Genomic DNA, 142825 nt, shown 5'->3' with positions numbered 1-142825 from the left:
TCTGGAATACACGGCCTGAGAGTGTGGTGGAGACAGGGTCAATTGAGTGGTTAGGATCTGGAATGCCCTGTAAGAGAGTGTGGTGGAGATAGGAAGAATCAAGTGGTTAGGATCTGGAATGCACTGTCTGAGAGTGTGGTGGAGACAGGGTCAATCGAGTGGTTAGGATCTGGAATGCACTGCCTGAGAGTGTGGAGGAAACAGGGTCAATCGAGTGGTTAGGGTCTGGAATGCACTGACTGAGAGTGTGGTGGAGACCGGGTCAATCTAGCAGTTAGGGTCTGGAATGCACTGTCTGAGAATGTGGTGGAGACCGGGTAATCGGGTGGTTAGGGTCCGGAATGCACTGCCTGAGAGTGTGGTGGAGACGGGGTCCATCGAGTGTTTGGAAACTGGAATGCACGGTCTCAGAATGTGGTGGAGACAGGGTCAATCGAGTGGTTAGGATCTGGAATGCACTGTCGGAGAATGTGGTGGAGACAGGGTCAATCGACTGATTAGGGTCTGGAATGCTCTTTCTGAGAGTGTGGTGGAGACAGGGTCCATCGAGTGCTTAGGATCTGGAATGCACTGTCTAAGAGTGTGGTGGAGACAGGGTCAATCGAGTGGTTAGGATCTGGAATGCCCTGTAAGAGATTATGATGGAGACAGGAAGAATCGAGGGGTGAGGATCTGGAATGCATTGCCTGAGAGTGTGGTGGAGGAAGAGTCAATCGAGTGGTTAGGGTCTGGAATGCACTGTATTGAGAATGTAGTGGAGACAGGGTCAATCGAGTGGTTAGGATCTGGAATGCACTGTCTGAGAATGTGGTGGAGACAGGGTCAATCGAGAGGTGAGGATCTGTGATGCACTGTCTAAGAGTGTGCTGAAGACAGGGTCAATCGAGTGGTTAGGATCTGGAATGCAATGTCTGAGAGAGTGCTGGAGATAGGGTCAATTGAGTGAATATTAACTGGACTGCACTGACTAAGAGTGTGGTGGAGGAATGTTAAATCGAGTGGTTAGGGTCTGGAACGCACTGTCGGAGAATGTGGTGGAGACAGGGGCAATTGAGTGGTTGGGGTCTGGAATGCACTGTCTGAGAGTGTGGTGGAGACAGGGTCAATCGAGTGGTTAGGATCTGGAATGCACTGTCTGAGAGTGTGGTGGAGACAGGGTCAGTCGAGTGGTCAGGATATGGAATGCTTTGCCTGAGAGTGTGGTGGAGGAAGGGTCAATCGAGTGGTTAGGATCTGGAATGCACTGTCTGAGAGTGTGCTGTAGACAGGATCAATCGAGTGTTTAGGGTCTGGAATGCAGTGACTGAGTGTGGTGGAGACAGGGTCAATTGAGTGGTTAGTATCTGGATTTCACTGAGAGTGTGGTGGAGACTGGGGCAATTGGGTGGTTAGTGTCTGGAATGCACTGCTTAAGAGTGTGTTGGAGACAGGGTCAATCGAGTGGAAAGGGTCTGGAAAGCTCTTTCTGAGAGTGTGGAGGAGAGAGGATCAATTGAGTGGTTAGGATTTGGAATTCACTATCTGAGAGTGTGGTGGAGACAGGGGCAATTGGGTGGTTAATGTATGGAATGCAATGCCTGAGAATGTGGTGGAGACAGGGTCAATCGACTGATAAGGGTCTGGAATGCACTGTCTGAGAGTGTGGTGGAGACAGGGTCAATCGAGTGGTTAGGATCTGGAATGCACTGTCGGAGAATGTAGTGGAGACAGGGTCAATCGACTGATTAGGGTCTGGAATGCTCTTTCTGAGAGTGTGGTGGAGACAGGGTCAATCGAGTGTTTAGGATCTGGAATGCACTGTCTGAGAGTGTGGTGAAGAAAGGATCAATCGAGTGGTTAGGATCTGGAATGCACTGTCTGAGAGAGTGCTGGAGAGAGGGTCAATTGAGTGATTAGTAACTGGTCTGCACTGTCTGAGAGTGTGGTGGAGGAATGTTAAATCGAGTGGTTAGGGTCTGGAATGCACTGTCGGAGAACGTGGTGGAGACAGGGTCAATCGAGTGGTTAGGGTCTGGAATGCACTGTTTGAGAGTTTGGTGGAGACCGGGTCAATCGGGTGGTTAAGGTCTGGAATGCACTGCCTGTGAGTGTGGTGGAGACAGGGTCAATCGAGTTGTTAGGATCTGGAATGCACAGTAGAAGTGAGTGGTGCAGACAGGGTCAATCGCGTGGTTAGGATCTGGAATGCACTGTCGGAGAATGTGGTGGAGACAGGGTCAACCGACTGATTAGGGTCCGGAATGCACTTTCGGAGAATGTGTTGGAGACAGGGTCAATCGAGTGGTTAGGATCTGGAATGCACGGTCGGTGTATGTGGTGGAGACAGGGTCAATCGACTGATTAGGGTCTGGAATGCTCTTTCTGAGAGTGTGGTGGAGACAGGGTCAATCGAGTGTTTAGGATCTGGAATGCACTGTCTGAGAGTGTGGTGGAGACAGGGTCAATCAAGTGGTTAGGATCTGGAATGCCCTGTAAGAGAGTATGATGGAGACAGGAAGAATCGAGTGGTTAGGATCTGGAATGCATTGCCTGAGAGCGTGGTCGAGGAAGAGTCAATTGAGGGGTTAGGGTCTGGAATGCAGTGTCTTGATAATGTAGTGGAGACAGGGTCAATCCTGTGGTTAGGATCTGGAATGCACTGTCTGAGAGTGTGGTGGAGACAGCGTCAATCGAGAGGTGAGGATCTGAGATGCACTGTCTGAGAGTGTGGTGAAGACAGGATCAATTGAGTGGTTAGGATCTGGAATGCACTGTCTGAGAGAGTGCTGGAGACAGGGTCAATCGAGTGATTAGTAACTGGACTGCTCTGCCTGAGAGTGTGGTGGAGACAGGGTCAATCGCGTGGTTAGGATCTGGAATGCACAGTCTGAGAGTGTGATGGAGACAGAGTCAATCTAGTAGTTAGGATCTGGAATGCACAGTCTGAGAGTGTGGTGGCGATAGGATCAATCGAGTGGTTAGGATCTGGAATGCACTGTCTGAGAGTGTGGTGGAGACAGGGTCAATCGAGTGGTTAGGTTCTGGAATGCACTGCCTGAGAGTGTGGAGGAAACAGGGTCAATCGAGTGGTTAGGGTCTGGAATGCACTGACTGAGAGTGTGGTGGAGACCGGGTCAATGTAGCGGTTAGGGTCTGGAATGCACTGTCTGAGAATGTGGTGGAGACCAGGTAATCGGGTGGTTAGGGTCCGGAATGCACTGCCTGAGAGTGTGGTGGAGACGGGGTCCATCGAGTGTTTGGAAACTGGAATGCACGGTCTCAGAATGTGGTGGAGACAGGGTCAATCGAGTGGTTAGGATCTGGAATGCACTGTCGGAGAATGTGGGGGAGTCAGGGTCAATCGACTGATTAGGGTCTGGAATGCTCTTTCTGAGAGTGTGGTGGAGACAGGGTCCATCGAGTGCTTAGGATCTGGAATGCACTCTCTGAGAGTGTGGTGGAGACAGGATCAATCGAGTGGTTAGGATCTGGAATGCCCTGTAAGAGATTATGATGGAGACAGGAAGAATCGAGGGGTGAGGATCTGGAATGCATTGCCTGAGAGTGTGGTGGAGGAAGAATCAATCGAGTGGTTAGGGTCTGGAATGCACTGTATTGAGAATGTAGTGGAGACAGGGTCAATCGAGTGGTTAGGATCTGGAATGCACTGTCTGAGAATGTGGTGGAGACAGGGTCAATCGAGAGGTGAGGATCTGTGATGCACTGTCTAAGAGTGTGGTGAAGACAGGATCAATCGACTGGTTAGGATCTCGAATGCACTCTCTGAGAGAGTGCTAGAGACAGGGTCAATTGAGTGATTAGTAACTGAACTGCACTGACTAAGAGTGTGGTGGAGGATTGTTAATTCAAGTGGTTAGGGTCTGGAATGCACTGTCGGAGAATGTGGTGCACACAGGGTCAATCGAGTGGTTAGGGTCTGGAATGCACTGTCTGAGAATGTGGTGGAGACAGGGGCAATTGAGTGGTTGGGGTCTGGAATGCACTGTCTGAGAGTGTGGTGGAGACAGGGTCAATCGCGTGGTTAGGATCTGGAATGCACTGTCTGAGAGTGTGGTGGAGACAGGGTCAATCGAGTGGTCAGGATATGGAATGCACTGCCGGAGAGTGTGGTGGAGGAAGGTTCAATCGAGTGGTTAGGATCTGGAATGCACTGTCTGAGAGTGTGCTGTAGACAGGATCAATCGAGTGTTTAGGGTCTGGAATGCAGTGACTGAGTGTGGTGGAGACAGGGTCAATTGAGTGGTTAGTATCTGGATTTCACTGAGAGTGTGGTGGAGACAGGGGCAATTGGGTGGTTAGTGTCTGGAATGCACTGCTTAAGAGTGTGTTGGAGACAGGGTCAATCGAGTGGAAAGGGTCTGGAAAGCTCTTTCTGAGAGTGTGGAGGAGAGAGGATCAATTGAGTGGTTAGGATTTGGAATTCACTATCTGAGAGTGTGGTGGAGACAGGGGCAATTGGGTGGTTAATGTATGGAATGCAATGCCTGAGAATGTGGTGGAGACAGGGTCAATCGACTGATAAGGGTCTGGAATGCACTGTCTGAGAGTGTGGTGGAGACAGGGTCAATCGAGTGGTTAGGATCTGGAATGCACTGTCGGAGAATGTGGTGGAGACAGGGTCAATCGACTGATTAGGGTCTGGAATGCTCTTTCTGAGAGTGTGGTGGAGGCAGGGTAAATCGAGTGTTTAGGATCTGGAATGCACTGTCTGAGAGTGTGGTGAAGAAAGGATCAATCGAGTGGTTAGGATCTGGAATGCACTGTCTGAGAGAGTGCTGGAGAGAGGGTCAATTGAGTGATTAGTAACTGGTCTGCACTGTCTGAGAGTGTGGTGGAGGAATGTTAAATCGAGTGGATAGGATCTGGAATGCACTGCCTGAGATTGTGGTGGAGACGGGGTAAATTGAGTGGTTAGGATCTGGAATGCACTGTCGGAGAATGTGGTGGAGACAGGGTCAATCGGGTGGTTAGGGTCCGGAATGCCCTGTAAGAGAGTGTGGTGGAGGCAGGAAGAATCGAGTGGTTAGGAACTGGAATGCACTGTCTGTGAGTGTGCTGGAGGAAGTGTCAATCGAGTGGTTAGGGTCTGGAATGTACTATCGGAGAATGTGGTGGAGACAGGGTCAATCGAGTTGTTAGGGACTGGAATGCACTGTCTGTGAGTGTGGTGGAGACAGGGTCAATCGAGTGGATATGGTCTGGAATGTACTATCGGAGAATGTGGTGGAGACAGGGTCAATCGAGTTGTTAGGGATTGGAATGCACTGTCTGAGAGTGTGGAGGAGATAGGATCAATTGATTGGTTAGGATGTGGAATGCACTGTCGGAGAATGTGGTGGAGACAGGGTCAATTGGGTGGTTAGTGTCTGGAAAGCTCTTTCTGAGATAGTGGAGGAGAGAGGATCAATTGAGTGGTTAGGATGTGGAATTCACTGCCTGAGAGTGTGGTGGAGACAGGGTCAATCGAGTGGTTAGCACCTGGAATGCTCTGTCTGAGAGTGTGGTGGAGACAGGGTCAATTGGGTGGTTAGTGTCTGGAATGCAATTCCTGAGAGTGTGGTGGAGGAAGAGTCAATCGAGTGGTTAGGATCTGGAATGCACTGTCTTGAGAATGTAGTGGAGACAGGGCCAATCGAGTGGTTAGGATCTGGAATGCACTGCTTGAGAGTGTGGTGGAGACAGGGTCAATCGAGTTTTTAGGATCTGGAATGCACTGCCTGAGATTGTGGTGGAGACAGGGTCAATCGAGTGGTTAGGATCTGGAATGCACAGTAGAAGAGAGTGGTGGAGACAGGGTCAATTGCGTGGTTAGTATCTGGAAGGCTCTGTCTGAGAGTGTGGTGGAGAGTGGATCAATCGAGTGGTTAGGATCTAGAATGCACTGTCTGAGAGTGTGGAGGAGACAGAGTCAATCAAGTAGTTAGGATCTGGAATTCACTGTCTGAGATTTTGTTGGAAACAGGAATAATCGAGTGGTTAGGATCTGGAATGCACTGTCTGAGAGTGTGGTGGAGACAGAGTATATCAAGTCGTTAGGATCTGGAATGTACTGACTGAGATTTTGTTGGAAACAGGAATAATCGAGTGGTTGGGATTTGGAATGCCCTGTATGAGAGTCTGGTAGAGACAGGAATAATCGAGTGGTTAGGATCTGGAATTCACTGTCTGAGATTTTGGTGGAAACAGGATTAATCGAGTGGTTAGGATCTGGAATGCACTGTCTGAGAGTGTGGTGGAGACAGAGTCAATCAAGTAGTTAGGATTTGGAATGCCCCGTAAGAGAGTCTGATGGAGACAGGAAGAATCGAGTGGTTAGAATCTGGAATGCATTGCCTGAAAGTGTGCTGGAGGAAGAGTCAATCAAGTGGTTAGGGTCTGGAATGCACTGTCTGAGAATGTGGTGGAGACAGGGTCAATCAAGTGTTTGGGATCTGGAATGCACTGCCCGAGAGTGTCGTGGAGGAAGGGTCAATCGAGTGGTTAGGGACTGGAATGCACAGTCTAAGAGTGTAGTGGAGACAGGGTCAATTGAGTGGTTAGGGTCTGGAATGCAGTGTATGAGAGTCTGGTAGAGACAGGAATAATCGAGTGGTTAGGATCTGGATTTCACTGTCTGAGATTTTGGTGGAAACAGGATTAATCGAATGGATAGGATCTGGAATGCACTGCCTGAGATTGTGGTGGAGACGGGGTAAATCGAGTGGTTAGGATCTGGAATGCACTGTCGGAGAATGTGGTGGAGACAGGGTCAATCGGGTGGTTAGGGTCCGGAATGCCCTGTAAGAGAGTGTGGTGGAGGCAGGAAGAATCGAGTGGTTAGGAACTGGAATGCTTTGTCTGTGAGTGTGCTGGAGGAACTGTCAATCGAGTGGTTAGGGTCTGGAATGTACTATCGGAGAATGTGGTGGAGACAGGCTCAATCAAGTTGTTAGGGACTGGAATGCACTGTCTGTGAGTGTGGTGGAGACAGGGTCAATCGAGTGGTTAGGGTCTGGAATGTACTATCGGAGAATGTGGTGGAGACAGGGTCAATCGAGTTGTTAGGGATTGGAATGCACTGTCTGAGAGTGTGGAGGAGATAGGATCAATTGAGTGGTTAGGATCTGGAATGCACTGTCTGAGAGTGTGGTGGAGACAGGGTCAATCGAATGATTAGGATCTGGAATGCACTGTCTGAGAGTGCGGTGGAGACAGGGTCAATCGAGTGGTTAGGATGTGGAATGCACTGTCGGAGAATGTGGTGGAGACAGGGTCAATCGACTGGTGAGATTCTGGAAAGCTCTTTCTGAGAGAGTGGAGGAGAGAGGATCAATTGAGTGGTTAGGAGTGGAATTCACTGCCTGAGAGTGTGGTGGAGACAGGGTCAATCGAGTGGTTAGGACCTGGAACGCACTGTCTGAGAGTGTGGTGGAGACAGGGTCAATCGAATGATTAGGATCTGGAATGCACTGTCTGAGAGTGTGGTGGAGACAAGGTCAATTGGGTGGTTAGTGTCTGGAATGCAATGCCTGAGAGTGTGGTGGAGGAAGAGTCAATCGAGTGGTTAGGATCTGGAATGCACTGTCTTGAGAATGTAGTGGAGACAGGGCCAATCGAGTGGTTAGGATCTGGAATGCACTGCTTGAGAGTGTGGTGGAGACAGGGTCAATCGAGTTTTTAGGATCTGGAATGCACTGCCTGAGATTGTGGTGGAGACAGGGTCAATCGAGTGGTTAGGATCTGGAATGCACAGTAGAAGAGAATGGTGGAGACAGGGTCAATCGCGTGGTTAGTATCTGGAAGGCTCTGTCTGAGAGTGTGGTGGAGAGTGGATCAATCGAGTGGCTAGGATCTAGAATGCACTGTCTGAGAGTGTGGAGGAGACAGAGTCAATCAAGTAGTTAGGATCTGGAATTCACTGTCTGAGATTTTGTTGGAAACAGGAATAATCGAGTGGTTAGGATCTGGAATGCACTGTCTGAGAGTGTGGTGGAGACAGAGTATATCAAGTCGTTAGGATCTGGAATGTACTGACTGAGATTTTGTTGGAAACAGGAATAATCGAGTGGTTGGGATTTGGAATGCCCTGTATGAGAGTCTGGTAGAGACAGGAATAATCGAGTGGTTAGGATCTGGAATTCACTGTCTGAGATTTTGGTGGAAACAGGATTAATCGAGTGGTTAGGATCTGGAATGCACTGTCTGAGAGTGTGGTGGAGACAGAGTCAATCAAGTAGTTAGGATCTGGAATGCCCCGTAAGAGAGTATGATGGAGACAGGAAGAATCGAGTGGTTAGAATCTGGAATGCATTGCCTGAAAGTGTGCTGGAGGAAGAGTCAATCAAGTGGTTAGGGTCTGGAATGCACTGTCTGAGAATGTGGTGGAGACAGGGTCAATCAAGTGTTTGGGATCTGGAATGCACTGCCCGAGAGTGTCGTGGAGGAAGGGTCAATCGAGTGGTTAGGGACTGGAATGCACAGTCTAAGAGTGTAGTGGAGACAGGGTCAATTGAGTGGTTAGGGTCTGGAATGCAGTGTCTGAGAGTGTGGTGGAGACAGGGTCAATCGAATGGTTAAGATCTGGAATGCACTGTCTGAGAGTGTGGTGGAAACAGGGTCAATCATGTGGTTACGGTCTGGAATGCCCTGTCCGAGAGTGTGGAGGAGACAGGGTCAATCGAGTGGTTAGGATCTGGAATGCACAGTATAAGAGAGTGGTGGAGACAGGGTCAATCGTGTGGTTAGGATCTGGAATGCACTGTCTGGGAGTGTGGTGGAAATAGGATCAATCGAGTGGCTAGGATCTGGAATGCACTGTCTGAGAGTGTGGTGGAGACAGTCAATAAAGTAGTTAGGATCTGGAATTCACCATCTGAGATTTAGTTGGAAACAGGATTAATCGAGTGGTTAGGATCTGGAATGCACAGCCTGAGAGTGTGGTGGAGACAGGGTCAATCGCGTGGATAGGATCTGGAATGCACTGTCTGAGAATGTGGTGGAGACAGGGTCAATCGAGTGGTTAGGATCTGGAATGCACTGTCGGAGAATGTGGTGGAGACAGGGTCAATTGAGTGGTTAGGATCTGGAATGCTGTGTCAGAGAATGTGGTTCAGACAAGGTCAATCGACTGATTAGGGTCTGGAATGCTCTTTCTGAGAGTGTGGTGGAGACAGGGTCAATCGAGTGTTTAGGATCTGTAATGCATTGTCTGAGAGTGTGGTTGAGACAGGGTCAATCGAGTGGTTAGGATCTGGAATGCCCTGTAAGAGAGTATGATGGAGTCAGGAAAAATCGAGTGATTAGGATCTGGAATACATTGCCTGAGAGTGTGGTGGAGGAAGAGTCAATCGAGTGGTTAGGGTATGGAATGCACTGTCTTGAGAATGTCGTGCAGACAGGGTCAATCGAGAGGTGAGGATCTGTGATGCACTGTCTAAGAGTGTGGTGAAGACAGGATCAATCGAGTGGTTAGTAACTGGACTGCACTGCCTGAGAGTGTGGTGGAGACAGGGTCAATCGAGTTGTTAGGATCTGGAATGCACTGCTTGAGAGTATGGTGGAGACAGGGTCAATCGAGTGGTTAGGATCTGGAATGCACAGTAGAAGAGAGTGGTGGAGACAGGGTCAATCGCATGGTAAGGATCTGGAATGCACTGTCTGAGAGTGTGGTGGAGACAGAGTCAATCAAGTAGTTAGGATCTGGAATGCCCCGTAAGAGAGTATGATGGAGACAGGTAGAATCGAGTGGTTAGAATCTGGAATGCATTGCCTGAAAGTGTGGTGGAGGAAGAGTCAATCAAGTGGTTAGTGTCTGGAATGCACTGTCTGAGAATGTCGGGGAGACAGGGTCAATCGAGAGTTTGGGATCTGGAATGCACTGCCCGAGAGTGTGGTGGAGGAAGGGTCAATCGAGTGGTTAGGGACTGGAATGCACAGTCTAAGAGTGTAGTGGAGACAGGGTCAATTGAGTGGTTAGGGTCTGGAATGCAGTGTCTGAGAGTGTGGTGGAGACAGGGTCAATCGAATGGTTAGGATCTGGAATGCACTGTCTGAGAGTGTGGTGTAAACAGGGTCAATCATGTGGTTACGGTCTGGAATGCCCTGTCCGAGAGTGTGGAGGAGACAGGGTCAATCGAGTGGTTAGGATCTGGAATGCACAGTATAAGAGAGTGGTGGAGACAGGGTCAATCGTGTGGTTAGGATCTGGAATGCACTGTCTGAGAGTGTGGCGGAGAGAGAGTCAATCAAGTAGTTAGGATCTGGAATGCACTGTCTGAGAGTGTGGTGGAGACAGAGTCAATAAAGTAGTTAGGATCTGGAATTCACCGTCTGAGATTTAGTTGGAAACAGGATTAATCGAGTGGTTAGGATCTGGAATGCACTGTCTGAGAGTGTGGTGGAGACCGGGTCAATCGGGCGTTTAGGGTCTGGAATGCACAGTAGAAGAGAGTGGTGGAGACAGGGTCAATCACGTGGTAAGAATCTGGAATGCACTGTCTGAGAGGGTGGTGGAGACAGAGTCAATCAAGTAGTTAGGGTCTGGAATGCACTGTCTGAGCGTGTGGTGGAGATAGGATCAATCGAGTGGTTAGGATCTGGAATGCACTGTCTGAGAGTGTGGTGGAAATAGGGTCAATCATGTGGTTACGGTCTGGAATGCCCTGTCCGAGAGTGTGGAGGAGACAGGGTCAATCGAGTGGTTAGGATCTGGAATGCACAGTATAAGAGAGTGGTGGAGACAGGGTCAATCGTGTGGTTAGGATCTGGAATGCACTGTCTGAGAGTGTGGCGGAGAGAGAGTCAATCAAGTAGTTAGGATCTGAAATGCACTGTCTGAGAGTGTGGTGGAGACAGAGTCAATAAAATAGTTAGGATCTGGAATTCACCGTCTGAGATTTAGTTGGAAACAGGATTAATCGAGTGGTTAGGATCTGGAATGCACTGTCTGAGAGTGTGGTGGAGACCGGGTCAATCGGGCGGTTAGGGTCTGGAATGCACAGTGGAAGAGAGTGGTGGAGACAGGGTCAATCACGTGGTAAGAATCTGGAATGCACTGTCTGAGAGGGTGGTGGAGACAGAGTCAATCAAGTAGTTAGGATCTGGAATGCACTGTCTGAGAGTGTGGTGCAAACAGTGTCAATCGATTGGCTAGGACCTGGAATACACTGCCTGAGAGTGTGGTGGAGACAGGGTCAATCGAGTGGTTAGGATTTGGAATTCCCTGTCTGAGAGTGTGGTGAAGACAGAGCGAATCAAGTAGTTAGGATCTGGAATGCACTGTCTGAGATTGTGGTGGAGACAGTGTCAATCGAGTGGTTAGGTTCTGGAATTCACTGCCTGAGAGTGTGGTGGAGACAAGGTCAGTCGAGCGGTTAGGATCTGGAATGCCCTGTAAGAGAGTGTGGTGGAGACAGGAATAATCTTGTGGTTAGGATCTGGAATGCACTGCCTGAGAGTGTGGGGGAGACAGGGCCAATTGAGTGATTAGGATCTGGAATGCACAGTAAAAGAGAGTGGTAGAGACAGGGTCAATCGAGTGTTTGGGATCTGGAATGCACTTCCCGAGAGTGTGGTGGAGGAAGGGTCAATCGAGTGGTTAGGGTACAGAATGCGTTGTCTTCAGAATGTGGTGTAGACAGGGTCAATCGAGTGGTTAGGGACTGGAATGCACTGCCTGAGATTTTGTTGGAAACAGAATTAATCGAGTGGTTACGATCTGGAACGCACTGTCTGAGAATGTGGTGGAGACAGGGTCAATCGAGAGGTTAGGATCTGGAATGCACTGTCTGAGAGTGTGGTGTAAACAGGGTCAATCATGTGGTTACGGTCTGGAATGCCCTGTCCGAGAGTGTGGAGGAGACAGGGTCAATCGAGTGGTTAGGATCTGGAATGCACAGTATAAGAGAGTGGTGGAGACAGGGTCAATCGTGTGGTTAGGATCTGGAATGCACTGTCTGAGAGTGTGGCGGAGAGAGAGTCAATCTAGTAGTTAGGATCTGGAATGCACTGTCTGAGAGTGTGGTGGAGACAGAGTCAATAAAGTAGTTAGGATCTGGAATTCACCGTCTGAGATTTAGTTGGAAACAGGATTAATCGAGTGGTTAGGATCTGGAATGCACTGTCTGAGAGTGTGGTGGAGACCGGGTCAATCGGGCGTTTAGGGTCTGGAATGCACAGTAGAAGAGAGTGGTGGAGACAGGGTCAATCACGTGGTAAGAATCTGGAATGCACTGTCTGAGAGGGTGGTGGAGACAGAGTCAATCAAGTAGTTAGGGTCTGGAATGCACTGTCTGAGCGTGTGGTGGAGATAGGATCAATCGAGTGGTTAGGATCTGGAATGCACTGTCTGAGAGTGTGGTGGAAATAGGGTCAATCATGTGGTTACGGTCTGGAATGCCCTGTCCGAGAGTGTGGAGGAGACAGGGTCAATCGAGTGGTTAGGATCTGGAATGCACAGTATAAGAGAGTGGTGGAGACAGGGTCAATCGTGTGGTTAGGATCTGGAATGCACTGTCTGAGAGTGTGGCGGAGAGAGAGTCAATCAAGTAGTTAGGATCTGAAATGCACTGTCTGAGAGTGTGGTGGAGACAGAGTCAATAAAATAGTTAGGATCTGGAATTCACCGTCTGAGATTTAGTTGGAAACAGGATTAATCGAGTGGTTAGGATCTGGAATGCACTGTCTGAGAGTGTGGTGGAGACCGGGTCAATCGGGCGGTTAGGGTCTGGAATGCACAGTGGAAGAGAGTGGTGGAGACAGGGTCAATCACGTGGTAAGAATCTGGAATGCACTGTCTGAGAGGGTGGTGGAGACAGAGTCAATCAAGTAGTTAGGATCTGGAATGCACTGTCTGAGAGTGTGGTGCAAACAGTGTCAATCGATTGGCTAGGACCTGGAATACACTGCCTGAGAGTGTGGTGGAGACAGGGTCAATCGAGTGGTTAGGATTTGGAATTCCCTGTCTGAGAGTGTGGTGAAGACAGAGCGAATCAAGTAGTTAGGATCTGGAATGCACTGTCTGAGATTGTGGTGGAGACAGTGTCAATCGAGTGGTTAGGTTCTGGAATTCACTGCCTGAGAGTGTGGTGGAGACAAGGTCAGTCGAGCGGTTAGGATCTGGAATGCCCTGTAAGAGAGTGTGGTGGAGACAGGAATAATCTTGTGGTTAGGATCTGGAATGCACTGCCTGAGAGTGTGGGGGAGACAGGGCCAATTGAGTGATTAGGATCTGGAATGCACAGTAAAAGAGAGTGGTAGAGACAGGGTCAATCGAGTGTTTGGGATCTGGAATGCACTTCCCGAGAGTGTGGTGGAGGAAGGGTCAATCGAGTGGTTAGGGTACAGAATGCGTTGTCTTCAGAATGTGGTGTAGACAGGGTCAATCGAGTGGTTAGGGACTGGAATGCACTGCCTGAGATTTTGTTGGAAACAGAATTAATCGAGTGGTTACGATCTGGAACGCACTGTCTGAGAATGTGGTGGAGACAGGGTCAATCGAGAGGTTAGGATCTGGAATGCACTTTCGGAGAATGTGGTGGAGACAGGGTCAATCGACTGATTAGGGTCTGGAATGCTCTTTCTGAGAGTGTGGTGGAGACGGGGTCAATCGAGTGTTTAGGATCTGGAATGCATTGTCTTAGAGTGTGGTTGAGACAGGGTCAATCGAGTGGTTAGGATCTGGAATGCCCTGTAAGAGAGTATGATGGAGACAGGAAAAATCGAGTGCTTAGGATCTGGAATACATTGCCTGAGAGTGTGGTGGAGACAGAGTCAATCAAGTAGTTAGGGTCTGGAATGCACTGTCTGAGAATGTAGTGGAGACAGGGTCAATCGAGAGGTGAGGATCTGTGATGCACTGTCCAAGATTGTGGTGAAGACAGGATCAATCGAGTGATTAGTAACTGGACTGCACTGCCTGAGAGTGTGGTGGAGACAGGGTCGATCGAGTTGTTAGGATCTGGAATGCACTGCTTGAGAGTACGGTGGAGACAGGGTCAATCGAGTGGTTAGGACCTGGAATGCACAGTAGAAGAGAGTGGTGGAGACAGGGTCAATCGCATGGTAAGGATCTGGAATGCGCTGTCTGAGAGTGTGGTGGAGACAGAGTCAATCAAGTAGTTAGGATCTGGAATGCACTGTCTGAGCACGTGGTGGAGATAGGATCAATCGAGTGGTTAGGATCTGGAATGCACTGTCTGAGAGTGTGGTGCAAACAGTGTCAATCGATTGGTTAGGACCTGGAATACACTGCCTGAGAGTGTGGTGGAGACAGGGTCAATCGAGTGGTTGGGATTTGGAATTCCCTGTCTGAGAGTGTGGTGAAGACAGAGCGAATCAAGTAGTTAGGATCTGAAATTCACTGTCTGAGAGTGTGGTGGAGACAGTGTCAATCGAGTGGTTAGGTTCTGGAATACACAGCCTGAGAGTGTGGTGGAGACAGGGTCAATCGAGCGGTTAGGATCTGGAATGTCCTGTAAGAGAGTGTGGTGCAGACAGGAAGAATCGAGTGGTAAGGATCAGGATAGCACTGTCGGAGAATGTGGTGGATACAGGGTCAATCGAGTGGTTAGGGTCTGGAATACACTGACTGAGTGTGTGGTGGAGACATGGTGAATCGAGTGGTTAGGATCCGGAATGCACTGTCTGTGAGTGTGTTGGAGACAGGGTCGATCGAGTGGTTCGAATCTGGAATGCACGGTCTGAGAGTGTGGTGGAGACAGGGTCAATCGACTGATTAGGGTCTGGAATGCTCTTTCTGAGAGTGTGGTGGAGACAGGTTCAATCGAGTGTTTAGGACCTGGAATGCACTGTCTGAGAGTGTGGTGGAGACAGGGTCAATCGAGTGGTTAGCATCTGGAATGCCCTGTAAGAGAGTATGATGGAGACAGGAAGAATCGTGTGGTTAGGATCTGGAATGCATTGTCTGAGAGTGTGATGGAGGAAGAGTCAATCCAGTGGTTAGGGTCTGGAATGCACTGTCATGAGAATGTAGTGGAGACAGGGGCAATCGAGTGGTTAGGATCTGGAATGGACTGTCTGAGAATGTGGTGGAGACAGGATCAATCGAGTGGTTATGATCTGGAATGCACTGTCTGAGAGAGTGCTGGAGACAAAGTCAATCGAGTGATTAGTATTTGGACTGCACTGGCTAAGAGTGTGGTGGAGTAAGGTTAAATCGAGTGGTTAGGGTCTGGAACGCACTGTCGGAGAATGTGGTGGAGACAGGTTGTATCCAGTGGTTAGGGTCTGGAATGCGCTGTCTGAGAGTGTGGTGGAGGAAGGGTCAATTGAGTGGTTAGGATCTGGAATGCACGCCCAAGAGTGTGGTGGAGGAAGGGTCAATTGAGCGGTTAGGGTACAGAATGTATTGTCTTCAGAATGTGGTGGAGACAGGGTCAATCGAGTGGTTAGGGACTGGAATGCACTGCCTAAGAGTGTGGCGGAGACAGGGACAATCGAATGGTTAGGATCTGGAATGCCCTGTATGAGAGTGTGGTGGAGACAGGAATAATCTTGTGGTTAGGATCTGGAATGCACTGCCTGAGAGTGTGGGGGAGACAGGGTCAATCGAGTGGTTAGGGTCTGGAATGCACTGTCTGAGATTGTGGTGGAGACAGGGTCAATCGATGGTTAGGATCAGGAATTCACTGTCTGAGATTTTGTTGGAAACAGGATTAATCGAGTGGTTAGGATCTGGAATGCACTGTCTGAGAGTGTGGTTGAGACAGTCAATCAAGTAGTAAGATCTGGAATTCACAGTTTGAGATTTTGGTGGAAACAGGATTAATCGAGTGGTTGGGATCTGGAATGCACTGTCCGAGAGTGTGGTGTAGGAAGGGTCAATCGAGTGGTTAGGGTCTGGAATGCGCTGTCTGAGCGTGTGGTGAAGGAAGGGTCAATCGAGTGGTTAAATTTCGGGAATGCACTGTCTTGAGAATGTGGTGGAGAGAGGGTCAATCGAGTGATTAGGGTCTGGAATGCACTGTCTGAGAGTGTGGTGGAGACAGGTTCAATCGAGAGGTCAGGATCTGTGATGCACTGTCTGAGAGTGCGCTGGAGACAGATTCAATCAAGTGGTTAGGAACTGGAATGCACTGTCTGAGAGTGTGGTGTAGACAGGGTCAATCGAGTGGTTAGGAACTGGAATGCACTGTCTGAGAGTGTGGTGGAGGAAGAGTCAATCGAGCAGTGAGGATCTGGAATGCACTGTCTGAGAATGTGGTGGAGACAGGGTCAATCGAGTGGTTAGGATCTGGAATGCACTGTCTGAGAGTGTGGAGGAGGAGGGATCAATTGAATGGTTAGGATCTGGAAAGCACTGGCCGAGAGTGTGGTGGAAAGAGGATCAATCGAGTGGTTAGGGTCTGGAATGCACTGTCCGAGAGTGTGGTGGAGACAGGGTCAATCAAGTGGTTAGGATCAGGAATTTACTGTCTGAGAGTGTGGGGGAAACAGGGTCAATCGAGTGGTTAGGATCAGGAATTTACTGTCTGAGAGTGTGGTGGAGACAGGGTCAATCAAGTGGTTAGGGTCTGGAATGCACTGTCTGAGACTGCGGAGGAGACAGGGTCAATCTAGTGGTTAGGATCTGGAATGCCCTGTCTGAGAGTGTGGTGGAGACAGGGTCAATCGAGTGGTTAGGATCAGGAATTTACTGTCTGAGAGTGTGGTGGAGACAGGGTCAATCAAGTGGTTAGGATCTGGAATACACTGCCTGAGTGTGGTGGAGACAGGGTCAATCGAGTGTTTGGGATCTGGAATGCACTGTCTGAGAGTGTGGTGGAGGAAGGGTCAATCGAGTGTTTAGGGGAACAGAATGCATTGTCTTCAGAATGTGGTGGAGACAGGTTCAATCGAGTGGTCAGGATCTGGAATATCCTGTATGAGAGTGTGGTGGAGAAAAGGTCAATCGAGTGGTTAGGATCTGGAATGCACAGTCTAACAGTGTGGTGGGGACAGTGTCAATCAAGGGTTTGGGACCTGGAATGCACTGCCTGAGAGTGTGGTGGAGGAAGGGTCAATCGAGTGGTTAGGGTACAAAATGCATTGTCTTCAGAATGTGGTGGAGACAGGGTCAATTGAGAGGTTAGGGGCTGGAATGCACTGTCTGAGATTGTGGTGGAGACAGGGTCAGTGGAGAGATGAGGATCTGGCATGCACTGTCGGAGAATGTGGTGGATATAGGGTCAATCGAGTGGTTTGGATCTGGAATGCACTGTCTGAGAGTGTGGTGGAGACAGAGTCAATCAAGAAGTTAGGATCTGTAATTCACTGTCTGAGATTTTGGTGGAAACAGGATTAATCGAGTGGTTAGGAACTGGAATGCACTGTCGGAGAGTGTGCTGGAGACAGGATCAATCGAGTGGTTAGGATCTGGAATGCACTGTCGGAGAGCGTGCTGGAGACAGGATCAATCGAGTGGTTAGGATCTGCAATGCACTAACTAAGAATGTTGTTGAGACAGGGTCAATTGAGAGGTTAGAGTCCGGAATGCTCTTTCTGAGAATGTGGTGGAGACAGGGTAAATCGAGTGGTTAGGATCTGGAATACATGTCGGAGAATGTGGTGGAGACAGGGTCAATCCAGTGGTTAGGGTCTGGAATACATTGTCTGAGATTGTGGAGGAGAAGGGATCAATCGAGTGGTTAGGGTCCGGATTGCACTGCCTGAGAGTCTGGTGGAGACAGTGTCAATCGAGTGGTTAGGATCTGGAATGCACTGTCTGAGAGTGTGGTGGAGACAGGGTCAATCGAGTGGTTAGGGTACAGAATGCATTGTCTTCAGAATGTGGAGGAGAGAGGATCATTCGAGTCGTTAGGATCTGGAATGCACTGTCTGAGAGTGTTGTGGAGACAGGGTCAATCGAGTGTTTGGGACCTGGAATGCACTGCCTGAGAGTGTGGTGGAGGAAGGGTCAATCGAATGGTTAGGGTACAGAATGCATTGTCTTCAGAATGTGATGGAGACAGGGTCAATTGAGAGTTTCGGGGCTGGAATGCACTGTCTGAGAGGGTGGTGGAGACAGGGTCAATCGAGAGATGAGGATCTGGCATGCACTGTCGGAGAATGTGGTGGATGCAGGGTCAATCGAGTGGTTAGGATCTGGAATGCACTGTCGGAGATTTTGGTAGAAACAGGATTAATCGAGTGGTTAGGATCTGGAATGCACTGTCTGAGAGGGTGGTGGAGATAGGGTCAATCGAGAGGTGAGTATCTGTGATACAGTGTCTGAGAGTGTGGTGGAGACAGGGTCTATCGAGTGGTTAGGATATGGAATGCACTGTCTGAGAGCGTGGTGGAGACAGGGTCAATTGAATGGTTAGGACCTGGAATACACTGTCGGAGAGTGTGGTGGAGACAGGGTCAATCGAGTGGTTAGGATCTGGAATGCCCTATATGAGAGTGTGGTGGAGACAGGAATAATCGTGTGGTTAGGATCTGCAATGCACTGTCGGAAAATATGGTGGGGACAGGGTCAATCCAGTGGTTAGGGTCTGGAATGCACTGTCTGAGAGTGTGGTGTAGACAGGGTCAATCGAGTGGTTAGGATCTGGAATGCACTGTCGGAGAATGTGGTGGAGACAGGGACAATCGAGAGGTGAGTATCTGTGATGCACTGTCTGAGGGTGTGGTGTAGATAGGGTCAATCGAGTGGTTAGGATCTGGAATACACTGTCTGAGAGTGAGGTGGAGACAGGAATAATCTTGTGGTTAGGATCTGGAATGCACTGTCTGAGAGTGTGGCGGTGACAGGATCAATCGAGTGGTTAGGGTCTGGAGTGCACTGTCGGAGAATGTGCTGGAGACAGGATCAATCCAGTGGTTAGGATCTGGAATGCAGTCTGAGAGTGTGGTGGAGACAGGGTCAATCGGGTGGTTAGGACCTGGAATACACTTTCGGAGAATGTGGTGGAGACAGGGTCAATCGAGAGGTTAGGATCTGGAATGCACTGTCGGAGAATGTGGTGGAGACAGGGTCAATCGAGAGGTGAGTATCTGTGATGCACTGTCTGAGAGTGTGGTGTGGATAGGGTCAATCGAGTGATTAGGATCTGGAATGCACTGTCTGAGAGTGAGGTGGAGACCGGGTCAATCGAGTGGTTAGGATCTGGAATGTACTGTATGAGAGTGTGCTGGAGACAGGAATAATCTTGTGGTTAGGATCTGGAATGCACTGTCTGAGAGTGTGGTGGAGACAGGGTCAATCGAGTGATTAGGATCTGGAATACACTGTCTGAGAATGTGGTGGAGACAGGGTCAATCGAGTGGTTAGGATTTGGAATGCACTGTCAGAGAATGTGGTTGACACAGGGTCAATCGACTGGTTAGGGTCTGGAAAGCTCTTTCTGAGAGGGTGGAGGAGAGAGGATCAATTGAGTGGTTAGGATCTGGAATTCACTGTCTGAGAGTATGGTGGAGACAGGGTCAATTTGGTGATTATGGTGAGGAATGCCCAGTCTCAGTGTGTGGTGGAGACAGGGTCAATTGACTGATTAGGAACTGGGATGCATTGCCTGAGAGTGTGGTGGAGACAGCGTCAATCGAGTGGTTAGGAACTGGAATGCACTGCCTAAGAGTGTGGTGGAGGAAGGGTAAATCGAGTGGTTAGGGTCTGGAATGCACTGTCTGAGATTGTGGTGGAGACAGGGTCAATCGACTCGTTAGGGTCTGGAAAGCTCTTTCTGAGAGTGTGGAGGCGAGAGGATTGATTGAGTGGTTAGGATCTGGAATTCACAGTCTGAGAGTGCGGTGGAGACAGGGTCAATCAAGTGGTTAGGGGCGGGAATGCACTGTCTAAGAGTGTGGTGGAGACAGTGTCAATCGAGTGGTTAGAGTCTGGAATGCACTGTCGGAGAATGTGGTGGACACAGGGTCAATCGACTGGTTACGGTCTGGAAAGCTGTTTCTTAGAGTGTGGAGGAGAGAGGATCAATTGAGTGGTTAGGATCTGGAATGCACTGCCTAAGAGTGTGGTGGAGGAAGGGTAAATCGAGTGGTTACGGTCTGGAATGCACTGTCTGAGAGTGTGGTGGAGACAGGGTCAATGGAATGGTGATGATCTGGAACGCAGTAACCGAGAGTGTGGCGGAGACAGGTTCACTTGAGTGGTTAGGGTCTGGAATGCACAGTATGAGAGTGTGGTGGAGACAGGGTCAATCGAATGGTGATGATTTGGAATGCTGTGTCTGAGAGTGTGGTGGGAACAGGATCAATCGAGTGTTTAGGATCTGAAATGCACTGTCGCAGAATGTGGTGGAGACAGGGTCAATTGAGTGGTTAGGATATGGAATTCACTGTCTGAGGGTGTGGTGGAGACAGTGTCAATTGGGTGGTTAGTGTCTGGAATACACTGTCTGAGAGTGTGGTGGAGACAGGGTCAATCCAGTGGTTAGGGTCTGGAATGCACTGTCTGAGAGTGTGGTGTAGACAGGGTCAATCGAGTGGTTAGGATCTGGAATGCACTGTCGGAGAATGTGGTGGAGACAGGGTCAATCGAGAGGTGAATATCTGTGATGCACTGTCTGAGAGTGTGGTGTAGATAGGGTCAATCGAGTGGTTAGGATCTGGAATGCACTGTCTGAGAGTGAGGTGGAGACCGGGTCAATCGAGTGGTTAGGATCTGGAATGTCCTGTATGAGAGTGTGCTGGAGACAGGAATAATCTTGTGGTTAGGATCTGGAAGGCACTGTCTGAGAGTGTGGCGGAGACAGGGTCAATCGAGTGGTTAGGTTCTGGAGTGCACTGTCGGAGAATGTGCTGGAGACAGGATCAATCCAGTGGTTAGGATCTGGAATGCAGTCTGAGAGTGTGGTGGAGACAGGGTCAATCAAGTGTTTGGGATCTGGAATGCACTGTCTGAGAGTGTGGTGGAGACAGGGTCAATCGAGGGGTTAGGATTTGGAATGCACTGTCAGAGAATGTGGTGGACACAGGGTCAATCGACTAGTTAGGATCTGGAAAGCTCTTTCTGAGAGGGTGGAGGAGAGAGGATCAGTTGAGTGGTTAGGATCTGGAATTCACTGTCTGAGAGTGTGGTGGAGGCAGGGTCAATTCGGTGATTATGGTAAGGAATGCACAGTCTCAGAGTGTGGTGGAGACAGGGTCAATTGACTGATTAGGAACTGCAATGCATTGCCTGAGAGTGTGGTGGAGACAGCGTCAATCGAGTGGTTAGTAACTGGAATGCACTGTCTGAGAGTGTGGTGGAGGAAGGGTAAATCGAGTGGTTAGGGTCTGGAATGCACTGTCTGAGATTGTGGTGGAGACAGGGTCAATCGACTCGTTAGGGTCTAGAAAGCTCTTTCTGAGAGTGTGGAGGAGAGAGGATTGATTGAGTGGTTAGTATCTGGAATTCACAGTCTGAGAGTGTGGTGGAGACAGGGTCAATTGAGTGGTGAGGACCTGGGATGCACTGTCTGAGAGTGTGGTGGAGACAGGGTCACTCGAGTGATTAGGATCTGGAATACACTGTCTGAGAGTATGTTGGAGACAGTGTCAATCGAGTGGTTAGAGTCTGGAATGCACTGTCGGAGAATGTGGTGGAGACAGGGTCAATTGAATGGTGATGATCTGGAACACAGTATCCGAGAGTGTGGTGGAGACAGGTTCACTTGAGTGGTTAGGGTCTGGAATGCACTGTCTGAGAGGGTGGTGGAGACAGGGTCAATCGAGAGATGAGGATCTGGCATGCACTGTCGGAGAATGTGGTGGATGCAGGGTCAATCGAGTGGTTAGGATCTGGAATGCACTGTCGGAGATTTTGGTAGAAACAGGATTAATCGAGTGGTTAGGATCTGGAATGCACTGTCTGAGAGGGTGGTGGAGATAGGGTCAATCGAGAGGTGAGTATCTGTGATACAGTGTCTGAGAGTGTGGTGGAGACAGGGTCTATCGAGTGGTTAGGATATGGAATGCACTGTCTGAGAGCGTGGTGGAGACAGGGTCAATTGAATGGTTAGGACCTGGAATACACTGTCGGAGAGTGTGGTGGAGACAGGGTCAATCGAGTGGTTAGGATCTGGAATGCCCTATATGAGAGTGTGGTGGAGACAGGAATAATCGTGTGGTTAGGATCTGCAATGCACTGTCGGAAAATATGGTGGGGACAGGGTCAATCCAGTGGTTAGGGTCTGGAATGCACTGTCTGAGAGTGTGGTGTAGACAGGGTCAATCGAGTGGTTAGGATCTGGAATGCACTGTCGGAGAATGTGGTGGAGACAGGGACAATCGAGAGGTGAGTATCTGTGATGCACTGTCTGAGGGTGTGGTGTAGATAGGGTCAATCGAGTGGTTAGGATCTGGAATACACTGTCTGAGAGTGAGGTGGAGACAGGAATAATCTTGTGGTTAGGATCTGGAATGCACTGTCTGAGAGTGTGGCGGTGACAGGATCAATCGAGTGGTTAGGGTCTGCAGTGCACTGTCGGAGAATGTGCTGGAGACAGGATCAATCCAGTGGTTAGGATCTGGAATGCAGTCTGAGAGTGTGGTGGAGACAGGGTCAATCGGGTGGTTAGGACCTGGAATACACTTTCGGAGAATGTGGTGGAGACAGGGTCAATCGAGAGGTTAGGATCTGGAATGCACTGTCGGAGAATGTGGTGGAGACAGGGTCAATCGAGAGGTGAGTATCTGTGATGCACTGTCTGAGAGTGTGGTGGAAACAGGATCAATCGAGTGTTTAGGATCTGGAATGCACTGTCGCAGAATGTGGTGGAGACTGGGTCAATTGAGTGGTTAGGATCTGGAATGCTCTTTCTGAGAGTGTGGAGGAGAGAGGATCAATTGAGTGGTTAGGATCTGGAATTCACTGTCTGAGGGTGTGGTGGAGACAGTGTCAATTGGGTGGTTAGTGTCTGGAATACACTGTCTGAGAGTGTGGTGGAGACAGGGTCAATCCAGTGGTTAGGGTCTGGAATGCACTGTCTGAGAGTGTGGTGTAGACAGGGTCAATCGAGTGGTTAGGATCTGGAATGCACTGTCGGAGAATGTGGTGGAGACAGGGTCAATCGAGAGGTGAGTATCTGTGATGCACTGTCTGAGAGTGTGGTGTAGGTAGGGTCAATTGAGTGGTTAGGATCTGGAATGCACTGTCTGAGAGTGAGGTGGAGACCGGGTTAATCGAGTGGTTAGGATCTGGAATGTCCTGTATGAGAGTGTGCTGGAGACAGGAATAATCTTGTGGTTAGGATCTGGAAGGCACTGTCTGAGAGTGTGGCGGAGACAGGGTCAATCGAGTGGTTAGGTTCTGGAGTGCACTGTCGGAGAATGTGCTGGAGACAGGATCAATCCAGTGGTTAGGATCTGGAATGCAGTCTGAGAGTGTGGTGGGGACAGGGTCAATCAAGTGTTTGGGATCTGGAATGCACTGTCTGAGAGTGTGGTGGAGACAGGGTCAATCGAGTGGTTAGGATTTGGAATGCACTGTCAGAGAATGTGGTGGACACAGGGTCAATCGACTAGTTAGGATCTGGAAAGCTCTTTCTGAGAGGGTGGAGGAGAGAGGATCAATTGAGTGGTTAGGATCTGGAATTCACTGTCTGAGAGTGTGGTGGAGGCAGGGTCAATTCGGTGATTATGGTAAGGAATGCACAGTCTCAGAGTGTGGTGGAGACAGGGTCAATTGACTGATTAGGAACTGGAATGCATTGCCTGAGAGTGTGGTGGAGACAGCGTCAATCGAGTGGTTAGTAACTGGAATGCACTGTCTGAGAGTGTGGTGGAGGAAGGGTAAATCGAGTGGTTAGGGTCTGGAATGCACTGTCTGAGATTGTGGTGGAGACAGGGTCAATCGACTCGTTAGGGTCTAGAAAGCTCTTTCTGAGAGTGTGGAGGAGAGAGGATTGATTGAGTGGTTAGGATCTGGAATTCACAGTCTGAGAGTGTGGTGGAGACAGGGTCAATTGAGTGGTGAGGACCTGGGATGCACTGTCTGAGAGTGTGGTGGAGACAGGGTCAATCGAGTGATTAGGATCTGGAATACACTGTCTGAGAGTATGTTGGAGACAGTGTCAATCGAGTGGTTAGAGTCTGGAATGCACTGTCGGAGAATGTGGTGGAGACAGGGTCAATTGAATGGTGATGATCTGGAACACAGTATCCGAGAGTGTGGTGGAGACAGGTTCACTTGAGTGGTTAGGGTCTGGAATGCACTGTATGAGAGTGTGGTGGAGACAGGGTCAATCGAATGGTGATGATTTGGAATGCAGTGTCTGAGAGTGTGGTGGAAACAGGATCAATCGAGTGTTTAGGATCTGGAATGCACTGTCGCAGAATGTGGTGGAGACTGGGTCAATTGAGTGGTTAGGATCTGGAATGCTCTTTCTGAGAGTGTGGAGGAGAGAGGATCAATTGAGTGGTTAGGATCTGGAATTCACTGTCTGAGGGTGTGGTGGAGACAGTGTCAATTGGGTGGTTAGTGTCTGGAATACACTGTCTGAGAGTGTGGTGGAGACAGGGTCAATCGAGTGGTTAGGATCTGGAATGCAGTGTCTGAGATTGTGGTGGAGACAGGGTTAATTGGGTGGTTAGGGTCTGGAATGCACTGCCTGAGAGTGTGGGGGAGACAGGGTCAATCAAGTGGATAGGGTCTGGAATGCACTGTCTGATAGTGTGGTGCAGACACAGTCAATTGGGTGGTGATGGTCTGGAAATAACTCTGAGATCTGGTGGAGACAGGATCAATCCAGTGGTTAGGGTCTGCAATGCACTTTCTGAGAGTGTGGTGGAGACAGGGTCAATCAAGTGTTTGGGATCTGGAATGCACTGTCTGAGAGTGTGGTGGAGACAGGGTCAATCGAGGGGTTAGGATTTGGAATGCACTGTCAGAGAATGTGGTGGACACAGGGTCAATCGACTAGTTAGGATCTGGAAAGCTCTTTCTGAGAGGGTGGAGGAGAGAGGATCAATTGAGTGGTTAGGATCTGGAATTCACTGTCTGAGAGTGTGGTGGAGGCAGGGTCAATTCGGTGATTATGGTAAGGAATGCACAGTCTCAGAGTGTGGTGGAGACAGGGTCAATTGACTGATTAGGAACTGGAATGCATTGCCTGAGAGTGTGGTGGAGACAGCGTCAATCGAGTGGTTAGTAACTGGAATGCACTGTCTGAGAGTGTGGTGGAGGAAGGGTAAATCGAGTGGTTAGGATCTGGAATTCACAGTCTGAGAGTGTGGTGGAGACAGGGTCAATTGAGTGGTGAGGACCTGGGATGCACTGTCTGAGAGTGTGGTGGAGACAGGGTCACTCGAGTGATTAGGATCTGGAATACACTGTCTGAGAGTATGTTGGAGACAGTGTCAATCGAGTGGTTAGAGTCTGGAATGCACTGTCGGAGAATGTGGTGGAGACAGGGTCAATTGAATGGTGATGATCTGGAACACAGTATCCGAGAGTGTGGTGGAGACAGGTTCACTTGAGTGGTTAGGGTCTGGAATGCACTGTATGAGAGTGTGGTGGAGACAGGGTCAATCGAATGGTGATGATTTGGAATGCAGTGTCTGAGAGTGTGGTGGAAACAGGATCAATCGAGTGTTTAGGATCTGGAATGCACTGTCGCAGAATGTGGTGGAGACTGGGTCAATTGAGTGGTTAGGATCTGGAATGCTCTTTCTGAGAGTGTGGAGGAGAGAGGATCAATTGAGTGGTTAGGATCTGGAATTCACTGTCTGAAGGTGTGGTGGAGACAGTGTCAATTGGGTGGTTAGTGTCTGGAATACACTGTCTGAGAGTGTGGTGGAGACAGGGTCAATCCAGTGGTTAGGGTCTGGAATGCACTGTCTGAGAGTGTGGTGTAGACAGGGTCAATCGAGTGGTTAGGATCTGGAATGCACTGTCGGAGAATGTGGTGGAGACAGGGTCAATCGAGAGGTGAGTATCTGTGATGCACTGTCTGAGAGTGTGGTGTAGATAGGGTCAATCGAGTGGTTAGGATCTGGAATGCACTGTCTGAGAGTGAGGTGGAGACCGGGTCAATCGAGTGGTTAGGATCTGGAATGTCCTGTATGAGAGTGTGCTGGAGACAGGAATAATCTTGTGGTTAAGATCTGGAAGGCACTGTCTGAGAGTGTGGCGGAGACAGGGTCAATCGAGTGGTTAGGTTCTGGAGTGCACTGTCGGAGAATGTGCTGGAGACAGGATCAATCCAGTGGTTAGGATCTGGAATGCAGTCTGAGAGTGTGGTGGAGACAGGGTCAATCAAGTGTTTGGGATCTGGAATGCACTGTCTGAGAGTGTGGTGGAGACAGGGTCAATCGAGTGGTTAGGATTTGGAATGCACTGTCAGAGAATGTGGTGGACACAGGGTCAATCGACTAGTTAGGATCTGGAAAGCTCTTTCTGAGAGGGTGGAGGAGAGAGGATCAATTGAGTGGTTAGGATCTGGAATTCACTGTCTGAGAGTGTGGTGGAGGCAGGGTCAATTGACTGATTAGGAACTGGAATGCATTGCCTGAGAGTGTGGTGGAGACAGCGTCAATCGAGTGGTTAGTAACTGGAATGCACTGTCTGAGAGTGTGGTGGAGGAAGGGTAAATCGAGTGGTTAGGGTCTGGAATGCACTGTCTGAGATTGTGGTGGAGACAGGGTCAATCGACTCGTTAGGGTCTAGAAAGCTCTTTCTGAGAGTGTGGAGGAGAGAGGATTGATTGAGTGGTTAGGATCTGGAATTCACTGTCTGAGAGTGTGGTGGAGACAGGGTCAATCGAGTGATTAGGATCTGGAATACACTGTCTGAGAGTATGTTGGAGACAGTGTCAATCGAGTGGTTAGAGTCTGGAATGCACTGTCGGAGAATGTGGTGGAGACAGGGTCAATTGAATGGGGATGATCTGGAACACAGTATCCGAGAGTGGTGGAGACAGGTTCACTTGAGTGGTTAGTGTCTGGAATGCACTGTATGAGAGTGTGGTGGAGACAGGGTCAATCGAATGGTGATGATTTGGAATGCAGTGTCTGAGAGTGTGGTGGAAACAGGATCAATCGAGTGTTTAGGATCTGGAATGCACTGTCGCAGAATGTGGTGGAGACTGGGTCAATTGAGTGGTTAGGATCTGGAATTCACTGTCTGAGGGTGTGGTGGAGACAGTGTCAATTGGGTGGTTAGTGTCTGGAATACACTGTCTGAGAGTGTGGTGGAGACAGGGTCAATCGAGTGGTTAGGATCTGGAATGCAGTGTCTGAGATTGTGGTGGAGACAGGGTTAATTGGGTGGTTAGGGTCTGGAATGCACTGCCTGAGAGTGTGGGGGAGACAGGGTCAATCAAGTGGATAGGGTCTGGAATGCACTGTCTGATAGTGTGGTGCAGACACGGTCAATCGGGTGGTGATGGTCTGGAAATAACTCTGAGATCTGGTGGAGACAGGATCAATCGAGTGGTTAGGGTCTGCAATGCACTTTCTGAGAGTGTGGTGGAGACAGGGTCAATCGAGTGGTTAGGGTCTGGAATGCACTGTCTTGAGAATGTGGTGGAGACAGGGTCAATCGTGAGTTTAGGGGCTGGAATGCACTGTCTGAGAGTGTGATGGAGATAGGTTCACTTGAGTCGTTCGGGTCTGGAATGCACTGTCTGAGAGTGTGGTGGAAACAGGTTTATCGAGTGGTTATGGTCTGGAATGCACTGTCCTGAGAATGTGGTGGACACAGGGTCAATCGAGAGGTTAGGGGCTGGAATGCACTGCCTGAGAGTGTGGTGGAGACAAGGTCAATCGAGAGGTGAGGATCTGGGATGCCCTGTCTGAGAGTGTGGTGGAAACAGGGTCAATCGATTGTTTAGGGTCTGGAATGCATTGTCTGAGAGTGTGGTGGAGACTGGGTCAATCGAGTAGTTAGGATCTGGAATGCACTGTCTGAGAGTGTGGTGGAGACAGGGTCAATGGAGTGGTTTGGGTCTGGAATGCACTACCTGAGAATGTGATGGAGACAGGGTCAATCGAATGTTTATGATCTGGAATGCACTAAGAGTGTGGTGTAAACAAGGTCAATGAAGTGGTTAGGGTCAGGAATACACTGTCTGAGAGTGTGGTGGAGACAGGGTCAATTGAGTGGTTAGGATCTGGAATGCACTGTCTGAGATTGTGGTGGAGACAGGGTCAATCGAGTGATTAGGGTCTGGAATGCACTGTCTGAGAATGTGATGGAGACAGGGTCAATCGAATGTTTATGATCTGGAATGCACTGTCTGAGAGTGTGGTGGAGACAGGTTCGCTCGAGTGGTGATGGTCTGGAACGTACTGTATGAGTGTGTTGGAGACAGGGATGAAGTTAATGGTTAGGGTCTGGAATGCACTGCCTGAGAGTGTGGGGGAGACAGGGTCAATCAAGTGGATAGGGTCTGGAATGCACTGTCTGATAGTGTGGTGCAGACACAGTCAATCGGGTGGTGATGGTCTGGAAATAACTCTGAGATCTGGTGGAGACAGGATCAATCGAGTCGTTAGGGTCTGGAATGCACTTTCTGAGAGTGTGGTGGAGACAGGGTCAATCGAGTGGTTAGGGTCTGGAATGCACTGTCTTGAGAATGTGGTAGAGACAGGGTCAATCGTGAGTTTAGGGGCTGGAAAGCACTGTCTGAGAGTGTGATGGAGATAGGTTCACTTGAGTCGTTAGGGTCTGGAATGCACTGTCTGAGAGTGTGGTGGAAACAGGTTTATTGAGTGGTTATGGTCTGGAATGCACTGTCCTGAGAATGTGGTGGACACAGGGTCAATCGAGAGGTTAGGGGCTGGAATGCACTGCCTGAGAGTGTGGTGGAGACAAGGTCAATCGAGAGGTGAGGATCTGGGATGCTCTGTCTGAGAGTGTGGTGGAAACAGGTTTATCGAGTGGTTATGGTCTGGAATGCACTGTCCTGAGAATGTGGTGGACACAGGGTCAATCGAGAGGTTAGGGGCTGGAATGCACTGCCTGAGAGTGTGGTGGAGACAAGGTCAATCGAGAGGTGAGGATCTGGGATGCTCTGTCTGAGAGTGTGGTGGAGACAGGATCAATCGAGTGGTTAGGATCTGGAATGCACTTTCTGAGAATGTGGTGGAGACAGGGTCAATCGAGTGGTTAGGATCTGGAATGCACTGTCTGAGAATGTGGTGGAGACAGGGTCAATCGAGTGGTTAGGATCTATGACGCACTGTCTGAGAGTGTGGGGGAGACAGGGTCAATCGAGTGGTTAGGATCTGGAATGCACTGTCTGAGAATGTGGTGGAGACAGGGTCCACTGGGTGTTTAGGATCTGGAATGCACTGTCTGAGAGTGTGGTGGAGGCCGGGTCAATCAAGTAGCTCAAAATCATTATCTTAAGAGAAAATACTTGCAGGACTACGGGAATAAAGCTGTGTTGCAGGCGGGGGGTGTGGTGGGGGCAGAGGAGCGCTTGCAGAGAGCCAGCACCAGCATGATGGACTGAATGACCTTCAGGGCTGTAAACACACTACTATTCTATGACAATAATCCCGTGCTCAGTGTGGTACTGTTACAGGAATGTGTCACATTATCCAACAACTTACTATCACCTTCCGACATCTGCACACCTTTAATTTACAATGAATTATTCCTGATGTGCAGTCAGTCACTGATATGAAGGCAAGTACAGCTGCCAATGTACACTGGAAGGCCCCACAGACAGCAAAATAAATGAAAGATAAAAACAAAGAACTGCGGATGCTGGAAATCCAAAACAAAAACAGAATTACCTGGAAAAACTCAGCAGAACTGGCAGCATCGGCGGAGAAGAGCAAAGTTGATGTTTCGAGTCCTCATGACCCTTCAACAGAACTAAGTAGAAATAAAGAGAGGAAAGACTAGTTAATCCTCCTGTGGTCGTGTTGGTTGATAGAGGAGCATTGGTTCCAGTACCCTGGGAGTTTTGCCTGCTCAGTTTCAGACAGCATTTTTGGCATCTAGAATAACGCAGGGGTTTGTTAATCAGTATCACATCAGGACATTGCAAAGTAAGACTGATGAATGAATTGAGCGGGTAAAAAGCGTGGTGGAAGGATTGTGTGGGGAAGAGCGAGGTCACCCACTTTGGACCTGAGAAAGGAGTTACGTCTCCTAAATGGCAAGAAGCTAGAAGCAGTGCAGGAGAAGAGAGGTTTAGGAGTCCTACTTCGGACATCACGAGAAACTAGTGGGCAGGTACAAAGATATAATCAAAAACGTTCATGGAATGTTGCCCTTTATCTCAAAGGAGTTGGAATACATAGAGGTGGAAGTGATGTGACAGTTAATAGTTAATTCTAGTCAGATCCGATCAGGAGTAACTGGTTCAGTTCCAGGCCCTGCACCACTGGAAAGACGTTTAAAGCACAGAAGGAGGCCATTCGGCCCATTGAGTCAACAAAGATCTGACTACATTAATATAAATAAATAAAAACGAAGAACTGCGAATGCTGGAAATCCAAAACAAAAACAAAAATAAAAACAAAAATACATGAAAAAACTCAGCAGGTCTGGCAGCATCTGCGGAGAGGAACCCAGTAAATGTTTCGAGTCCGTATGACTCTTCAACAGAACTAATTAAAAATAGAGAAGGGGTGAAATATAAGCTGGTTTAAGGGGTGGGGGAGGGTGGGACAGGTAGAGCTGGATAGAGGGCCAGTGATAGGTGGAGATAACCAAAAGATGTCACAGACAAAAGGACAAAGAGGTGTTGAAGGTGGTGATATTATCTAAGGAATGTGCTAATTAAGGGCAGAAAGCAGGACGAGCAAGGTACAGATAGCAGAATCACCTGGAAAAACTCAGCAGGTCTGGCAGCATCGGCGGAGAAGAAAAGAGTTGACGTTTCGAGTCCTCATGACCCTTCGACAGAACTAGGTGAATCCCAGGGAGGGTTGAAATATAAAAACAAAAAAACTGCGGATGCTGGAAATCCAAAACAAAAACAGAATTACCTGGAAAAACTCAGCAGGTCTGGCAGCATCGGCGGAGAAGAAAAGAGTTGACGTTTCGAGTCCTCATGACCCTTCGACAGAACTTGCGTTCGAGTCCAAGAAAGAGTTGAAATATAAGCTGGTTTAAGGTGTGTGTGTGGGGGGCGGAGAGATAGAGAGACAAAGAGGTGGAGGTGGGGTGGTGTGGTGTAGGGACAAACAAGCAGTGATAGAAGCAGATCATCAAAAGATGTCAACGACAATAGTACAATAGAACACATAGGTGTTAAAATTAAAGTTGATGATATTATCTAAACGAATGTGCTAATTAAGAATGGATGGTAGGGCACTCAAGGTATAGCTCTAGTGGTTTTTTTTTATGTAATGGAAATAGGTGGGTGTGGTCTCCTCTACATTGGAGAGACCAAACGTAAACTGGGCGACCGCTTTGCAGAACACCTGCAGTCTGTCTGCAAGAATGACCCAAACCTCCCTGTCGCTTGCCATTTCAACACTCCACCCTGCTCTCTTGCCCACATGTCTGTCCTTGGCTTGCTGCATTGTTCCAGTGAAGCCCAACCCAAACTGGAGGAACAACACCTCATCTTCCGACTAGGGACTTTACAGCCTTCCGGACTGAATATTGAATTCAACAACTTTAGGTTGTAAGCTCCCTCCCCCATCCCCACCCCCTTTCTGTTTCCCCCTTCCCTTTTTTTTTCCAATAAATTATAAAGATTTTCCTTTTCCTACCTATTTCCATTATATAAAAAAAACCCCACTAGAGCTATACCTTGAGTGCCCTACCATCCATTCTTAATTAGCACATTCGTTTAGATAATATCACCAACTTTAATTTTAACACCTCTGTGTTTTATTGTACTATTGTCGTTGACATCTTTTGATGATCTGCTTCTATCACTGCTTGTTTGTCCCTACAACCACACCCCCCACCCTCCACCTCTTTGTCTCTCTATCTCTCCGCCCCCCTGTTCTGTCGAAGGGTCATGAGGACTCGAAACGTCAACTCTTTTCTTCTCCGCCGATGCTGCCAGACCTGCTGAGTTTTTCCAGGGTTGAAATATAAGCTGGTTTAAGGTGTTTGGTGGCGGGGGGGGGGTGTTGTGGTTGTAGGCAAAAGCAGTGATAGAAGCAGATCATCAAAAGATGTCACAGACGGCAGAACAAAAGAACACATAGGTGTCGAAGTTGGTGACATTATCTAAACGAATGTGCTAATTAAGAATGGATGGTAGGGCACTCAAGGTATAGCTCTAGTGGGGGTGGGGGGAGCATAAAAGATTTAAAAATAATGGAAAAAGGAGGGAAAAAGAAAAATCTATATAATTTATTGGAAAAAACAAAAGGAAGGGGGAAGCAGAAAGGGGGTGGGGATGGAGGAGGGAGGTCAAGACCTAAAGTTGTTGAATTCAATATTCAGTCCGGAAGGCTGTAAAGTGCCTAGTCGGAAGGTGAGGTGTTGTTCCTCCAGTTTGCGCTGGGCTTCACTGGAACAATGCAGCAAGCCAAGGACAGACATGTGGGCAAGAGAGCAGGGTGGAGTGTTGAAATGGCAAGCGATAGGGAGGTTTGGGTCATTCTTGCAGACAGACCACAGGTGTTCTGCAAAGCGGTCGCCCAGTTTACGTTTGGTCTCTCCAATGTAGAGGAGACCACATTGGGAGCAACGAATGCAGTAGACTAAGTTGGGGGAAATGCAAGTGAAATGTTGCTTCACTTGAAAGGAGTGTTTGGGCCCTTGGACGGTGAGGAGAGAGGAAGTGAAGGGACATCTTTTGTGTGGGCATGGGGTGGTGCCATAGGTGGGGGTTGGGGAGTAGGGGGTGATGGCGGAGTGGACCAGGGTGTCCCGGAGGGAACGATCCCTACGGAATGCTGACAGTGGGGGTGAAGGGAAGATGTGTTTGGTAGTGGCATCATGCTGGAGTTGGCGGAAATGGCGGAGGATGATCCTTTGAATGCGGAGGCTGGTGGGGTGATAAGTGAAGACAAGGGGGACCCTATCATGTTTCTGGGAGGGAGGAGAAGGCGTGAGGGTGGATGCGAGGGAGATGGGCCGGACACGGTTGAGGGCCCTGTCAACGACCATGGGTGGAAAACCTCGATTAAGGAAGAAGGAGGACATGTCAGAGGAACTGGTTTTGAAGGTAGCATCATCGGAACAGATGCGACGGAGGCGAAGGAACTGAGAGAATGGGATGGAGTCCTTACAGGAAGTGGGGTGTGAGGAGCTGTAGTCAAGGTAGCTGTGGGAGTCGGTAGGCTTGTAATGGATATTGGTGGACAGTCTATCACCAGAGATTGAGACAGAGAGGTCAAGGAAGGGAAGGGAAGTGTCAGAGATGGACCACGTGAAAATGATGGAGGGGTGGAGATTGGAAGCAAAATTAATACATTTTTCCAAGTCCCGATGAGAGCACGAAGCAGCACCGAAGTAATCATTGATGTACCGGAGAAGGAGTTGTGGAAGGGGGCTGGAGTAGGACTGGAACAAGGAATGTTCCACACACCCCATAAAGAGACAGGCATAGCTGGGGCCCATGCAGGTACCCATAGCCACACCTTTTATTTGGAGGAAGTGAGAGGAGTTGAAGGAGAAATTGTTCAGCGTGAGAACAAGTTCAGCCAGACGGAGGAGAGTAGTGGTGGATGGGGATTGTTTGGGCCTCTGTTCGAGGAAGAAGCTAAGGGCCCTCAGACCATCCTGGTGGGGGATGGAGGTGTAGAGGAATTGGACGTCCATGGTGAAGAGGAAGCGGTTGGGGCCAGGGAACTGGAAATTGTTGATGTGACGTAAGGTGTCAGAGGAATCACGGATGTAGGTGGGAAGGGACTGGACAAGGGGAGCGAGAAGAGAGTCAAGATAACGAGAAATGAGTTCCGTGGGGCAGGAACAGGCTGACACGATCGGTCTACCGGGACAGTCCTGTTTGTGGATTTTGGGTAGGAGCAACATTTCACTTGCATTTCCCCCAACTTAGTCTACTGCATTCGTTGCTCCCAATGTGGTCTCCTCTACATTGGAGAGACCAAACGTAAACTGGGCGACCGCTTTGCAGAACACCTGCGGTCTGTCCGCAAGAATGACCCAAACCTCCCTGTCGCTTGCCATTTTAACACTCCACCCTGCTCTCTTGCCCACATGTCTGTCCTTGGCTTGCTGCATTGTTCCAGTGAAGCCCAACGCAAACTGAAGGAACAACACCTCATCTTCCGACTAGGCACTTTACAGCCTTCCGGACTGAATATTGAATTCAACAACTTTAGGTCTTGACCTCCCTCCTCCATCCCCACCCCCCTTCTGTTTCTTCCCCCTTCCTTTTGATTTTTTCTAATAAATTATATAGATTTTTCTTTTTCCCTCCTATTTCCATTATTTTTAAATATTTTTAAATCTTTTATGGTCCCCCCACCCCCACTAGAGCTATACCTTGAGTGCCCTACCATCCATTCTTAATTAGCACATTCATTTAGATAATGTCACCAACTTCGACACCTATGTGTTCTTTTGTTCTGCCGTCTGTGACATCTTTTGATGATCTGCTTCTATCACTGCTTTTGCCTACAACCACACCCCCCCCTTCCACTTCTCTACCCCCCCCCACCCCCACCCACCACCTCCCCCCCACCCCCCACCCCCCACCACCACCACCTTAAACCAGCTTACATTTCAACCCTCCCTGGGATTCACCTAGTTCTGTCGAAGGGTCATGAGGACTCGAAACGTCAACTCTTTTCTTCTCCGCCGATGCTGCCAGACCTGCTGAGTTTTTCCAGGTAATTCTGTTTTTGTTTTGAATATCCAGCATCCGCAGTTTTTTGTTTTTGTTTTTATCTCAAGGTACAGATAGCCCTAGTGGGGGTGGGGTGGGGGAAGGAATTGAAAAAGGCTACGAGGTAGAGATAAAACAATGGATGGAAATACATTTAAAAATAATGGAAATAGGTAGGAAAAGAAAAATCTATATAAATTGTTGGAAGAAACAAAAAGGAGGGGAAAAATCGGAAAGGGGTTAGGGATGGAGGAGCGAGTTCTAAAATTGTTGAACTCAATATTCAGTCCGGAAGGCGGTAAAGTGCCTAGTCGGAAGATGAGGTGCTGTTCCTCCAGTTTGCATTGAGCTTCACTGGAACAATGCAGCAGGCCAAGGATGGACATGTGGGTATGAGAGCAGGGTGAAGTGTTGAAATAGCAAGCGACAGGGAGGTCTGGGTAATGCTTGCAGAAAGACCGAAGGTGTTCTGCAAAGCGGTCACCCAGTCTGCGTTTGGTGTCTCCAATGTAGAGGAAACTGCATTGGGAGCAACGAATGCAGTGGAGTAAGTTGAGGGAAGTGCAAGTGAAATGCTGCTTCACTTGAGAGGAGTGTTTGGGCCCTTGGACGATGAGGAGGGGGGAAGTAAAGGGACAGGTGTTGCACCTTCTGCGGTTGCATGAGAAGGTGTTGTGGGAGGGGGTTGAGGTGTAGGGGGTGATGGAGGAGTGGATGAGGGTGTCACGGAAGGAATGATCCCTACGGAATGCCGATGGGGGGGTGAAGGGAAGATGTGTTTGGTGGTGGCATCATGCTGGAGTTGGCGGAAATGGCACAGGATGATCCTTTGAATGCGGAGGCTGGTGGGGTGATAAGTGAGGACAAGGGAGACCCTATCATGGGAGGGAGAGGAAGGCGTGAGGGCAGATGCGTGGGAGATGGGCTGGACACGGTTGAGGGCCCTGTCAACAACCGTGGGTGGAAAACCTCGGTTAAGGAAGAAGGAGGACATGTCAGAGGAACTGTTTTTGAAAGTGGCATCATCAGAACAGATGCGACGGAGGCGAAGGAACTGAGAGAATGGGATGGAGTCCTTACAGGAAGTGGGGTGTGAGGAGCTGTAGTCGAGGTAGCTGTGGGAGTCGGTAGGCTTGTAATGGATATTGGTGGACAGTCTATCACCAGAGATTGAGACAGAGAGGTCAAGGAAGGGAAGGGAAGTGTCAGAGATGGACCACGTGAAAATGATGGAGGGGTGGAAATTGGAAGCAAAATTAACAAATTTTTCCAGGTCCCGTCGAGAGCATGAAGCAGCACCGAAGCAATCATCGATGTACTGGAGAAAGAGTTGTGGGAGGGGGCCGGAGTAGGACTGGAACAAGGAATGTTCCACACACCCCATAAAGAGACAGGCATAGCTGGGGCCCATGCGGGTACCCATAGCCACACCTTTCATTTGGAGGAAGTGAGAGGAGTTTAAGGAGAAATTGTTCAGCGTGAGAACAAGTTCAGCCAGACGGAGGAGAGTAGTGGTGGATGGGGATTGTTCAGGCTTCTGTTCGAGGAAGAAGCTAAGGGCCCTCAGACCATCCCGGTGGGGGATGGAGGTGTAGAGGGATTGGACGTCCATGGTGAAGAGGAAGCGGTTGGGGCCAGGGAACCGGAAATTGTTGATACGATGTAGGGTGTCAGAGGAATCACGGATGTAGGTGGGAAGGGACTGGACAGGGGGAGAGAGAATGGAGTCAAGATAGCAAGAAATGAGTTCCGTGGGGCAGGAACAGGCTGACACGATGGGTCTGCCGGGAAAGTTCTGTTTGTGGATTTTGGGTAGGAGGTAGAAGCGGGCCGTCCGAGGTTGTGAGACTATCAGGTTGAAGCTGTGGAAGGAAGATCTCCAGAGGAGATGAGGTCAGTGACAGTCCTGGAAACAATGGCTTGATGTTCAGTGGTGGGGTCATGGTCCAGGGAGAGGTAGGAGGAAGTGTCTGCGAGTTGACGCTCAGCCTCCGCGAGGTAGAGGTCAGTGCGCCAGACAACAACAGCCTTGTCAGTGGGTTTGATGACAATGTCAGGGTTGGACCTGAGAGAATGGAGTGCAGCAAGTTCAGAGACAGACAGGTTAGAATGGGTGAGGGGAGCAGAGAAATTGAGACGACTAATGTCACGCCGACAGTTCTCAATGAAAAGATCAAGAGAAGGTAAAAATCCAGAGGGAGGGGTCCAGGTGGAGGGAGAATATTGGAGATGGGTGAAAGGATCCGTTGAACGGGGAGAGGACTCCTGCCCAAAGAAGAGAGCCCGGAGACAAAGACGGCGGAAGAAGAGTTCAGCGTCATACCGAGCCCGAAATTCATTAAGGTGAGGGCGTAAGGGTATGAAACTAAGTCCTTTGCTGAGCACTGAACGTTCAGCGTCGGAGACGGGAAGGTCAGGGGGTATAGTGAATACACGGCTGGGGCTGGGATTGGAAGATGGGGTGGGGACGGAGGGACAGGCAGGGGTGGAGGGTCCTAGATGGGTGTTGGTGTCGATGAGTTGTTGGAGCTTGCGTTCCTTTGCACTTGAGAGAAAGAAAAAGTTTCTTGTTGAGGCGTCGGATGAGACGAAGAATAAAATGAAACTAGGGGCACGCGCAGCTTTGAAAAAGGGTACGGCGATGCTGCTGGAGGGAGAGGTCGAGTGTGTTCATATGGCGGCGCATGGCACTGAGTGTGGATCTCAGAAACGGGAACAGCAGTCCGAGGAGCGTTGTGTGTCCCGGAGATACCTGTAATCCTGGGTGGGTTTGAAACATGAGGGATGGAATTTCAGTTGAAATCCACGTGGGGTAAGTCGGAGACGGAGACAGTCACTGAGAAAGGAGATATGGCTGTGAAAGCGGGTTTTAGTAAACACCTTGTCAAACACCAGGAGAGAAGTGGAAAGCAATGAAGGTGAACAAGGCAAAAGAGAGATATGAAAATCCTGATGGAGAGAAGAGCAAAACTTCTTCAACATAGGCATTCCTTGAAGAGAAGTGGCAGTCAATTAAACACAGAGATAAAAGCAAAGAACTGCGGATGCTGGAAATCCAAAACAAAAACAAAAATAAAAACAAAAATACCTGGAAAAACTCAGCAGGTCTGGCAGCATCTGCGGAGAGGAACCCAGTTAATGTTTCGAGTCCACATGACTCTTCAACAGAACTAATTAAAAATAGAGAAGGGGTGAAATATAAGCTGGTTTAAGGGGTGGGGGGGGTGGTTGGGACAGTAGAGCTGGATAGAGGGCCAGTGATAGGTGGAGATAACCAAAAGATGTCACAGAAAAAAGGACAAAGAGGTGTTGAAGGTGGTGATATTATCTAAAGGAATGTGCTAATTAAGGGTAGAAAGCAGGACGAGCAAGGTACAGATAGCCCTAGTAGGGGTGGGGTGGGGTGAAGGAATCGAAAAAGGCTAAAAGGTAGAGATAAAACAATGGCTGGAAATACATTTAAAAATAATGGAACGAGGTGGGAAAAGAAAAATCTATATAAATTATTGGAAAAAACAAAAAGGAGGGGGAAAATCGGAAAGGGGGTGGGGATGGAGGAGAGAGTTCATGTTCTAAAGTTAATCCCATTTTCCAGCACTTGGCCCATAGCCCTGGGAGCTCTGGCAACGCAAGTGAATATCTAAATACTTCTTAAATGTTTCGAGAATTTCTGACTCAACTACCCTTTCAGACAGTGAGTTCCAGAGTCCCACCACCCTCTGGGTGAAAGAATTTCTCCTCAACTCCCCTCTTAACCTTCTACCTCTTACCTTAAATCTATGCCCCCTGGTTATTGACCCCCCTACTAATGGAAAAAGTGCCTTCCTATCCATCCTGTCTATCCCCCTCATAATCTTTTACATCTCCATCAGGTCCCCTCTCAACCTTCACTGCTCCAAGGAAAACAACCCCAGCCTATCCAATCTTTCCTCATAGCTCAGACCCTCCAGCCCAGGCAACATCCTGGTGAATCTCTGCACCCTCTCCAGTGCAATCACATCCTTCCTATCATGTGGTGACCAGAACTGCATGCAGTACTCCAGTTGTGGCCTAACCAGCATTTTATACAGTTCCAGCATAACCTCCCTGCTCTTGTATTCTATGCCTTGACTAATAAAGGCAACTATTCCATATGTCTTCTTAACCACCTTATCTACCTGCCCTGCTACCTTCAGGGATCTGTGGTTATGCACACCAAGGTCCCCCTGATCTTCAGTACTTTCCAGGGTCCTCCCATTCATAGTGTAATCCCTTGCCTGGTTAGCCCTCTCCAAGTGTATTACCACACACTTTTCTGGGTTGAATTCCATTCACCTCTGTTCTGCTCTGCCCCCTTGACCAGTCCATTGATATCCTCCCGCAGTTTACAGCTATCCTCCTCACTCTTTACCACCACACCAATTGTCGTGTCATCCCCAAACTTCTTGAACATACCCCCTACATATATTTGGACAAATCCAACCCAGCCAATTACCCAACAATCTACTCTCGATCATCAGCAAAGTGATGGAAAGTGTTGTTGTTTTTATCTCAGATTTGCAGCATCTACTGTATTTTGCTTTTATGTTATGATGGAAAGTCTTGTTGACAGCGCAATCGGGCGGCACTTACTCAGCGATGTCCTGCTCGCTGACGCTCAGCTAGGATTCCACCAGGGCCACTCAGCTCCTGACCTCATTACGGCCTTGGTCCAAAGAGCTGAACTCAAGAGGTGAGGCGACAGTGACTGCCTTTGACATCGTACGTTTGTACGTTCACCGAGGCTCCTTCGACAGCACCTTCCAAACCCATGACCGCCACCCATCTAGGAGCTCGAGGGCAGCGGGCACATGGGGATCACCACCCCCAACCTGGAAGTTCCCCCTCCGAGTCACTCACCGTCCTGACTTGGGAATATATCGGCCGTTCCTTCACTGTCGCTGGGTCAAAATCCTGGAGCTCCCTCCCTAACAGCGCGATGGGTGTACCTACACCACAGGGACTGCAGCGGCTCAAGAAGGCGGCTCACCACCACCTTCTCAAGGGGCAATTAGGGATGGGCAATAAATGCTGGGCCCAGCCAGGGACCCCCACATCCCATGAATAAATAATCAAAGTGACCTATCAGCAGCAGTGAGTAAAGCTGATCAATAATTGATAAAAACAAAAAAACTGCGGATGCTGGAAATCCAAAACAAAAACAGAATTACCTGGAAAAGCTCAGCAGGTCTGGCAGCATCGGCGGAGAAGAAAAGAGTTGACGTTTCGAGTCCTCATGACCCTTCGACAGAACTTGAGTTCGAGTCCAAGAAAGAGTTGAAATATAAGCCGGTTTAAGGTGTGTGTGTGGGGGGTGGAGAGATAGAGAGAGAGAGAGGTGGGGGGGGGGGGGAGTGGTGTGGTTGTATGGACAAACAAGCAGTGATAGAAGCAGATCATCAAAAGATGTCAACGACAATAATACAAAAGAACACATAGGTGTTAAAGTTAAAGTTGGTGATATTATCTAAACGAATGTGCTAATTAAGAATGGATGGTAGGGCACTCAAGGTATAGCTCTAGTGGGGGTGTTTTTTTTTATAATGGAAATAGGTGGGAAAAGGAAAATCTTTATAATTTATTGGAAAAAAAAGGAAGGGGGAAACAGAAATGGGGTGGGGATGGGGGAGGGAGCTCATGACCTAAAGTTGTTGAATTCAATATTCAGTCCGGAAGGCTGTAAATTGCCTAGTCGGAAGATGAGGTGTTGTTCCTCCAGTTTGCGTTGGGCTTCACTGGAACAATGCAGCAAGCCAAGGACAGACACGTGGGCAAGGGAGCAGGGTGGAGTGTTAAAATGGCAAGCGACAGGGAGGTTCGGGTCATTCTTGCGGACAGACCGCAGGTGTTCTGCAAAGCGGTTGCCCAGTTTACGTTTGGTCTCTCCAATGTAGAGGAGACCACATTGGGAGCAACGAATGCAGTAGACTAAGTTGGGGGAAATGCAAGTGAAATGCTGCTTCACTTGAAAGGAGTGTTTGGGCCCTTGGACGGTGAGGAGAGAGGAAGTGAAGGGGCAGGTGTTGCATCTTTTGCGTGGGCATGGGGTGGTGCCATAAGAGGGGGTTGAGGAGTAGGGGGTGATGGAGGAGTGGACCAGGGTGTCCCGAAGGGAGCGATCCCTACGGAATGCCGATAAGGGGGGTGAAGGGAAGATGTGTTTGGTGGTGGCATCATGCCGGAGTTGGCGGAAATGGCGGAGGATGATCCTTTGAATGCGGAGGCTGGTGGGGTGATAAGTGAGGACAAGGGGGACCCTATCATGTTTCTGGGAGGGAGGAGAAGGCGTGAGGGCGGATGTGCGGGAGATGGGCCGGACACGGTTGAGGGCCCTGTCAACGACCGCGGGTGGAAAACCTCGGTTAAGGAAGAAGGAGGACATGTCAGAGGAACTGTTTTTGAAGGTAGCATCATCGGAAGCTGCACGTGCCCCCAGTTTCATTTTATCCTTCGGCTCATCCGACGCCTCAACAAGAAACTTTTTATGGGGTATGTGGAACATTCCTTGTTCCAGTCCTACTCCGGCCCCCTTCCACAACTCTTTCTCCGGTACGTCGATGATTACTTCGGTGCCGCTTCATGCTCTCGTCGGGACTTGGAAAAATTTATTAATTTTGCTTCCAATCTCCACCCCTCCATCATTTTCACGTGGTCCATCTCTGACACTTCCCTTCTCTTCCTTGACCTCTCTGTCTCAATCTCTGGTGATAGACTGTCCACCAATATCCATTACAAACCCACCGACTCCCACAGCTATCTCGACTACAGCTCCTCACACCCCGCTTCCTGTAAGGACTCCATCCCATTCTCTCAGTTCCTTCGCCTCCGTCGCATCTGTTCCAATGATGCTACCTTCAAAAACAGTTTCTCTGACATGTCCTCCTTCTTCCTTAACCGAGGTTTTCCACCCACGGTCGTTGACAGGGCCCTCAACCGTGTCCGGCCCATCTCCCGCACATCCGCCCTCACGCCTTCTCCTCCCTCCCAGAAACATGATAGGGTCCCCCTTGTCCTCACTTATCACCCCACCAGCCTCCGCATTCAAAGGATCATCCTCTGCCATTTCCGCCAACTCCAGCATGATGCCACCACCAAACACATCTTCCCTTCACCCCCCTTATCGGCATTCCGTAGGGATTGCTCCCTCTGGGACACCCTGGTCCACTCCTCCATCACCACCTACTCCTCAACCCCCTCCTATGGCACCACCCCATGCCCACGCAAAAGATGCAACACCTGCCCCTTCACTTCCTCTCTCCTCACCGTCCAAGGGCCCAAACACTCCTTTCAAGTGAAGCAGCATTTCACTTGCACTTCCCTCAACTTAGTCTACTGCATTCGTTGCTCCCAATGTGGTCTCCTCTACATTGGAGAGACCAAACCTAAACTGGGCGACCGCTTTGCAGAACACCTGCGGTCTGTCCGCAAGAATGACCCAAACCTCCCTGTCGCTTGCCATTTTAACAGCCCACCCTGCCCTCTTGCCCACGTGTCTGTCCTTGGCTTGCTGCATTGTTCCAGTGAAGCCCAACGCAAACTGGAGGAACAGCACCTCATCTTCCGACCAGGGACTTTACGGCCTTCCGGACTGAATATTGAGTTCAACAACTTTAGGTCGTGAGCTCCCCTCCCCCATCCCCACCCCCTTTCTGTTACCCCCTTCCTTTTTTTTTATCCAATAAATTATAAAGATTTTCCTTTTCCCACCTATTTCCATGATATAAAAAAACAACCCCCGCTAGAGCTATACCTTGAGTGCCCTACCATCCATTCTTAATTAGCACATTCGTTTAGATAACATCACCAACTTTAACTTTAACACCTATGTGTTCTATTGTACTATTGTGGTTGACATCTTTTGATGATCTGCTTCTATCACTGCTTGTTTGTCCCTACAACCACACCCCCCCCCCCACCTCTCTGTCTCTCTATCTCTCCACCCCCCACCCCCCACACCTTAAACCAGCTTATATTTCAGCTCTTTCCTGGACTCGAACTCAAGTTCTGTCGAAGGGTCATGAGGACTCGAAACGTCAAACTCTTTGAGTTTTTCCGGGTAATTCTGATCAATAATTGATCCAGTGAGGGATGATCAATGGGTGAACAGGGAGGGAGCAGCTCCCTGGCTGCACTCGCTGTTTTGAGACCCGGTGCGACCTGGGCTGCGGGGGGATCCGTCCAGGGCGACAGACGGGCGCTCCACCGGTAAAGGCCCCGCCCACTGGCCTCGGCGCGCGCCCTCCCCGCCCATCGGGCTAGGTCCCCGCCCCGCCGATGCAAACCCCGCCCAGCCGGTACAGGTCCCCGCCCATCGGGCTAGGTCCCCGCCCCGCCGATGCAAACCCCGCCCAGCCGGTACAGGTCCCCGCCCATCGGGCTAGGTCCCCGCCCCGCCGATGCAAACCCCGCCCACCGGGATAGGCCCAGCTTTAGAGACGGGCCTCAGGGCCTCAGGTCGAGGGGACAGAGACCCGGAGACGGAGAGAAACCCGGCCCCACCCCCGGGGAGAGGGAAAAGCAGCAAAATCACAGCCTCGGAGCCGGAGCCAGCACAGTAATTAACCACTCAATTACTAGAACCGATAAATCTACAGCAACTAATCATTTAACCACAGTAACCTATCTTTTAGCTACAAATAACTAATTAAACTGCTATAACTAATCGTTCAGCCACAGGAAATCATCATTAAACTACTTTAACGTATCTTTTAACCACCAAAACTATTTAAACTGCTGTACTCATCATTAAACTACAGGAGATAATCATTAGACTACAGTAACCTGTCTTTAAACTACAATAACTAATTAAACTGCTATAACTGATCGTTAAGCTACAGGAACTGATCATTGAACTTTAATAGGTAATCGCTAAACTACTGGAACTGATCAAATACAGGGCTTCAATATTAAGCTGCTAAAATTTCTCACTAAGCTATTGGAGTTAAACTACTGTAACTAATCGAACTACAGAAATCAAGCTATTAGAACTGATTAAGTTATAGGAACTGTTCACTAAACTACTGGAATTAATTAAATTACTATAACTAATCATTAAACTTGTTAAACTACTGGAACTGATCATTAAAACTAGTTGAATTGATCAAACAGCAGTAAGTAATCCATAATTCAGAGTAGTTAAACTGCAATAACTGATCAAACAACAGTAACTAATATGTAAACTGTGATAATTGATCATTAAATGCCAGTAACCGCTGAGCAGCTAATCAATAATCTGCAGCAGCTCATCATTGAAATACAGGAATTAACATATAACTAGTGAAACTAACTAATAATAAATTGTAGAGATTATTCCAATCATAGCAACTAACAAAGCTGCAGGAACCAACTGATGTGTAGTAACGGATCAAGAAACTGCTTACTAACCTTAGTAATTCAAGTTGAACAATGAAAGACCTGGTAACTGAACAAGTGATAGATTACTGCATAGTTAAATTTATCTGGTAAAATATTCCTGTGAAACACGGTGAACAAAACTACTGACCGAGTCTCAAATCGGGTTAGTGACTCCAGTAACTGTTAGGACTGTGAGATCAGGGAGATAGCAGGTCCTGTGAAGCTGGAGCAGACTAGCTGAACGACTTGGAGCTGAAGCCTAACCTGACAGGCAGTGAAACGATGAGCACGCAGTGAACGCCGAGATTCCTGCCGGTTTGTTGGTGGTCAGCAGGACTTGATGGAGAACAGATAGAAAATGGAGGATGGGGAGATGGGAATGAATCGAGTCCAAGATGGTAAGAATTGGAATTTAAATTTCTAACAAGGTTTGCAGAGAACCTTAATGGTCTGTGCCTAAAATTAAATATAAACTTAGCACACCTCAGATTTATTACAATTGTTTTCAGTGTTTGCCCTTTATCGACAATAACTTGCATTTATATAGCGCCTTTAGCATAGTAAAGAGATATTAGGACAGGTAGCTTGGTCCAAGAGGTGGATTTTAAGGAGGGTAAAGGAGGAGAGCGGGGCGGAGAGGTTTGGGGAGAAAATTCCAAGAAGCTGGTGGCACAGCCGCCCCTGGTGGAGTTATGGAAATTAGGGACGCTGAAGAGGCCAAATTGGGGGAGCGCTGAGATCTCGGAGGGTCGTGGGGTTGGAGATGGTTACAGAGATCGGGAAGGGTGAGACCATGGAAGGATTTGAAAACAAGGATGAGGATATTAAAACCTCTCCTGACTCTTACTGAATCCAATGCTGCCCTCGAGATCAGCACCTCACTGTCAGCCTCTTCCGACGAAAGTCTGGAACATGAGTATCAGTAGAATATTTGCCTAAGAGCTGAGCCTAGCCTTGTCCTGAGCTGCTGTACACTGACGTAGCTCAGCCTGCACCAAGAGACACCTTTACACTGACTGGGACAGTCCGAGTGTGAGCTTGTTCCTGACTCCATGTCTATATTCTGTCCTGCAGTTTGTCAAACATTCCAGATTCTAGAAGATCAAAAGGTTGCCCATGTACTGCAGGAAGAAGAGAGTGAGTATGGCTGTATGTACATGCAAACATGTATGTGTCTGTATGTTTCTGTGTGCATATGTTTGTCTGTGTCTGTCTGTGTGTTTATGTCTCTATTTATGGCTCTGCGCACCTTTGTATCTGTGTGTCTGTGTATTTAGGCCTGTGTCTGTTTATATTTAAGATTGTACTTGTCTGTGTGTCGATACCTCTGTCTGTACCTATCTGTGTGTTTATGCCTGTAATTGTGTTGTTTATATCTGTATCCATCTCTCTGTGCCTGTCTGTGTGTGCGCGCCTGCCTGTCTGTGTGTTTATCTATAACGGTGTACTCAGTGATTTTATTTGCCCTCTCCATTCCTGTTACAGTCCAGCAGCATTTCTCTGCCAACAAGCTGAAGAGCCAGCAAGTTCGCCAAAACCTCCAGGTGGCAAGGAGACTGCAGGGGGAGGAGGATGAGAAGAGAAGGCAGCTCACCCAGAGACTTCGCAAACACATGTGAGACTTGGTAGAGTGAGTGGGATTGATGGGGCAGAGCTATTCACTGTGAAGACAAGGATTTACTACTGACTGTCTATGGAGGGTGGGCAGGAGTTGGCTGACTCAGGCTGCCCGAAACACTAATTCAGAGGAGTGGAGTTTGCAGATTCCAGATCTCGAACCAACACCAGTTCACTTCTATGCCCACTTTCTCCCCCTCTTCTGAAGGTTCTGCCTCTCCCCAAGAAGGCAGGAACAGGAGAAGGCCATTCAGCCTCTCGAGCCTGTTTCTCCATTGACCCTCAGATCCATCGACTCGTCTTTGTTCCGTTTTCCTTGGTGTCCCCTAAAAGATTTAGTGATTGCTGATTTCAGCGCTTTCCATGCTGATCGCCCACCCTCTACCCTCTGTAAACATCAGCTCACTGAAACATTCGGTCCTCTGTGTCCTAACGCTTCCTATTAGCACCCCCACCCCGTGCTCGCTGACCCACAGTTGCCTCCCGGTCTAACAACACCTCAATTTTGAAATTCTCCTCCTTGTTTTCAAATTTCTCCATGGCCTCAACCCCTCCCTATTTCTGTAACCTTCTACAGCTCCTGGCCACAACACCACCTTCAACAGTCACTCCTCCACCAACGACCCACACAGCACCTTCCAAACCCATGCCCTCTACCACCTAGAGGGACAAGGGCAGCAGACACATGGGGAACACCACCACCTACAATTTCTCCTCCAAGTCACTCACCATCCTGACTTGGAAATATATCAGCCGTCCCTTCACTGTCGCTGGTTCAAAATCCTGGAATTTCCTCCCTAGCAGCACTGTGGGTGTACCTACACCACACGGACAAAATCCTGGAATTTCCTCCCTAACAGCACTGTGGGTGTACCTACACCACACGGACAAATTCCTGGAATTTCCTCCCTAACTGCACTGTGGGTGTACTTACACCACAGGGACTGCAGGGGGCAGCTCACCACCCACATTCTCAAGGGGCAGTTAGGGATGGGTAATAAATACTGGCCTAGCCAGTGACACCCACATCCCTGTGAAAGAGTAAAAAATAGGAGCTCACACCTCCCTCGCTCGTGCTGAGACTTAGGCTGCAGAAAAGTGAGGTACACATTCAGTTTAACAGACACTTTCTGCGACTCCCTATGTGGCCAAACAGTCCACTCATAGCTCATGGGATTATATAGGATGTAAGGCGCAGAGACAGGCCATTCAGCCCATCCACGCGGAGATGTTAGAGGTGCTGTCGAAGGAGCCTTGCTGCGTTCCTGCAGTCAGAAAACCCACACTGCCTTTTAGAGAGTGACAGCCAGACGGATACTCCTGCTCAGAGCTCGGTGCAGTATTTTGGTCCTGGGGGGATTTTAACAAGCGTCTCTTCCCTGACAGTAAGGACGTCGGGAGTGATTACGCTCGGACCATCCAAGAGGAACAAGACCGGGAAGAAGACAACAGCCGTCAGCGGCGAAGGTATAAAGAGGTAAGATTATCACTCAGCATTGAATGTGGACAGCTGGAGGTCAAAATATAGAAAGAACTTGCATCTCCACAGCACCTATCACAACCTTACCATGACTGATGGGTGCTTAACAACAAGGAAGTACTTCCTGAGGTCTAATCACTGTTGTAGGACACGCGGCAGATCAACATTCCACAAATACCGATGTGATAATGACCGAGATCATCTATTTAATTGATGTTGGTTGAGTGATAACTATTGGCTGCAGGGCACCTGGGTGAACTCCCCACTGCCCTTCTAATATTAGCAGCAGAATCATTTATGTCCACTTTAAAGGGCTAACAGGGCCTCGGTTTAAAATCTCATTTGAAAGACGGTCCCTCCGACAGTGCAGCACTCCCTCAGTACTGACCCTCCGACAGTGCGGCACTCCCTCAGTACTGACCCTCCGACAGTGCGGCGCTCCCTCAGTACTGACCCTCTGACAGTGCAGCACTCCCTCAGTACTGACCCTCCGACAGTGCATCACTCCCTCAGTACTGACCCTCTGACAGTGCGGCAATCCCTCAGTACTGACCCTCCGACAATGCAGTGCTCCCTCAGTACTGACCCTCCAACAGTGCGGCACTCCCTCAGTACTGACCCTCCGACAGTGCGGCACTCCCTCAGTACTGACCCTCCGACAGTGCGGCACTCCCTCAGTACAGACCCTCCGACAGTGCGGCACTCCCTCAGTACAGACCCTCCAACAGTGCAGCCCTCCCTCAGTACTGACCCTCCGACAGTGCATCACTCCCTCAGTACTGACCCTCTGACAGTGCGGCAATCCCTCAGTACTGACCCTCCGACAGTGCGGCGCTCCCTCAGTACTGACCCTCCGACAGTGCGGCGCTCCCTCAGTACTGATCCTCCGACAGTGCGGCAATCCCTCAGTACTGACCCTCCGACAGTGCGGCGCTCCCTCAGTACTGACCCTCCGACAGTGCGGCGCTCCCTCAGTACTGACCCTCCGACAGTGCGGCGCTCCCTCAGTACTGACCCTCCGACAGTGCTGCTCTCCCTCAGTACTGACCCTCCGACAGTGCGGCGCTCCCTCAGTACTGACCCTCCGACAGTGCATCACTCCCTCAGTACTGACCCTCCGACAGTGCATCACTCCCTCAGTACTGACCCTCCGACAGTGCATCACTCCCTCAGTACTGACCCTCCGACAGTGTGGCAATCCCTCAGTACTGACCCTCCGACAGTGCAGTGCTCCCTCAGTACTGACCCTCCAACAGTGCGGCACTCCTTCAGTACTGACCCTCCGACAGTGCGGCACTCCCTCAGTACTGACCCTCCGACAGTGCGGCACTCCCTCAGTACAGACCCTCCAACAGTGCAGCCCTCCCTCAGTACTCACCCTCCGACAGTGCAACACTCCCTCAGTACTGACCATCTGACAGTGCAGCACTCCATCGGAACTGACCCTCCGACAGTGCAACACTCCATCGGAACTGACCCTCCGACAGTGCAACACTCCCTCAGTACTGACCATCTGACAGTGCAGCACTCCCTCAGTACTGACTCTCCGACAGTGCAACATTCCGTTGGTACTGACCCTCCGACAGTGCGGCGCTCCCTCAGTACTGACCCTCCGACAGTGTAGCGCTCCCTCAGTACTGACCCACCGACAGTGCGGCGCTCCCTCAGTACTGACCCTCCGACAGTGCGGCGCTCCCTCAGTACTGACCCTCCGACAGTGCGGCGCTCCCTCAGTACTGACCCTCCGACAGTGCGGCGCTCCCTCAGTACTGACCCTCCGACAGTGTGGCGCTCCCTCAGTACTGACCCTCCGACAGTGCGGCGCTCCCTCAGTACTGACCCTCCGACAGTGCGGCGCTCCCTCAGTACTGACCCTCCGACAGTGCGACCCTCCGACAGTGCGGCGCTCCCTCAGTACTGACCCTCCGACAGTGCGGCACTCCCTCAGTACTGACCCTCCGACAGTGCGGCGCTCCCTCAGTACTGACCCTCTGACAGTGCAGCACTCCCTCAGTACTGACCCTCCGACAGTGCATCACTCCCTCAGTACTGACCCTCTGACAGTGCGGCAATCCCTCAGTACTGACCCTCCGACAATGCAGTGCTCCCTCAGTACTGACCCTCCAACAGTGCGGCACTCCCTCAGTACTGACCCTCCGACAGTGCGGCACTCCCTCAGTACTGACCCTCCGACAGTGCGGCACTCCCTCAGTACAGACCCTCCGACAGTGCGGCACTCCCTCAGTACAGACCCTCCAACAGTGCAGCCCTCCCTCAGTACTGACCCTCCGACAGTGCATCACTCCCTCAGTACTGACCCTCTGACAGTGCGGCAATCCCTCAGTACTGACCCTCCGACAGTGCGGCGCTCCCTCAGTACTGACCCTCCGACAGTGCGGCGCTCCCTCAGTACTGACCCTCCGACAGTGCGGCAATCCCTCAGTACTGACCCTCCGACAGTGCGGCGCTCCCTCAGTACTGACCCTCCGACAGTGCGGCGCTCCCTCAGTACTGACCCTCCGACAGTGCGGCGCTCCCTCAGTACTGACCCTCCGACAGTGTTGCGCTCCCTCAGTACTGACCCTCCGACAGTGCGGCGCTCCCTCAGTACTGACCCTCCGACAGTGCATCACTCCCTCAGTACTGACCCTCCGACAGTGCATCACTCCCTCAGTACTGACCCTCCGACAGTGCATCACTCCCTCAGTACTGACCCTCCGACAGTGTGGCAATCCCTCAGTACTGACCCTCCGACAGTGCAGTGCTCCCTCAGTACTGACCCTCCAACAGTGCGGCACTCCTTCAGTACTGACCCTCCGACAGTGCGGCACTCCCTCAGTACTGACCCTCCGACAGTGCGGCACTCCCTCAGTACAGACCCTCCAACAGTGCAGCCCTCCCTCAGTACTCACCCTCCGACAGTGCAACACTCCCTCAGTACTGACCATCTGACAGTGCAGCACTCCATCGGAACTGACCCTCCGACAGTGCAACACTCCATCGGAACTGACCCTCCGACAGTGCAACACTCCCTCAGTACTGACCATCTGACAGTGCAGCACTCCCTCAGTACTGACTCTCCGACAGTGCAACATTCCGTTGGTACTGACCCTCCGACAGTGCGGCGCTCCCTCAGTACTGACCCTCCGACAGTGTAGCGCTCCCTCAGTACTGACCCACCGACAGTGCGGCGCTCCCTCAGTACTGACCCTCCGACAGTGCGGCGCTCCCTCAGTACTGACCCTCCGACAGTGCGGCGCTCCCTCAGTACTGACCCTCCGACAGTGCGGCGCTCCCTCAGTACTGACCCTCCGACAGTGTGGCGCTCCCTCAGTACTGACCCTCCGACAGTGCGGCGCTCCCTCAGTACTGACCCTCCGACAGTGCGGCGCTCCCTCAGTACTGACCCTCCGACAGTGCGACCCTCCGACAGTGCGGCGCTCCCTCAGTACTGACCCTCCGACAGTGCGGCGCTCCCTCAGTACTGACCCTCCGACAGTGCGGCGCTCCCTCAGTACTGACCATCCGACAGTGCGGCGCTCCCTCAGTACTGACCCTCCGACAGTGCGGCGCTCCCTCAGTACTGACCCTCCGACAGTGCGGCGCTCCCTCAGTACTGACCCTCCGACAGTGCGGCGCTCCCTCAGTACTGACCCTCCGACAGTGCGGCGCTCCCTCAGTACTGACCCTCCGACAGTGCGGCGCACCCTCAGTACTGACCCTCCGACAGAGCGCCGCTCCCTCAGTACTGACCCTCCGACAGTGCGGCACTCGCTCAGTACTGACCCTCCGACAGTGCGGCACACGCTCAGTACTGACCCTCCGACAGTGCAACACCCCATCGGTACTGACCCTCCGACAGTGCAACACCCCATCGGTACTGACCCTCCGACAGTGCGGCACTCCCTCAGTACTGACCCTCCGACAGTGCGGCACTCCCTCAGTACTGACCCTCCCACACTGCGGCGCTCCCTCAGTACTGACCCTCCGACAGTGCGGCGCTCCCTCAGTACTGACCCTCCGACAGTGCGGCGCTCCCTCAGTACTGATCCTCCGACAGTGTTGCGCTCCCTCAGTACTGACCCTCCGACAGTGCGGCGCTCCCTCAGTACTGACCCTCCGACAGTGCATCACTCCCTCAGTACTGACCCTCCGACAGTGCATCACTCCCTCAGTACTGACCCTCCGACAGTGCATCACTCCCTCAGTACTGACCCTCCGACAGTGTGGCAATCCCTCAGTACTGACCCTCCGACAGTGCAGTGCTCCCTCAGTACTGACCCTCCAACAGTGCGGCACTCCATCAGTACTGACCCTCCGACAGTGCGGCACTCCCTCAGTACTGACCCTCCGACAGTGCGGCACTCCCTCAGTACAGACCCTCCAACAGTGCAGCCCTCCCTCAGTACTCACCCTCCGACAGTGCAACACTCCCTCAGTACTGACCATCTGACAGTGCAGCACTCCATCGGAACTGACCCTCCGACAGTGCAACACTCCATCGGAACTGACCCTCCGACAGTGCAACACTCCCTCAGTACTGACCCTCCGACAGTGCATCACTCCCTCAGTACTGACCCTCCGACAGTGCATCACTCCCTCAGTACTGACCCTCCGACAGTGCATCACTCCCTCAGTACTGACCCTCCGACAGTGTGGCAATCCCTCAGTACTGACCCTCCGACAGTGCAGTGCTCCCTCAGTACTGACCCTCCAACAGTGCGGCACTCCTTCAGTACTGACCCTCCGACAGTGCGGCACTCCCTCAGTACTGACCCTCCGACAGTGCGGCACTCCCTCAGTACAGACCCTCCAACAGTGCAGCCCTCCCTCAGTACTCACCCTCCGACAGTGCAACACTCCCTCAGTACTGACCATCTGACAGTGCAGCACTCCATCGGAACTGACCCTCCGACAGTGCAACACTCCATCGGAACTGACCCTCCGACAGTGCAACACTCCCTCAGTACTGACCATCTGACAGTGCAGCACTCCCTCAGTACTGACTCTCCGACAGTGCAACATTCCGTTGGTACTGACCCTCCGACAGTGCGGCGCTCCCTCAGTACTGACCCTCCGACAGTGTAGCGCTCCCTCAGTACTGACCCACCGACAGTGCGGCGCTCCCTCAGTACTGACCCTCCGACAGTGCGGCGCTCCCTCAGTACTGACCCTCCGACAGTGCGGCGCTCCCTCAGTACTGACCCTCCGACAGTGCGGCGCTCCCTCAGTACTGACCCTCCGACAGTGTGGCGCTCCCTCAGTACTGACCCTCCGACAGTGCGGCGCTCCCTCAGTACTGACCCTCCGACAGTGCGGCGCTCCCTCAGTACTGACCCTCCGACAGTGCGACCCTCCGACAGTGCGGCGCTCCCTCAGTACTGACCCTCCGACAGTGCGGCACTCCCTCAGTACTGACCCTCCGACAGTGCGGCGCTCCCTCAGTACTGACCCTCTGACAGTGCAGCACTCCCTCAGTACTGACCCTCCGACAGTGCATCACTCCCTCAGTACTGACCCTCTGACAGTGCGGCAATCCCTCAGTACTGACCCTCCGACAATGCAGTGCTCCCTCAGTACTGACCCTCCAACAGTGCGGCACTCCCTCAGTACTGACCCTCCGACAGTGCGGCACTCCCTCAGTACTGACCCTCCGACAGTGCGGCACTCCCTCAGTACAGACCCTCCGACAGTGCGGCACTCCCTCAGTACAGACCCTCCAACAGTGCAGCCCTCCCTCAGTACTGACCCTCCGACAGTGCATCACTCCCTCAGTACTGACCCTCTGACAGTGCGGCAATCCCTCAGTACTGACCCTCCGACAGTGCGGCGCTCCCTCAGTACTGACCCTCCGACAGTGCGGCGCTCCCTCAGTACTGACCCTCCGACAGTGCGGCAATCCCTCAGTACTGACCCTCCGACAGTGCGGCGCTCCCTCAGTACTGACCCTCCGACAGTGCGGCGCTCCCTCAGTACTGACCCTCCGACAGTGCGGCGCTCCCTCAGTACTGACCCTCCGACAGTGTTGCGCTCCCTCAGTACTGACCCTCCGACAGTGCGGCGCTCCCTCAGTACTGACCCTCCGACAGTGCATCACTCCCTCAGTACTGACCCTCCGACAGTGCATCACTCCCTCAGTACTGACCCTCCGACAGTGCATCACTCCCTCAGTACTGACCCTCCGACAGTGTGGCAATCCCTCAGTACTGACCCTCCGACAGTGCAGTGCTCCCTCAGTACTGACCCTCCAACAGTGCGGCACTCCTTCAGTACTGACCCTCCGACAGTGCGGCACTCCCTCAGTACTGACCCTCCGACAGTGCGGCACTCCCTCAGTACAGACCCTCCAACAGTGCAGCCCTCCCTCAGTACTCACCCTCCGACAGTGCAACACTCCCTCAGTACTGACCATCTGACAGTGCAGCACTCCATCGGAACTGACCCTCCGACAGTGCAACACTCCATCGGAACTGACCCTCCGACAGTGCAACACTCCCTCAGTACTGACCATCTGACAGTGCAGCACTCCCTCAGTACTGACTCTCCGACAGTGCAACATTCCGTTGGTACTGACCCTCCGACAGTGCGGCGCTCCCTCAGTACTGACCCTCCGACAGTGTAGCGCTCCCTCAGTACTGACCCACCGACAGTGCGGCGCTCCCTCAGTACTGACCCTCCGACAGTGCGGCGCTCCCTCAGTACTGACCCCCAGACAGTCCTGCGCTCCCTCAGCCCTGACCCCCAGACCGTCCGGCGCTCCCTCAGTACTGACCCTCCGACAGTGTGGCTCACCCTCACTACTGACCCTCTGACAGTGCTGCGCTCCCTCAGTACTGACCCTCCGACAGTGCGGCGCTCCCTCAGTACTGACCCTCCGACAGTGTGACCCTCCGACAGTGCGGCTCTCCCTCAGTACTGACCCTCCGACAGTGCGGCGCTCCCTCAGTACTGACCCTCCGACAGTGCGGCGCTCCCTCAGTACTGACCATCCGACAGTGCTGAACTCCCTCAGTACTGACCCTCCGACAGTGCGGCGCTCCCTCAGTACTGACCCTCCGACAGTGCGGCGCTCCCTCAGTACTGACCCTCCGACAGTGCGGCGCTCCCTCAGTACTGACCCTCCGACAGTGCGGCGCTCCCTCAGTACTGACCCTCCGACAGTGCGGCGCACCCTCAGTACTGACCCTCCGACAGAGCGCCGCTCCCTCAGTACTGACCCTCCGACAGTGCGGCACTCGCTCAGTACTGACCCTCCGACAGTGCGGCACACCCTCAGTACTGACCCTCCGACAGTGCAACACACCATCGGTACTGACCCTCCGACAGTGCAACACCCCATCGGTACTGACCCTCCGACAGTGCGGCACTCCCTCAGTACTGACCCTCCGACAGTGCGGCAATCCCTCAGTACTGACCCTCCGACAGTGCGGCGCTCCCTCAGTACTGACCCTCCGACAGTGCGGCGCTCCCTCAGTACTGACCCTCCGACAGTGCGGCGCTCCCTCAGTACTGACCCTCCGACAGTGTTGCGCTCCCTCAGTACTGACCCTCCGACAGTGCGGCGCTCCCTCAGTACTGACCCTCCGACAGTGCATCACTCCCTCAGTACTGACCCTCCGACAGTGCATCACTCCCTCAGTACTGACCCTCCGACAGTGCATCACTCCCTCAGTACTGACCCTCCGACAGTGTGGCAATCCCTCAGTACTGACCCTCCGACAGTGCAGTGCTCCCTCAGTACTGACCCTCCAACAGTGCGGCACTCCTTCAGTACTGACCCTCCGACAGTGCGGCACTCCCTCAGTACTGACCCTCCGACAGTGCGGCACTCCCTCAGTACAGACCCTCCAACAGTGCAGCCCTCCCTCAGTACTCACCCTCCGACAGTGCAACACTCCCTCAGTACTGACCATCTGACAGTGCAGCACTCCATCGGAACTGACCCTCCGACAGTGCAACACTCCATCGGAACTGACCCTCCGACAGTGCAACACTCCCTCAGTACTGACCATCTGACAGTGCAGCACTCCCTCAGTACTGACTCTCCGACAGTGCAACATTCCGTTGGTACTGACCCTCCGACAGTGCGGCGCTCCCTCAGTACTGACCCTCCGACAGTGTAGCGCTCCCTCAGTACTGACCCACCGACAGTGCGGCGCTCCCTCAGTACTGACCCTCCGACAGTGCGGCGCTCCCTCAGTACTGACCCTCCGACAGTGCGGCGCTCCCTCAGTACTGACCCTCCGACAGTGCGGCGCTCCCTCAGTACTGACCCTCCGACAGTGTGGCGCTCCCTCAGTACTGACCCTCCGACAGTGCGGCGCTCCCTCAGTACTGACCCTCCGACAGTGCGGCGCTCCCTCAGTACTGACCCTCCGACAGTGCGACCCTCCGACAGTGCAGCACTCCCTCAGTACTGACCCTCTGACAGTGCGGCACTCCCTCAGTACTGACCCTCCGACAGTGCGGCGCTCCCTCCGTACTGACCCTCTGACAGTGCAGTGCTCCCTCAGTACTGACCCTCCGACAGTACACACTCCCTCAGTACTGACCCTCTGACAGTGCAGCGCTCCCTCAGTACTGACCCTCCGACAGTGCAGCACTCCCTCAGGACTGACCCTCCAACAGTGCGGCACTCCCTCAGTACTGACCCTCCGACAGTGCGGCACTCCCTCAGTACTGACCCTCCGACAGTGCGGCACTCCCTCAGTACAGACCCTCCGACAGTGCGGCACTCCCTCAGTACAGACCCTCCAACAGTGCAGCCCTCCCTCAGTACTGACCCTCCGACAGTGCATCACTCCCTCAGTACTGACCCTCTGACAGTGCGGCAATCCCTCAGTACTGACCCTCCGACAGTGCGGCGCTCCCTCAGTACTGACCCTCCGACAGTGCGGCGCTCCCTCAGTACTGACCCTCCGACAGTGCGGCAATCCCTCAGTACTGACCCTCCGACAGTGCGGCGCTCCCTCAGTACTGACCCTCCGACAGTGCGGCGCTCCCTCAGTACTGACCCTCCGACAGTGCGGCGCTCCCTCAGTACTGACCCTCCGACAGTGTTGCGCTCCCTCAGTACTGACCCTCCGACAGTGCGGCGCTCCCTCAGTACTGACCCTCCGACAGTGCATCACTCCCTCAGTACTGACCCTCCGACAGTGCATCACTCCCTCAGTACTGACCCTCCGACAGTGCATCACTCCCTCAGTACTGACCCTCCGACAGTGTGGCAATCCCTCAGTACTGACCCTCCGACAGTGCAGTGCTCCCTCAGTACTGACCCTCCAACAGTGCGGCACTCCTTCAGTACTGACCCTCCGACAGTGCGGCACTCCCTCAGTACTGACCCTCCGACAGTGCGGCACTCCCTCAGTACAGACCCTCCAACAGTGCAGCCCTCCCTCAGTACTCACCCTCCGACAGTGCAACACTCCCTCAGTACTGACCATCTGACAGTGCAGCACTCCATCGGAACTGACCCTCCGACAGTGCAACACTCCATCGGAACTGACCCTCCGACAGTGCAACACTCCCTCAGTACTGACCATCTGACAGTGCAGCACTCCCTCAGTACTGACTCTCCGACAGTGCAACATTCCGTTGGTACTGACCCTCCGACAGTGCGGCGCTCCCTCAGTACTGACCCTCCGACAGTGTAGCGCTCCCTCAGTACTGACCCACCGACAGTGCGGCGCTCCCTCAGTACTGACCCTCCGACAGTGCGGCGCTCCCTCAGTACTGACCCTCCGACAGTGCGGCGCTCCCTCAGTACTGACCCTCCGACAGTGCGGCGCTCCCTCAGTACTGACCCTCCGACAGTGTGGCGCTCCCTCAGTACTGACCCTCCGACAGTGCGGCGCTCCCTCAGTACTGACCCTCCGACAGTGCGGCGCTCCCTCAGTACTGACCCTCCGACAGTGTGACCCTCCGACAGTGCGGCGCTCCCTCAGTACTGACCCTCCGACAGTGCGGCGCTCCCTCAGTACTGACCCTCCGACAGTGCGGCGCTCCCTCAGTACTGACCATCCGACAGTGCGGCGCTCCCTCAGTACTGACCCTCCGACAGTGCGGCGCTCCCTCAGTACTGACCCTCCGACAGTGCGGCGCTCCCTCAGTACTGACCCTCCGACAGTGCGGCGCTCCCTCAGTACTGACCCTCCGACAGTGCGGCGCTCCCTCAGTACTGACCCTCCGACAGTGCGGCGCACCCTCAGTACTGACCCTCCGACAGAGCGCCGCTCCCTCAGTACTGACCCTCCGACAGTGCGGCACTCGCTCAGTACTGACCCTCCGACAGTGCGGCACACGCTCAGTACTGACCCTCCGACAGTGCAACACCCCATCGGTACTGACCCTCCGACAGTGCAACACCCCATCGGTACTGACCCTCCGACAGTGCGGCACTCCCTCAGTACTGACCCTCCGACAGTGCGGCACTCCCTCAGTACTGACCCTCCCACACTGCGGCGCTCCCTCAGTACTGACCCTCCGACAGTGCGGCGCTCCCTCAGTACTGACCCTCCGACAGTGCGGCGCTCCCTCAGTACTGACCCTCCGACAGTGCGGCGCTCCCTCAGTCCTGACCCTCCGACAGTGCGGCGCTCCCTCAGCACTGACCCTCCGACAGTGCGGCGCTCCCTCAGCACTGACCCTCCGACAGTGCGGCGCTCCCTCAGCACTGACCCTCCGACAGTGCGGCGCTCCCTCAGCACTGACCCTCCGACAGTGCGGCGCTCCCTCAGCACTCACCCTCCGACAGTGCGGCGCTCCCTCAGCACTGACCCTCCGACAGTGCGGCGCTCCCTCAGCACTGACCCTCCGACAGTGCGGCGCTCCCTCAGTACTGACCCTCCGACAGTGCGGCGCTCCCTCAGCACTGACCCTCCGACAGTGCGGCGCTCCCTCAGCACTGACCCTCCGACAGTGCGGCGCTCCCTCAGCACTGACCCTCCGACAGTGCGGCGCTCCCTCAGCACTGACCCTCCGACAGTGCGGCGCTCCCTCAGCACTCACCCTCCGACAGTGCGGCGCTCCCTCAGCACTCACCCTCCGACAGTGCGGCGCTCCCTCAGCACTGACCCTCCGACAGTGCGGCGCTCCCTCAGCACTCACCCTCCGACAGTGCGGCGCTCCCTCAGCACTGACCCTCCGACAGTGCGGCGCTCCCTCAGCACTCACCCTCCGACAGTGCGGCGCTCCCTCAGCACTGACCCTCCGACAGTGCGGCGCTCCCTCAGCACTCACCCTCCGACAGTGCGGCGCTCCCTCGGCACTCACCCTCCGACAGTGCGGCGCTCCCTCAGTACTGACCCTCCCACAGTGCGGCGCTCCCTCAGCACTCACTCTCCGACAGTGCGGCGCTCCCTCAGCACTGAGCCTCCGACAGTGCGGCGCTCCCTCAGCACTGACCCTCCGACAGTGCGGCGCTCCCTCAGCACTGACCCTCCGACACTGCTGCGCTGCCTCTGCACTGACCCTCCGACAGTGCGGCGCTCCCTCAGCACTGACCCTCCGACAGTGCGGCGCTCCCTCAGCACTGACCCTCCGACAGTGCGGCGCTCCCTCAGCACTGACCCTCCGACAGTGCGGCGCTCCCTCAGCACTGACCCTCCGACAGTGCGGCGCTCCCTCAGCACTGACCCTCCGACAGTGCGGCGCTCCCTCAGCACTGACCCTCCGACAGTGCGGCGCTCCCTCAGCACTGACCCTCCGACAGTGCGGCGCTCCCTCAGCACTGACCCTCCGACAGTGCGGCGCTCCCTCAGCACTGACCCTCCGACAGTGCGGCGCTCCCTCAGCACTGACCCTCCGACAGTGCGGCGCTCCCTCAGCACTGACCCTCCGACAGTGCGGCGCTCCCTCAGCACTGACCCTCCGACAGTGCGGCGCTCCCTCAGCACTGACCCTCCGACAGTGCGGCGCTCCCTCAGCACTGACCCTCCGACAGTGCGGCGCTCCCTCAGCACTGACCCTCCGACAGTGCGGCGCTCCCTCAGCACTGACCCTCCGACAGTGCGGCGCTCCCTCAGCACTGACCCTCCGACAGTGCGGCGCTCCCTCAGCACTCACCCTCCGACAGTGCGGCGCTCCCTCAGCACTGACCCTCCGACAGTGCGGCGCTCCCTCAGCACTCACCCTCCGACAGTGCGGCGCTCCCTCAGCACTGACCCTCCGACAGTGCGGCGCTCCCTCAGCACTGACCCTCCGACAGTGCGGCGCTCCCTCAGCACTGACCCTCCGACAGTGCGGCGCTCCCTCAGCACTGACCCTCCGACAGTGCGGCGCTTCCTCAGCACTGACCCTCCGACAGTGCGGCGCTCCCTCAGCACTGACCCTCCGACAGTGCGGCGCTCCCTCAGCACTGACCCTCCGACAGTGCGGCGCTCCCTCAGCACTGACCCTCTGACAGTGAGCCACTCCCTCAGTACTGTACCGGGAGTATCTATCCGGATTTTGTTCTCAAATCTCTGGAGTGGAGCTTGAACCCACAACTTTCAGAGTCAAGAGGTAAAATTGCCCCACTGGGCGATGATTGACTTGGTGTGTAATGGTGGGCTGACTTTGTGTGTAGCTACAGAGCCAGGGAGATCCTTTGGGCTCATCCTGACCAGCGCTGCGTTTTCAGATATCCCTGTGATGATCTGAGCAACAACTAGACCCAGCACTGGGTAGTAAGAATCAGCTCGGGTTCCTGCTCCCGGTCACTGTCCAGTGAGCCCTGTGTTAGGGAGGGTTCCTGCTCCCGGTCACTGTTCAGTGAGTCCTGGGTTAGGCAGGGTTCCTGCTCCTGGTCACTGTCCAGTGAGCCCTGGGTTAGGGAAGGTTTCTGCTCCCGGTCACTGTCCAGCGAGTCCTGGGTTAGGGAGGGTTCCTGCTCCCGGTCACTGTCCAGTGAGTCCTGGGTTAGGGAGGGTTCCTGCTCCCGGTCACTGTCCAGTGAGCCCTGGGTTAGGGAGGGTTCCTGCTCCCGATCACTGTCCAGTGATCCCTGGGTTAGGGAGGGTTCCTGCTCCCGGTCACTGTCCAGTGACCCCTGGGTTAGGGAGGGTTCCTGCTCCCGGTCACTGTCCAGTCAGTCCTGGGTTAGGGAGGGTTCCTGCTCCCGGTCACTGTCCAGTGAGTCCTGGGTTAGGGAGAGTTCCTGCTCCCGGTCACTGTCCAGTGAGCCCTGGGTTAGGGAGGGTTCCTGCTGACATTGAGGGATTTGGTCCAGTTTGGCTGTTTTGGGGAGGGGTGGTGGAGAGGGGAGGGATCTCACTCTGGATTTTGGTGTTTTAAACCCAGCTGTTTATTCTTGTTTGATCCACAGGCGAGCAGCAGGTTGAGGTGGTTTGCAAGAGAGGTGGGAGAACATCATGATGTGGAGCAGAGGACAGATTGTGTGATGGGGCAGGGTGATGAAGGTAACTAGTGTCCCAGGCTGACCCGGGGGCTCCTGATTTGGGGAAATATTTCACTTGCGCTCTGCTCGATGTTGACTCTGCACTCGCGAGGATGGGGGGAGCGTGAGTTGGGGGAGGGGCATTTGAGCGGGGAGGGGCAGTGGGGTGTAGCGGAGGGGCTCTCTGTTCCTCTCCTCAGCGCTAACTTTCTCCTTCCTTCCCATCTCCAGTTTCACCGGATCCCTGGGATCTCCCCTCACGGCAGGAATCTCCTCACTACGGCCAACCCAGGTCTCGCCAGCCCTTCATCCTGAGCGGGCCGGAGGAGGGCGCTGGCTGGGACGAGAGGCAGAGAGATGGAAAGCATCGGCGCCGCAATGCTGGAACAGAACCAGGAGCAGCCGAGGCTGTCCACAACAGAGCTGCTCGAGGCCTGGTCATCAAACACCCGCCCACGGAGCGACTGGGAATTTCTCCCTCTCCGGTTCACGGCGTTCCTCGTGGCAAACGGGCAGTCGGGGTGAAGCAGACCCCCACGGAAGGTTCCCCTCGCACTTTCCCCACCGGGTCAAAGCCCCAACTTGAGAGGCCCAGGCCTTGGCCTGAAGGGAGGCAGAACGCCGGAGGCGGCAAAGAAAGGGATGGGCAAAGGCGGCGGGATTGTCCATCGGATTGGAGTTATACTGAGGACAGTGAGCGTCCTTCGTCGAAGCCGACGATCACTGGCGGAAACCCCCCCGGCTGTCAAGTTGAGGGACCTGATCGCTCCAGGTTCTCTCCCGGCTCCCGATCCGGACTTGTCGACGGAGAGGGCCTCGACGTCACTCGACGGAGCACCTCTGACTCGGAGTCGCACTCGAGACGCCGGAAACGCCAGCGTGACCCCGGGGAACTCCGCCTCCGGGCCAGATCCGAGGTCAGCCATTGGGTCGGACAGAACGGCGAAGGGCCAGCTCGGCCGAAGCCCCAGCGCGGAAATGGCCAGGAGGCCATCAGACGCAAACCCAGAGGCCAGGGGGATCCCAGGCCGACGGCAGACCCCCAAGGAGATCGTCACAGCCGATTGGATGTTGAGCGAAGAGCCAATCATCTCCACCATCCACTGGATCCCACAGAGAGGCTGAAACAGGAGGAGAGACCAGATGAAGAGAGAGGGCATCACCCATTGGCTGTTAAAGAGAAGAAGCAAACCCATCACCCATTGGTCGTTGGTGAAAAGCAAGCTCGCCAACTATTGGCTGTCAATCAGACGCATGCCACTCGCTCATTGGTCGGCAGTGAAAGGCCCACCCATTACCCACTACGCACCAAGGCAAAAGTAAAGCAAGTCCATTTCCTATTGGACCCTGAAGAGAAGATGAAGCCTGCCCATTGGTCAGAGACCAGCAAACAGAAGCAAGTGCAACATCCATTGGAGCTGAAGGAAAAGGAAGTTCGTTCCCCAATGTTGGGCAGGCAGAAGCATGTCCATTCTCCATTGGCTGTTGAAGGGAAGGGAAGGCAAGTCCAAATTCCATTGGCTGTCAGGGGAAAGGATGTCCAATCCCCATTGGCTGGCAAAAGAAATGCCATCCAGTACCGATTGGGCGCCAAAGACACGGACACGATTATTGATTACCTACAGGATAAACGGAAAGGAAAGGACTCCTCGCCTCCAAAACACCTCAGCAAACCATCCCTGAATTTCAAAGGGAGCTCTCCAGACACGGACCGAGGTAAACCTGTGAAAGCTTCTTCAAGCAGCCGAAAGTTGTTACCCTCCCTGCCAGCTGGTGACATTCGGGAGGATGGCACCTTGCCACCTCATCTGCTCGCGGAGAAAGACTCCATCAGGAATCCCAGCAGCGATCGGCCCAAGGCATCGCCTGCTCACTCGGGCAGCTCTTGCTGGAGAGATGAACCTTCGCTGAGGGCTACAAATGGACAGGAGGTGAAGAGAAATTCTTTCTTCCTTTACAATTCGGAGATGTAACCTTCCAGTGGGTGTGGGTGGTGCAGGGTGGTCATCGAGCCCTCCCAAATTCTGTTTAATACGGGGCAGATAGTGGGGCAGAGCTGTCTTGGTGAGGTGGGGGGAGATCTCTCCATGGTTATCAGGTGGTGGGGACGCATCTCGTGTTGGGGATATCTCTCCATTGTGGTCTCGTAGTGGGGATCTCCATTGTCATCTGATGGTAGTAATTTCTCCCCTTTGGTGATCTGGTGGTGGGAATCTCTCTCCATGGTGATCTAATGGTGGAGATATCTCTCCATGGTGACTTGGCAGTAGAGATCTGCCACAGTGATCTGGTGGTGGGGATATCTTTTCATGGTGATTTTGTGGTGGGGATCTCCCTCCAAGGTGAACTGATGGCAGGGATCCCCGTCCACGGTGATCTAGTGGCAGGGTTCTCCCTCAATAGTAACTTGGTGGGGGGTCTCTCACCTTGGTGATCTGGTGGTGGGGAATCCTTCTCTGTGGTGATCTGGCGGAAGAGACTTCTTGCCACAGTGATCTGGTGGTAAGGATCTCTCTCGTGGCAAACTGGTGGCAAGGAGCTCTTTCCACTGTGATCTGGTAGTGGGGATCTCCATGGTGATCTGGTGGTGGTAATGTCTCTCCATGGCGATCTGGTGGTGGTAATGTCTCTCCATGGTGATCTGGTGGTGGGGATCTCCCTCCATGGAGATCTGGTGGTAGTATTTCTCCCCATGGTGACTTGCTGGTAGGGATCTATTTCCATGATCTAGTGGTGGGGATTTCTGTCCATGGTGATTCATTGTTGGGATCTCACTCCAAGGGGATCTGGTGGTGATGATCTCCCTCCATAGTGATCTGGTGGCAGGGCTGTCCCTCAGTGGTGATCTAGTGGTGGGGATATCTCCATGGTGATTTGGTGGTGGGAATCTCCTGCCACAGTGATCTGGTGGCAGGGATCTTTCCCTGTGATGACCTGGTGTTGGGTGTCTCTCCATGGTGATCTGGTGGTAGGGATATCTTGCCACTGTGATCTGGTGGCGGGCTTCTCCCTCCACGGTGATCTGGTGCTGGGGAACTCTCTTTGTGGTGATCTGGTGGCTGTGTCCTCCCTCCATGGTGATCTAGTGGCGGGAGCCTCCCTCCCCGGTGATCCGGCGCTGATAATGTCTCTCCACGGTGATCTGGGGTCTGGGAACACGCTCCACAGTGATCAGGATCTCTTTCCATGATGGTAGGGATCTATCTCCTTCATGATCTGGTAGTGCATGATCCCCTAGCGAGGATCTTTCTCCATAGGGATCTGTGGATGCCCCCTCCTCCCTCGGTCCCTGGGGTGATTTTCTGTTTAGAGAGGCTCCTGCAGCCTGGATGTATGGTGAAAAATAACTGAGGATTTTCTGGTGACAGAATGTTTTGCTGCTTTTTGGAAAGGAAGTGAATCACAGGAATTTGCGGAGCAGCCAGTGGAAAGAACCTAACTGGGTCAGAGCTCATGAAGACAGAATCAAGGATAGATCAGGAAGAAGCAAAGCTGATCACAGTCAAACACCCTCCCCATTAAACTGGCAAGAGAACAGGCTCCATGAAGGTATGGGACTAGGCACAGGAGTGTGCAGAGGAGTGGGTGCTGGAGTGGATGCGGGCTTGGGTACAGGATTGGGTACAGGAGTGGGGTGGATATGGGTGCTGGTGTGGGTAAGGGTGTGAGTGCGGATACATGAATGGGTAACGGAGTGGGGCGGGTACGGGTATTGGCGTGGGTTCGGGAATGGATTTAGGCACAGAAGTGGGTAACGGGACTGGGTACGAGAGTGGGTACGGGTACTGGTGTGGGTACAGGAATAGTTAACGGAGTGGGGCAGGTACATGTACTGGCATGGGTACAGGAGTGGGTAATGGAGTGGGTATGGGTACTGGCGTGGGTACGGGAATAGTTAACGGAGTGGGGCGGGTACATGTACAGGAGTGGGTAATGGAGTGGGTATGGGTACTGGCGTGGGTACGGGAATAGTTAATGGAGTGGGGCGGGTACATGTACTGGCGTGGGTAATGGAGTGGGTATGGGTACTGGCGTGGGTACGGGAAGGTGCAGATATAGGAGTGGGTAACGGAGTTGGTACAGGAGTGGGTAACGGAGAGGGTATGGGTACTGGTGTGGGTACAGGAGGGTACGGATACAGGAGTTGGTAACGAAATGTGTACGGGTGCTGGCATAGGTTTGGGAATGGTTACAGGATTAGGCACAATTGGGAAAGGGAGTGGGTGTGGGTACGGGAACTGGTGTGAGTACAGGAGTGGGTGTGGATACAGGCGTGGGTAACGGAGTGGGTACGGGTACTGGTGTGTGTTTGGGAATGGGTACAGGATAGGGCACGATTGGGAAAGGGAGTGGGTGCTGGTACAGGTACTGGCGTGGGTATGGGAATGGGTGCGGGCACAGGTGCGGGCATAGATGCAGCAGTCTGTAAGGAATTGATACAGCTGCAGTTCTAGCAGCTGAATTTTGTGCCTTTGTAAGTAACAGGTGAACAGGGAGTTTCTGAAACCGGGAAGAAATTTGCCAGTGAGAAGTCCAGGAACCTGAGGAATGGAGTCAGCAGTCACTCATGGTGCAGCGATGAAGTACTGAAAGACCTCCAAGCGATGGAACTGAGAGTGAGTAAGAACTAAACTGGAGGACAGGTCAAACCCAGGGCCTATGGTTTGGGTGGGGGTGGGTGGGGGGAGGGTGGGTGTTGTGGTTTTGTCACTGGACTAGTAATCCAGAGACCCAGGGTAATGCTCTGGGGACCCTGAATTTGAATTCCATAAAAATCTGGAGTTTAAGGTCTAATGATGAGCGTGAAATCATTGTCGATTCTTGTAAAAACCCATCTGGTTCATTAATCTCCTTTAGAGAAGGGAATCTGACTCCAGACTCCTGACTCCAGACCCACAGCAATGTGGTTGACTCTTCAATGCCCTCTGAAATATTCGAGCAAGCCACTCAGTTGTATCAAACCGCTACATAGTCTCAAAAAAGGAATGAAACTGGAGAGACCACCCGGCATTGATCTAGGCACCAGAAACGACAATGGCAATCTCAGCCCTGTCGACCCTGCAAAGTTCTCCTTACTAACATCTGGGGGCTAGTGCCAAAATTGGGAGAGCTGTCTCACAGACTAGTCAAGCAACAGCCTGACATAGTCATCCTCACAGAATCATACCTTACAGATAATGTCCCAGACACCACCATCACCATCCCTGGGTATGTCCTGTCCCACTGGCAGGACAGACTCAGCAGAGGTGAGGACACAGTGGTATACAGATGGGATGGAGTTGTCCTGGGAGTCCTCAACATTGACTCCGGACCCCATGAAGTCTCATGGCATCAGGTCAAACATGGGCAAGGAAACCTCCTGCTGATTACCACATACCGCTCTCCCTCAGCTGATGAATCAGTGCTTCCTTCATGTTGAACACCACTTGGAGGAAGCACTGAGGGTGGCAAGGGTGCAGAATGGACTCTGGGTGGGGGACTTCAATGTCCATCACCAAGAGTGGCTCGGTAGCACCACTATTGACCGAGCTGGCCGAGTCCTAAAGGACGTAGCTGCTAGACTGGGTCTGCAGCAGGTGGTGAGGGAAAAACATACTTGACCTCATCCTCAACAACCTGCCTGCTGCAGATGCAATTGTCCATGATACAGTATCGGTAGGAGGGACCACTGCACAGTCACTGTGGAGCTGAAGTCCTGCCTTCACATTGGGGCTACCCTCCATCGTGTTGTGTGGCACTATCACCGTGCCAAATGGGAGAGATTTTGAAAAGACCTAGAAACTCAAGACTGGGCATCCATGAGACGCTGTGGGCCATCAGCAGCAGCAGAATTGTACTCGAAGACAGGATTGGGCCGCATCTGTGATGCCCTTCGAATACTCCTCAGGTGTTTATTACCTGGGCTGGATATTGGGCACCAAAGGGTCTGTGTGAGAGGAGATCTTGAAAGAATGAAAGGTTTCTTTTGAATTTACCGAATTCTCATTCCCCTTCTTTGCAGAAAGCTCGACACCAAAAGGCAAAGAGAGATGAGAGACTGGCTCAGATCGTCCAGGATGAGGTGAGTTCTGATGGTCAGTGGTTTCAGGAGCTGATCACTGCCTCAATACCTGTGCTTGTTGGCGATTGAGGTTTAGTCCAGGATGCTGCTGATGGACCACTTGGGACAAACACTGCTCCGATGCCGCAGAGTCACCCAGGTCACGAGGCAGTGTGAAACTCCCCATCCCTTTGAGGGGAGCCATTCATTGTGGCAGTGGAAGCAGAGCTACAATTGCTTTCTCCCATTGGTAATAGTCACCTCTTGCTCGCTCTCCGACCATTGCTGCTGGGAAAAAGGCGCATGAGCGCACGTGGCTCTACTGTGATGCCCTCCACAGTAGCACAGCTACAGACTTTGTCAGCCTGGCATATAACTCTGGACTGGTCATTGTTTAACCCTTTGTAAACCATCTGCCAGTTAAGATTCGGTGTGTGTGGGACCTGTGCCCCAGTGAGAGTCAGTGTGTGTGGGACCCATACCCCAGTGAGAGTCAGTGTGTGTGGGACCCGTACCCCAGTGAGAGTCAGTGTGTGTGGGACCCGTACCCCAGTGAGAGTCAGTGTGTGTGGGACCCGTACCCCAGTGAGAGTCAGTGTGTGTGGGACCCGTACCCCAGTGAGAGTCAGTGTGTGTGGGACCCGTACCCCAGTGAGAGTCAGTGTGTGTGGGACCCGTACCCCAGTGAGAGTCAGTGTGTGTGGGACCCGTACCCCAGTGAGTGTCAGTGTGTGTGGGACCCGTACCCCAGTCCTCATGGCCCGGCATATCCCCCACTCTGCCATTACCATCAAGCCAGGGGATCAACCCTGGTACAATGAAGGGTGCAGGAGGGCATGCCAGGAGCAGCACCAGGCATGGTTCAACCTGGTGAAGCTATAACACAGGACTACTTGCATGCCAAACAGCATAAGCAGCAAGTGAAAATAGAATTAAGCAATCCCACAATCAACGGATCAGATCTAAGCTCTGCAGTCCTGCCACATCCAGTCGTGAATGGTGATGGACAATTAAACAACTCACTAGAGGAGGAAGCTCCACAAATATCCTCATCCTCAATGATGGAGGAGCCCAGTACATCAGTGCAAAAGATAAGGCTGAAGCATTTGCTACAATCTTCAGTCAGAAGTGCCAAATGGATGATCCATCTTGGCCTCCTCCAGAGGTCCCCAGCATCACAGATGCCAGTCTTCAGCCAATTCAGTTCACTCCACGTGATATCAAGAAATGGCTGAAGGCACTGGATACTGCAAAGGCTATGGGCCCTGACAATATTCCAGCAATAGTACTGAAGACTTGTGCTCCTGAACTTGCCGCACCCTTAGCTAAGCTGTTCCAGTACAGCTACAACACTGGCATCTACCCAGCTATGTGGAAAATTGCCCAGGTATGTCCTGTATACACACCCAGACAATTACCGCCCCATCAGTCTACTCTTCCTCATCAGTAAAGTAATGTAAGGGGTCATCAACAGTGCTATCAAGTAGCACATGCTTAGCAATAACCTGCTCACTAATGCCCAGTTTGGGTTTCGTCAGGGTCACTCAGCTCCTGACCTCATTACAGCCTTGGTTCAAACATGGACAAAAGAGCTGAACTCCTGAGGTGAGGTGAGAGTGACTGCCCTTGACATCAAGGCAGCATTTGACTGAGTGTGGCATCAAGGAGCCCTAGCAACACTGGAGTCAATGGGAATCAGGGGGAAAACTCTCTGCTGGTTGGATTCATATCTAGCACAAAGGAAGATGGTTGTGGTTGTTGGAGGTCAGTCATCTCAGCTGCAGGACATCACTGCAGGAGTTACTCAGGGCAGTGTCCTCGGCCCAACCATCTTCAGCTGCTTCATCAATGACCTTCCTTCCATCATAAGGTCAGAAGTGGGGATGTTCGCTGATGATTCCACAATGTTCAGCACCATTCGTGACTCCTCAGATACTGAAGCAGTCCATGTCCAAATGCAGCAAGACCTGGACAATATCCAGACTTGGACTGACATGTGGCAAGTAACATTCACACCACACAAGTGTCAGGCAATGACCATCTCCAACAAGAGAGAATCTAACCATCGCCCCATGACATTCAATGACATTACCATCACTGAATCGACCTCTATCAACATCCTGGAGGTTACCATTGACCAGAAACTGAACTGGACCAGTCATATAAATCCTGTGGCTACAAGAGCAGGTCAGAGGCTGGGAATCCTGCAATGAGTAACTCACCCCCTGACTCCCAAAACCTGTCCACCATCTGCAAAGCTCAAGTCAGGAGTGTGATGGAATACTCCCCACTTGCCTGGATGATGCAGCTCCCACAACACTCAAGAAGCTCGACACCATCCAGGACAAAGCAGCCCGCTTGATTGGCCCCACGTCCACAAACATTCATTCCCTCCACCACTGACGCACAGTAGCAGCAGTGTGTGTACCATCTACAAGATGCACTGTAGGAATTCAACAAGGCATCTTAGACAGCACCTTCCAAACCCATGACCACTACCATCTAGAAGGACAAGGACAGCAGACACATGAGAACATCACCACCTGGAAGTTCCCCTCCAAGTCACTCACCATCCTGACTTGGGAATATATCGGCCGTTCCTTCACTGTCACTGGGTCAAAATCTTGGAACTCCCTCCCTAACAGCACTGTGGATGTACCTACACCACATGGACTGCAGCAGTTCAAGAAGGCAGCTCACCACCACCTTCTCAAGGTGCAATTAGGGATGGGCAATAAATGCTGGCCTAGCCAGCGAAGCCCACATCCCAGGAATGAATTAAAAATTACCATCTTCATTGCTGTTCTTAATCTTCCTTTCCCCAGGACTCAAATCTCTCTCTCTCCCTCTCTCCTCTCTTTCTCTCTCTTGTCCCCTCCACCACCACCACCACCCATTTCTCCAATTCTCTCTTGTCCTGTGTGTGTCTGTCTCTCCCTGAGCCGTGTGAAGCTGCCGCTCCCTCTCGCTGTTATATATAGTATGACACCATAAACTGGATGGGATGAATGGCCTGTTTCTGTCTTGAATCTGCTGCGTAACACCATGTGGGGCTGTACCTGATCCCCCTTGCTGCAGTGTATGTGATTGTGTACATGAGCCCCTATTGAGCAGTGTGAGGGGTATAATAGTTGGCCTCAGTGCCACTGATTTTGAGATGGAAATGTGCAAGGCTCCTGTTCCTGGCCCTGAGCAAGGGACTCCATTGGAAGACAGGATTGGGCCGCATCTGTGATGCCCTTCGAATACTCCTCAGGTGTTTATTACCTGGGCTGGATATTGGGCACCAAAGGGTCTGTGTGAGAGGAGATCTTGAAAGAATGAAAGGTTTCTTTTGAATTTACCGAATTCTCATTCCCCTTCTTTGCAGAAAGCTCGACACCAAAAGGCAAAGAGAGATGAGAGACTGGCTCAGATCGTCCAGGATGAGGTGAGTTCTGATGGTCAGTGGTTTCAGGAGCTGATCACTGCCTCAATACCTGTGCTTGTTGGCGATTGAGGTTTAGTCCAGGATGCTGCTGATGGACCACTTGGGACAAACACTGCTCCGATGCCGCAGAGTCACCCAGGTCACGAGGCAGTGTGAAACTCCCCATCCCTTTGAGGGGAGCCATTCATTGTGGCAGTGGAAGCAAAGCTACAATTGCTTTCTCCCATTGGTAATAGTCACCTCTTGCTCGCTCTCCGACCATTGCTGCTGGGAAAAAGGCGCATGAGCGCACGTGGCTCTACTGTGATGCCCTCCACAGTAGCACAGCTACAGACTTTGTCAGCCTGGCATATAACTCTGGACTGGTCATTGTTTAACCCTTTGTAAACCATCTGCCAGTTAAGATTCAGTGTGTGTGGGACCCGTGCCCCAGTGAGAGTCAGTGTGTGTGGGACCCGTGCCCCAGTGAGAGTCAGTGTGTGTGGGACCCGTACCCCAGTGAGAGTCAGTGTGTGTGGGACCCGTACCCCAGTGAGAGTCAGTGTGTGTGGGACCCGTACCCCAGTGAGAGTCAGTGTGTGGGACCCGTACCCCAGTGAGAGTCAGTGTGTGTGGGACCCGTACCCCAGTGAGAGTCAGTGTGTGTGGGACCCGTACCCCAGTGAGAGTCAGTGTGTGTGGAATTGTACCCCAATATAGTACAGTACCCCATAGAGAGAACATTTTAAATTAAAATGAACTGATTGCTTCTGTATAGCAGCTTGGGATATCCTCGGAAATTACCATAATTGTTTTATACCCAAGAAAATATTTCGGAATTGCAGTTGAGACAAGAAATCCAGGAACCAATATGTGCAGAGCGACCTCCCTCAAAAGCTTGGGCTGACAAGTTGGAAGGAAACATTCACACCACACAAGTGCCAGGCAATGACCATCTCCCAACAAGAGAGAATCTAACCATCGCCCCTTGATGTTCAATGGCATTACCATCACTGAATCCCCCACTATTAACGTCCTGGGGTGTTACCATTGATCAGAAACTGAACTGGACCAGCCATATAAATACTGTGGCTACAAGAGCAGGTCAGAGGCTGGGAATCCTGCGATGGGTAACTCACCTCCTGACTCCCCAAAGCCTGTCCACCATCTACAAGGCACAAGTCAGAAGTGTGATGGAATACTCCCCACTTGCCTGGATGAGTGCAGCTCCCACAACACTCTAGAAGCTTGACACCATCCAGGACAAAGCAGCCCACTTGATTGACACCCCATCCACAAACATTCACTCCCTCCACCACTGACACACAGTAGCAGCAGTGTGTGTACTATCTACAAGATGCACTGCAGGAATTCACCAAGGCTCTTCAGACAGTACCTTCTAAACCCACAGCTGCTACCATCTAGAAGGATAAGGGCAACAGACACATGGGGAACACCACCACCTGGAAGTTCTCCTCCAAGCCACTCACCATCCTGACTTGGAAATATATCGGCCATTCCTTCACTGTCGCTGGGTCAAAATCCTGGAACTCCCTCCCTAACAGCACAGTGGGTGTACCTACACCACAGGGGCTGCAGCGGTTCAAGAAGGCAGCTCACCACCACCTTCTCAAGGGGCAATTAGGGATGGGCAATAAATGCTGGGCCCAGCCAGCGAAGCCCACATCTTGTGAATAAATTTTTTAAAATTTGATGTCCGCTGTGTTGGTTGTGAGTTAGGGACAGGAATGAAGCTGTCATATCCTGAGTTAATGAGAGGGGAACAGGGTAAGAGTGATGGAGCGAGCACTGACTGATAGCTGAGGTTCTTCTCTCTCTCCCTCTCTCTCTGGAAAAGCAGGAATTCGCCCTGCACCTGTTGAGGAAGGAGATGACGGCACTGAGAATGAGTGAAGGACAGAAGCAGCCGGAATCATCCCAGAAAAGAGTGGATAGGAAGAATGAGAAGTCTCTGAGGAGCTGCAGCCCCTGCTCGGTCAGTGTGGACTGGGTGAGTGACTTCTGTTTCTCTTCTGTTTCTAACCTCCTTTAATTCCACAATCGGTTTCTTTCAAACTTCATATCAGCCCCCCGACTCTCAGTGGGGTACGGGTCCCACACACACTGACTCTCACTGGGGTACGGGTCCCACACACACTGACTCTCACTGGGGTACGGGTCCCACACACACTGACTCTCACTGGGGTACGGGTCCCACACACACTGACTCTCACTGGGGTACGGGTCCCACACACACTGACTCTCACTGGGGTACGGGTCCCACACACACTGACTCTCACTGGGGTACGGGTCCCACACACACTGACTCTCACTGGGGTATTATATATGATATCAGTTTCTCTTTGTTTAAGACTCTCCCTCTCCTCCTCTCACAGGATGAAGAAGTAAAAATGCCAAAGCCGGCTTACTTCTAAAACAGTCACAGAATACGTTGTGATATACGTTGGCAGGACCTACTGCTCCAGTGAGTACACTGAACCAGCACCTGCTGCCCTGGGCATCACCCACTAACCTTTTGATTGATTCAGGAGCCCAAATTTCAGGGCCCAGTTCTGTAGAGTGGGGATACTAGACAAAAGGTCCAGTGTCACAGAGCTCATCAGAGGAAGGGCTCAGTCCCGGGGAGTCAGCAGGGGAAGGGCCCAGACCCACCGGGTGACGACACCTTGGTGCGTCAGTTTTGGATCTTTCCCAGCACGGGAGTCAGTACCACACAGAAGTGGTCTTTGCGGAGTGAATTTGGAAACGCTTCTCCACCCACAGATCTGTGGGAGTCTCTTTCACCTTTGGGACGCTGGGTCAGGTGTTAATTTTTGAATTTAGACGGAGAGGGTTTTAGTTAATGCAGGTCTTTAAGGGAAACTGGGCAAAGGCTGGCGGTGAGAGTTAAGTTGCAGGTCAGCCATGTTCTGATTGGATGGGCTCCTGCTGACCCTGTCTTTAACCCCTGACTCTCTGGCAATGACTGGTGTGCTGTGTTTCAGTGACAGATCGGAGGAAAGGCGATTGGCCACGGCGTTGTGAATCAGCCGGCTCTCCCGGAGACACGAGTTGCAGGAAGGAGCAGCAGCAAGTTTCCCATCGAGTTTTTTTTTTATAACAGAGTTCTATATATTTGTTATTTAACAAGTACATGTACAGAATCAGAGCCTGTATATTTTTATTGTGGAGAATTAAATTAATTTTTTGTACAACTTTATGGGTGGGGGGGGTGCAGGGGTTGGCCTAACAGTTGAAATAAAGCACACCGATTTCTGTTGCACTGATCACATCCTGTCAACATTGTCGCTTCCTGAATCCGTTCAGTAACAGTCCTACAGCTGGAGGGGGGTTACAGGTCTGCCTGTGGCCCTCTTGTGCGCTGAAGGAATCAGCTGGAATTCCCAATGCCCAGCGCTGGTCTGGTAACTGCACCCCAATAAGAGTCACCGACTTCAGCACAGAACCGGGGGTTGGGGGGAGTGCAGTATACTGGTGAGGGAAGCCCCATTCTCTGTGATGCATCCCCATCCTGATGCCTCTGGTGATACAGACACAACTCATGGCAGAACTGAGCTTTCTGCCCCCGACGGGGCAGAAAATATCAGCTGGATTCCATTACCCACTGGCGTTAGTGTTGGGCTGAGAGACTGTCAATTTCTGTACTTGCCAGTCGGCACAAACATTGTGTGTATGTTGCAGTGAATGTGTCATTGTCCATTTGTGATTAATCGATCCTTTCCGTATTTAGACACTGACAGACCTGCCTTGTATTCTAGCAATTTCAGCTGTGATTTCAGATTCTCTTCTGATAGAGGATGAATATCTGAAGATACAGGATTATGTGGAGAGAGGGTAGGGCATTGGAATAGTTTCGGATTGATACAGGGCTATGGGGAGAGAGTGGGGCAGCTGGATTAGTTTGGGGATTGATAGGGGCAGTATGATTATTTTGGGATTGATACACAGCTTTGGGGAGAGAGTGGGGCAGTGGGATTAGTTTGGGATTGATACAGGGCTATGGGGAGAGAGTGGGGCAGTGGGATTAGTTTGGGATTGATCCAGGGCTATGGGGAGAGAGTGGGGCAGCTGGATTAGTTTGGGGATTGATAGGGGCAGTATGATTATTTTGGGATTGATACACAGCTTTGGGGAGAGAGTGGGGCAGTGGGATTAATTTGGGATTGATACAGGGCTATGGGGAGAGAGTGGGGCAGCTGGATTAGTTTGGGGATTGATACCGGGCTGGGGTGAGAGAGAGCGGGGCAGTGGGATTAGTTTGGGAGTGATACAGGGCTATGGGGAGAGAGTGGGGCAGTTGGATTAGTTTGGGGATTGATACAGGGCTATGGGGAGAGAGTGGGGCAGTGGGATTAGTTTGGGGATTGATACAGGGCTATGGGGAGAGAATGGGGCAGTGTGATTAGTTTGGGGATTGATACAGGGCTATGGGAAGAGAGTGGGGCAGTGGGATTAGTTTGGGGATTGATCCAGGGTTATGGGGAGGGAGTGGGGCAGTGGGATTAGTTTGGGATTGATACAGGGCTGGGGTGAGAGAGAGCGAGGCAGTGGGATTAGTTTGGGAGTGATACAGTGCTATGGGGAGAGAGTGGGGCAGTGGGATTAGTTTGGGATTGATACAGGGCTATGGGGAGAGAGTGGGAGAGTGGGATTAGTTTGGGATTGATACAGGGCTATGGGGAGAGAATGGGGCAGTGAGATTAGTTTGGGATTGATCCAGGGCTATGGGGAGAGAATGGGGCAGTGGGATTAGTTTGGGGTTTGATACAGGGCTGTGGGGAGAGAGTGGGGCAGTGGGATTAGTTTGGGATTGATACAGGGCTGTGGGGAGAGAGTGGGGCAGTGGGATTAGTATGGGATTGATCCAGGGCTATGGGGAGAGAGTGGGGCAGTGAGATTAGTTTGGGATTGATCCAGGGCTATGGGGAGAGAGTGGGGCAGTGGGATTAGTTTGGGGATTGATCCAGGGCTATGGGGAGAGTGTGGGACAGTGAGATTAGTTTGGGATTGATCCAGGGCTATGGGGAGAGAGTGGGGCAGTGGGATTAGTTTGGGATTGATACAGGGCTATGGGGAGAGAGTGGGGCAGTGAGATTAGTTTGGGATTGATCCAGGGCTATGGGGAGAGAGTGGGGCAGTGGGATTAGTTTGGGGATTGATCTAGGGCTATGGGGAGAGAGTGGGGCAGTGGGATTAGTTTGGGATTGATACAGGGCTATGGGGAGAGAGTGGGGCAGTGGGATTAGTTTGGGATTGATACACTGCTATGGGGAGAGAGTGAGGCAGTGGGCTTGGTTTAGAGATTACTGAAGACCCCTGTCTTTACCCCTGGTTGGTGGCAGGTCCATTTCTATGGTTGTCATTGGTTCGAGAGCCTGTGTAAGATCCTTAAACATTCATTGCCTTTCAAATCTTTTTAACTTGAGAGGCAGGAAGTAGGCTAACAGACACTAAACACTTCTACTGCGCTGATAAATGATAAAACATTCTCTGCAGAAGCGTGACAGTGCAGTTCAGTCTTCCTGGACCATTATCACATTGTGTCGTGGAAGCTTGCTGTGCGCAAATTGGCTGCTGTGTTTCCTGCAGTACAGCTGTGACTGTAATTCAAGAAGCACGTCATTGGCTGTAAAGCTGGCTGTAAAGCACTTTGGGAGGTGAGGTTATGAACAGTGCTGTAGAAATGGGACAGAGGGAGTTCAGCTGTTCTGCGTGTCTCTAGACGGTTTGCATTGTAGAAATGGGACAGAGGGAGTTCAGCTGTTCTGCGTGTCTGTAGACGGTTTGCATTGTAGAAATGGGACAGAGGGAGTTCAGCTGTTCTGCGTGTCTCCAGACAGTTTGCATTGTCAAATTTCTTTTGATTTGAGCTTTGGATTGGAAACTGGGTTTATACCCCTGTGTTTCTTAGCTCAGATAGGCCGGGAGGTACACAGATTGCTGCCCCAGAGGGACTGAGGCAAAACCCCAAAGGAGCGCTAAGAGACGTACAGGTCTCTCAATGTCTTCTTTCCTGATCCTACTCAGTCCCTGACAGAGGTCAGCTCTGCACATGAGGCTAGCAGTATTGCCGACCATCAGCTGATCTGCTTCAGGTTCAATCTTTGACTGCAGAAGAGTTGAATCATCCAGCCACGGTATTAGTGGAATTGTACGTGGGCAGTGACAGATGCCTAACAGGAGGGAGAGGCAGGAACGATGCACAGAGACAGGCTTCACACAACCACACCCCACTCCACCCCCACCAACCCCACAGCCAAAACTCTGTTGTCCGTATCCTAATTTGCACTAAGTCCCATCCACGCATTGCCTCCTGTGGTCACTGACCTACAGTGGCTCCTGGTCCAGCAATGCCTCTCCCTTGTTTTCAAACCCTTCCATGGCCTCACCCACCTTCCTATTCCTGTAGCCTCCCACAGCCTTCCAACTCGCTGAGATGTCTGAACTCCTCCAATCCTGGCTTCTTGTGCATTCAACAGGAAAGACTTGGACTTGTGCAGTTCCTTTAATATTAGCTGTTTCAAGGCACCCCACAGGTGCAGACAAAAGTTGCCCCTGAGCTACATAAGGAGACATTTGGACATGTTACCAAAAGCTTGGTCAAAGAGGTCGGTTTTAAGGAGCGAGAGGGGTTGAGAGGTTTAGGGAGGGAATTCTAGAGCTTAGGGCCCCAGGCAGCTGAAGGCCCGGTCGCCAATGGTGGAGCGATGGAAATTGGGGGATGCTCAAGAGGCTGGAATTGGAAGAGCGCAGAGATCTCGAAGGGTTGTAGGGGCTGGAGGAGGTTACAGAGATAGGGAGGGGTGTAGGGGCTGGAGGAGGTTACAGAGATAGGGAGGGTTGTACGGGCTGGAGGAGGTTACAGAGATAGGGAGGGTTGTAGGGGCTGGAGGAGGTTACAGTGATAGGGAGGGGTGTAGGTACAGGAGGAGGTTACAGAGATAGGGAGGATTGTAGGGGGCTGGAGGAGGTTACAGAGATAGGGAGGTTGTAGGGGCTGGAGGAGGTTACAGAGATAGGGAGGGTTGTAGGGGCTGGAGGAGATTACAGAGATAGGAAGGGTTGTAGAGGCTGGAGGAGGTTACAGAGATAGGTTGTAGGGGCTGGAGGAGGTTACAGAGATAGGGTGTGTTGTACGGACTGGAGGGGGTTACAGAGATAGGGAGGGTTGTAGGGACTGGAGGAGGTTATAGAGATAGGGATGGTTGTAGGGGCTGGAGGAGGTTACAGAGATAGGGGTTTAGGGGCTGGAGGAGGTTACAGAGATGGGGAGAGTTGTAGGGGCTGGAGGAGGTTACAGAGATGGGGAGAGTTGTAGGGGCTGGAGGAGGTTACAGAGATAGGGAGGGTTGTAGGTGCTGTAGGAAGTTACAGAGATAGGGTTGTAGGGGCTGGAGGAGGTCACAGAGATAGGGAGGGTTGTAGTGGCTGGAGGAGGTTACAGAGATAGGGAGGGTTGTAGGGGCTGGAGGAGGTTACAGAGATAGGGAGGGTTGTAGGGACTGGAGGAGGTTACAGGGATAGGGAGGGGGTGAGGTCACTTCCATTGGTGGCCGAGCCTTCAGCCACCTGTGCCCTAAGCTCTGGAATTCCCTCCCTAAACACGTCCGTTTAAGTCATCTGCCCTAACAATTGGCTCAGTGTCAATTTCTGTCAGTCAGATAATGCTCCTCTGAAATGAACAAAAATAGAAAATGCTGGAAAAACTCAGCACATCTGACTGCTTCTGTGGAGAGAAAGACGGAGTTAACATTTCGAGTCCGTATGACCCTTCTTCAGAGCTAAAGAGAAATAAAAATGTGATGAAATTTATACTGTTTAAGGGGGGAGTGGAATGGGTGAAACTGGATAGAAGACCAGCGATAGATGGAGGCAAAGGAGAGATAGGCAGAGATGTCATGGACAAAAGGACAAAGGGATGTTAATGGTAGTAATACTGACTAAAGGAGGTGCTGACGGTGGCGTTAAGGTAAAAAAGCAGAATGTGATAATAGCAGGACATGGGTAACCACTCTGGAAAGATCAACATGAACAAGTGACCGATGTCTGCAACTGTTTGCAAGCATGACCCAGACCTCCCTGTCGCTTGCCATTTCAACACCCCACCCTGCTCTCTTGCCCACATGTCCATCCTTGGCCTGCTGCATTGTTCCAGTGAAGCTCAACGCAAACTGGAGGAACAGCACCTCATCTTCCGACTAGGCACTTTACAGCCTTCCCGACTGAATATTGAGTTCAACAACTTTAGATCATGAACTCTCTCCTCCATCCTCACCTCTTTTTTAATATTAATTTTAATTTTTTATCCACTTATTTTTATTTATTTTCATTGTACTTCTTTTATCCATTGTTTTATCTGAACCTTTTAACCTATTTTCTATCTTTTTTCCCACCATTGTCCCCTCCCCCCACGCACTTGTTCATGTTGATCTTTCCAGAGTGCTTACCCTTCTCCTGCTATTATCACATTCTGCTTTCTTACCATAACGCCACCATCAGCACCTCCTTTAGTCTGTATCATTACCATTAACACCTCTTTGTCCTTTTGTTTATGACATCTTTGTCAATCTCTCCTTTGCCTCCATCTAACGCTGGTCTTCTATCCAGCTTCACCTGTTCCACTGCCCCTTAAACAGTATGAATTTCACCACATTTTTACTTCTCTGAAGAAGTCATACGGACTCAAAATGTTAACTCTATCTTTCTGTCCACAGATGCTGTTAGACTGCTGAGTTTTTCCAGCACTTTCTGCTTTTGTTTCAGATTTCCAGCATCCGCAGTATTTTGCTTTTATCTCCTCTGAAGTGACTTGGATCACTTTACTACGTCAGAGGTGCTATATAAATGCAGGGCCTTGTTTTTTAACATCTGCTGAAATAAGGAGTCCTGGTTTCTCTCGCCTGTCCACATTGCCCAAAGCCTCTCAATTGTCAGGTTCCATTTGATTCATGTACTTTTTTAAAAAAAAGCTTCAGTATCTTATTCAAGCTAAATTAACAGCTAAGATCAGAGCGTTGTTCATTCACAAAGAGCTGCTGTACGTCACGGTCTGTCCATCTGATCTAAGTACTCCCTGCACTCTTTAATATTTGCTGCCTACAAAAGTAACCACTGTTCTCCAGATGATACTTGCATTCCTTCACAATTATACACTCCTCGCTGCTGCACATTAAAAGCTCTGCATTCATCCTGCTGTCAGCACTGCTGCGGCTTACCACTTCATTCAAAGCCTTTACTTCCTCGGAATCGTTCCCATCCCCAAGGAGTTTTCTGCCTGCTCGTTGCGTGAGAGGGAGAGAAGCTGGGGGTTTCCTACAGCTGTGGTGAAAACAAGAGACTTGCCTGTGAGCACCCAGCTGTCTAGGTGGCATCTGTGGGGAGAGAGAGAGAAGCTGAGTTAAGGCGGGTTAATTTTAAACCGAACTGGCCCATGGGGGGAACTGACAGAAATGGGTTCGATGCTGGTTTAGAGAACAACGTAAAAAAATTAGTAGGCTATTTGACCCATTGAGCCTCCTCCCCCATTTAATAAGATCATGGCTGATCTGATTGTGGTCTCAGCTCCACTTTCCTGCCTCCTGCCCATAACCCTGGACTCCTTTATAGATCAACAATCTGTCTAACTCAGCCTTGAATATATTCAGTGACCTAGTCTCCACTGGTCTCTGGGGTAAATAATTCCAAACACTGACGACCCTCTGAGAGAAGAAACTCCTCATCTCCATCTTGAATGGGAGACCCCTTATTCTGAAACTGTGTCCACCTCCTAGTTCTAGATTCCCCCATAAGGGGAAACATCCTCCCAGCATTTACCCTGTCAAGCCCCTCAGAATCTTATATGTTTCAATAAAATCACCTTTTGATATTCTAAACTCTAATGAGTATAGGCCCAATCTTTCCTCATAAAAAACACTTTCATGCCAGGAATCAGCCTCGTGAACCTTCTCTAAATTGCCTCCAATGAAAGTTTATCCTTTCTTAAAATGAGACAAAATTTGTACATAGTGCTCTATATTGATTCAAGGGATGTGGGCTTCGCTGGCCAGGCCAGCATTTATTGCCCATCACTAATTGCCCTTGAGACGGTGGTGGTGAGCTGCCTTCTTGAACCGCTGCAGTCCATGTGGTGTAGGTACTCCTACAGTGCTGTTAGGGAGGGAGTTCCAGGATTTTGACCCAGCGACAGTGAAAGAACGGCAATATATTTCCAAGTCAGGTTGTTGAGTGACTTGGAGATGAACTTCCAGGTTCCCATCTGTCTGCTGCCCTTGTCTTTCTAGATGGTAGCGGTCATGGGTATGGAAGGTCCTGTCTGAGGAGTCTTGGTGAGTTCCTGCAGTGCATCTTGTAGACGGTACACACTGCGGCTACTGTCTGTCAGTGGTGGAGGGAGTGAATGTTTGTGGATGTGGTGCCAAACAAGCGGGCTGCTTTGTCCTGGACAGTGTCAGGCTTCATGAGTGTTTTGGGAGCTGCACTCATCCAGGCAAGTGGAGGGTATTCCATCACACTCCTGAGTTGTACCTTGTAGACTGTGGACAGGCTTTGGCGAGTCAGGAGGTGAGTTACTCGCCACCAGATTCCTAGCCTCTGATCTGCTCTTGTAAGCACAGTATTTATATGGCTAGTATTTATGTGGTCTCACCAATGTCCTGTAGAGCTGTAGCAAGACTTCCCTACCTTTCTTCTCCATCCCCCTTGCAATAAATGCCAACATTATATTTACCTTCCTAATTGACTTGCTATACCTTGCATGCTAACTTTTTGTGATTCATGTTTAATGCTACACCTGATCTTATCCTTTTGAATGGGTTGGAGTTTTTCCCACTAGATCCTGTGAGAGTCCTGCCCGGTGAGTTAGTTTAAATTGGCCTCAACGCTTCAAGTCAATGACCTTACATTTTGGTGAAAGGTCACCGATGTGAAACGTCAACTCTGTTTCTCTCCACCTGCCACCTGACCTGCTGAGAACGTCCAGCGGTCCCTGTTTTTATTTCAGATTTCCAGAATTTTCCTCCTTTGGTTCAGCTTAGATGGGTTGTTGCCCGTGTGGTGAGTCTGGACTAGTTTCAATCCAGGGGGGAGTGAGCGTGAGTTTCCAGCACTGAATGTTGGCAATGAATAGACAGTCTCGCTCTGAGGCCACAGGATGGCCGGGGAGGGGGGGAGTTCAGATGCTGAGGCACTGGGGTTGAGGCAGAATGTTCTTGTGTTGCATCCTGGTCCAGCACTGGGCATCTGAAGGCCCTAATCATCTTTATGGAGATGAGTGTGGAACTCACTATCACAGGTTTTGTTAGAGGTGAATAGGGAAGCTGGACAAACACATGAGGGAGAAAGGAATAGAAGGATATGCTGATGGGATGAGATGGAGAAGGGGCTGGGAGGAGGCTCGTTTGGAGCAGAAACATCAGCACGGAGCAGACGGGCTGAATGGCCTGTTTCTGTGCTAGCAATGTAGCTGTGGGTCAGCACAGGCAGGGAGGGCTGAACGGCCTCGAGTTGCCGCGGCAACAATTCCACGCCCCTGATTAATATTAATAAAGCCCGATGATGTCATGGCTCCTCCTCCTCCTCCTCCTCTGGGTGCGAGGTGACGTCAGCCGGAGAGGAGGTTCAGGTTGGCCGAGCGTTCGCGCATGCGCGGCGCCGTGGGTTTGCGGGGCGAGCAGGCGCGCGCACTCTGCAGGGGGTCGAGAGATGCGCAGGCGCAGTGTGGGGAACGGTGTATTGGAACGGGGAGACCGAGTCTGGGGCGGATTGAGGGGCGCGCAGGCGCACTGATGAGCGGGGCATTGCAGGGCGCGCGGGCGCAGTGAGGAGTGGGCCTTGCGGGGGCGCGCAAGCGCAGTGTGGGGAGGGGGCTGGTTGAGGGGCGCGCTCGGATCTGAAGCCGGAGCTGGAGCTCCGGCCGCCGCCGCCATGGCCGAGACCAAAATTATTTACCACATGGATGAGGAGGAGACGCCGTATCTGGTGAAGCTGCAGCTGCCGGCCGACAGAGTGACGCTGGCCGACTTCAAACTGGTTCTCAACAAACCCAACTACAAATTCTTCTTCAAATCCATGGACCAGGACTTCGGGTAAGGAGCAGGGCCTGAGGCGGGGGGAGGGGGCAGGGAAATAACCCCACCGCCACCCCCACCCCCACCCCCACCCCCACTCCCTGTCCTCATCACACCCCCCCCACTCTCCATCACCCCCCCCATCACCCCCCCCCTCCCCATCACCCCCCCCATCACCTTCCCCTCCCCATCACCTTCCCCTCCCCATCACCCCCCCACTCCCCATCACCCCCCCCATCACCCCCCCCCACTCCCCATCACCCCCCCCATCACCCCCCCCCACTCCCCATCACCCCCCCCACTCTCCATAACCCCCCACTCTCCATAACCACCCACTCTCCATCACCCCCTCCCCATCACCCCCACCCCCCATCACCCCCCCACTCCCCATCACCCCCCCCTCCCCATCACCCACCCCCACTCCCCATCACCCCCCCCCATCACACCCCCCCACTCCCCATCACCCCCCCCCATCACCCCCCATCACCCCCCCTCCCCATCACCCACCCATCACCCCCCCCACTCCCCATCACCCCCCCCACTCTCCATCACCCCCCCCATCACCCCCCCCCCCTCCCCATCACCCCCCCCATCACCTTCCCCTCCCCATCACCCCCCCCCCATCACCCCCCCCCACTCCCCATCACCCCCCCCATCACCCCCCCCCACTCCCCATCACCCCCCCCTCCCCATCACCCCCCCCACTCTCCATAACCCCCCACTCTCCATAACCACCCACTCTCCATCACCCCCCCCCCATCACCCCCCCATCACCTTCCCCTCCCCATCACCCCCACCCCCCATCACCCCCCCACTCCCCATCACCCCCCCTCCCCATCACCCACCCCCACTCCCCATCACCCCCCCCCATCACACCCCCCCACTCCCCATCACCCCCCCCCATCACCCCCCATCACCCCCCCTCCCCATCACCCACCCATCACCCCCCCCACTCCCCATCACCCACCCCACTCCCCATCACCCCCCCCCATCACACCCCCCCTCCCCATCACCCCCCCCATCACCTTCCCCTCCCCATCACCCCCCACTCCCCATCACCCCCCCCCATCACCCCCCCCTCTCCATCACCCCCCCCATCACCTTCCCCTCCCCATCACCCCCCCTCCCCATCACCCCCCCCACTCCCCATCACCCACCCCACTCTCCATCACCCCCCCCATCACACCCCCCCACTCCCCATCACCCCCCCCACTCCCCATCACCCCCCCCACTCCCCATCACCCCCCCTCCCCATCACCCCCCCCATCACCTTCCCCTCCCCATCACCCCCCCTCCCCATCACCCCCCCCATCACCTTCCCCTCCCCATCACCCCCACTCCCCATCACCCCCCCTCCCCATCACCCCCCCATCACCTTCCCCCCCCCATCACCCCCCCCACTCCCCATCACCCCCCCCATCACCCCCCCCCTCCCCATCACCCCCCCCCATCACCCCCCCCCCACTCTCCATCACCCCCCCCCATCACCTTCCCCTCCCCATCACCCCCCCCCATCACCCCCCCCACTCCCCATCACCCCCCCATCACCTTCCCCTCCCCATCACCCCCACTCCCCATCACCCCCCCCCATCACCCCCCCCCTCCCCATCACCCCCCCCATCACCCCCCCCCACTCTCCATCACCCCCCCCCATCACCTTCCCCTCCCCATCACCCCCCCCATCACCCCCCCCACTCCCCATCACCCCCCCCCCATCACCCCCCCATCACCCCCCCTCCCCATCACCCACCCCCCTCCCCATCACCCCCCCCCATCACCCCCCCCCATCACCCCCCCATCACCTTCCCCTCCCCATCACCCCCCCTCCCCATCACCCCCCCCCCATCACCCCCCCCACTCTCCATCACCCACCCCCCATCACCTTCCCCTCCCCATCACCCCCACTCCCCATCACCCCCCCCCTCCCCATCACCCCCCCATCACCTTCCCCTCCCCATCACCCCCACTCCCCATCACCCCCCCCCATCACCCCCCCCTCTCCATCACCCCCCCATCACCTTCCCCTCCCCATCACCCCCCCTCCCCATCACCCACCCCCCTCCTCATCACACCCCCCCACTCTCCATCACCCCCCCCATCACCCACCCCACTCCCCATCACCCCCCCACTCTCCATCACCCCCCCCATCACCCACCCCCCTCCCCATCACCCCCCCCATCACCCCCCCCCTCCCCATCACCCCCCCCCATCACCTTCCCCTCCCCATCACCCCCCCTCCCCATCACCCCCCCATCACCCCCCCCTCCCCATCACCCCCCCCCCTCCCCATCACCCCCCCCATCACCTTCCCCTCCCCATCACCCCCCCTCCCCATCACCCCTCCCCATCACCCCCCCTCCCCATCACCCCCCCTCCCCATCACCCCCCCCATCACCTTCCCCTCCCCATCACCCCCCCTCCCCATCACCCCCCCCATCACCTTCCCCTCCCCATCACCCCCCCCCTCCCCATCACCCCCCATCACCCCCCCTCCCCATCACCCCCCCCCTCCCCATCACCCCCCCATCACCTTCCCCTCCCCATCACCCCCCCTCCCCATCACCCCCCCCTCCCCATCACCCCCCCCCATCACCTTCCCCTCCCCATCACCCCCCCCTCCCCATCACCCACCCCACTCTCCATCACCCCCCCCATCACCCCCCCCCTCCCCATCACCCCCCCCTCCCCATCACCCCCCCATCACCCCCCCTCCCCATCACCCCCCCCCCTCCCCATCACCCCCCCATCACCTTCCCCTCCCCATCACCCCCCCTCCCCATCACCCCCCCCATCACCTTCCCCTCCCCATCACCCCCCCTCCCCATCACCCCCCCCATCACCTTCCCCTCCCCATCACCCCCCCCTCCCCATCACCCACCCCACTCTCCATCACCCCCCCCTCTCTCCATCACCCCCCCTCTCTCCATCACCCCCCCTCTCCATCACCCCCCCCCACTCTCCATCACCCCCCCCCATCACCTTCCCCTCCCCATCACCCCCCCCCCACTCCCCATCACCCCCCCCACTCTCCATAACCCCCCACTCTCCATAACCACCCACTCTCCATCACCCCCCCCCACTCCCCATCACCCCCCCCACTCTCCATAACCACCCACTCTCCATCACCCCCCCCATCACCTTCCCCTCCCCATCACCCCCCCTCCCCATCACCCCCCCTCCCCATCACCCCCCCCTCCCCATCACCCCCCCCATCACCCCCCCCTCCCCATCACCCCCCCCTCCCCTTCACCCACCCCCCTCCCCATCACCCACCCCCCTCCCCATCACCCCCCCTCCCCATCACCCCCCCCACTCTCCATCACCCCCCCCACTCTCCATCACCCCCCCCACTCCCCATCACCCCCCCTCCCCATCACCCCCCCACTCCCCATCACCCCCCCCATCACCCCCCCCATCACCCCCCCTCCCCATCACACCCCCATCACTCCCCATCACACCCCCATCACCCCCCCATCACCCCCCCATCACCCCCTCACTCCCCATCACCCCCCCTCCCCATCACCCCCCCCACTCCCCATCACCCCCCCTCCCCATCACCCCCCCACTCCCCATCACCCCCCCCCCCATCACCCCCCCACTCCCCATCACCCCCCCACTCCCCATCACCCCCCCCCATCACCCCCCTCCCCATCACCCCCCCCACTCCCCATCACCCCCCACTCCCCATCACCCCCCCTCCCCATCACCCCCCCACTCCCCATCACCCCCCCCATTCCCCATCACCCCCACTCCCCATCACCCCCCCCACTCCCCATCACCCCCCACTCCCCATCACCCCCCACTCCCCATCACCCCCCACTCCCCATCACCCCCCACTCCCATCACCCCCCCCCCTCCCCATCACCCCCCCCTCCCCATCACCCCCCCCTCCCCATCACCCCCCCCTCCCCATCACCCCCCCCTCCCCATCCCCCCCACTCCCCATCACCCCCCCCTCCCCATCACCCCCCCTCCCCATCACCCCGCCTCCCCATCACCCCGCCTCCCCATCACCCCGCCTCCCCATCACCCCCCCTCCCCATCACCCCCCCTCCCCATCACCCCCCTCCCCATCACCCCCCCCTCCCCATCACCCCCCCCACTCTCCATCACCCCCCCCCACTCTCCATCACCCCCCCCCTCCCCATCACCCCCCCTCCCCATCACCCCCCTCCCCATCACCCCCCCTCCCCATCACCCCCCCCCACTCTCCATCACCCCCCCTCCCCATCACCCCCCACTCCCCATCACCCCCCCCACTCCCCATCACCCCCCCCCCACTCCCCATCACCCCCCCTCCCCATCATCCACCCCCCCTCCCCATCACCCCCCCACTCCCCATCACCCCCCCTCCCCATCATCCACCCCCACTCCCCATCACCCCCCCACTCCCCATCACCCCCCCTCCCCATCATCCACCCCCCTCCCCATCACCCCCCCACTCCCCATCACCCCCCTCCCCATCACCCCCCCTCCCCATCAACCCCCCACTCCCCATCACCCCCCCTCCCCATCATCCACCCCCACTCCCCATCACCCCCCCTCCCCATCATCCACCCCCACTCCCCATCACCCCCACCACTCCCCATCACCCCCCCCTCCCCATCACCCCCCCCCCCACTCCCCATCACCCCCCCCCACTCCCCATCACCCCCCCCACTCCCCATCACCCCCCCTCCCCATCACCCCCCCTCCCCATCCACCCCCCCTCCCCATCACCCCCCCACTCCCCATCACCCCCCTCCCCATCACCCCCCCCCATCATCCACCCCCACTCCCCATCACCCCCCCACTCCCCATCACCCCCCTCCCCATCATCCACCCCCACTCCCCATCACCCCCCCCACTCCCCATCACCCCCCCTCCCCATCACCCCCACTCCCCATCACCCCCCCCTCCCCATCACCCCCCCCACTCCCCATCACCCCCCCCTCCCCATCACCCCCCCCCATCATCCACCCCCACTCCCCTCACCCCCCCCACTCCCCATCACCCCCCTCCCCATCACCCCCCCCCCATCATCCACCCCCACTCCCCATCACCCCCCCACTCCCCATCACCCCCCTCCCCATCACCCCCCCCATCATCCACCCCCACTCCCCATCACCCCCCCCATCATCCACCCCCACTCCCCATCACCCCCCTCCCCATCACCCCCCCCATCATCCACCCCCACTCCCCATCACCCCCCCCATCATCCACCCCCCTCCCCATCACCCCCCCCATCATCCACCCCCACTCCCCATCACCCCCCCACTCCCCATCACCCCCACTCCCCATCACCCCCCCCATCATCCACCCCCACTCCCCATCACCCCCCTCCCCATCATCCACCCCCACTCCCCATCATCCACCCCCACTCCCCATCACCCCCCCCACTCCCCATCACCCCCCCCACTCCCCATCACCCCCACTCCCCATCACCCCCACTCCCCATCACCCCCACTCCCCATCACCCCCACTCCCCATCACCCCCCCCACTCCCCATCACCCCCCCCACTCCCCATCACCCCCCCCACTCCCCATCACCCCCACTCCCCATCACCCCCACTCCCCATCACCCCCCTCCCCATCATCCACCCCCACTCCCCATCATCCACCCCCACTCCCCATCACCCCCCCCCACTCCCCATCACCCCCCCCACTCCCCATCACCCCCCCACTCCCCATCACCCCCACTCCCCATCACCCCCACTCCCCATCACCCCCACTCCCCATCACCCCCACTCCCCATCACCCCCACTCCCCATCACCCCCCTCCCCATCACCCCCCCCCACTCCCCATCACCCCCCCCACTCCCCATCACCCCCACTCCCCATCACCCCCCCCACTCCCCATCACCCCCCTCCCCATCACCCCCCCACTCCCCATCACCCCCACTCCCCATCACCCCCACTCCCCATCACCCCCCTCCCCATCACCCCCCCCACTCCCCATCACCCCCCCCACTCCCCATCACCCCCACTCCCCATCACCCCCCCCACTCCCCATCACCCCCCTCCCCATCACCCCCCCCCAATCATCCACCCCCACTCCCCATCACCCCCCCCACTCCCCATCACCCCCCTCCCCATCACCCCCCCCCAATCATCCACCCCCACTCCCCATCATCCACCCCCACTCCCCATCACCCCCCCCCCTCCCCATCACCCCCCCTCCCCATCACCCCCCCTCCCCATCACCCCCCCTCCCCATCACCCCCCTCCCCATCACCCCCCCTCCCCATCACCCCCCCCTCCCCATCACCCCCCCCTCCCCATCACCCCCCCCTCCCCATCACCCCCCCCTCCCCATCACCCCCCCCTCCCCATCACCCCCCCCCATTCCCCATCACCCCCCCCATTCCCCATCACCCCCCCCATTCCCCATCACCCCCCACTCCCCATCACCCCCCCACTCCCCATCACCCCCCCCTCCCCATCACCCCTCCCTCCCCATCACCCCCCTCCCCCCATCAGCCCCCTCCCCATCACCCCCCCTCCCCATCACCCCCCCCCTCCCCATCACCCCCCCCTCCCCATCACCCCCCCCTCCCCATCACCCCCCCCTCCCCATCACCCCCCCCTCCCCATCACCCCCCCACTCCCCATCACCCCCCCTCCCCCCATCACCCCCCTCCCCCCATCACCCCCCCCTCCCACATCACCCCCCCCACTCCCCATCACCCCCACCCCCTGTCCCCATCACCCCCCCTCCCCATCACCCTCCCTCCCCATCACCCCCTCCCCCCATCACCCCCCTCCCCCCATCACCCCCCTCCCACCATCACCCCCCCACTCCCCATCACCCCCACCCCCTGTCCCCATCACCCCCCCTCCCCATCACCCCCATCCCCACCCCCTGTCCTCAACACCCCCCCTCCACTCCCCATCACCCTCTCCCCACCACCCCCCCTCCCCATCACCCCCCTCCCCATCACCCCCCTCCCCATCACCCCCCCTCCCCTTCGCCCCCCCCTTTCCCCGTCAGCCCCCCTTTCCCCGTCAGCCCCCCTTTCCCCGTCTGCCCCCCTTTCCCCGTCTGCCCCCCTTTCCCCGTCTGCCTCCCCTCTCCCCGTCTGCCCCCCCCTCTCCCCGTCTGCCCCCCCTCTCCCCGTCTGCCCCCCCCTCCCCGTCTGCCCCCCCCCTCCCCGTCTGCCCCCCCCTCTCCCCATCTGCCCCCCCTCTCCCCGTCTGCCCCCCCCCCTCCCCGTCAGTCCACTGCCCTCTGGCCCCCGTGCCCACTGGCCCCCCGTGCCCATGGCCCCCCGTGCCCCCTGGCCCCCGTGCCCCCTGGCCCCTGTGCCCCCTGGCCCCTGTGCCCCCTGACCCCGTGCCCCCGGCCCCCATGCCCACTGGCCCCCGTGCCCCCTGGCCCCTGGCCCCCGTGCCCCCGTGCCCCCTGGCCCCCGTGCCCTCTGGCCCACTGGCCCCCGTGCCCTCTGGCCCACTGGCCCCCGTGCCCTCTGGCCCACTGGCCCCCGTGCCCTCTGGCCCACTGGCCCCCGTGCCCTCTGGCCCACTGGCCCCCGTGCCCTCTGGCCCACTGGCCCCCGTGCCCACTGGCCCCCTGTGCCCTCTGGCCCACTGGCCCCCTGTGCCCTCTGGCCCACTGGCCCCCGTGCCCACTGGCCCCCGTGCCCTCTGGCCCACTGGCCCCCGTGCCCTCTGGCCCACTGGCCCCCGTGCCCTCTGGCCCACTGGCCCCCGTGCCCTCTGGCCCACTGGCCCCCGTGCCCTCTGGCCCACTGGCCCCCGTGCCCTCTGGCCCACTGGCCCCCGTGCCCTCTGGCCCACTGGCCCCCGTGCCCTCTGGCCCACTGGCCCCCGTGCCCTCTGGCCCACTGGCCCCCGTGCCCTCTGGCCCACTGGCCCCCGTGCCCTCTGGCCCTCTGGCCCCCGTGCCCTCTGGCCCCCGTGCCCTCTGGCCCTCTGGCCCCCGTGCCCTTTGGCCCACTGGCCCCCGTGCCCTCTGGCCCACTGGCCCCCGTGCCCTCTGGCCCACTGGCCCCCGTGCCCTCTGGCCCACTGGCCCCCGTGCCCTCTGGCCCACTGGCCCCCGTGCCCTCTGGCCCCCGTGCCCTCTGGCCCACTGGCCCCCGTGCCCTCTGGCCCACTGGCCCCCGTGCCCTCTGGCCCACTGGCCCCCGTGCCCTCTGGCCCACTGGCCCCCGTGCCCTCTGGCCCACTGGCCCCCGTGCCCTCTGGCCCACTGGCCCCCGTGCCCTCTGGCCCACTGGCCCCCGTGCCCTCTGGCCCACTGGCCCCCGTGCCCTCTGGCCCACTGGCCCCCGTGCCCTCTGGCCCACTGGCCCCCGTGCCTGGCCCACTGGCCCCCGTGCCCTCTGGCCCACTGGCCCCCGTGCCCTCTGGCCCCCGTGCCCTCTGGCCCACTGGCCCCCGTGCCCTCTGGCCCTCTGGCCCCCGTGCCCTCTGGCCCCCGTGCCCTCTGGCCCACTGGCCCCCGTGCCCTCTGGCCCACTGGCCCCCGTGCCCTCTGGCCCACTGGCCCCCGTGCCCTCTGGCCCACTGGCCCCCGTGCCCTCTGGCCCACTGGCCCCCGTGCCCTCTGGCCCACTGGCCCCCGTGCCCTCTGGCCCACTGGCCCCCGTGCCCTCTGGCCCTCTGGCCCCCGTGCCCTCTGGCCCCCGTGCCCTATGACCCCCGTGCCCTCTGGCCCCCGTGTCCACTGGCCCCCGTGCCCACTGGCCCCCGTGCCCACTGGCCCCCGTGCCCACTGCCCCCATGCCCTCTGGCCCACTGGCCCCCGTGCCCTCTGGCCCACTGGCCCCCGTGCCCTCTGGCCCACTGGCCCCCGTGCCCTCTGGCCCACTGGCCCCCGTGCCCTCTGGCCCACTGGCCCCCGTGCCCTCTGGCCCTCTGGCCCACTGGCCCCCGTGCCCTCTGGCCCACTGGCCCCCGTGCCCTCTGGCCCACTGGCCCCCGTGCCCTCTGGCCCACTGGCCCCCGTGCCCTCTGGCCCACTGGCCCCCGTGCCCTCTGGCCCTCTGGCCCACTGGCCCCTCTGGCCCCCGTGGCCCACTGGCCCCCGTGCCCTCTGGCCCACTGGCCCCCGTGCCCTCTGGCCCACTGGCCCCCGTGCCCTCTGGCCCACTGGCCCCCGTGCCCTCTGGCCCACTGGCCCCCGTGCCCTCTGGCCCACTGGCCCCCGTGCCCTCTGGCCCACTGGCCCCCGTGCCCTCTGGCCCACTGGCCCCCGTGCCCTCTGGCCCACTGGCCCCCGTGCCCTCTGGCCCACTGGCCCCCGTGCCCTCTGGCCCACTGGCCCCCGTGCCCTCTGGCCCACTGGCCCCCGTGCCCTCTGGACCCCCGAGCCCTCTGGCCCACTGGCCCCCGTGCCCACTGGCCCCCATGCTCACTGGCCCCCGTGCCCCTGTGCCCACTGGCCCCCGTGCCTTCTGGCCCCCTTGCCCTCTGGCCCACTGGCCCCCGTGCCCTCTGGCCCACTGGCCCCCGTGCCCTCTGGCCCACTGGCCCCCGTGCCCTCTGGCCCACTGGCCCCCGTGCCCTCTGGCCCACTGGCCCCCGTGCCCTCTGGCCCACTGGCCCCCGTGCCCTCTGGCCCACTGGCCCCCGTGCCCTCTGGCCCCCGTGCCCTCTGGCCCACTGGCCCCCGTGCCCTCTGGCCCACTGGCCCCCGTGCCCTCTGGCCCACTGGCCCCCGTGCCCTCTGGCCCACTGGCCCACTGGCCCCCGTGCCCTCTGGCCCACTGGCCCCCGTGCCCTCTGGCCCTCTGGCCCACTGGCCCCCGTGCCCTCTGGCCCACTGGCCCCCGTGCCCTCTGGACCCCCGAGCCCTCTGGCCCACTGGCCCCCGTGCCCACTGGCCCCCATGCTCACTGGCCCCCGTGCCCCTGTGCCCACTGGCCCCCGTGCCTTCTGGCCCCCTTGCCCTCTGGCCCCCTTGCCCTCTGGCCCACTGGCCCCCGTGCCCTCTGGCCCACTGGCCCCCGTGCCCTCTGGCCCACTGGCCCCCGTGCCCTCTGGCCCCCGTGCCCTCTGGCCCACTGGCCCCCGTGCCCTCTGGCCCTCTGGCCCACTGGCCCCCGTGCCCTCTGGCCCACTGGCCCCCGTGCCCTCTGGCCCACTGGCCCCCGTGCCCTCTGGCCCACTGGCCCCCGTGCCCTCTGGCCCACTGGCCCCCGTGCCCTCTGGCCCACTGGCCCCCGTGCCCTCTGGCCCACTGGCCCCCGTGCCCTCTGGCCCACTGGCCCCCGTGCCCTCTGGCCCACTGGCCCCCGTGCCCTCTGGCCCACTGGCCCCCGTGCCCTCTGGCCCACTGGCCCCCGTGCCCTCTGGCCCACTGGCCCCCGTGCCCTCTGGCCCACTGGCCCCCGTGCCCTCTGGCCCACTGGCCCCCGTGCCCTCTGGCCCACTGGCCCCCGTGCCCTCTGGCCCACTGGCCCCCGTGCCCTCTGGCCCACTGGCCCCCGTGCCCTCTGGCCCACTGGCCCCCGTGCCCTCTGGCCCACTGGCCCCCGAGCCCTCTGGCCCACTGGCCCCCGAGCCCTCTGGCCCCCGTGCCCACTGGCCCCCGTGCCCTCTGGCCCACTTGTCCCCATGGCCCCCGTGCCTACTGGCCCCACACCCTCTGGCCCCCGCGGCCTCTGCCCCACTGGCCCCTGGCCCACTGGCCTCTGTCCACTCTGCCCCCCAGGCGCCCGTCCATTCTGCCCCCCCAGGCGCCCGTCCACTCTGCCCCCCCAGGCGCCCGTCCACTCTGCCCCCCCAGGCGCCCGTCCACTCTGCCCCCCCAGGCGCCCGTCCACTCTGCCCCCCGGGCGCCCGTCCACTCTGCCCCCCGGGAGCCCCGCCCCCTCTGGCCCCCGGGCCCCCCGCCCCCTCTGGCCCCCGGGCCCCCCGCCCCCTCTGGCCCCCGGGCCCCCTCTGGCCCCCGGGCCCCCCGCCCCCTCTGGCCCCCGGGCCCCCCGCCCCCTCTGGCCCCCGGGCCCCCTCTGGCCCCCGGGCCCTCTGGCCCCCGGGCCCCCCGCCCCCTCTGGCCCCCGGGCCCCCCGCCCCCTCTGGCCCCCGGGCCCCCCGCCCCCTCTGGCCCCCGGGCCCCCCGCCCCCTCTGGCCCCCGGGCCCCCAGCCCCCTCTGGCGTACTCGCCCCCCCTTCTGGCGCACCGCCCCCCCCTTCTGGCGCACCGCCCCCCCGCCCCCTCTGGCGCACTGCCCCCTCGCCCCCCCACGGCCCCCTCTGGACAACTGGCCCCTGGCCCACTGGCCCAAATCCCCTCTGGTCCCCCTCCACTCTTGGTCCCCCTCCCCTCTGGCCCACCTCCCCTCTGGCCCACTTTGGTCCCCGTCCCCTCTGGCCCCCCCTGGCCCCCGCCCCCTCTGGCTCACTGGCCCCCGCCCCCTCTGGCTCACTGGCCCCCGCCCCCTCTGGCTCACTGGCCCCCGCCCCCTCTGGCTCACTGGCCCCCGCCCCCTCTGGCTCACTGGCCCCCGCCCCCTCTGGCTCACTGGCCCCCGCCCCCTCTGGCGCACCCCCCCCCGCCCCCTCTGGCGCACCGCCCCCCGCCCCCTCTGGCGCATGGGCCCCCGCCCCCTCTGGCGCATGGGCCCCCGCCCCCTCTGGCGCACTGCCCCCCGCCCCCTCTGGCGCACTGCCCCACGGCCCGCTCTGGACCACTGGCCCCTGTCCCCACTGGCCCTCTGACCCCCATCCCCTCTGGCCCCCATCCCCTCTGGCCCCCATCCCCTCTGGCCCCCATCCCCTCTGGCCCAACTCCACTCTTGGTCCCCCTCCACTCTTGGTCCCCCTCCACTCTTGGTCCCCCGCCACTCTTGGTCCCCCTCCCCTCTGGTCCCCCTCCCCACTAGCCCACCTCCCCTCTGGCCCCCTTTGGCCCACCTCCCCTCTGGCCCACTTTGGTCCCTGTCCCCTCTGGCCCACTCTGGCCCCTGGCCCCCGCCCCCACTGTCCCCCGCCCCCTCTGGCCCACTGCCCCCTGCCCCCTCTGGCCCACTGCCCCCCGCCCCCTCTGGCCCCCGCCCCCTCTGGCCCCCGCCCCCTCTGGCCCACTGCCCCCCGCCCCCTCTGGCCCCCGCCCCCTCTGGCCCCCGCCCCCTCTGGCCCCCGCCCCCTCTGGCCCCCGCCCCCTCTGGCCCCCGCCCCCTCTGGCCCCCGCCCCCTCTGGCCCCCGCCCCCTCTGGCCCCCGCCCCCTCTGGCCCCCGCCCCCTCTGGCCCCCGCCCCCTCTGGCCCCCGCCCCCTCTGGCCCCCGCCCCCTCTGGCCCCCGCCCCCTCTGGCCCCCGCCCCCTCTGGCCCCCGCCCCCTCTGGCCCCCGCCCCCTCTGGCCCCCGCCCCCTCTGGCCCCCGCCCCCTCTGGCCCCCGCCCCCTCTGGCCCCCGCCCCCTCTGGCCCCCGCCCCCTCTGGCCCCCGCCCCCTCTGGCCCCCGCCCCCTCTGGCCCCCGCCCCCTCTGGCCCCCGCCCCCTCTGGCCCCCGCCCCCTCTGGCCCGCTGGCCCCCGCCCCCTCTGGCCCGCTGGCCCCCGCCCCCTCTGGCCCGCTGGCCCCCGCCCCCTCTGGCCCGCTGGCCCCCGCCCCCTCTGGCCCCCGCCCCCTCTGGCCCGCTGGCCCCCTCTGGCCCGCTGGCCCCCTCTGGCCCGCTGGCCCCCTCTGGCCCGCTGGCCCCCTCTGCCCCCTCTGTCCCCCTGACCCCTGTCCCCCTGACCCCTGTCCCCCTGACCCCCGTCCAGTCTGGCCCCCTGGCCCCGGTCCCCCCTGGCCTCCGTCCCCCCTCTGCCCCCACTGCGCCCTCTGCCCCCACTGCGCCCTCTGCCCCCCATGCCCCCCGTCCCTATGCCCCTGCCCCCCCCACCCACCACCCCATATTTGCCCCACACCTCTGCCCCCATGCCCCTTCCCCTCTGACACCCACACCCCTGTCTGTGCCCCCATTCCCCCATGCCTTCTCTGCCCCCTGTGCCCCCCAACGCCCGTCTCCTTCCTCACTCTTTTTCCCCCCCCCCCCACTCCTCCTTCCTCACTCTTTCCCCCTCCCCAACCCCTTTTCCACCTGGTTCTCCAGCCTTTGTGACTCTGGGGTTTTTGTCTCCCTGTTTTGTGTGTGTGTTTTTTTCCCTTTTATTTTGCTTACTGCCAGCAATCTGAAAGTGTTTAAACTCCCAAGTGAGCGAGTCGCATCCTGAACCATTCAAAGCTGGATCCACTTAAAAACCCACTCCCTTGGAAACTTTGAATCTCTCCCTTATCCCAGGGATATTGTTGAAATCCCAGTGTAACCTTGTTGAACTGCGGAAACTAAATACATTTCCTGTGGTATTTTGGGTTGAATTTGATGTATCCTGGGGGTGGCGGGGGGTGCTGCCCCGTTTACCAGTTTCTGACTTGAATTTTTCCATCTTGCTGACAAATTGCATTCCCGTCTCCCTATTTTTCTCGTAATTTTCCCTTGGAATCTGGAGGGTTTTTCTGTCTGGAATTCTGACGGCCCTTTGCTGGCAATAGGAGTGTCATGGATCTGTTTTGTCTCCAAGATTTGCTTTTCTCTCTCTCTCTCCTTCCCTGCCCCCATTCCTGCCACAGTTCAGAGCTACAAATGTTGTCAGTTCTCTTCCTTTTCAGTACTTGCTTCACCCCTTCCTTTTGTCTTGCCTCTGATTTTCACCCCCCCCCCCAACCCTACTTCGCCACAGAAAAGTCCCCATTCTGCAAAAATGATTTTTGCGTCCCACCACTAAGTGGATTGGATCTGGAAAAAAAATGGCAGAAAGGAATCTGTTTATGCCTGTCTCTCTCTTTCTCTCTCTCTCCAAAACTTTATTGAACCCCAGCCAAAAGGAAGTCTAGCAACTTGGCCGTGCTATTTCCTGATCTTTTAACAGGCATCTCCAAATCTGAACCGGGCACCTGAGAATCTGGCGGCTGAACTTTCCTATGAGCATGTTGTCCCAGTTTGGTGCAGACGGGTTTTCCATTGTTGCTTAATGGCATCTGATGCTGTCCTTAGAGACACGTTTTTATTTTCCTGCAGTTTTGCTGGCTGGGGGAGTCCATGGTTGTCTTTTTCCTCAAACCCCACCCACCCTTCAGCAGTCAATGATAGATAAACATTCTCCATCCACACAGTGGTTGCTGGGTTGAAAGGGGGTAATTAATTTACCTTGTCACATGTTTGGACCTTGTAGGATATATATTGAGTTTGGACAGAGTCATTTCAAACGAGTGACTGATCTGTTTGTTCTCTGGAGTCGGCACACATTGGTTTTCTAAGTTTTTCTTCTTTTCAAAGTTGCCTCCCCCTACCGTGCTACAGTCAGTCAGGTCGATTGCCTGTTTTTTGTGTGTGGGGGTGTAACAGAAGCAAATCGAAGATAGTTTGAGCCACATCAGCCGAGATTTAGAATTGGGTTTCAGCCAAACCACAAAGCAGTTGTGTTTTTCATTTTTCTTTTTTTTTTGTTAAGTTTGTTAATGCGGGGCAGTGTTTAGAGTTGCTCACCCAGCCCTCGGTTCTGAGTCCACACACTGATGTGTGCCGTCAGGAGGAATATCCGACAGGGAAAAGAGAAGACATTGGAGAGAAAAATCACCTGAAACTGGCCTTGGGAGCCCCTGTAATCAGGATACCAAGTGTCGTCAGGAGAAACCAGAGAGCTGGTCATACCATACAGATGAATGATCTTAAAAATGCTGTTCATAAATGAATAATTTGAAGCATATACAAGGTGTACAGTATTGTGGCATAAACATGGTACAAAAGCATTGACAGTATAAGCATAATGTGCACCTAGTAAGTGAGTATAAATTTGCCTCTAGTCTGCTGACTTATGGACAAAGGGAAGTGTTTCCAGGCTGGCTGCTCTGCTATGCTTTCACTCCCAGAGGTTGCAGCTCTTCTCACTCCTGTCGATGTCCCTACCAACTGGACACTTTGCAGCAATTTCTTCCTACCTACCCTGTTCCCTCATCTTCTCAAAGCCTGTTTCAAATCTGTAAAATTGGGGTTGACTAAGGAGCTTAAAGACCTTGCACTTCTTTGGGCAGGAGTCCTCTCCCTGTTCAACAGATCCTTTTACCCACCTCCAAAAGTCTCCCTCCATCTGGACCTCTCCCTCTGGATTCTTACCTTGATCTTTTCATTGAGAACTGTCGGCGTGACATTTGTCGTCTCAATTTCTCTGCTCCTCTCACCCACTCTAACCTGTCTCTCTCTGAACTTGCTGCACTCCGTTCTCTTGGGTCCAACCCTGACATTGTCATCAAGCCCGCTGACAAGGGTGGTGCTGTCGTCTGACGCACTGACCTGTACCTCTCAGAGGCTGAGTGTCAACTTGCAGACACATCCTCCAACCTGTCCCTGGACCATGACCCCACCACTGAACATCAAGCCATTGTTTCCAGGACTGTTACTGACCTCATCTCCTCTGGAGATCTTCCTTCCACAGCTTCCAACCTGATAGTCTCCCAACCTCGGTCGGCCCGCTTCTATCTCCTACCCAAAATCCACAAACAGGACTGTCCCGGCAGACAGATCATGTCAGCTTGTTCCTGCCCCACGGAATTCATTTCTTGCTATCTTGACTCCATTCTCTCTCCCCTTGTCCAGTCCCTTCCCACCTACATCCATGATTCCTCTGACACCCTACATCGTATCAACAATTTCCAGTTCCCTGGCCCCAACCGCCTCCTCTTCACCATGGACATCCAATCCCTCTACACCATCATTCCCCACCGGGATGGTCTGATGGCTCTCCGCTTCTTCCTTGAACAGAGGCCCGAACAATCCCCATCTACCACTACTCTCCTCCGTCTGGCTGAACTTGTTCTCACACTGAACAATTTCTCCTTAAACTCCCACTTCCTCCAAATAAAAGGTGTGGCTATGGGTACCCGCATGGGCCCCAGCTATGCATGTCTCTTTATGGGGTATATGGAACATTCCTTGTTTCAGTCCTACTCTGGCCCCCTCCCACAACTCTTTCTCCGGTTGATCGATGATTACTTCGGTGCTGCTTCATGCTTTCGTTGGGACCTGGAAAAATTTATTAATTTTGCTTCTAATTTCCACCCCTCCATTATTTTCACATGGTCTATCTCTGACACTTCCCTTCCCTTCCTTGACCTCTCTGTCTCAATTTCTGATGATAGACTGTCCACCAATATCCATTACAAGCCTACCGACTCCCACAGCTACCTCGACTACAGCTCCTCACACCCCGCTTTCTGTAAGGACTCCAACCCATTCTCTCAATTGCTTCGCTTCCGTCGCATCTGTTCTGATGATGCCACTTTCAAGAACAGTTCCTCTGACATGTCTTCCTTCTTCCTTAACCGAGGTTTTCCACCCATGGTGATTGACAGGGCCCTCAACCGTGTCCGGCCCATCTCCCACGCATCCGCCCTCACACCTTCTTCTCCCTCCCAGAACCATGATAGGACCCCCTTGTTCTCACTTATCACCCCACCAGCCTCTGTATTCAAAGGATCATCCTCCGCCATTTCTGCCAACTCCAGCATGATGCCACCACCAAACACATCTTCCCTTCACCCCCCCCTTGCGGCATTCCGCAGGGATCGTTCCCTCCGGGACACCCTGGTCCACTCCTGCATCACCCCCTACACCTCAACCCCCTCCCACAGCACCTTTTCATGCAACCGCAGAAGGTGCAACACCTGTCCCTTTACTTCCCCTCTCCTCACCGTCCAAGGGCCCAAACACTCCTTTCAAGTGAAGCACTTGCACTTCCCTCAACTTAGTCTACTGCATTCGTTGCTCCCAATGCAGTTTCCTCTACATTGGAGAGACCAAATGCAGACTGGGTAACTGCTTTGCAGAACACCTTCGGTCTGTCCGCAAGTATTACCCAGACCTCCCTGTCGCTTGCCATTTCAACACTCCACCTTGCTTTCAAGCCCACATGTCCATCCTTGGCTTGCTGCATTGTTCCAGTGAAGCTCAATGCAAACTGGAGGAACAGCACCTCATCTTCCGACTAGGCACTTTGCAGCCTTCGGGACTGAATATTGAGTTCAACAATTTTAGATCATGAACTCTCTCCTCCATCCCCACCCCCTTTCCGATTTTCTCCCTCCTTTTTGATTTTTCCAATAATTTATATAGATTTTTCTTTCCCACCTACTTCCATTATTTTTAAGTGTATTTCCATCCATTGTTTTATCTCTACCTTTTAGCCTATTTCAATCCCTTCCTGTCATCCCACCCCCACTAGGGCTATCTGTACCTTGCTCATCCTGCTTTCTACCCTTAATTAGCACATTCCTTTAGATAATATCGCCACTTTCAACACCTCTATGTCCTTTTGTCTGTGATATCTTTTGGTTATCTCCACCTATCACTGGCCCTCTATCCAGCGCTTCTTGTCCCACCCACCCCCCCCTTAAACCAGATTATCTTTCACCTCTCTTCTATTTTTACTTCGTTCTGTTGAAGGGTCGTTTAGACTCGAAACGTTAACTGTGCTCCTCTCTGCAGATGCTGCCAGACCCGCTGAGTTTTTCCATGTATTTTTGTTTTTGTTTTGCACTTCATTAGTGCCTTCACATTCACAAGATGTGCCAAAGCACCAGACTGAGCTATTCCTACTTGGGGATGTTGCTGGAAATCTTGCTGCAGAATATAAGGATTAGGAGAACACTGCAAATGACGTGAGCTGATTCTGTTCGTGTCTTGGTGTTGCAGGAAGCCTTTATTCCCTGGCCTCCATAAATTATCACAGAACTCCCTTTGGTAACTCGCATCTCTTGTTTTGACGCTTTAGATCCTTAAGCATGGTCTTGTCTTTGAGGTGAGGGGAGTTAATGGTGTCGAGATAGGTGTTTTCTCCCTCTTGGCATCCATTGTTGTTGAGCTCTCCCAAGTAGTGTGGGGTGGGGGGAGGGAAGCAGAAAATGCTGGAAATACTCAGCAGGCATCTGGAGAAGGAGAAGAGTTAACCTTTCAGGTCGGTGGACCTTCCTCAGAAAGGTGTTGGTGAAAGGCCACTGATCTGAAACATTCATTCTGTTTCTTCCCCCCACAGATGCTGCCTGACCACCTGAGTATTTCCAGCATCTACAATCATTTTCTTTTCTCAGCCATAAGGAGATGCTGGTCTAGTGTGGAGTAAAGCCACATAGGCATAACAACCCGGCACAGAGCTTGTATCCCAGAGGCTTTTGCACTGTTACAGCAAATGTCCTCAGATCCACATTGAGTGCAGGGCAAAGATCCCTCTGCTCTGGCACAGCAAAGTGTTAATACTGATCTGAGGGGAGCAGCCCTAAAAGCACAAGAGTGGTTTTATTTCCACACTGGCCACTCTTGAGGATGCTGAGGTCGATTGTGAATTTTTAGGAATTTTGTGCTGTTGGCCTTGACCCATGAATCACTTTGCTGGAATTGGATAAAGCTCATTTCACATGAGGCGCATATAGTTAGGTATAGTTATGAGAGACAGGAGGCTCATCCATTAGTCTGGGCTGGGAGTAAGCTCAAGTCCCAGAGGTGAAAATGTGCTCTAATCAAGTACATGAATCATTTTGCCTGCATTTGATAGAGCTCTCCATTTCCACTTCGATAAAGACATACGTACGAACGTATAAAATAGGAGCAGAAGTACACCATTCAGCCTCTTGAGCCTGCTGTGCCATTCAATAAAATCATGGCTGATCTGTTTCTATTTCAAATTCCACAATCCCATCTACCCCCAATAACCTTTGATTCCCTTTCCTAACAAGAATTTACCCAGCTCCACCTTAAAGATATTTAATGTCCCGCCTCCACTGTCTTCTGAGGCAGAGAGTTCCCTCGGAGAGAAAAAATTTCTCCTAATCTCTGGCCCATAATTGCGCTCCATAATTTTAAAACAGTGCTCCCAATTCTGGACTCATCCTTTTCATGTTCACCGTTCAGGATCTTATTTACTTCAATCAAATCACCCCTCACTCATCTAAACTCCAGTGGAAACAAACCCAGTCTGTCCAACCTTTCCTCATAAGACAACACACTCATTCCAGGTAGCAACCTAGTAAACCGCCTCTGAACCTCCTCCAATGCATTTACATCCTTCCTTAAATAAGGAGACCAAGACTGCAACCAATATTCGAGATGTGGCCTCACCAATGCTCTGTATAACTGGAGTATAACATCCTTATGTTTATGTTCAATTTCCCTTGTAACAAAGTATAACATTCCATTAAGCTTCTGAATTACTTGCTGTACCTGCATACTACATACTTTTTACTCTTGCACTAGAACACCTAGATCCCTCTGCACCTCGGAATCCTGCAATCATTCTCCATTGAAGTAATACTCTGCTTTTTTAATTCTTCCTGCCAAAGTGAACAATTTCACATTTTCCCTCATTACATTCCATCTGCCAGATTTTGGCCCAGTCACTCAACCGTCTGCAACCTCCTTTTGACCGAATGTGCGTCCCCTTTGCTGGTTGGCAAAGTAATCAGAAGTTCCTGCCATGCTGTTTAGCAAGAATATAGAAGTCAGCTTGGGGGCTTGTGAAGTAACTTTGGAAATCAATGATGAAAAGCAGCGACTATCCTGCTCGCAAGTGAGGAGAAGTGAGCGGAACACATGAAATAACAAAATGGATTTGGGTGAAGGGACTGGTAGACTTCATTTGATCCCATCCCGTGCTTCCAGAATCCAATCCCTACCATCTCCCATTCCAGCTTGCCTCTTTCTTGCAAGTCCTGTGTCCTAGCCTCACCCACCTTTCTTCTTGTTAACCCTTTCAGTTGTTGTATCATCCTTTGTGTAATTAAATATTTCCTGACATGTTGTCCTAAATTTTCACTTTACTTTACTGCTGTGCATTAAAAGTTCTCTCCAGTTTTTCCATTTCAGTACTCCTGTAGATCCTATTCTTTATACATTCCTCTTTTGAAATGTCCCTGTGAGGCTGTGGAGATTGAAGCTTAATGGCTTTCCCTTCGAACACCAGATATCAGCCATGACACTGCTGTGTTCTGCCTTCAGGCCTCTATTATGACCTCGGCTGATGTTAATTTCTGCGTAAACCAAATCTCGGAAAGCAGCTTGGCTTATGGGCCATACCCTTTTTCTTTGTATTCTGAAAATGAGAAGACAATGTACTGATCTCAGCAGCAAGAAGTCCAGTAACACTTATGGAATTAAAAAAATTAAAAGTAAAAGTTTTATTAACGAATAAAAGAAGGTTTAAGCACACAAAATTACAGTTGCATAGTTAAAAATTGGCCTTGCAAAACATTCCCCCAAAAGACTCCTTACTTGGTCAGACCCACAAGTAAACACCTTCTGGGCAATACTCCCTTATAGATGTTTAACTATAAAAATCCAGTAATATTACCCAAGGCAAACTGTCGTAGATTTAATAAAGGCATACCACATGACCTGTAACCCTTTTCCATTCTGCTGTGGAAAACCAAACTTCAGAACAAGACTGCTTGTTGCAGCCCAAGACTTCTCTGGCTTGACTGGATGGCTAATTCAAACTGCCTCTTCTCCCAGCCTAGAGCTATAGCTAATAGCTTCCAGCTCAGCTTCATCTCACAGCTCTTCATAGTAATTCTAAAATACCTTTTCCCCCTTTCATCTCATGTTCCATTGTTCTTACACCTCTTTGAAACTCAAATCCTTCCGAATATAAAATCTTTCATGTTTCTATTTTTATCTCTGCTTTCAGGTCAATAAAATGTAATATGCCCTCTTCTGTTTACCTATGGAACTCCTGCAAAATGCAAACGTGTTTCTTGGCAACTCTAACTTCCCTTTGATAGTCAACAAACTCTCAGCTTATCAGAAAATTCAAATGTTAGCTCCAACCTATTCACTTGTACCTCAAACCTATTGCCTATGTCCTTTCATGTTTTAAACCCCCCAGACAACCTGCCTTCTATTAACCTTCCCCAGCTTAATTAAATCATTCACATAGACACACAGCCTTCTTCACAGAATAACACAATATTCCCCTAAAATATTAAAAAGAATAACCTCCATTTCTCATACCTGGTTATGCTCCTGATAAGATGTCCAACACGGCACATAAAGAACTTGCATTTCCACAGTGCCAGATATGACCTCACAACGTCCCAAAGTGCTTTACAGCTAATTAAATACTTTTTGAAGTGTTGTCACTGTTGTAATGTAGGAAACGGGGCAGCCAATTTGTGAACAGCAAGCTTCCAAAAACAGCAGTGTAATAATGAGCAAATGTTCCATTTTCATGATGTTGGTTAGGGGATAAATACTGGCCCTAGAACACTGAGGAGAACTCCCCCTGCTCTCCTTTGAGTAGTTTAATGGATTTTTTTTCTTGGGTCCTCAGTTTAATGTTTCAGCCAAAAGGCGGCCCTTCTGATGATGCAGCATTTCCTCAGTATTAAATTGGAGCGTCTGCGAGATTATTCTATATCCGCAGGATTCTGACTCTGAGGCTGAGCCATGGCTGACACTGGGCTAGAGTAATCAGATCTTGAGTCTTGCTGAAGAGAGAGACATATTTCTGAAGCTCTTCATCTTACACTCATCAGGACAAACACTGCCAAATTTCAAATGATCACAACAGTTTATACCACAGGGGAAAAGGGTGCTGATTGATTAGCAGGTTGACTCTGGCTGAGATGTTGCCATGAAGAGAGTACTGGGACCTGTTGGTTCCCCAAACCCCTGGGTAATTCAAGAAAAGGTGCAAGTGAAAAAGTTTGCAGCACGGAAGAGGCCCTTCGGCCCATCGTGTCCACACAGGTCATCAAGCCCCTATCTGCTCGAATCCCATTTTCCAGCACTTGGCCTGTAGCTTTGTATGCTATGCCATTTCAAATGTTCCATCTAAGTACTAAAATGTTGAGGGTTCCCACCTCTACCACCCGCTCAGGCAGTGAATTCCAGACACCCCCCAGCATCAGTGAAAAAAAATTCCCTCAAATCCCGTCTAAACCTCCTGCCTCTTACCTTAAATCTGTGCCCCTTGTTATTGACCCCTCCACTAAGGGGAAAAGTTTCTTCCTACCAACCCTATCTATGCTCCTCATAATTTGTGCACCTCATCAGCACACAGCAGCACCCCCCCGGCCTTCTCTACTCTAAGGAAAACAACCCCAGCCTATCTAGTCTCTCTTCATAGCTGAAACGCTCCAGCCCTAGCAACATCCTATTGAATCTCCTCTGCATCCTCCCCAGTGCAATCACATCCTTCTGATGGTGTGGCGACCAGAATTGCATGCAGTACTCCAGATGTGGCCTAACTAACACTTTATACAACTCCATCATAACCTCCCTGCTCTTGTATTCAATGCCTCGACTAATAAAGGCAAGTATCCCATATGCTGCCTTAACCACCTTATCCTGCCTGTCCTGTTGCCTTCAAGGATCTATGGACATAGACACCAAGGTCCCTCTGATCCTCTGTACTTCTTAGGGTCCTACCATTCATTGTGTACTTCCTTGCCTTGTTAGTCCTCCCCTCACACTTTTCAGGATTAAATTCCATTTGACACTGTTCTGCCCATCTGACCAGTCCATCTATATCATCCTGTAGCCTAAGGCTTTCGTCCTCGCTATTTACCACACCACCAATTTTCGTGTCATCTGAGCACTTACTGATCATACCTCCTCTACATTCATGTCTAGATAATTAATGTACATTTCAAACAGCAAGGGACCCAGACTAATCCCTGTGGTACACCACGAGATACAGCCTTCCAGTCATAAAAATAATCTTTGACCATCATCCTCTGCCTCCTGCCACTAAGCCAATTTTGGATCCAAATTGCCCTGGATCCCATGGCCTCTTACCACCTTGATCAGTTTTCCATGCGAGACCTTGTCAAAAGCCTTACCGGAGTCCATGTAGTCTACATCAGCTGCACTACCCTCTACATACCTAGTCACCTCCTTGAAAAATTCAATTGAATTTGTTAGACATGATCTCCCCTGACAAAGCCATGCTGACTATCCTTGCTTAATCCTCTCCAAGTGGAGATAATTCTGTCTTTCAGAATTTTTTTCAAAAGTTTCCCTACCACTGATGTTAGACTCACTGACCTTTAGTTCCCTGGTTTATCTCTACCACCCTTCTTGAATAATGGTACCACATTAGCTGTCCTCCAGCCCTCTGGCACCCCTCCTGTGGCCAGAGAAGATTTGAAAATTAATGTCAGAGCCCCTGCAATCTCCTCCCAATTGCCTCTCAGCAGCCTGGGATACATCTCATCTGGGCCTGGGGATTTATCCACTCTTAAGCCCGCTTAAAAACAGCTATTACCTCTTCCCCCTCGATGCTAATTTGTTCAAGTGTACCACAGTCTTGATTTCCTGATTTCCATGCCTACATCATCCTTCTCTAGTGAATACAGATACTCAGTCAAAACCTCACCAATGTCTTCCAGCTCCTTTCTCAGATTGCCACTTTGGTCCCTAATGGGCCTTACTCTTGCCCTGGTTATCCTCTTGCCCCTAATATGCTTATAAAATGCCTTTGGATTTTCCTTTATTTAACCCACCAGTGTTTTTTCATGCCCCCTCTTCGCTCTCCTAATTTATTTAAGTAACCCCCTTCACTTTCTATACTCCTCTAGGGCTTTGCTGTTTTTAGCCCTCAGTATCTACCTTAAGCTTCCCTTTTTTTCCTTATCCAATCCTGTTCATTCCTCAATATCCAGGGTTCTCTGGACTTGTTGGTTTCACCCTTCACCTTTACAGGAACATGTTGGCCCTGCACACTCTATTTCCTTTTTGAATGACTGCCACTGCTCTGATGTAGATTTTCCTACAAGTAGTTGCTCCCAGTCCACCTTAGCCAGACCCTGTCTTATCATATTAAAATCGGCCTTCCCCCAATTCAGAACCTTTATTTCCAGTCCATTTTTGTCCTTTTCTATAACTACCTTAAATCTTAGAGCTGTGGTCACTATCACTAAGATTAGGACCAGTAATGCCCGCTCTGTTGTACGACTTTCTAGGTGCTGGCTTAAAAAGCTCTCCTGGATACATTTTAAGGATTCCGCCTCTATTAAGCCTTTCGCACTTTGGCTATCCCAGTTAATATTGGGGAAGTTGAAATCCCCTACTATTATTACCCTATTATTTTTACACTTCTCTGAGATTTGCCCACGTATCTGCCCTTCTATCTCTCCCTGACTGTTTTGGAGTCTGTAGTACGCTTCCAGCAATGTGATTGCCCCCTTTTTGTTTTTAAGTTCTACCCATATGGCCACATTTGAGGAACCTTCTAAGATTTTGCCTCTTCTATTTGCAGTAATTAACTCCTTGATCAATATTGCAACACCACCTCCTTTTACCACCGCCCCCGTCTTGCCTGAAGATTCTATACCTCAGAATATTGAGCTGCCCTCCCTCAACCAGGTCACTGTGATAGCAGTGATTTCGTATCCAATGTGTTAATCAACACCCTCAACTCAACTGCCTTACTTGTAAGACTCCTTGCATTCAAATAAATGCCATCCAGCCTTGCCATGCTCCCTTGTGCCTTAACTTGACTATTTACACTCTGCCTTCCAGAATGACTTGGTTTTTCTTCTATATTTGGCTGTGAATCACCCCCTACTATGCCATCACTCTGTATCCCATTCCCCTGCCAAATTAGTTTAAACCCCCACCAATAGCACCAGCAAACCCTCCCTCAAGGATGTTGGTCCTGTTTCGGTTCACATGCAACCTGTTAGACTTGTACAGGCCCCACCTTCCCCAGAAACGGACCCAGTGATCCAGGAATCTAAAGCCCTCCCTCCTGCACCAACTCTTCAGCCATGCATTCATCTGCTTTATCCGTCTATTCCTATACTCACTAGCACGTGGCACCGGGAGTAATCCAGAGTTTACAACATTTGAGGTCCTGCTTTTCAATCTGCTACCTAGCTCCCTAAATTCTTGTTGAAGGACCTCATCCTTTTTACTTACGTCGTTGGTATCAATGTGAACCGCTATCTCTAACTGTTTGTTCTCCCCCTTCAGAATGCCCTGCATTCAAGGGTGTTCAGTGACACCCTTGACCCTAGACCTAGGGAGGCATCACACCATCCTGGAACCACATCTGCGGCCACAGAAATGAGTCTCCTATAACTATTGCTCTTCCTCTATTTCTCCTCATCCCTTGTGCAGCTAGGCTCTGGCTGCACTCTCCAGAGGAACGGTCACTCACCGTTTTCCAACACAGAAAAGCTTCTTGAATGAGATGCACTCTGGGGCTTTCCTGACTACCTGCCTGCCTCCCTTCTTCTGACTGGTGGTCAGCTTGCCTTCTCTGACTGCACTTCCTTAAGCTGCAGGATGACCAGGTCTAAAAACGTGCTATCCACATAACTCTCAGCCTCGTGGATCCACTGCTGTGCCTCTAGCCAACACTCAAGCTGCAAAAACCAACGCTCAAGCTGGTCAAACTGGTGTCACTTCTTGCAGATGTGGTCATCCAGACTGCTAGGAGCATCTAAGACTTCCCACATTCAGCAGGCCGTGCAACACACGGGATAGAGCTCCCTTGCCATAAACTTTAGTTAAAACACTCTTACCCTAAAGTTATGTCAAGAAGAAAATGATTTAAGTTCCTTTTTTTAAAAAAAATGCTAGAATTCTTACCTTTTCTTAATGTAGCTTTAAAGTGGGGACAAACAACTTACCCACTATCTACCATCAGCTCTCTGCTTTGCACTGACGTCACTTTTGTCAGCCTTTATGGATTCTGATGGGGTTCCTGTTTTATCCCCCGGCCCCTTGCTCAAAGTCTTGAACATATTCCTTTTGTTTGCAGAGAACAGGTGCTTGTGTATGAATGTATGTCACTTCTAGAAAGCACAAAAATGAGTCCATTTATGAACTCTACTGATTATTTAAAATGGATTGTTAGTGTTTCTATTAGCACACTCAGCATTGTTCAGTGAGTGCTGCCCAATCGCAGATTCATATCTAACAGTAGATGTTTTGTTTTGGGTCTTGCTAGTGCGGGCTGGTTGAATACGGTCTGTACTCTACCTGTTCTGAACAATCGAAGGAGCATGCCATTTGGGTCGATCAGCCAATCGCTGGGACGTGCGGCCTACATACCCGGCTTTGCACCGGCACTGAAATTCATACACGCCGTTGCTCAGTTGTGTGGTAGGCAGAATGTCTGTTTTCACGAACAGAACTGTGGGTTTTTTCTTCGGCACAGCTTGGAACTACAATCGATATGGTATTTAACCACAAAGCTACTGGGTGGTCAGCAATGGGCAAAATATTAGCCTGTCTCTGGTGGGTTAACTAGTGCCTGAGCCTCGATGCCCCCTCACCTCACTGTGTCTGAGCCTGAATTTCACTGGTCTAGTTCCTGTGTGCCTAACCTGCTCAGGGATAAGCACACCTGTCCGAAAGCTGAGGTGGTGCGAATTGGGCACTTCCAATGCTAGTTCAGTGCCCTGGGTTAACTTGGTATGAAATGTCCCTCTACGCAAGTATCCTGCTGCAGATAGTTTTATACAATGCAGAGCAAATCATTCGGCCCATCTTGTCAGTGCTGGCTCTTAGAAAGAGCGATCCAATTAGTCTCAGTCCTCTCTGCCCAGGACCCTGTTGATTTTTCCTCGTTCTCAACTAATTATCCAGTTCTTCCTTCTGAAAGTTCAGATTGAATCTGCTCCCACCGCCCTTTCAGCCAGCAGCTTCCAGCTCACAGCAACTCACTGGAGATTCTTTTTTGGTCTCATCTCTCCAATTTTCCAATTATCTTAAATCTGTGAGATGACGTGCAATACTTCAGATATATTTTCTGTCTGCAATACAACAGAGTATGAGTTTCTGATTGTTGATGTAAACCTATATTTGCCGATTTAATCCACGAATTTCCACTTTGGGGTCAGTGCAGAGCTTCCATGTACCAGAGCTGCTGACACTTGCAGCTTCACATCCATGCTGAGGCTACGGAGAAACTTGCAATGAGTGTTTTTCGTGAGGCTTCTGTGCTTTTTCATGATTAAATTAAAACCAGTTAGATTATTACAGATCAACAAATCACACTGTGCTGGGTCAGAGATTTGTGGGCAAAAAAGTTATGGGGATGTTGAAGATATTTTATATTGCAGACCAGAAAGAGAAGCATTGTACTCCGGATTTATACAGTGACCAACCTGTCTCCACCAATACTGTGCCCCAGTGTTATACAGTGACAGACCTGTGCCCACCGGTACTGTGCCTCAGTGTTATACAGTAACAAACCTGTCCCCACCGGTACTGTATCCCAGTGTTATACAGTGGCAGACCTGGGTCCAACAATTGTTGTTGATTTGAACATATCTAATATTAGACAGTTGAAATTGCATTCTCCAGGCACCACAACAACTTATATTTATATAGCGTCTTTACATAATCAACTGTTCCAAATCATTTCCCAGGAACGTTATAAAGCAATTTTTGACACTGAGCTACATAAGGCCATGTTAGGGGAGATGGTCAAAAGCTTGGTCAAAGAAGTAGTTCTTAAAAATTGTAAAGGCGTAGAGATAGGCGGACAGGATTCTGGAGGGAATTCCAGAGCTTAGGGCCCAGACTGTAGGCACAGCCACTAATGGTGGAGTGATGGAAATTAGCTGTGTGTAAGAGGCAAGAATTGGAGGAGTGCAGAGATCTTTGAGGGTTGTGGGGCTGGAGAAAGTTACAGAGGTAGGGAGAGGCTAGGCCATGGGGGGAATTGAAAACTTGGATGAGTTTTAAAATTGAGTCATTGCTTGACCAGGAGCCAAGGCAAGGCAGGGTCGATGAATGAATGAGACTTGGTGCAAGTAAGGACATAGGCAGCAAAGTTTTTGATGACCTCATGTTTATGGGGCAGGAGCTGGCTGGGAATGTGTTGGAATTGTTAAATCTTGTCTGTCTATTGTCACTAAAACAATGGCATGGATAAGGGTTTCAGCAAGTAAGTGGGCACAAGGGTGGAGATGGGTGGCGGTGGAAGTCGGCGGTCTTAGTCAAGGTGTCGAGATGTGGTCGGACGCTCAGTTCAGAGTCAAATATGACAGAGGTTGTGAACAGTCTGGGGCATAACCCAAGATTGGAAGGACAGTCAATATTTTTGCCACTATATTCCATCACTGTTTAGGTAGCCATGGTACCAACTTGTACATGCACATCGTTGTATGAGTGTAAAATATCTGCAGTGTAACTGTGAAGCTGTCACATCACACCCCCTTAAACTAGTTGCAACACTCCAACTCCATGTGAACCTGATGAGCTTAGCGGGTTGGGGATTGGGGGATGGTGACTCGTTTCTTGTCAGTGGGCCAGTCTTGCATGTTCCTTTTAACTAACTGATTAGCTGGGCTATTTGAACTCTGAATATTAAACGGCTTGTTAGTTCAAGTATTGTGCAGTTCTTCCTGAACAAGACCTCCTTCAGAGTCCATGGTTGTTTGGATAGGAGACGGGAGCCTATCCACAGGCAGGGATTTTTCCTCTTGTTAATTAAACACTAACCCTACCCTCCAATTAATGGCCCCTGACCACTTTGCACATTCCACCCTATCGCTGCTGAAAAGGATTGGGTTTTGAATGCCTCCGCTTTGTGTTATTTGTTCCTGAATAATGTGTCTGTGCTCATGGTAGTTTTAAGTATCTGAAAAGATGAGCTTGGGGGCAGAGGGGTGTGGGGTGGTGACGGCAAGTACGTTTACTGCTCTAGGCACTCGTGTAACTGTTTCCTCATTTTGACTTTGTGCTCGGTTTGTGATGTAACCAGGTTTGTAAAATCCTTAAAACTTCAAAACACTGAGGATGAGAGCTGCCTAAACACATGGACTGCAGCAGTTCAAGGAGGCAGCCCACCATCGCCTTCTTGACTGCAATTAGGGATGGGCAATAAATGCTGGCCTAGCCAGTGACACCCACATCCCATGGATGAATATATTAAAAAAAGAGTTCAGTCTGAGTCAACTTGATCGGTAACTCAATAAGAAGTTTCTTGTTCTGCACCCTATCCCCACCCCCTTCCTTTCTTAACAGTGCTGGAGTGTCATTCACACATACTGGCAACCCTGGGCCAAACAGGCTGCACATTGGGAGCCTTGAGGGTGAAAACTGGCAGGCTTTTTGACCGTGAACACTCAAGTCGTTTACCTTCCAGCAATGCTTTACTGGCTGGTGACTGAGCAGGAACCATAGCCGACTGTTCTCCTGAGCCCTGGGGCTTTAAGGCTAATTGTAACCCTTGCTTCTGACCCTTAGTTGAGATGAACCAAGTCAGAGAGCAGAGCAGACATTGTACCTATGACCTTCTGACTCCCACAATTTATCGGGTGGAGCAGGTTGGAAGGGAGTGCGGGTAGATTCCTGTTGGTAGCCTCCTCTGTAGAAGTAAAACTCACCTACCTCAGTGGGAGGTTTAAGAAGATAATTTGCATATGTATATCTATTATTTACTTCTTGAAGTTATGTAGTGTTTTACATGTGAGGATGAAGTATTGAACCAGGAGGAGAGATTAGGAAAGGTGACCTTTTGTTGAAGAGATGGATTTTGAGAAGGTATTTAAAGATGGTTTGGAGACAAAAGAAGTCAGTAAACTCCCTCCACCATTGTTTTTTTCCCTTTATTCTTTCATGGGATGTGGGCGTTGCTGGCAAGGCCAGCTTTTATTGCCCTTCCCTCGTTTCCCTTGAACTGAGTGGTTTGCAAGGCCATTTCAGAGGGCAGTTAAGAGTCAACTACATTGTTGTAGACCTGATGTCACATGTAGGCCAGACAGGTTAATGACAGCAGATTTCCTTCTCCAAAGGGCATTAGTGAACCATGTTGGATGATAGTTTCATGGTTATCATTATTGAGACTAGCTCTATATGAGCTATGATCTTCTCGAGTGACAGAGCAGGCTTGAAGGACCAAATGGCCTACTTCTCCAAAATCCTATGTCCCATCCCAGATTTATTAATTGAACTTAAATTTCACCAGCTGCCGTGGCGGGATTTGAACCCATGTTCCCAGAGCTTAGCTTGGGCCTCTGGATTACCAGCCAGTGACATTACCACTATACCACTGTCTTCCCCCAAATGGGTGGTGTTGAAAGAGATAGGGTGTAGTTTCAAGGAGAGTGCAGCCAGATTCCCAAGGGGGTGAGAGGATGGAGGAGCTTTCAAAGACATTTGTGGGGGGAGGTGGGAAGTAGTGGTGGGTGAGGCATCAGAGAGACTTGAGAATAGGATGGAAGGCCAACGTAGATCAGAGAGGACCCGAGCGCTGAACATGGAGGGCGTGGTTCAGGGGAAAATACATTCAACACAGTATGGGGTAAGTAGGAGTTACTGGAGGCTGGGAGAACAACAATGGCAGTTCATGAATGATTCCCCAATTCAGCAACATCCCTGAAGAGCCGAGGTCCTTGTGTTTTCACTTCATCTGTGGATTAAGTGAGGGGAGCAGTTGATATCTGGCCACGTGCTGGAGCACTGGGAGAATAACCCAGAGTCACCTCAGCCAGTGAGGTGGTGGAGAATAACCCGGAGTGATCTGAGCCAGTGAGGTGGTGGGGAATAACCCAGAGTGATCTCAGCCAGTGAGGTGGTGGGGAATAACCCAGAGTGATCTCAGCCAGTGAGGTGATGGGGAATAACCCAGAGTGATCTCAGCCAGTGAGGTGGTGGGGAATAACCCAGAGTGATCTCAGCCAGTGAGGTGGTGGGGGATAACCCAGAGTGATCACAGCCAGTGAGGTGGTGGGAGAATAACCCAGAGTGATCGCAGCCAGTGAGTGGTGGGGGAATAACCCAGAGTGATCGCAGCCAGTGAGGTGGGGGGATGGAATAACCCAGAGTGATCGCAGCCAGTGAGGTGGGGGGATGGAATAACCCAGAGTGATCGCAGCCAGTGAGGTGGTGGGGGAATAACCCAGAGTGATCACAGCCAGTGAGGTGGTGGGGAAATAACCCAGAGTGACCTCAGCCAGTGAGGTGGTGGAGGAATAATGATCACAGCCAGTGGGCTGGTGGGGAATAACCCAGAGTAATCACAGCCAGTGTGGTAGGCGGGTTGGAATAACCCAGAGTGATCTCAGCCAGTGAGGTGGTGGGGGAATAACCCAGAGTGATCGCAGCCAGTGAGGTGGTGGAGGAATAACCCAGAGTGATCGCAGCCAGTGAGGTGGTGGAGGAATAACCCAGAGTGATCGCAGCCAGTGAGGTGGTGGAGGAATAACCCAGAGTGATCGCAGCCAGTGAGGTGGTGGAGGAATAACCCAGAGTGATCACAGCCAATGAGGTGGTGGGGGAATAACCCAGAGTGACCTCAGCCAGTGAGGTGGTGGAGGAATAACCCAGAGTGATCGCAGCCGGTGAGGTGGTGGGGGAATAACCCAGTGATCACAGCCAGTGAGGTGGTGGGGGAATAACCCAGAGTGATCGCAGCCAGTGAGGTGACGGAGGAATAACCCTGAGTGCTCACAGCCAGTGAGGTGGTTTACGAGAGCAGCAACACTTGCGCTGTCACTTTGTTGGTCCTGTCCAAAAACCAAACGGGGACAAGAATCACAGTTGGAGTTCAGGTGTTTGTTTTCCTTGCAAGTTCATTGAGAGAGTTACTGCTGCTACATCGCAAGACGTTAAAGTAAATACAGGAATAGGGCTTGTGGCTCTCCTACTTTGGTGACTGTGGTGTGCAGTTCCTGAACTTTGGGTCTCACAACTGGCTGCTGAGTGATTGTCACAGGACAGGTGGTAACCCTAACCAATGCTCAGTGCCCTCGTGCTTGTTATCATGTCTTAGGACATATCTTATGGTTCTTTTATTTGACTTAGTGCGACAATACATCAATGCAACCGCCCCACCTCCATACCCACCAGTCAGCCAATATAAACAGTCCTGTTTACATAGTTGTAACAGTGGAGAGCAGCCAGATTATTTTGAATCTGCTGTCCAGTCCAACTCTGCTACTTCAATGCCGGATAGCAGCCCAGTGCTGCAAATGAGTGAGAAGGCGCACAACTTTGGATGCTGTCCTCAGTGGAGAATAAACTCCTTTTGTTTCATATTTTTGGCATAGGCCTCTCTCATTCCTAGGCAGCTCATTATTTTAGTTCATTTTAATGCAGAGTTATGACTCCCGCGACTCTAAAGATTGTTTTGCTGCTGCCCGGGTGGGCTGCTTGTGCAGTCCACCAACAACACAGCACTGGAGTGTGTCCACAGCCTGTAAGTGGGAATGGATCAGACTGCCGTGCAGAAGTTACTCAAGATCAGATTCAAATGAAAGTCCTTCATGTCAGCCATGACTGGGTGGGTACTACAGGAACTTGAAAGCCAAATCTAGGCTGACACCAGTGTTTATTGAGGGAATGCAGCACTGTCGGGAGTGCAGCACTGTCAGAAGTGCCGATTTTCTAGTGAGATACTAAACTGCAGCACCACCCTCTCTGCCCCTTCCGTTGAATTTAAAAGATCCAATGGCATTGAAGAGCAGAAGAGTTCTCCCTGGTGTCCTGGTCAATATTTATCCCTCAAACAATATCAGATTATCCGGGTCATTATTGCATTGCTATCTATGGGAGCTTGCAATGCACAAGTTGACTGCTGCGTTTCCTACATTACAATCGTGATTGCACGTCAGAAGTACTTCATTGGTTATAAAACAGTTTGGGACGCCCTGATTTTAATAGGAGCTATAGAAATGCAAGTCTTTTTTTAATGTAAATTTGTGTTATTAGGGCCAGAGAAGTGAAGGTGTTTTATGATTGTGGCTGTATTTCAATTGAAATTCTATTGAAGTATTCACTCGTTTCGTCCCAGAAAAGCTTTTTTTTTGCCCCTGTACTACGCCATTTCATTCTGATCTTTGTTTGATTTTCAGTGTTGTGAAGGAAGAAATCTCCGATGACAATGCAAAGCTGCCCTGTTTCAATGGAAGAGTTGTATCCTGGGTAAGAAGCGTTCTGTATTGGGGGTGGGGGGTGATGGGGGAGCGCTCAGGTTGTAGCTTTGCTCCCTTCATCTAAAATTTGCCTGTGTCTAGCTTTCAGCTCTGGAGCCTTGAGGCCTGATATGGTGGGGATGGGTAATGAATCAATCTGCCTCCCAGAGTGGAAATGAAAGGACAGTGCATACCTCATTACTCTCTCATGGCAGTGGGTGGTGTTGGGATTGCACATTACCCTTTAACCTCTGGGATTATTGTTTCATTGCTGTTTATTCTGAGAACATATATTTAACACAAAAACTAACTTGATGGTGAAATAAATTAATTTCTGCTTGGCATTGACACCATTTTCAGCCACAAACTCGTGTGTAAAATGTGCCTGACAGTGGAAGCCCTCAGAGTATGTGTTTAATTGGTTAACAAAGAGTGTAGACTCTTCATCTGATCTAATTCTTCACAGTTAAAATAATCTCAACTCCTCCTCTTCAATTCCTGGAACAGGTTTGAGAAGATGGCTGTTAAGGCATTAAACTTGAGCCCTGGGTCATTCGGAATGTTCCATAACTGTGCAACGGTTCCTGCCTTCTGCCATGATAGTTCAACTGGTCGAAGGTAATGGGTTGCAGGCCAGGAGGGTTGCAGTTTCGATGCCCTGCTTGTGCGCAGTCAAAATCTCAAGTTGCACTACAGTTGGCACCATGACCACAGAATTGGGCTAGCGGGGAAGCTGGCCAAAGTTCCTGCTGCCAACAATCTGCTGGAATGTTCTGGATATGGGCATTGGAAGGTGACTCAGCTGTGATGCAGTCTGCTCCTTGGATGGATCGATGGAGGAGCCTGCCAACCGTAACTGCACAGACTTTCGTGTGAGGCATGGCCACAAGGGGGCAGAGGGTGGGGGGTAGGATGGGAGGGTATCGGTTCCGAAACTACTCCTCCGAGGCTGAGGGGACTTGGCGACAAGATCAAATAAGTTGCAGCTTGCGGGGTGGTTACACCAGCGAGGTCCTCTCTTTGTTAGCTGTCTTGGCAGACCGCCTGTTATTCGTGGAGGCCACGTTACAGTCTTTGCAGGGTTAAGTCAGCAGGGCCCTTTATTAGTTGTCCTGGCTGAGTGCCTGTAGATGTTGTTTCCTTCAGGATGCTCATTAAGGAAACAATCATTTCTCTGATGGGAAACAGCTGTCGCAGAATCGAAAGTTTAGACGGTGCTTCGGAGTTGCCATGTATTGTAACGGCAGAGTTATTACAGGAAGCTATTCCATTAGAATCTTATTGTTCACTGCTTGCTGTGGGACCACTTTCCATGTCAGTGTTGTTTTATTGAAAAGCTGAGCACTTGACTGTCCAAGTAGAAGAGGCACTGTTGATCCCTGGTGCTTTCTGCAGGTGTGAGCCTGTCTGGCACTAGTGTTTTGGACCCCCCCCCCCCCCCCCCCCCCCCCATACACCACCCACCCCCAGGCCTGCCTGCATTAGTCAAATGTTGTTGATGTTTTCCTAATTGAAAAGCCCAGCGCAAGTAAGAGTGTGTCTGACATGGAGGTGGAGTGCACCAGGAGGGCTGCAGATTCGACACCTAGTTTGCTCTCAAGCAGCGCTGAAGTTGGCACCACAGAGGGGAAAGCAGGCCAAAGTTCCTGGTGGCAACAACCTGCTGGAATTTTGTGGGTGTGGGCATTCGCCGAGGGCAATTAATGGCGCCTCCTTCACAATCCAGTTACCCTTGGTGAGGGCTCCTTTCCATTCTCCAGATTTTAATATATTTTCTCTCCCACTTTTCTCTCAAAGTCACGGGCTTCCATTTATGTCTTCCATACCCCTCACACCTGAACCCAGTTGGTGCCTGTTGGCAAGCTGTTCAGTCATGGAGACAGACCGTTGTAGCTAAGCTCAATCCCGATGTCCATGGACAAGCTTTATCTAGCATTGGCGGTGTGGAGTTGGTCACTGGCCAATTCAGCCTCACAGACTTAACCTGTACAACCATAGTTACAACTGGTCACTCTGTTGGGCCAGGGAAGGGGGGTGAGATCAGTTAATCCGACATGAACTTGGAGTCCAACCAGGGCCCCTCTGAGCTGAGTCTGATCCACGTTAGACAGGTAAGAGTTTTCCTGAGCAGTTTAATCTGAAAGCTGCTGCATTGAATGATCTTCATACTTGGACAGGTTGTAAATCTTTGAATGGATTCCTATTGCCTTCCTACCCACACTCATCGTTTTACACTTTTATTGTGTTTGTTTTTTTCTTCTCTTAGTTGGTATCCGCTGAAAGTTCACAGTCTGAACCGGCACCTCACCCGGTTAGCAGTGTGGCTGACGTGCCCCCTCCGATAGAACGAACAGGCGGAATAGGCGACTCAAGACCTCCATCCTTCCAGTGAGTAATGCCACCAGTTTATTAATGGTGCTGCTGAGATAGGTTTCTCCTGTTTAACATGGATGGAGGAATTGGAGGAGGAAACCACGTTAGAGTGTTTGTTATATCTTTGAGACTGAGAGTAAAAGTTAGCATAGTGGGGTGGGGGGGTGGGGGGGGTTTGGTGGGGAGGGGTGCGTTATAAGAGGAGACACTGTTCATTTACCTCTTGAAAACCCATCCTGACTAGAACAAGACAACATGGACCTTTGTCCCATTAAAGTTTGTATCCTTTTAGCTACAGTTCTGCCTCTTGTTCTCGTATGATTTTCCCCTGAAAGGAGGCTGAGTGCTTTTCCTGCTTCTTGCAGCGCGAATGTGACTGGGAGTCGGGAGAATTTAGACAACGAGACAGAGACGGAATCGGTGGTGTTGTCACGGAGAGAGAAACCGCGACGGAGGGAGAGTATGGAGCATGGTGAGAGCAATGGGAGGGGTGGAACTTGAGGGAATGCTGTAACCTAGCTTGATATTGAGAGATCGGTTGTGCACACAAATATATGTATCTAAGCAGCAAACTCTTTGAAATTTCTAAGAGTCCGAATATATATAGTGTAACTCTGCTGCTTTTAGGCCACTTTAGTGTTGTTGGAGTTATCTGGGAAAGATAATGGCCCAAGTCCATTGACTTGGTAACTGAACAAAATGTACTAGTCTGAGTTAAGGTTTATATATTTTTCTCTCAGTTCCTATTCTTGGGAAGAGGGAAAAGCATCCTCATACTCTTGATGAGCAACGCCTGCTGTAAAGTTTGTGTGCATGTCTATTTAGGGCACATTTTTTGCATGTGGCTGTCAAGACTGTTTTAAAGTGATGTGTTCTGTACTCTTCCAGGTCCCAGAGTTAATGGGCACCCAAAGATGGAGCGTCATCTTGCCGGCTATGAGAGCTCATCCACACTCCTGAGCAGCGAGTTAGAAACAACTAGTTTCTGTGATTCAGACGAGGATGATGCAGCTAGCAGGTACCCTCTTGGATGAAATGACATTTCACCTCATTCTGCTTCACAGAGCTCTCTTTGGGTCCTAAGCAGAGTGCACAAAATAATTCGCCCTCTGAGAGACGGTGATTCCCTTGCCTCCTGTTTTGTTCTGTGTGGCTCTCACTTGCTCTGCTACTGGTTTCTCTCCATTTTCGAAGCTGCTACTGTCACTGCTTGTCTGACTTTTCCTAACTTATTTCTCCTAATCTTGAAGCATGCTACCGCATGCCCCCACAATTCCTTACTGCATCCTCACTGAAATTTAGGTATCACCTGGAGTTGCACTTTCCCAGATCTCGAAGCAGTGAAATTCTTTGGCTCACTCAACTTTTCTCAGCTTCCTACAACTTGTGGGCTTTCAAAACCCAAGCAGAGCATCACTACTCGCCTGAGCTACCTCATCTCTTCCTCTGTTTTCAGCCTTGTTATTGTCTTTCAATGGCTCCCATTCCTCCTGATCTCCCTGCAAGTCTGGCTGTGTCCAAGTAATTCTTCTACTGCTTCCCACTGATCCTAAGGAAGGGATGTTTCACCCCCAGTTCTGTGCTGTGGGGACTTGACTGTTGAGCCTGCTTTCCAGCAGTTCCCAGCCTAGCACTGCAAGTCAGCTCATACCCATAGGTGATGGGGAACCTGATAAGTGAGATAGGAACATAGGAGCAGGAGCAGGCCATTTGGCACCATTGGGCCTGCTCTGCCATTCAATTCAATCATGGCTGATCATCTATTTCAATGCCACTTTCCTGCACTATCCAATATCCCTTGGTGTCATTAGTATCCAGATATCTAGCGATTTCTGTCTTGAACATGCTCAGTGATTGAGTTTCCATAGTCTTCTCGGATAGAGAATGCCAAAGACTTATCACTGAGTAAAGGAATTCCTCCTCATCTCAGTCCTAGTTGGCCTGCCCCTTATTCTGAGACTGTCCTCTGGTTCTAGGCTCATCAGCCAGGGGAAACATGCTATCTACTTCTACCCAGTCACGTCCTGTAAGAATTTTATAAGTTTCAATGAGATGACCTCATTCTTCAAAACTCTGGAGAATACAAGCCTAGTTTCCTCCATCTCTCCTCATAAGATGGTCCTGCCATGCCAGGGATTAGTCTGGTGAACCTCTGTTGCACTCCCTCCATGACAAGTATATCCTTCCTTAGATAAGGAGACCAAAACTGTACACACTACTCCAGGTGAGGCCTCAGCAAAGCTTTATACAGCTGCAGCAAGACATCTTTACTCCTGTATTCAAATCTCCTTATGATGGAGACCATTTGTCTTCCGAATTGCTTGCTGCACCTGCATGCTAGCTTTTAGTGACTCATGAACAAGGACACCCAAGTTCCTTTGGACATCATCACTCCCAGCGTGTCTCCATTTAAAGAATACGCTACCTTTCTGTTTTTTTCCCCAAAGTGGATAACTTCACACTTATTCTCATTATATTCCATCTGTCATATTCTTGCCCATTCACTTAGTTTGTCCAAGTCCCCTTGAAGCCTCCTTGCATCTTACATTTCCACCTAGTCTTCTGTCATCAGCAAATTTGGAAATGTTACATTTGGTTCCTACATCCAAATAATTTATGTAGATTGTGAACAGCTGTGGCCACAGCACTGATCATGGTACCCACTAGCCTGCCATCCTAACAATGACCCATTTATTCCTACTCTAGCATCAGGGAGGCAACATAATATCCTGGAATCACATCTACAACTACAGAAATACCCGTCTGTTCCCCTAACTAACAAATCCTCTATCATTATTGCTCTTCCAGTCTTCTCCCTCCATTCCTGTGCAGCTGAGCCACCTGTGATGCCGTGGACTTGGCTCTTCCTGCATTCCTCTGAGGAACCATCACCCTCAACAGTATCCAAGGTGGAAAACTGGCTAGCAAGCAAGATCGACTTGGGACTCCTGCACTACCTACCCGATTCCCTTAGACTCCCTTGCAGTCAACCATTCCCCCTCTACCTGCGTGCTCCTAATCTGCGATGTGACTACCTCCCTAAATGTGCTTTCCAATTAACTTCTCTGTCTCATGGATGCACCAGTGACTGCAGCCGCTGTTTGAATTCCGAAACCTGGAGCTCAAGCCTGTGCAGACAGAAGCACTTCCTGCAGATGTGTTTGTCTAGGTGCTCCCTTGACTTCTGACATTCCACAGGATGCACATTCCACTCAGCTGAGCTGCCCTGCTATACCTTCACTTTCACAAACTATTTATTATAAATAGAATAACTTAGCAGTTACTCACCAATAAGCTTCTTCCTCTGTACCAAAGTAAAAACCAAAGCTAAAGAAAAAGAGCACCTCCTTGCCCTTTTCACCAAACTCCCAGCTGCTCACTGTGCAGAAGTCGCACTGAGAGTATTCATACTGGCTGAGACTTCGATGAGTCAGCTCTGCTAGAAACCAGATTAAGCTAGCTGCATAATTAATTAAATACAGCTGTTCTCTACTAGACAGCTCGCTTATCCCTGCTTAACAATGGATTTAGAAGTTTAAACTTAAACAGCAATTTTTAGTTAATAGCTAAATGCAAACAAAACTAGAATAAAATTCCTTCACTCAGCCAACATCTAATTGAATGGCGGAGCGGGCCTGTGAGACTGAATGGTCGTCTCCTCTTGCTTCTGTGGTGCAAAGTTAGCGCAGCTGGTGATAGTGGTAATAGGTCTTCAGGTTAGTGAGCTTGGGAGCATCAGCTTCACTTGAAGCTGTGCGGCACCAGCAGAGCTGTGCAACAGTGGTTGAAGGACAGTGTGATTGGGAGGCTGGGATTAACTACTCCTGGCCCCATGGTCTCAAAATCTGAATGACCTGTTTTCTCTCAGTGCTGCCTGGTGTGAGATTAAGCTACGCGGCCCAGCAGATTTCCAGGCCGGACTCCTGCTCCATGCTGGGCTGTCCGACCCTGGCAGTTTGGAGCCCTGCAGTTAGCCACACATTACTGGGCTAAGGTGGGGAAAAGACCTGGTATCCCATCTTCTGATCGCTGTCCGGTTCAGCAGTTGGGATCAGAATCATGGTCGGCCATGCTGTGCACTGAGCTCATGGATAAAGAATGGCAATTTGCTGAATGGGTGCAGTGAAGTGGCCAGGGATCCAGGGAACCATAACCCCAACAAGAAGCAGAGTTCCTGTGAGACGGGAAGTCTGTTTGGGGGAGGGGGTAGAGAGAGGGGAAGGATGGGTCATGTGTGACGCTGTGTCGCAACAATCCAGTAACTTCTACACCTACACAGGGCATTATTTTTAAAAATTCATTCATGGGGATGTGGGCTTCGCTCGCTGGGCCCAGCATTTGTGGCCCATCCCTATTGAGAAGGTGGTGGTGAGTCACCTTCTTGAGCCGCTGCAGTCCCTGTGGTGTAGGCACACCCGCAGCGCTGTTAGGGAGGGAGTTCCAGGATTTTGACCCAGCGACAGTGAAGGAACGGCCGATATATTTCCAAGTCAGGATGGTGAGTGGCTTAGAGGGGAACTTCCAGGTGGTGGTGTTCCCAACTATCTGCTGCCCTTGTCCTTCTAGATGGTAGGGTTGTGGGTTTGGAAGGTGCTGTCTAAGGAACCTTGGTGAATTCCTGCAGTGCATCTTGTGGATGGTACACACACTGCTGCTACTGTGCTTCGGTGGTGGAGGGAGTGAATGTTTGTGGATGGGGTGCTGATCAAGTGGGGCTGCTTTGCCCTGGACGGTGTCCAGCTTCTTAAGTTTTGTGGGAGCTACACACATCCAGCAAGTGGGGAGCATTCCATCACACGCCTTGTAGATTGTGGACAGGCTTTGGGAGTCAGATGATCAGTTGCTCCTCGCATGATTCCCAGCTTCTGACCTGCTCTTGTAGCCACAGTATTTATATGGCTAGTGCAGTTCAGTTTCTGGTCAATGGTAGCCCCCAGGATATTGATAGTGTGGGATTCAGTGATGGTAGTGCCATTGAACATCAAGGGGTGATGCTTAAATTCTGGCTTGTTGGAGATGGTCATTGCCTGACAATTGTGTGGCGCAAATGTTACTTGCCACTTTTCAGCCCAAGCTTGGATTTTGTTCAGGTCTTGCTGCTTTTGGACATGACTCCTCAGATACTGAAGCAGTCCGTGAATGGTGCTGAATATTGTGTAGCCATCAGCGAACATCCCCATTTCTGACCTTATGATGGAAGGAAGGTCATTGATGAAGCAGCTGAAGATGGTTGGGTCGAGGACACTACCCTGAGGAACTCCTGCAGTGATGTCCTGGAGTTGGGATAACTGACCTCTAACAACCATAACCATCTTCCTTTGTGCTAGGTATCACTCCAACCAGTAGAGAGTTTCCCCCCTGATTCCCATTGACTCCAGTTTTTCTAGGGCTCCTTGAAGCCACACTCAGCTGCCTTGATGTCAAGGGCAAGTCACTCTCGCCTTGGGAGTTCAGCTCTTTTGTCCATGTTTGAACCAAGGCTGTAATGAGGTCAGCAGATGAGTGGCCCTGGCGGAACCCAAACTGGGCGTCAGTGAGCAGGTTATTGCTATGCAAGTGCAGCTTGATAGCACTGTTGATGACCCCTTCCATTACTTTACTGATGATCGAGAGTAGACTGATGGAGCGGTAATTGGCTGGGTTGAATTTGTTCTGCTTTTTGTGTACAGGACATACCTGGGCAATTTTCCACATAGCTGGGTAGATGCTAGTGTTGTAGCTGTACTGGAACAGCTTGTCTAGGGGCATGGCAAGTTCTGGAGCACAAGTCTTCAGTACTATTGCTGGAATATTGTCAGGGCCCATAGCCTCTGCAGTATCGAGTGCCTTCAGCCATTTCTTGATATCACGTGGAATGAATTGAATTGGCTGAAGACTGGCATCTGTGATGCTGGAGACCTCTGGAGGAGGCTGAGATGGATCATCCACTCGGCACTTCTGGCTGGAGATTGTAGCAAATGTTTCAGCCTTATCTTTTGCACTGATATGCTGGACTCCCCCATCATTGAGGATGGGGATATTTGTGGAGCTTCATCCTTCAGTGAGTTGTTTAATTATCCTCCACCATTCACAATTGGATGTGGCAGGACTGCAGAGCTTAGATCTGATCCATTGGTTGTGGGATTGCTTAGCTCTGTCTGTCAGTTGCTGCTTATGCTGTCTGGCACGTAAGTAGCCCTGTTTTATAGCTTCGTCCGGTTGACACCTCATTTTTAGGTATGCCTTGTACAACTCCTGACATGCCCTCCTGCACTCTTCATTGAACCAGGGTTGATCCCCTAGCTTGATAGTAACAGTAGAGTGGGAGATATGCTGGGCCACGAGTCTACAGATTGTGTTCAAATACAGTTCTGCTGCTGATGGCCACAGCACCTCATGTATGCCCAGTCTTGAGTTGCTTGGTCTGTTTGAAATCTATCCCATTTAGCACAGTGGTAGTGCCACACAACACGATGGAGGGTATTCTCAATGTGAAGGCAGGACTTTGTCCCAACAGCAAATGTGCGGTGGTCACTCCTACCAATACTGTCATGGACAGATGCATCTGCAGCAGGCGGGTTGGTGAGGTTGATGCTGGGTGGTCCGTCCGGTTTCATTCCTTTTTTGAGGCTTTGTAGTGGCTTGACACAACTGAGTAGCTTGCTAAGTCATTTCAGAGGGCATTTAAGAGTCAACCAACATTGCTTTGGGTCTGGAGTCACATATAGGCCAGACCAAGTAAGGTCGGCAGATTTCCTTCCCTAAAGGACATTAGTGAACCAGCTGGTTTTCCGCAACTATTGACAATGGTTTCATGGTCATCATTAGACTTGTAATTCCAGGTTTTCATTGAATTCAAATTCCACCATCTCCCGTGGTGGGATTCGAACCCGGGTCCTCAGAGCATTACCCTGGGCCTCTGGATTACTTGGTCCACTCCTTACTAGTGGAGAGGCACATTTGGGATGATGACAGTTGGAGAAAGCCCATTAGACTGATGCCTGGGATTATGGGATTTGTTTTATGAGGAATGGGTGAGCAGTTGGACCTATACTCATTGGAGTTTAAAAGAATGAGAGGTGATCTTATTTAAACATAAGATTCTAAAGAGGCTTGACATCGTCGATGCTGAAAGGATGTTTCCCCTCGTGGGTGTATCTGGAACTGGGACAGAGCATCGGAATAAGAGGTCTCCCGTTTAAAACTGAGATGAGAGTTTTTAATCCTTGGGTTTTTAATCCTTGTAATTCTCTTCCCCAGAGTGTAGTGGAGGCCGAGTCATCAAATATATGCAAGGCTGAGTCAGACAGATTTTTGATTCACAAGGGAGTCAAGGGTTATGGAGTGTAGGCAAGAAAGTGGAGTTGAGATCACAATCAGATCAGCCGTGATCGTATTGAATGGCGTAGCAGGCTCGAGGGGCCAAATGGCCTACTCCTCCTTAATTCTTATGTTTTTGTTCTAGAAAGGCTAAAGCCACTTCACAGCAAGCTCACTGCTGCAACTCCCGTGAGGAGGTGGGCAGATGATGTTGAGTTCCGTTCAGATTTTATTTGATTTTTTTTTTTCTCTCCCCTCTAGATTCAGCAGCTCCACTGAACAAAGCAACTCTTCCCGGATCCTGAAACGTCATCGCCGCAGACGGAAGCAGCGGCCCCCGAGGCTCGAACGTGTAAGAGCACAGTCGCCCACTGTGTTGCTGGTTTTGTAGCCAAGGCCACCTTTTTTTTTTGTCTTTTGAATCACAAAAAGCTAAGCATAAATGAGTGAGAGCATTCGACTCTTCAGCACCCTCCTTTCCTGGAGACCAGCAGGACACAACCGCCCCCAACCCAAATCTTGGAATTATAAGCGTCCATTTAATGACCTGAGTTTTACCCGTGTTCCTTCCCTCCACACCCCCTGCTCCCTCACCTTCACTGTAAATCAACTTGTTGCAGATTTTCACCACTGTACAGAGAGGAGCCTTCAGACGCAGAAGCACTCAGCAAAGGAGGTTCTTTGAAAGGGTGACCCAATTAGTCTCACTACCCCCCCCCCCCCCCCCCCCCCCCCCGGCTCTTCCCCTCCCATAGCCCTGAAAATCTTTCCCCTTCAAGTATTTATCCAATTCCCCTTTTTAAAGTTCCTATTGATTCTGCTTTTGCCGCCCCTTCAGGCAGCGCCTTCCAGATCGCAACAACTCACTGCGTAAAAAAAACATTCACCCCCCCTCTAGCAAATGAAATTATCTCCAATCTGTGTCTCAGGTTACCTCCTGCCACTGGAAACCGTTTCTCCCCATCTACTCTATTAAAACTCTTCATCATTTTGAGTGCCTATTAACTCTCCAAATTAAACTTCACCACACAGGGCAGACATGCCGCGCCACATGCAGTGTTCCTCTTGAGAGCTTGGCTGTGTGGCAGTCTTAAAAGGACCGTGCTGTGCAACAAGCAGGCCACACACAGGAAACAGAAATTGGAGGGAATGTCGCTCTTTGCCCTGCAGTTGTGGTTCAACATGAACAGCACTCAAAGGGACCTCCTTAGATACATCACTAAACGGTGCCCTCATTCGCCTCCTTTCAAAGTTTGAGTTCCTTATTTCAAACCATTCGCAGCTCTCCTCTGACAATAGGGTTCAGGCACTCCTCTGCACAGTGTGCAGGCTTTGCGTGTTTTCCTGGTACCTAGACAAATTAGAGGGTAATTAGAGTCACTCTAATTTTGCAGCATGTGGTTAGTATCGAATGTTAAACTAATCCTGTTCAGTTGGTAACACTTGTGGTGTTAGATGCTGTCAGTTTGTTTACTTATTGGGTGTGGGCTTCTCCTAAGATGTGTTCAAAATCTGTGCTAGCTTCAGAGCGGATGCATCAAAGGCTCATTAGATTGATTCATGGTATGGGAAGTCTGTCCGGTAAGGAGACATCGAGTAGTACGGGCCTATATTCTCTTATATATTTTTATGTGATCTCATTGAAACATGTAAAATTCTGAGAGAGTCTGTCAGGGTAGATGTGGAGAGGCTGCTTTCCCCTTGGCTGGAAAGTCTAGAACTAGGGGGTCACAGTCTCAGGATAAGAGGTCAGCCCCTAAAGCCTGAGCTGAGGAGAAGTATCTTCTCTCAGCAGATTGAGACTCTTCGGAATTCTAGCCCAAAGGCCTGTGGTTGCTCAGTCATTGAATATATTCAAGACATACTGATGTATTTTCGGACATTATGGGAATCAAGGGATATGGGGAGAAGATAGGAAGTTGGAGCTCTGTCTCTCTCGTGCTCATGTGTGTACTGTCTTTCTCTTTGTCTCTCATGCATGTTCCATCTCTTGTGTGCTCTGTCTCTCTCTTGCCCCCACTTTCACTGTCTCCCCATCTGCCCCTCCTCCCTCCCTCTCTCTCTCTCCCCCCCTCTCTCTCTCCCCCTCTCTCTCTCTCTCCCCCTCTCTCTTTCTCTCCCCCCTCTCTCTCCCCTTCTCTCTCTCTCTCTGTTTCTCACTCTCCTATGTCTTATGTTTTTATGTTCTTATACTAAGTCATTGGGAATGGGAGCAAGGAGTAAGGAGGAAGCGGGTGTGGTAAAATTATTAACAAGTAGTTCTTGATGAGAGTGGGAGCTCTGAGCCACTTTGCTTTTCTCTGACTGAAAATTGAGCAGTAGCATTTGCAGCATGGTTTGCCCTTCTTTCCATCCACCTCATCCTCCCCCTCCCTGGGCTGGGGAGGGAACACAAAGTAGTGGAGGGGTTGACAAATGCTAAAGCTGGCTGGTGATTGCAGATCCTGGCTGTTTGTCCTGTGACTTCTGCTGGGGAATATGTACGTGGATTTCAAATAAGAACAGGATCTGATGTGCATCTCATTGTCAGGAGTTGCCACTTGGATGAGGCACCAGAGGGCTGCTGAGTGTATTCCAGTGAAAGTTGGCACCTTCTCAGACAAGTGTCTTGGGGTGGGGGAGGTTAGGGATGGGATTGGGGAGACGGCATGCTGTCAGTTTGTGATAGCCTATCTCTGACTTAACTTTTCTGTTTTTAATCCCACATAGGCCTCCTCGTTCAGCAGTGTCACTGACTCGACAATGTCCCTGAACATTATCACGGTCACATTGAACATGGGTAAGTGTGCTCTGCAATGCTGACGGTGCTGTGCTTGAGTAGCTCTGACAGAACAACACAAATAGGAGCAGGAGTAGACATACTACCCGTTGAGCCTGTTCCGCCATTCAGTACAATCATAGCTGATCTCGGGCTTCAGCTCCACTTTCCTGCCTGCTGCCCTTATCCCTTGATTCCCTGAGAGATCAATAATCTGTTTATCCCTGCCCTGAATGTATTCAATGATGGAGCCCCCAAAACCCTGTGGGTTAGAGAATTCTGAAGATCCACAACCCTTTGAGTGAAGTAATTTCTCCTCATCTCAGTCTGAAATGATCGGTCCCCTTATCCCAAGACTACGACCCAGGGGAAACAATCTCTGTGTCTACCCTTTCAAGCCCCGTCAGAATCTTGTAGGTTTCAATGAGACCACCTCTCATTCTCCTAAACTCCAGAGAGTACAGGCCCAATTTACTCGGCCTCTCATCATAGGACGACCCTCATCTTACGGATCAATTTAGTGAACTTTCACTCTACTGCCTCTCATGCAAGCATATCCTTAAACATAGAGACCAAAACTGCACACGGTATTCCAGATGTGTTTTGTCACAAGGCTCCTATGCTGTGCGAGTAAGCTGTCTGTGGCTTATGCGTAGAAATTGCAGCAAAGTGTGGGGTCTTTTGGCTCATGTACAGTGCATGGGACTGAAGGTGAGTCACTAGCCGTGACTCTCTTGGCACTTGATCATAAAATCTAGGCTGACACTTGCAGTGCCAGTGCTGGGGGTTGGAGGTGCCGTCTAGGATGTAAAGGATCCCACAGTGTGATTGAAAGAAGAGCAGCAGAGTTCACCCCAGTGCCCTGGTGAATATTTACCCCTGAACCAACATCAGATTATCTGATCTTTGTCCCATTGCTGTTTGTGGGAACTTGCTGTAAGCAAATTTGCTGCTGTGTTTCCTACATTACAACAGTGACTACACTTCAGAAAATGCTTCATTGGCTGTGAAATGGCATCCCGAAGTTATGAAAGACTCTTTGGAATGCAGGCTGTTCCTATCTCTAAAAGCAAATGGAATAAATAATCAAATGCAACTATTGCAATTGTTTATCTTGAGCCCTGGCAAGTGTCCCGATCATCAAAAAAAAAAATACTGGTTCCAATTTCTTCAACTCTAGAAAAATACAACTTTCTGGGTATCAGCATCGTTGGCCAGAGCAACGAGCGAGGGGATGGAGGGATTTACATCGGGTCAATAATGAAAGGTGGAGCAGTGGCTGCAGATGGAAGGATTGAACCTGGTGACATGCTGCTACAGGTAAGTGCAGGTGACCTGTCAGACTTCAAATAGTGAAGCTAAAGGCCCAGCTTGCATCCTCTCAGGAGAAGTGGGCACACCATGTTTCTGAAAATAGGGGGTTACACTGAGAAGGGAAACAACAGCATTAGCACCCCACATAATTGACTCCTGGAAGTTGTTAACTCATAACTGGAGTAGAGTCCCGTGGGTATCTGTAGCTCTCTGGTACCTTACCTGCAGGCAAGGCCCCATCTTTCATATGTTGGTGGGTGAGGCTGCATTACAGCCAATCTCTGTCAACATCCACAAACATGTACCTTACTGCCTGGCAGGGAATTGTGATTAGCAAGGTGAACACAGGCTGTTTTGTTTCACCACCCCGACCAGCCAGGAAGCTGAGTCCACCTGATGTCTACCACAAGCCCCTCCCCACCAGGTTGGAGGCCAAAAAGGGATCAAAATAGCTCACTGCCACACCAGACAGTGCACTTGACTAATTTAGACAATTCTGAGATTATAGACTTAATTTTTTTTTAACTCTTTCGTGGGGTGTGGGCATTGCTGGCTAAACTGGCATCTTGCCCATCCCTAATTGCCCTTGAGAAGGTGGTGGTAAGCTGCTTTCTTGAACTGCTGCAGTCTGTGGTGTAGGCACATGCACTGTTGAATCATCTGCCTCCCCCACACCCACTGCTGTTAGGAAGGGTGTTCCAGGATCTTGACCCAGTGACAGTGGAGGAATGGTGATATAGTTCCAAGTCAGGATGGTATGTGGCTTGGAGGGAAACTTGCAGTGATAGTGTTCCGATGCATATGCTGCCCTTGTCCTTCTAGGTGGTAGAGGTCACGGGTTTAGAAGGTGCAGTTGAAGGAGCCTTGTTGAGTTGCTGCAGTGCACCTTGAAGATAGTACACACTGCTGTCACTATGCATAGGCGGTGGAAGGAATGAATGTATAAGTGGATGTTTAATGTGGTGGATGGGGTGCCAATCAAGCGGGCTGCTTTGTCATGGATAATGTCAGATTTCTTGAGTTGTTGGAGCTGCACTCATCCAGCTAAGTGGCGAGTGTTCTGTCACACTCCTGACTTGTGCCTTGTAGATGATGGAGAGGCTTTGGGGACTCAGGAGATGAGTTACTCTCCACAGAGTTCACAGCTTTTGACCTGCTCTTGTGGTCACAGTATTTATATGGCTGATCCAGTTCAGTTTCTGGTCAATGGTAACTCCCAGGATGTTGATAGTGGGGGATTCACCAATGATAATGCTGTTGAATGAATGTCCAGGGCTGTATTGTAGTGAAGTGTCGGTACCTAGTTGTTACCAATGTGCGATCTTTATTGTCGGCTGTAGAATTGTTATGTTCACATGTGACTGCTTGGATTGGATTACTCCTGCATCACTCACTCCAGGTCCGTCTGTCCCCTTAAGGTGAATGATATAAACTTTGAGAACATGAGCAATGACGACGCTGTGCGGGTTCTGAGGGAGATCGTTCACAAGCCTGGGTAAGTGACAATGCCACTTGACACAGTTGAATTGTCTGCCTCCCCCCACCCTCACTGTGAGCGAGCCAGTTGACCACGTGGCGATTGTTGTATTTACTGACCTTGGAGAAGATGCAGTGCAGATTTACCAGGATGGTACCGGGTTAAATTATGATGACACATTCTATCTAGGCTTGTATTCCCTTGTATAGAAGATTAAGGGATGATCTAATTGATTAAAGGAGTTGATAGGGTCAATAGAGAGAAACTATTTCCTCTGTTGTGATTAGTCAGAACACGAGGTGGATTGGGGGGGTTGTGGTTGGCGGCATAACCTCAAAATAAGAGCCAGGCCGATCAGGAGTGATGCCAGGCAGCACTTCTTCACATGAAGGGAGTGGAAATCTGCAGCCCTAAATAATGCAAAATGTTCAACAAAAATACATTCCATTGAAGAATAAAAACTCAGCAAGAAGGACCCATCGGTGACTCATTCAGGAAGTTAAGGACAGTATTAGATTAAAAGAAGTAGCAAGTTTCTTCAATACTTTATTTCTGCTGGTAGAAATTTCCAGTTAGCCTAACATCAGTTGTTGGGAAAATGTTGGGTCCTATTATTAAGGAAGTCTTAACAATGCACTTGTAAAAGCATCGCTTGGTTAGAACTAATCAGCATGGTTTTGCTAAAGGGAAATCTTGTTTGACCAATTTATTAGTTTTTTTTGAGATGTAGCTAGTAGGGTAGATAAAGGGGAACCAGTAGATGTAGCATACCTGGATTTCCAAAAGGTATTTGATGAGGTCCCGCACAAAAGATTGTTAGAAAAAATAAGGGCTCATGGAGGTGGGGTTAATATATTAGCATGGATAGAGGATTGGTTAACGGATAGAAAACAGGGCTTTTTCAAGCTGGTAGACAGTGAATAGTGGAATGCACAAGAATCAGTGCTGGGGCCTCAGCTATTTACAATGTATGTTAATAACTTGGATGGAGCGACAGACTAATGTATCTAAGGTTGCTGATGATACAAAGTTAGGCAGAAAGGTAAACTGTGAGGAGGACACAGAGGCTCAGATATGGATAGGCTCGGTGAGTAGGAAGCAAGATGGCAGATGGGATATAACATGGGGAAATGTGAAGTTATTCGCAATATTTAAGGTTAAACAATGACTGTGGGAGAAAGAGAGACAGACGCACTGGGGTTGTGGAGGAAAACGAGTTGAGGACTAATATCAGGGGCATTTCACAGTGTGCCAATGTCTGGAATTCTCTCCATTTAGGGGAGTAGAGGGAAAAAGCCTGGATTCACTCAAAAAAACAGTGTGATTGGGCCATTTGCCATTCTGTGGAAGGGTGAGCTCCTTCATCTGTACTTATTGAGAGAGAGGGGTAAAGATGATTAATCCTTGGCTTCAGACGTGAGGAATGAGAATCTTTTTGAAGCAGGTCTGGATCACAATAACTGCGTGATCTTTTCCCACTTCCCTAAGTGCTCTGTGATTTGTTTTCCTTTAGTTTAAAGCTTCTGTACTTTGTTTGACATTAATCTGCATGTTTTTCCCTCTTATTTTTAAGGCCAATCATTTTAACAGTTGCCAAATGTTGGGACCCATCGCCTCAGGGCTATTTCACTTTGCCCAGAAGTAAGTGTCAAAAGAGTTGTTTGAAGACTAAACATTTCACTGCTCTTCAGAGCAGAATGTTCTGTTCCACATAAATAAGTTTTTACTGACTTATGTGAGGAGACGTTTAAATACCTCAAGCTTAGAAGTTTTAGCCACTCTTGACTGTCGCATCAAACATTCTCACTACGGGCATAGCACAGGGTTAGGTAGAGTAAAGCTCCCTCTACACTGTCCCCATCAAACACTGCCAGGACAGGTACAGCACGGGGTTAGATAGAGTAAAGCTCCCTCTACACTGTCCCCATCAAACACTCCCAGAACAGGTACAGCACGGGGGCTAGATGCAGAGTAAAGTTCCCTCTGCACTGTCCCCATCAAACACTCCCAGGGCAGGTACAGCACAGGGTTAGATACAGAGTAAAGCTCCCTCTACACCATCCCCATCAAACACTCCCAGGACAGGTACAGCACGGGGTTAGATACAGAGTAAAGCTCCCTCTACACTTTCCCCATCAAACACTCCCAGGACAGGTACAGCACGGGGTTAGATACAGAGTAAAGCTCCCTCCACGCTGGGACTAATCAGGTAGCTGTTTCAAAGGGTGGGTCTGACGTGTTAAACATCCTGTCTGATTCTACCTAATGACCCTGATGGGAAGTGAATGTGTGGATTTTGAATGAGGGCAAAATCTAGGGCAATTGATAAACACCCCTCTCTTCCCCCAGTGTTTGAGTTAGTTGTAGGAAGAGGGTACACGCAGGAATATTGACCAGTTGAACAATGTGCTGCAGTCTAGTTGGTGCAAGTGGAACTGTATGTTAATGTTGCGATCAGTCACAGTGAAGTGCTTGGTCTAGTTGTAAGTGAGAGCAGCTGTTACTAATTGGGAAGGGTTAGGGCATTATTCTTAAGTACGTATAAGAACCAGTTTCTAGGTGTGTTTGCGGGAAGAAAAGGAAGTCTGTGCTTGTGTTCTGAGTTTTGTGAATAAACCTATGTTAAGGAAAGGCTGGCTGCAGATTCCTCTTTCATTCTGAATGAGCAACACATAGCATTGTAGTCCAGCCCAAGCCAGTGCTGTCAGGAGAGGAGTGGGCAAAATGAGAAGGAAACTGCAGTGAAAGGAATTTAATTCGCGTGTTGAAGTGCGTTGTCACTTTGTTTTAGTCTCTTGTTGAGTTACTATGTTGATCCCATTCTCTTGTTTTTTTTTCTGTTGTTGTCCTTCTCTCTCCTCTACAGATGTTCCAAACTCACTGATGAGATTCTCTGTGCCTCTTTCCGTAGATGAGCCAATTAGACCTATTGATCCTGCCGCCTGGGTTTCTCACTCTGTTGCGTTGACTGGAGCATATCCAGCTTATGGTGCCAGCTCATCCATGAGCACGATCACTTCAAGCAGCTCAATTACTGAAACGGAGCGTAAGTGACTCCATTTGGGTGGCTCTGCCATATTGGACAAGGGTAGTTAAACCCTGTAGTTACCATTGGGGTTCATGTAAGTCCCGGTAAGGTAGCATAGCACCTGTCGAACGTGCTCATAATTAATCCAAGCATCTTTGAAAACTGTACCTGTGGAATGTGGATTAGTTGTTACCCCACCAAAGGAAAACTCGCTGCTTAGCCAAGCCCTGCAAGCAAGAGCACAAGAAATAGGAGCAGGAGTAGACCACATATGATCATGGCTGATCTTGTGCTTCAACTCCACTTTCCGGCCCACTGCCCATGTCCTTTGATTCCCTGAGTGACCAAAAATCTGTCAGTCTCAGCCTTCTGTGGTAGAAAATTCCAAAGATTCATGAACCATCTAGTGAAGTAATTTCTAATCTCAGTCCTAAATGATTGGCCTCTTATCCTGAGACTCTGCCCCCCAACCCGTGTTTTAGATTCCCTGACCAGCAGAAACAATCTCTCCATATCTACCCTATCAAAACTGTTCTTAATCTTTTATGTTTCAATGAGATCATCTGTCATTCTTATCTGCAGAGAATGTAGGCCCTTATTACTCAGCTTCACATCGTAGGACAACTCCCTCGTTCCAGGGACCAATTTAGTGAACCTTCACTGAACCACAAGTATATATATGTTAAACAAATTGGGTGTACAGTTTGCAGATCTTCAAATAACCAGGATTAATCAGCTTAAAACACTGTAGCACTTAGAGCACCTGTAAGCTTGCTCCTGCATGTCCGGGTATGATAACCCTACCGTTAAGGCATTGGTTTACAGCCGTTTATGAAGCTGAATGGGAATGAACCCCACTCTCTAGTGATCCTGTCGACTGCTCCTTGTCCCATTTGTGTAGCCAGCGGTATCCGAGTACTGTCAGTGTTTTTCATTTAGGTGTTAGACTGCTGGGTGTGCCACAGAGGATTGATCGATGTGGTTCTGAATTATTGATTACAGTGTCATCTTGGAGAACCCTGTTCCCCAAGGAGGCTTCTCCTCCCCTCCCCTCCCTCCACAAGTTGATTAGATATTGTGGCAGTGGGCAGTGTTATGAGAAGAAAGGGAAAAAGACTTAACTTTTATATTGTGCTTTTCACGACCACTGGACATTTCAAAGGTCAGTAAAGTACTTTTTGAAGTGTCGTCACTGTTGTAATAGTCCCCTCCAAGCTGCACACCATCCTGACTTTGAACTATATCGCCGTTCCTTCGCTGCCTTTGGGTCAAAGTTTTGGGACTCCCTCCCTAACAACACCGTGGGTGTACCTGCAGCGATTTAAGAAGGCAGCTCACCACACTTTCTCAAGGGCAGTTAGAGATGGGCAGCAAATGCTGGCCTTGCCAGTGACGACCACATCCTGCGAAAGAATTTTAAAAAATGTCGGGAACGTGGCAGCCAATTTGCACACAGCAAGATCCTACAAACAACAATGTGATAAATGACCAGTTAATCTGTTTGACCTGTTTTTTTTGGTGTTGGTTGAGGGATAGCTATTGGCCAGGACACTAGGGAGAGCTCCCCTGCTCATCTTTGAAATGGTGGCGGTGGGATCTTTTACACCTACCAGAGCGGGCAGACGGGGCCTCAGTTTGACGTCTCACTTGAAAGACTGCACCTCCGACAGCCCAGCACTCCCTCAGTTCTGCACTGGGGGTGTCAGCCTAGAGTGGGACTTGAACCTGGGACTTTCGGACTGAGAGACAAGAGTGCCAGCGTGTGAGCCAGGGCTGTTGGAGCGGAATGGTAGAACAAAGGTTCATGTCTGCAGGTGTTCTGCTTTTGATCTTGGGCCATCCCATTGGTTAGGCCTCCAGAGCTTGCTTCCACTTGATGATGTGTCTCTGCTTCTGCTTAGTGGGACGTTACCAGGGTTTGAGCGCTGGTTGTGAGCCTATCAGTCATTTTATAGAGATAAAGATGACAGCAAATATAAATGGGGGAAACAGATATTCTGTTTATGTTGGGCCAGTGACCTTTCTCCTGACCTGTGACAATTCACTTAATCGGTTTACAAAATCTCTCTCCAGGGTTTGATGACTTTAACTTATCAATCCACACGGATATGATGTCCGTTGCTAAGGCGATGGCTTCCCCGGAATCTGGCCTTGAAGTTCGGGACAGAATGTGGTTGAAAATTACAATCCCCAATGCATTCTTAGGTAGGTTATTTGTTAATAAGACTTGTATCACCCAACATCATGTAAAACGTCTATGCTCGCAAGTGTAAAAATAAGCACTGCAAAGGTGTTCACTGCAAACATGCACAGAGTCCCTTTTTATTCACCCAGATGAAGATTAATTAACATGTAACCATAGTGTTCCAGTGCAGTGTAAAGGTCATTCATGATCTTAACTGTATGAGACTCCTGCTTGTTCAAAAGAGGGGCTAATTACTGTGTAACTACAAAGTTACTGTTCCCAGGGTTAGCGTTACACACCAACTGTGTATGGTCGCTGTTTGTTCAACAGTGTAAGTGTTATTCACTGTGTAAGTGTACAGGGTCCATTCTTCAGGATAAGGGTTAAAAACTCAGTACACTGACTAGCCTGTTTCAGTCCCCTATCTCACTCCGTCCCCTACCCAAGACTTGTTTGCGATGATGCCTGTTCCGGTTGCTTCTGTCCAAACTTTCTTTGTCTGTGGCCTCGCTATTGCATAAGTGATTGAACTAAACCTTGTGTTGTTCACAGGCTCTGATGTTGTGGACTGGCTTTACCACCACATCGAGGGCTTCCAGGATCGCAGGGAGGCAAGGAAGTATGCGAGTAACCTGCTGAAAGCTGGCTTCATCCGTCACACAGTCAACAAAATAACCTTTTCTGAGCAGTGTTACTACATCTTCGGGGATTTCAGCGGTTGTGAAAATTGTGAGTGTGTATGAAAGAGTGGAGCCTCTGCCCTGATCTTGGACATAAGATTTCGAGGAGAGAATTTCAGAAAAGTATTTTCCTGTTAAAGTGAAAGTTATATGAGTGGTTAGACCACAGCAGGAGTACTGACCTTTTGCAGGATATATTGGCCTTGGAGTGGGTGCCCTGCAGGTTTTTATCAGGATTAAAAAGATTGAATTACAAGGACCGGTTTCACAGACTAGGCTTGTATTCCCTCGAGTAAAGAAGATTAATTGGGGTGTTTCAGATAATTACAGGATTTGATAGGGTTGATAGAGAGAAACTATTTCATCTGTTGGGGGGTGAGTCCAGAAAAAGGGGGAAGAATCTTAAAATTTGAGCCAGGCTGCTCGGGGGTGATGTCAGGAAGCACTTCATCACACGCATGGGAGTGGAAATCTGGAACTTTGTCCCAAAAAGATGTTGAGGCTGGTGTGGGGGGGGTGTCAATAGAGAATTTCTAAACTATGATCGATTTTTCTTCAGTAAGGGATATGGAATGAAGATTATAGATAGGGTGAAGATACAGAGCAGCCGCAACCTAATTGAATGGCAGAGCAGGCTCGGGAGGCTGAATGGCCTCCCCTTCCTGTTCCTATTGAACAGTTTTCTTGGAGGGGAGTTTCACTGCTGGAGAAACTGACCTGGAAATAAAAATTCACTGAGTGCGATAAAGGTTTCAAATACCAAGGACTGGAATGGGAAATGGAGTTGCAGGGTAGGATGGAAATTTGATTGGAATGTCTGTTATATTTCGGGTGCCCATGAAGTGGAATGTTACCATGGGGAGGGCACCTTGGCAGGTTTGAGGCAATCGGGTGTGTTTCCAGAGGGAGGAGGCAGTGAGGAGGTGGGTTGTGGGGCTAAGATGAAGTAAGGATTGGGCTTGACTGCCTTGCCGTGATAACTCTTCTGTTCCTGTGCTGGTGATTTGACTGGATTTGCATCGTTGCTAACTGGCTCGTGTTTCTGTTCGAACTAGACTTGGCCAACCTCTCCTTGAACGACAATGATGGTTCAAGCGGCGCCTCGGACCAAGACACACTGGCCCCCCTCCCTCACCCTGGCACCACCCCATGGCCGATAATGCATTCCTTCCAGTATCCGTACCCACCTCCACACCCCTACTCCACTCAACCACCCAGCTACCATGAGCTAACCACCTACAGCTACGGGGGAGGTGGGAGTGCTGGCAGCCAGCACAGTGAAGGTGAGAACAATCTTGTGGGAGTGTGTGGCCACTCGGCCCATCGTATCTGTGCCAGAAGTTTTAACGGGGTCTGAGAAGTGCTGACTGATTCATCCTGCTCATTCGAGTTGGTCTTCCCAGCGAATGGGATTTGATGGGAGAGGGTGCTCTGGTGACATGGGTTTCAAGGACGAGCTGCACAAAGGTGTGTAGAGAGGGTAAAGAGAGCAAAGAATGAACCCAAATGCAAGATGAACTCTTGAGGCAGGATTTATTCTAAGACGGGTGTCCAGACTAGGTCTATGGCCCACAATACACATCAGTGCAGATCTGATAGAATGGCTGGAGGGGCTGAAAGGCCGCCTCCTGTTCCTGTGAAGTTTCTCGGTCGATTCTGTAATGTTTGCTGCTGGTCAGATTTGTTTGAATCGCGTGAACTGGAGGTTTGGAAAAGGCTAGTTGTTGCCTCTTTGCTGAATTGGAACATCAGGGCATGTTATTGTCAACAGCTTGAGGTACCTGGGAATTAAAGGGAACAGAGAGATTTAAACTTCATATGTGACACCTGTACTGCCCACAAAACCAACAGCATTGGGCACTGCTATTCAGAAGAGAAGGCGAAGTCCTAATGAGGGATGTAAAATACTCAGGCAACTTCAATCAGCTCAGTAGGCCCAGAGGAAATGAGTGTTTGTTTCAAATTTAATCTCAGAAGAAGATTCTTCACTCAAAGGATGATGACCACAGGTACGATGGACACAGGAGTTGGACATGCTGGAGGAGGTCGGGCTGGGTGCATTGGATTATTTTGACGAGCTCGTGTGGACGAATGCCATTTTCTTATTCACATTGTTTCTTTCTTTGGTTCACAGTAAAGTGTTTTTCGAATTGCTGTTATATAGCTTCAATCCTGAGGCAGTTTGTAGCACCGTTGGTCTTGGGAGCAGTGGGGAGACAGTTGGGGCCTGCTGTTATTTGGAACTGTTAAGGGCTCCAGACTGCACACGCTAGGTGAACTCATTCACCTGCATCTGAGCATGCTGTATTTGCTGTGAGTGCGCTTACTGAGGCTGAGTAGAGAGGTTTGTATTTAAATTGTGTTGAGGGATATCCATTCCAGGGAATGTTGTTCTAGGCGTCAAGGTGTAGCAGAGTTAGATGCAGATCGTAGCTTTTCTCTCTCTCTGCCCAGAAAATGACCTGCTATGCCTCTCCACCCCCAGCACCCCCCAGAAACATGACAAGCTACACTCATTTTTTCCCACCAAACATTAAAAATGCGCATTCTTATTGCGCTTCTCATAGCCTCGTGGCATCCCAAAGCACCTTACAGCCGGTGAAGTACTTTTGAAGTGCAGTCACTTGTGTAGGAGGTTTGCGAAGTCTCCCTTGACAGCACCTCCCAAACCTGCGACCTCTACCACCTAGAAGGCCAAGGGTAGCCGCCGTATGGGAACGCTATCGCCTGCAAGTTCCCCTCCAAACCACACACACATCTTCCTGATTTGGAACCTTATTGCCCTTCTTTCACTGTTGCTGGATCAAACCCCTCCCTAACAGCACAGTGGGTGCACCTACACGACATGGACCGCAGCGGTTCAAGAAGGCGGTTCACCACCACCACCTCGAGGGCAATTAGGGATGGCATTGAAAGGAGGCCTTGTCAGCAAGGCTCATATCTCGGGAATTAATTTTTTAATAAATGCTGCATTATGTGCAGAGGTCCCTGGAGTCAGACTTGTTTCCATGACATTAACTTGCGAGTGTTACCTACTGAAGCACAACTAATATCCTTGTGACAGTGCCAACTAGTGCTGAGCTAGCAGTTAATGTAGGTGCTAGAGGCTCATGCCCACAGGGAACTGATTCGAGTCTGCCAAAGTCATCTTTTATTTATTCTTTCGTGGAATGTGGGCATCACTGGCAAGGCCAGCATTTGTTGCCCATTCCTAATTGCCCTTGAACTGAGTGGTTCTTACTAGGCCATATCAAAGAGCAGTTATCTGGAGTCACATGTCGGCCAGACCAGGTAAGGACCCCAGATTTCTTTCCCGAAATGACAGTAGTGAACCAGATGGGTTTTTTTTTTACGACAATCCGATCATTTCATGGTCACTGTCACTGAGCCTAGCTTTTTATTCCAGATTTAATTAATTAATTCAGTTTAAGTTCCCTCGGCTGCTGTGGTGGGATTGGAGCTCATGTCTCGGGATTACTCGTTCAGCGTTGTAACCGCTAGACTGCAGTTTCTTGTCATTCGTTCCTTTAACCGTCGTTCTGTTGCAGGGAGCCGAAGCAGTGGGTCAAACCGCAGTGAGAGCGAGAGGCGCACCAGCAAGGACAAGGATGGCAAGACGGTGGATTCCAAATCGGGGAGCGGCAGTGAGTCGGAGTACTCCACGCGGAGCAGCGTGCGCCGCGAGCACGCCGGGAGCGAGCGGTCGGCCGCCAACAGTGAGCACAGCCACCGAAGCCACCACCACTCGGTGATGGGCAGCGTGCGGTCCCACCACTCTGTCCACGCGTACGGGCCGCCCGGGGTCCCGCTGCAGTACAACCCCTTGATGGTGATGATGGTGCCCCAGCCGCCTCCGTCGTCGGCCGCCGTGCCGCCGGGGGCCCCGCCCGTCCGCGACCTGGGCTCCGTGCCCCCCGAGCTCACCGCCAGCCGCCAGTCTTTCCATATGGCCATGGGAAACCCCAGCGAGTTCTTCGTGGACGTCATGTGACTCGGGCGGTTAGCGTGGGACTCGTCTTTTACTTTGGGTTGTTTTTTTTTAAAAAAAAAAATTTTTTTTTCTGCGTGCCGCACCCGGCCGCAAAATCGAAGAACGCGCGTCCGCCAAGGTCCGACGCTAACTTTGCGTACGCTGTAAATAACGTCACCTCTCACACCGAGCTCCGCGTGGAGCCGACCGCGGCTCCGAAACCTCAACTGAAGTTGGCGAGCCTCCGGCTAACTTCCCGGGCAGCTGCTGAATCTTGAGGACATGAGCAACCGTAGCCGGAGCAGAGAAACCGAGACAAGTATTTTAAAATAAACTGCATTTTTAGTATAATTTAATTGAAGTAACAATTAACAAGTGCAATTCCTAGCCTTTTACTTCTCTTTTTTTTTTAAATATTATATACCAGGACTTGAGTATTATCGTCCACTGTAATCACCATGTCCCTGACGAGTTTGTGCTGCAAACTCCACCGCGTCTCGCCTGCAAAAAAAAATTTAAACGACTGCATAGCAACTGCCCGCTTAACTCCACCGAGGTTACGTTTGAAATCGCAACCTTAAAGAGTATTTTGGCTGCAGCCTTTGAAAGGGCAGTTGAGCTGGCAAGTCGCCGGTGCCTTGCAGTGTCACTTTCAGAGGAATAGTGGAAAACCTGGGCTTTATTTCTCTTTTTTTTTTAAATTGTAGAATAAAAGTAACTCGGTTACGTTATTGGAATGCTTTTGGAAGGAAAGACCATTGGTAATCAAGTTGTTAGTGCAGTATTGCAATGATTTTGGAGTTTTTAAAAAAAAAAAATTAATAAAAATAAAATTAAAAGTCACGAGCCTTTGCAGTAAAGCCGATCTCGCCTCACTGACGCTTCCTGTCCTGTTTTCCTGCAGTTGTGGTCTCAGTGTGACTCGGTGTAGCTTTGGTCTCACTTCTCTCTGGAGTCTCAGCAGCAGCAGCGGCAAATTGCACTTATAACTTGTCTTGAACGTAGTGAAACGTCTCGAGTTCCTTCACCGGAGCGTTATCCAAAAAAAAACAAACAAACAAACAGAACTGGTACTGAGATGTTAGGACAGGCAACCGAAAGATTGGTCAGAGAGGTAGGTTTTAAGGAGCATCATAAACCTCTTCGCCTCCCCCTTTCCTCCTTTTTTTTGTTAAGGGGGGAGGAGTTCCAGAGCTTGTGACACAGGCGGCCCAAGGCATGGCCGCCGGCGGTGGAGCGGTGAAAATTGGAGATGTGCAAGAGAGCGGAAGCGGAGGAGGGCAGAGGGCTGTAGGGGCTGGAGGAGATGACAGCGATAGGGAAGAGTGAGGCCATGGAGGGATTTGAAACAAGCTTTGCTTCGGCGGCAAGGTGACTTGTGTGGTCCAATGGGTCCCTTATTTTCATAACTGCTGCCCTGTCCACTTCCAAAGAACACCCAAATCCCTTTTCTCCTCCCTTCTCAGAGGCGAGGGTTGATGAAGTTTGTTTTATACCCTCTATTAGCAGACCAGCCCAGATGCTTTGGACAGTGATCATGTGGAGGAGAGAGAGACTCCACTGATTGGGGGTGGGGGGGAGAGACAGAACAAATGGTGGTGCAGTCAATCTTAAAATTAAAAATTAGGCCATTCAGCAGCGAAATCAGGAAATAAACTTGTGTTTCAGTAAAGCCCCTTCCACAACCTTCGGTTGTCCTCAAGCATTTTACAACCAGTGAAATACTTCAGAAGATATTGCTGAAGAAAGAGATGTTGCTGAAGTTTTTTGTGTCTTGCACTCCAGGACAGACACAAAAATATCAAATTTCAAACAGTCACAACAATTTATACTACAGGAGGAAACCAATCAGCACCCTTCTCTCCTGCAGTTCAAATTATTGTCCCCTTTGAAATTTGGCATTCTTGCGTTTGTCCTGGTGAGTGCAAAACGAAAAGCTTCAGCAACATGTCTCTCCTCTTAGCAATATTCAAGTTTTGTACCACCAAGCGAGTGTGCTTCAGAAGAGCAGCCGCGTTTGTAATGTAGGTGGCACTTTTTTTCATGCAGAAGGCAACAGAAATCTGGAACACACTCCCTCAAAAGACTGGATTACAGGGGCCCGTTGAAATTTTCAAGACTGAGGCCATTAGACTTTTGTTAAGGGAAGGGTAGTGAGGCATATGGAGATGGGCGGGTAAACAGGATGAAGCACAGACTGAACGGCAGAATAGGCTTGAGGCACTGGTGCTCCTGCCATCAGCCAGTGCTTTGAGTATTCTTTACTATGGGACATGTTCTAGCAACACACTGGCCGAATGAGACATTAATCTGGGGCTTCATTTGTCTGCCAGTGGCTCAGTTGGATGTTGATGTTTGGATGAAGTTGATTGGCAAGTTCTCCCACTCAACCACCAATGAAATCTGATTAAACGGGTGTGATAGACATTAAATCTCAGGCTAATTTGTTGTGTGAAACTCTTGCGACATTTTGAGGTCATGACTACAGTTCCTTCATCGCCCCATTTCTCCTCTTATGGTCCCCGCTTCCTTCTGAAACTCCACCGCTGCTAATTTGTCTGCTTGTGCTGGGAGCAGGTCTGAATAACTTCACGGAAGCTTTCAGCAGCATGAAACGCAGTGATGCCCATGTCCTCTGGTCAACTGGAGACATTGAGTAAAATCTGTTCGAGGTTAAAATTGCAGATTTTGTGCCACTCAATTGAGCAAGCAGCTGTTTGCATGGGAAACAATATAGGGGGACTGAGATAGGAAAGGAGGCCTGACAGAAGTGGTAATAGAATAGTGCTGTAAGCTCGGGGAAGAACATTGATGTGGAAAGTATAAGTGAGCAAGTTACAATTGGATAAGTTTCCAGAGAAACTAGGTCAAGGGG

At 52.1% G+C, this 142825-nt stretch overlaps 2 protein-coding genes across 10 annotated transcripts; both read left to right on the top strand.

Annotated features, from left to right (window-relative positions):
* Positions 1-43049: 43049 nt before the first annotated feature.
* Positions 43050-73221, top strand: LOC121272174. Of its 5 annotated transcripts, none has more exons than XM_041178676.1 (13): positions 43050-44407; positions 45084-45146; positions 45495-45624; positions 47013-47103; positions 60413-60506; positions 60716-62415; positions 63877-64033; positions 64964-65100; positions 66486-66545; positions 69895-69954; positions 71795-71944; positions 72330-72418; positions 72939-73221. In XM_041178676.1, exons 1-12 carry the CDS (start codon positions 44368-44370, stop codon positions 72366-72368), a joined length of 2721 nt encoding a protein of 906 aa, XP_041034610.1. In that variant the 5' UTR covers positions 43050-44367; the 3' UTR covers positions 72369-72418; positions 72939-73221. The 5 variants fall into 5 exon arrangements, with proteins under 5 accessions (XP_041034610.1, XP_041034608.1, XP_041034612.1 ...); XM_041178674.1 differs by having other exon boundaries at positions 63853-64033; XM_041178675.1 differs by having other exon boundaries at positions 43052-44407; positions 63853-64033; positions 64970-65100.
* Positions 73222-81816: 8595 nt separating this feature from the next.
* dvl2 (dishevelled segment polarity protein 2) lies at positions 81817-140825 on the top strand. 5 transcript variants are annotated; one of them, XM_041178976.1, is made up of 15 exons: positions 81817-82037; positions 114807-114876; positions 117133-117254; positions 117605-117711; positions 118128-118257; positions 124800-124890; positions 127248-127317; positions 128477-128616; positions 130029-130105; positions 131661-131728; positions 132999-133133; positions 135189-135320; positions 135853-136029; positions 137036-137263; positions 139529-140825. In XM_041178976.1, the coding sequence occupies exons 1-15, from the start codon at positions 81877-81879 to the stop codon at positions 139969-139971; spliced, it is 2151 nt and encodes a 716-aa protein (XP_041034910.1). In that variant the 5' UTR covers positions 81817-81876; the 3' UTR covers positions 139972-140825. The 5 variants fall into 5 exon arrangements, with proteins under 5 accessions (XP_041034910.1, XP_041034908.1, XP_041034913.1 ...); XM_041178974.1 differs by having other exon boundaries at positions 132954-133133; XM_041178977.1 differs by lacking the exon at positions 81817-82037 and adding an exon at positions 114122-114235 and having other exon boundaries at positions 132954-133133.
* The last annotated feature ends 2000 nt before the right edge of the window (positions 140826-142825 follow it).

The sequence above is a fragment of the Carcharodon carcharias genome, chromosome 33, assembly GCF_017639515.1.
Source record: "Carcharodon carcharias isolate sCarCar2 chromosome 33, sCarCar2.pri, whole genome shotgun sequence".
NCBI classification, from domain to species: domain Eukaryota; kingdom Metazoa; phylum Chordata; class Chondrichthyes; order Lamniformes; family Lamnidae; genus Carcharodon; species Carcharodon carcharias.
This window is presented reverse-complemented; position numbering and strand designations above follow the sequence as displayed.

Bases quoted from the DNA above. Each gene is read 5' to 3' on its own strand.
- dvl2 (XM_041178974.1), top strand. From the start codon at position 81,877: ATGGCCGAGACCAAAATTATTTACCACATGGATGAGGAGGAGACGCCG. The intron at 135,321-135,852 runs GTAGGTTATTTG...TGTTGTTCACAG, and splicing joins AATCCCCAATGCATTCTTAG to GCTCTGATGTTGTGGACTGG. The intron at 136,030-137,035 runs GTGAGTGTGTAT...TGTTCGAACTAG, and splicing joins TTTCAGCGGTTGTGAAAATT to ACTTGGCCAACCTCTCCTTG.
- LOC121272174 (XM_041178674.1), top strand. From the start codon at position 44,368: ATGGAGGATGGGGAGATGGGAATGAATCGAGTCCAAGATG. The intron at 62,416-63,852 runs GTGAAGAGAAAT...TTCTGGTGACAG, and splicing joins GGGCTACAAATGGACAGGAG to AATGTTTTGCTGCTTTTTGG. The intron at 66,546-69,894 runs GTGAGTTCTGAT...CCTTCTTTGCAG, and splicing joins CTCAGATCGTCCAGGATGAG to AAAGCTCGACACCAAAAGGC.